We start from the raw sequence: 120,472 nt of genomic DNA, 5'->3' as shown, positions 1-120,472 counted from the left end.
CCTTGTCCTGGAGCCTTTAGGCAAATATACGGTAGTCCATGGTTACATGGCCAAGGTGCTGGATTTAGAGCCAAATCTCCCCTGCAAATGAACACATACTGGTAAATAAGAAGTAGCTTTATTAAATGCAATATAAGTGCACAAATATAGCAGCAAAATAGTTCCTTAAAACACTCCCCGAGGGCCAGATAAAATACACAGAGTTACAATCACAGACAAAAATAACAAAACTGTCTAGCCTAATCTATACTTACAATAGAGGTAAACAGCAAACCACCTCATAGTTCCACATCTCCCTAGAGATGCATAGCCTGGATAGCAGATGGAACCCCACGTAGGTAGCATCAGTAACCAGAGGAGAACATTGGGGAACAACGGCTATGATCTGAATCCTATTCTTATGGGAAAATGCCCAGCAACAGCCAGGAATTAATTAGCCAATCAAGGGGCTTTCTGATGAAGAAATCTTCTGGAGCTTTTGTGCTTAAGGGTCACAAACTCACCAACCTTCCCAGGCTGCTTGGCCTTGAAGTAGCAGTCTCCACTGATAAGCAGGTGTTCTTGCTTATAACTTAATTAACTAGCTTCAACTGTGAGAACTGCAAACTCATGGCCTCCTCAGAGCCCCCATTTTAGACAAGATATTTTCCCCACAATTCCTTGTCTCAAAACCATTTTAGAAATCAGGCGTTCTTGACACCCACCACTACACACACACCCTCTCTCAATCAATCAAACAATCAATCAATCAATCACCAACCATTATCACCAGTCACTCCGTTCCACTCTACAAATATGTACTGCAAAACCAAGGAGACAATGAACCCATTCACTGACATATGGTATAGCCCTGATGGTGCAAATCAGGTCCCAGGCAAACACACAGAAGTGGATATGGATAAACATGCACAGACACACACCCATGTTTACCCAGCCCTTGCACCTTCATGTCTTTCATTTAGAGCGTGTCCTTTTCTCACACTGCCTTTGTGCCTTAGGGCAGATAGGCAGCCCACCTGGGATTTTCTGACTCTAGAATAGAGAAGAGAAATTACCGTGTGACGTTTCCCCCACCGAGCAAAGCATTTGTCTTCAAGAACACGGGAAGCTGCCTTATACCAAGTCAACCATCTAGCTCAGGATCATCTACACAGACTAGCAGGTAGTAGGTCTCCAGGGGTCCATGCAGAGACCTTTCCCAGCCTTACCTAGCAATGCCATGTTTGAACCAGGGACCTATTGCATGCAAAGCACATGCGCTACCCCTGAGCTATGACTCTGCCCAAGACACAGCAGTCTTCCCGCTGCCTGTCCTGGCCCAAGCACAGATAGTGGGAGGAGAATGCTAGCAAACATACTGTACTTAGCATACGTGCAGAAAAAGTTAAATTATTAGTTATATTGACAGTAACATGACCAGGCTAAGGAGGGAATAGCTGGGTGGAAAGTAAGGTATAGTACTCCAAAGAATGTATGACTGGTGGCTCTTAGTCTTTTGCTGACTCACTCACTATCCAAACAAATGGGATGAGTTTTTATATACAGCATGTGGGCTGGAAATTACATGACTTTGGAATGAACAGAAAAGTACAGTAATTAAGTGCCTCAGTTGCCATCTCCAAGGTTTACCTTAGGACGGGCCAACTGACATCCTGTGCCATGACTGGTATTTTACAAGCAAGTTATAGAGGAAAAGGACATGGATTCTGCAGACTGAGATTAGACTAGTCTCTTCCCTGAGTCCCTGCCAAATTGTTTTGTACTGGTTAAAATGGTTCAAGGTGAGTGTCAAAATACACATTACACACAAACATAATGACTCCTGGCTCATGGTGAAGTATGCAGCTTTCCCCCCTCCATATTATCCTCACAACAACCCTGTGAGGTAGGTTAGGCTGAGAGTTGGTGACCTACGTGGAAGATAATGATCATTAGCAAAGAAGTGGAAGGGTCACCACTTCCTCCCCCAGTTGCCTCCCTGCCTCCCCCTCGAGTTTCGAATGCATGCTTGTGAGTTAGGGGAAAGACCATAGCAGAACAGGTTAGTGAAATCCTAAAGGCAAACTTAGTTATCCAGTTTCATTCCCATCCTATTAATGGATAAATCAAATTAACACACACATGTTGTTAATCACAACTGCAAACTGAATGACAAATTAGATTTTAAAAAAACTATAAAATGGCCGGGTCTTCTATGCAGAGGGTGCTTCTAGCTTTCACTCGTTTATGAAGATCCATGTGACAATTGCCTCTTGTAACTATCAAGGAAAATTGCAGTAAACGAAAGCTTGCCTATGGCATGCTCTGGGCTTCAGTTTCTTATATACCTGTTATACATATATATATATAATTCATTAATAGGCAAAAAACCTTGCGGTTTGAGAAAGTACCTATAGCCCACAGATATTTCTATCAAACTTTAAAAAGCAGGGAAATTGGGCAGTTATAGTGAATGCACCAGGAGATCAGGAGATGACTTTCTCTCTGAGATATTGGACTGCCCTACAAATTTATCAAAATGCAAACACAATTTGGGTTGGTCTTTCACAATCCAATCTACTTGCTGTGTAGCTTGGAAGAACTTAGTAACATGTGCCTCTGAGGCGAAGCTCCTTTCCTTTCCAAAAGGAAAACATTGTGAACAGTATCATTGCTTTTCAGTGTTTTCCCCACCTTTTTATTCTACAGCAGGCACATGTAGCCTCCTACCCAAATTTAAACCAAAGCTATCCTTGGCCACATCCACACCAGAGCTTTATTTCACTATAGACAGTCATGGCTTCTCTCAAAGAATTCTGGGAAGTGTAGTTAGTGAAGGGTGCTGAGAGTTGTTAGAAGACGCCCTGTTCCCCTCATAGAGCTTCAATCAGAGTGGCTGACTGTAAAACCACTCTAGCCACTGGAGCTCTGTCAGGGGAATAGGAGTCTCCTCTCAGCACCCTTCACAAACTACACTTCCCAGGATTCTTTGGGGGAAGCCATGACTGTCTCAAGTGAAATCAAAATCTGGTGTGGGTGTGGCCCCCTGATTAGGCAAGCCAAGCAGCTGTGAGTCTGGCTTTTAGAACACTGACAGTTGGTTCTTACTGAGCATGCCTGACACTATCATTGAGTTCAAGCCAAAATTTATTAAATTAATTAAAAATCAGCAAGGCTTTTTTTTTTTTACTTTTAAACTGCAGAAGATGAAGGTCAGAGTATAGGGCAAGGTCAGTAATAGGGTTACAGGTACTCTGTGAATATGGCTGATTTTTAATGAATTTCAACAAATTATAAGAACACTGACAGAATAAAGTCCAAAAGGGCTCTGGGTTTTCTCTCTTTTTAGTCTTTGAACTCTCTATTCTCTCTGACTGTTTTGTGTATCACCCTGAAAACTTAGAGAGTTGTTAAGCAAACTTTTCTGAGTTCAGGACTATAAGTTTTGTAAGGTTTTGTTTTGAAATGAGCTTCTGGGAAGCATCAGAATGGCATGTGGGGGGTATTTTCAATTTAACATTGTGGAATGCAAAAAATCCACATTGGCTATAGTGTACAGCCACTCTTGTGGCTGTATAATCATCATAGGCATATAGCATGCAATTATTTAATAAGTTATGGCTATGTCCACATGTAACATTTGAAATGCACAGGGGATTTTTTTTCACAGTGCGCTTTTGTACATAGCGGTTTGTAATTGTGCACATCTTTGCAGGATGACGTCATCTAAAGCAACAGCTACTATCCATGTTGTCTGTAAACACAAGTATGTGTGTTTTCGAACTCTCCTTGCCTCAGTTCGTGTTTCTATAGACTAGGGATGGAAATATCTCTTAATTTTGTTTCTCTCTGTTTCTCATTTTTCTAATCTTAAATTTGGTTCTCCACAGCAATTTGCAATTTACAAAAAAAATCTTGAAAATTCTTCAGCATTTTAGTGCAAATTTCTCCTAATAAAATATTTTTATGCAGTTTTGACTAATGTACAAATTTTTGCAAGCAATGTATCCTAATATAATGCATTTTTGCATTTTATTTTCACCAATATATTCATTTTGTGCACACCAACCCCTAATATATGCATTTTTGTACACATTACTTGGTTGGAGAACTGCAATGCAAAATTCGGATAAGTGTGAATTTCAAAGGATGGCTGTGTTTCAGTTCGCATATTGTTTCAGAAAGTGTCAATTTGATAAATTCAACTTTAAATGTGAACTTGAATAAAAATTCTCCACCATCCCTACCAAAGACCTTTATAGTCATTAATTTTTCACAGTCTGTCGAAAGAGAGGAGCTGGAAACTGATATGATATATATTGATATAAGAGGAGGCTCAGTGACTCTACTGCTTCCTATTTTGCCTGTTTCGTTTATAGACAAGTTAAATATGGTGAGGGGAAGTGGCACAGCCCTGCAATCTCGGTAAGTCTGCCCCAATAGGAGGTAACCTGAGAAAGTGCTCTCTGTGTATACAGGTACACAGCACGTGCTTGAGAAGTGCATTCTTGGCACCAGACGATTATAACTGTTCCAGCAGAATGCGCTTTAGATTGACAAATAGTGTGGGACAGGGATGACATGGGGGGGTGTACAACACCCAAAAAGGTGCTTGTATCAAGCCCTGAATAATAATAACAGCAGCAGCAGCAGCAGCAACAATAACAACAACAACAGCTCCATCAGATGCGTGTATCAGATGCACATGAGTATGTACATGCCATACAATTGGGAGAAAGTGCCAGAGGATGAAAGTCCCAAGAGTTGTGATATCAAAGGAATAGAATAGAATAACGTTTATTACGTTGCTCCGTAGACCATAGCAGGAGATATCAAAGGATTGCTTTTCTCCCTTCCCTAATCCATCCCTCTGCCCATTTGGGATTTTGCATATTCATTACTAATTTTAAAAGCCCTTTCTAGCTATTTGCACCATTTTGGGTGGCCACATGTCCTGCTTAACAGACAGCAGTGTTCTGCTGGAAGGAAGGAGTACCAGTCTTCTATTGGAAGGGCTGTTTGGTTCAAGTTTGGTTTAAAGATAAAGAACTCTAAGAAGGGAGGGCTGGAGAAGCCTTGAAGTTGCCCACAAACAGCTCTTGGACAGCATCCTAAGCGGGCACACTAGGGGGGCATCATCTTCCCCATTATGGAGAGATGTACTGTAGTTTTAATCAGAGTGATCATTTCAACATTTGCATCTATGCATATAAATTATCATATGCACATTTTATGCAAATCTGTGTCCTCTTTTGTCCTCTGTTTTGATAATGCATTTCTTCTGCTTCTTTTTTTTTTGGTGTTGTTGCCCCTAGGGCAGACATACAGAGAAATGGTCATGGCATAGACCAGTTTTGCTGTGATGTGTTACCCTGCCATTATTTTCCCAAGCGCCTCTGGATGTTGTCTTTATACCAGACCAGTTGATTTATCTATGTACCCAGTATTATCTACTCTGACTGGCACCAGCTCTCTGGAGTCTCAGGCATTCCCACCACCTATTACTTAATCTTTTTCACTGGAGATGCCAGGGTTGAACCTTTGGCGTACAAAGCTTTGCATTCGGTATGCAAAGCGATGTTCCTTCCCCAAGGCATCCGGTCACTTTGCAGTAAGTTCCTTGCACTGTGTGTGAGGTGCCACATTTGACCCACCACAAAGCAAATGAATGCCCCAGAAGCTTTTCTGTAGGGTATTCTTTTATTTCAAAAGTGGTATCTTACATATTGCTTAGTGTAAAGGTCTGCTCTCCCCCTACATTATTTAAGAGACTTTTGGGCCACCCTCTTGCTTAGTGCTGGGAAGAGTACCAACCTGGTCAACAGCTTGGCCTGACCAACACTGCTCCTTTAGTTAAGCTCTTGCAGAATGGCGGTGGTCTGAAGCCACATCCAATCTCAGTTGAGGTTATAACAGGGAAATGTAAAATCAGGCTGGTGGTGGTCTGGTGTCATCAGTTGGGTTTTCCTGCTTTAGGCAAAGCAGTCTTCCCACCTGGATCTCTCACACATGTGCAAAGATAATCAAATGGCTAAAACTTGGGGATAACAAAACTAGTTATTTTAGGCTGCATTAACAGAAGATAGTTTCCAAATTGTGTGAAGTATTGGTTCCCCTCTATTCGGCACTGGTTAGGCCTCATCTTGAGTATGGCATCCAGTTCTGGACATGGCACTTTAGGAAGAAGCCACCATGGGCTCCTGCTGGGAGGAAGGGCAGGATATAAATCAAATAATAAATAAGGATGCAGACAAACTGGAATGGGTTCAGAGGGGGGCAATGAGGGTGATCAGGGGACTAGAAACAAAGCCCTACGAGGAGAGACTGAAAGAACTGTGCATGTTTAGCCTTGAGAAGAGAAGACTGAGGAGTGATATGATAGCAAGCTTCAAGCACTTGAAAGGTTGCCACACAGAGGAGAGGCAGGATCTCTTCTTGATCGTCCCAGAGTGCAGGACATGGAATAATGGGCTCAAGTTGCAGGAAGCCAGATTTCAACTGAACATCAGGAAAAACCTCCTAACTGTTAGAATAGTATGAAAATGGAACCAATTACCTAGGGAGGTGGTGGGTTCTGCAACATTGGAGGCATTCAGGAGGCAGCTGGACAGCCACCTGTCAGGTATGCTTTAAGTTGGATTCCTGCATTGAGGAGGGGTTGGACTTCATGGCCTTATAGGCCCCTTCCAACTCTATGATTCTATGATTCTAAGTATTAAAACCTCTTGTAGCCCGTGTGTCATTGCAAATTTAATCTTTAATTATGCTCATTATAAATATTAATATAATAAATAATATTGTAGGAGTTGGCAATTTTGATTACTGTGAATGGGCCTCTCATTATGAATGGACAACTGGTGAATGGTCAGGAGCTTAAAACATAAAAAAAACCCTGTTCTTTAATAATGTTTTCCAGTTGTTTTGGAACATCTCCCTAGTACTACCCAGCTAGAGGGAGGGGCAATAAACTGTTTGGAGTTAGTCTTGCACTCTATTTAGAGACAGCCAAGCAGAGAGTAGAAAGTTTTATTTGGAGTAAGCTAGAACGGGAGTTCTAGCAGCCTTAGAGTTGGGGCAGGATCAGCCATTGTGCTGTCTGCTATAGGAACCTATTTGATTCCACTATACTCTGCCTGTATATTTATAAATGAAACTGATGTTACACACTACCATAAATCTTCAGTGCTCTCTCACCCCAAAAAATCTAAACTTCACAGAGCTACTCTTGGATCATAACCACATAAACTATAAATAAGATTTTTTTATATGGACAACACCCATTTTATAAATATGAACAGTCACTAATCACAAAATTGGATCAGTAAAAGGGTGATATTAGTTGAGCAAACCTAATTATGAATCGTATGCCAATTGCCAAAAATAGATAAGTAATATAAATATTGATTTAAAAAAACGAAGGGAGCTATTTGATCCATAAGGAAAAAAGCCTCTAAGATCTTCTACCATCAAGGCTTTATGAACGATCACACACACATGTCCTCACTTCAGCCTATTGGAGATGCAATTAACATCAACTCTCTATATCTTTGAAAATTACTGAAGGATTTATTTTAAATTAAGTCTCAACAGCCCATTCTGCCAACAGTGAGCATGTTCATGCAATGAAGTAAACTCCCAAACATATTAATGACTGCCCCCGAATTGTACATGTGTACACAAGGAAGAATTCAGGTGGGGGAGAATACTACTGAATCCAGTTCCGCTTTCCCTCACTGGGCTCCAAACAGGTGATTAATGGTATTATTGATGAATTGATTGAGACTATGGACATCACCAAATGGTCTATATAGGAATCAAATTGATTATATAATTGGTAGGAGAAGATGGAAAAGCTCCATACTTTCTGCAAAAACAAGACCAGGAGCAGACTGAGGTACTGATAATGAACTGGTAATATCAAAAATCAGAGTAAAGCTAAAAAAGAACAACAAAGCAATCATAATGCCAAAATACAATTTAAATAACATCCCAGAAGAATATAAAGATCAAATAAGGAACAGATTTGAGGCTTTAAACTTAGTTGACAAAGAACCAGAAGAACTATGGAATGAAGTCAGAGACATTATCAGGGAAGAATGAAAAAGACAATACCTCTAATTAAAAAGAAAGACCTCAATGGATGACTGAAGAAACTCTTCAAATGGTTAAAGAGAGAAGGAAAGCAAAAGCAAAAGGAGATAGAAACACAGTTAGAACCCTAAATGCAACAATACAGTGACTAATACGTAGGGACAAAGAGAACTATTACAATAGTTATTGTATAGAAATAGAAGAGGACAACAAAAAAAGGTATGACAAGAGCCCTATTCCAAAAGATTAGAGAAATGAAAGGGAAATTTAAACCAAGAGTAGGGATGTTGAATAATCACCAGGGGAACACACTGACTGACCATGATGAAATAAAAGGAAGATGCAAGCAATACACTGAAGAACTCTATAAAAGAGATGCAAGGACAACAGATTCATTCACGGAGGAACTGTATGAAGAACAACCAGAAATTTTAGAATGTGAGGTGAAAGCTGCTCTTAAAATACATGGAAGAAACAAATCACCAAGAACAGATGGCATACGAATAGAGTTGCTACAAGCCACTGAGACTGAATCTGTCCAAATTTTGACAAATTTTGTCAACAAATATGGAAAAGAAAACAATGGCACACAGACTGGAAGCTTTCAATATATATTCCAATTCCAAAGAAAGGGGATCCCAGGGAATGCAGTAATTTTCTAACTATTGCCTTAGTATCCCATGCAAGTAAAGTAATGCTCAAGATTCTACAACAAAGACTCTTACCATATATGGAGCGAGAAATGCCAATGTCAAAGCTGGATTTAGAAAGGAAAGAGGCACCAGAGATCATATTGCAAACTTACGGTGGATAATGGAATGGACCAAGAAATTTCAGAAGGAAATCACCCTGTGCTTTATAGATTACAGCAAAGCCTTTGACTGTGTAGATCATGAAAAACTATGGAATGCTTTAAAATAAATGGGGGTGTCACAGCATCTGATTGTCCTGATGCGCAACATATACTCTGAACAAGAGGCTACAGTAAGGAAAGAATATGGAGAAACCGATTGGTTCCCCATCGGAAAGGGTGTGAGACAGCTGTATTTTATCACCCTATTTGTTTAATCTATACCCAGAACATATCATATGGCAAGCAGGGTTGGACCAAGATGAAAGAGGTGTGAAAATTGGAGGGAGAAGTATCAATGCAGACAATACTGTATTCTTAGCAAAAACCAGTAATGATTTGAAATGAATGCTGATGAAAGTTAAAGAGGAAAGCACAAAAGCAGGACTACAGCTGAACGTCAAGAAGACTAAAGTAATGACAACAGAAGATTTATGTAACTTTAAGGTTGACAAAGAGGACATTGAACTTGTCAAGGATTATCAATACCTTGGCACAGTCATTAACCAAAATGGAGGCAATGGTCAAGAAATCAGAAGAAGACTAGGACTGGGGAGGGCAGCTATGAAAGAACTAGAAAAGGTCCTCAAATGCAAAGATGTATCACTGAACACCAAAGTCAGGATCATTCAGACCATGGTATTTCCAAACTCTGTGTATGGATGTGAAAGTTGGACAGTGAAAAAAGCTGATAAGAGAAAACTCATTTCAAATGTGGTGTTGGAGGAGAGCTTTGAGCATACCATGGACTGCGAAAAAGACAAATAATTGGGTGTTAGAACAAATTAAACCAGAACTATCACTAGAAGCTAAAATGATGAAACTGAGGTTATCATACTTTGGATACATCATGAGAAGACCTGATTCACTACAAAAGACAATAATGCTGGGAAAAACAGAAAGGAGTAGAAAAAGAGGAAGACCAAACAAGAGATGGATTGATTCCATAAAGGAAGCCACAGATCTGAACTTACAAGATCCAAACAGGGTGCTAGCAGAGGTCGCTCATTCATGGGATTGCCATAAATCGTAATTGATTTGGGCATATAACAAAACAAAAACAATGGGCATGCTGTAGATCAGTGCAGCACTTATTGGGAGGACACACTCCCTCTTTCAGCCATGTGATGGCCGTTTGCTTTCACAGGTGTATACCCATAGCTGGATTGGAGCAATTAAATTTTGAAATGTAAAGGAAGCAGTAATATTATGTGGTGCATTGTGCAAATAGTTCTGTGCAACTTCAGTGTAGAATACAACCTATTAAAATTATGAATTGCTGTTACAGTATATATTTTTTTTAAAAAATGGAATGCTGAGAGGGCATAAATGATTTATTCCAGATGAGTTTTTAAAAATTACATTATGTCATGGCCCGTCCTGAGATAAAAATATGCCAAATATTAACAGTTATTCCTTTGGGCAACCAACCTGCAAAATCCTCGATTTGAAGGTTCAAAAATGCCATCTAGACCACCCTGTTTCTGAGACAGCCATCTGTCCACCAGCCCACTCTCCCCAGAAAGCACAGTCTTCATAGTCCTACCCACACATTAATGTATAATAATTATTGCACTTATTATACATGCACTCTTCCACTCACTGAATCGTCACCTTGTAGTGGTGAGTGGGCTTGTGTGTTCCAATGAGCCCTGTGAGTGATGCCGTCAGGAGTCATGTACTCCCAGCAGGGTCACCCATGGCGGTAAGGTCAAGGGAGAGGAACCAGTCAAAGAACAATCCAAGAATGCCCTCAACGGCAGAACAGGTGGAGGATAACAGGTGGAGGATACAACGGCTGTGAAGGTGGATGAAAGCTGCAGCAGATAAAGGACTTCCAATAGTCGTGGTATCCATGCCATTGGATCAAAGCCTTTTTCTGTCAGGATTGTGTGTTGATCGTTGTGCGCCGATCTCCCCACATAAAACAAATTCACGCACAGGCGTCTTCCAACCAAACCAATCTTGGAAGACAATCTTACTCGGCCACAAGTGATCGCCAATGGACATGCACTCTGGAATCACACAGCACATTGTTAAACCTATGGAATTTGCTAACTTAAGATGATGGCCACCAACTATCCTGGCTTCAAATGAGGATTTGATGAATTCATAGAGGATAAGACTAACAATGGCTACTATACATGATGGCTATATTATAACCTCCAAGATCAGAGGGATCATGTCTTTGGTCTGATCCAGCAGGACTTTTCTGATGACATTATATTTGCAATAAACCTCTATTGAGATCATAATTCATGGACCCTCTCGGTAAGGGGGTGGGGGTGGCCATGGAGAGGATGGTGCCCCTGCCAGCAGAAAGTAGGAGGCTGGCTGTCAGGTGAAGACCAATTCATTAACTCAGGCCTTTCCAAATGTTTAGTGTTGTGGTTAAACTAGTGAGTTATAAACCATGAAATCCACTGTCTGAACCTTGCTTTTGCTATAAACTCAGTAGGTGGTCTTAGGTAAACCACCCTCTCTCTCTCAGCAGTAATAATACTGACTTACCTTACAGGGTTTTTGTTAAGAAGGAATAGGGGAGAAATTCAGTTTAGTTCACATTTAAAGGCAAACATACCTCATTTGCACTTTCTGAAACTATATGCAACTGAAACACAGCCATCCTTTGTAATCTGCAGTTCTTCAAATTTTGCAGTGCACTCCTACAACCAAGTAATGTGCACAAAAAAGAGGGGGGGTATCCGGTTCCGGTCCCGGTAAGACGCTTTTTCCCCAGCTCGATATCTTTCCTCCCTTAGCTCATAATTTTTAAACCCTTTAACTCTAGTAGCTTCATGGAAATAGAGACGGCATGAAGTTTAAAGACTTGGCGATTTTCCCAGCACTATAACCTTCACTTCAAAGCCTAAACATAGCTGTATTTAAGATATCAAACTGACTTCCTTAAGCAGAACGTATAACTAAGGAGCAAGAAAAATGGGACACTGAAGTTAAATATCTATGTCCATGTCTTAGAACATCTAAATAAATGCTATATACTTAGGACTAATTCATAAACCTCTTTACTAGCAGAGTGGAAAGTTTATTTACTTACCTTGTGATTAACGCAGCCATCCAAATGGACCGAACTGTGCTACTGCCGTCCATTTTAAGGCTTATGCTGATGATTACACAATGATCTTTACCAGGAAAAAATGCCAGGAGTTAGGCATCTCCTTGGGGGAAGGGAAAATCCCCCCTGAACCAGCTCAACCCAAAATAATCCAACCTTGCCTACCAAATTCTACTTCTCCTTACCCTCCGGATATATCAATAAATAACTCAAATGACCATCCACAGCCAACTAACCTTCATGACTGGTCATTAGACCACCAATTAACCATCAACCCACTTAAGGAGGATATCGACACTAAAAGCCTTGCTGAAGAACTTCAGGATGCAGGCTTTGGCTGCATCCCAACACAGAAGGACGAAGAGCTTCCCTCTGAAATTTTAACTATAGATGACACTAATGTGCCACAAGATTCCAGGACTGCCTCTTCAGAGAACTACCCCAAAATTAATCCTTCAACACAGCAGAGCCTGGAAGGGTTGAACTTGCTGTCGTTAGGATGGGGAATAGCTGTAACAGAAGAACTTAATTTGATAAAAGCTTACATAACCGAAACGAACAGTCTACTTACCACTCTGACTAAATCTATGGGACTATTCCTGATGGAGAAACAAATCTCCCCCAACTCCACCTCAGTCACCCAAGATTCTCGAAACTCCTTGATAAGGAAACCAAAATCGAAAGTTAAAAACATTAACTCATCACACCAGACTGCTCGGAGAGTTAACAAAATGAAGAAAACAAAGAACATAAAGAACTTAAAGCCTGCCCTAACAAAGAAAATGAATTTTAACCCCTTATATAAGCTACTAGACGCTTCAACTAAATCTCAGCATTCCCTTCCGCAAGATTGTAAAACAAAAACAGTTACAAAAAATACTTCTCTCCATTTAAATAAGTCTAGCCCCTTACTGGGGAATGCAAATTTTCTAAGAGAGCCTTGTTCTGAAAAGTCCAAATATGGAATCAGGAGCCCGGATATTAACAAACCCCTAGGCGCTCACAGACTTTTGGACAACCACTGTAATGTTTCAAATTGGAATTTACAACTCACAAGAGACAAACTAGCAGTAACCTTTCTAACTTCGTCGTTGGAGCAGAGGTCAACTACATCGATAAAACAACTTTTTGAATCTTACCTTAAACTTTATCTCCCGAACATCTCATCTAACAACTGCGTCAAGCATGTGTCTCACTTCTATTCGCATTTTCCGGAAAGACACACTATCATTACCTTTCAATCGACACACATTGCTGAGTGGATTTACAAAATCAGGGAAGACTTTTACACTCATGGTATCTGGATACAACGCTATTTTGTAAATAAGGCTTCCCCTAATTCACTGTTTAACCATTCCTTTTCACAATTAAGGAAAGAAACATCCCGGTCTCAGCTATCCCCCGCTAGACAGAGTGCTCAAGTAAATAAGGCCTCTTCTAATTCATCCCTTAATCATCCCTCTTCACATTCAAAGAAAGATAGATTTCGATCTCAGTCATACACCCGTAGAAAGAGTAACCAGAAGTACTCCACCCCTACTAACCCCCTGGCCCAAGCCCAATTTCAGTCTTGCAGGTCGGAGGCTCCAGACTACGAAGACCTCCCCCTCCCCCTCCTAACAAAGCGCTGTTCTGATCCAAACAGAGCTGACCCCTTCCCATGTAATAAAAACAGGTCTATAACTGATGCTAAGGAAAGTGAGCTACTTAGACCCCAAAATTACGACCCGATTCCGGGTACAGCTAAGCAAACAACCAGTGCCTCTTGGCTCGCGATGTGTTATCTATATCCTGAAGAATTGGGTTCCCCAACTAAAAGCCAAACGATAAAATTAAATCCTTCCCCAGGTTCAATACAAGCTACTGGAGTATCCTCCAATGTTAGTACATTAACTCCAATAATTCATATCATCACTCCACGTTGTGATTCCTCTTAGACGTAACCACTAAAACAAACAGTTTATTATTTAATCCCAGCCCTGGGTTTAGCCCTAATCCCACATTTATCATGATGAAGGACCCCCTTTCTCCATATGATTATGAAATATAGCCAGCGGGAAAAGTACTATGCAAGACATAACTTCACGTTTGTTATGCATTTTAATCTTGAAGATTTTTAAGGTCCTAGTATGTCGGAATTCCAAATATGTATTTTATAACCCTTCTTTTTGTAATTAATCCTGTTATATGGGCCTTTGGCCGCAATAAAGATTGATTGATTGATTGATTGATGCACAAAAAAGCATATATTAGGGTAAAGTGTGTACAAAAATGCAGGTATTAGTGAAAATGACATGCAAAAATGCATTATATTAGGCAAAATTGCAAAAAAAATGTGCAGACTGAGAGAAATTAACATTAAAAAACATGAATTTTCATGAGGACTTTAAAAAAAAACAAATTGCAAGCTAATGTGGAGAACTAAACTTATGATTGAAAAAATCAGAAACAGAGAGAAACCGAAACTGGCAGATTCACCCATCCCTGCTTCTTGTGATGTAAGCATGTAATTCCTGTGAAGTGCATCTGAAGGTGCTCTACACATGTTAAAGGGTCATTATGAATTCTACTGATGCTAGTTGTTAATTTTATTATGTTATTTGCCCAGATGTTTTAGTCTTGTTATGCATACTTGTATTGCTTTAATTACTATTGGCTGCCTGTGTCCAACTGCCCTATCAATTGAATTTGTAAGCTGCCTCTTGTAAGTTTTAAAAACTGAAAAGTGGTGGGTTGGAATGTTTAAAATAATAAATGAATAAATAATGACCCCCTTTTTTTTACAGGGGTGATTTGTTGTTATGTGCCTCCAAGTCGATTACGACTTATGGCAACCCTATGAATCAGTGACCTCCAAGAGCATCTGTCATGAACCACCCTGTTCAGATCTTGTAAGTTCAAGTCTGTGGCTTCCTTTATGGAATCAATCCATCTCTTGTTTGGCCTTCCTGTTTTTCTACTTCCTTCTGTTTTTCCAAGCATTATTATCTTTTCTAATGAATCATGTCTTCTCATGATGTGTCCAAAGTATGATAACCTCAGTTTCATCATTTTAGCTTCTAGTGATAGTTCTGGTTTAATTTGTTCTAACACCCAATTATTTGTCTTTTTTGCAGTACATGGTATCCGCAAAGCTCTTCTCAAACACCACATTTCAAACTAGTTGATTTTTCTCTTATCTGCTTTTTTCACTGCCCAACTTTCACATCCATACATAGAGATCGGAAATACCATGGTCTGAATGATCCTGACTTTAGTGTTCAATGATACATCTTTACATTTGAGGACCTTTTCTAGTTCTCTCACAGCTGCCCTACCCAGTCCTAGCCTTCTTCTACAGGGGTGATAGGATAAGCATTTTTACACGGGGGGAGGTACTGACGAATATGAAATTTTATTTTCAAAAGAACATGAATATGGGTTTTTATTTTTTATTTTGGCAGAAAGCAGCAGCAGCAGCTGCACTGGAGATCTTTTAAGCTCTGTGTAAAAACGTGGCACAACTGTGATGTCATCACAGCAGCATTAACTGGGGAAATGAATGAAATTAACGGAGAATGACATCAAATGAGGCAAGGGAGAGGATTGTCAATATATTCAAGGAACGGGAAGGTGGAAGAAATTATGAGCAACGGTATGGGGGAAAACTGTATATGGAAAAACTGACTCAGGCATTAAACATCTTAAGGCTACATTCCTTTTCATCACTCAAAGAAACAGCCAGAGAGAGAGAGAGAGTTTTTTCCCTCTGCTCATTTACTTCCACAAAGAGCTGTATTAGTTGCTTCTGGACTTGAAATACTTTGATACGCTTTGGGCTGGTTCACATGGCGACTTACTGTGAGAAATGGTGCTACTTGCATCCCAGTTTAATTTGCATGGTTCACATGATGTTACAGGCAATCAGCAGCTATTACACAGTTTTTCTGTATCAAACCAATCCAATTTTAATGCGAAAAGGAAAGGAAAAACCGTCTCAGGTTCGCTGCGCTCTTCCATGTAGGTGCTTTGCCTCATCACCAGCTCCCTCTCTCTCTGCAGCCCACAAAAGCTGCCTTTCACTCACTCCCCCCTCTATTCAGTTTCATACAGTTTTGTGTAAGCTGCACCCCCAGTGCTTCAGACATCTGGAGAATTGAATTTAAGATTGGTAAAATGAGAAACTGTGAGAACTGAAATTGACAGATCCTTCCATCCCTAGTTGTAACAAAAACAAGCTGCTTGAGCTGCACCTCACTCTGCCTAATGGTAGGACTGGCCCTGATATGAACAGTTGCCTAAGTCAAGAGTTTAAAATGTCCACTCCACTGTTCACATTAAAGCCTTGCTAATTTTATAGAGGGACCAGATTTGTGCAAATAAAGCAATGTGTACACAGCTCTGCTTGCTCCACTGAAATTAACAAAACAGTCTTTTTAGATGGCAAAGCTCCATTTGCGCATCAAGGTTGCCACCCCCATAAAAAAGATGACTGCATCAGAGGGAACGTCACTGCACTAAGGAATGATGTTAGAGGAAGGCACATTTCTTGTGATCTTCCCAGTGGTTTTCTGTTACACTACTCACTGGTACAGAGTAGCGTCACCTCTTTTTGGGGGGGAGGTGGCACCCATGGCACTTTAATCAAGGTATGAGTACTGGCATCTCATTTTTTAAAGCAAAAAAACACTGCAACTTCCCAACAATGTATAAATGACTGTATTCCATCCAAAGATAATTATGCAGGTTGCACTCATTCTGACTATAATAATTGATCCCAGCACATGATGATGAAAGATGAAGAGCAGTGGACTTGTCCACATCCTCATTCAGCTCTATGTGCTGTCTAAGATTAGATCAGCACATGATTTGCTGTTCAGAGCTTTAAAAACTACACAGAGGTGAAAGAGGATGTGGAGAATAGCAAAACTCTTTCCCACTTCCTCCTTCAGTTCTATGTGCTTTTTGAGACTCAGATGGCACCTGAACAGCTGAACAGAGAGTGGAGCAATTAAGAAGGTAGGAAGAAAATGGGGGGTAGAAGGAAAGTGGAGTAATGTGAGAGATGACAGGAAGGAAAATGGGAAGAGGTAAGGGAGCAGAAACTTATTGAGCCTGTGAGGGTTCTGAACTACAGCCTTACTGCAGACAAGAGGACAAAGATCATAGAATCATAGAATAGTAGAGTTGGAAGGGGCCTATAAGGCCATCAAGTCCAACGCCCTGCTCAATGCAGAAATCCAAATCAAAACATTCCTGACAGATGGCTGTCCAGCTGTCTCTTGAATGCCTCCAGTGTTGGAGAGCCCACTACCTCTCTAGATAATTGGGAAACAGAATATCTTCACTAGGAAATTGAGTTGCAGAACAAAGAAATATAATAAGAACATAAGAACATAAGAAGAGCCTGCTGGATCAGGCCAGTGGCCCATCTAGTCCAGCATCCTGTTCTCACAGTGGCCAACCAGGTGCCTGGGGGAAGCCCGCAAGCAGGACCCGAGTGCAAGAACACTCTCCCCTCCTGAGGCTTCCGGCAACTGGTTTTCAGAAGCATGCTGCCTCTGACTAGGGTGGCAGAGCACAGCCATCATGGCTAGTAGCCATTGATAGCCCTGTCCTCCATGAATTTGTCTAATCTTCTTTTAAAGCCATCCAAGCTGGTGGCCATTACTGCATCTTGTGGGAGCAAATTCCATAGTTTAACTATGTGCTGAGTAAAGAAGTACTTCCTTTTGTCTGTCCTGAATCTTCCAACATTCAGCTTCTTTGAATGTCCACGAGTTCTAGTATTATGAGAGAGGGAGAAGAACTTTATCTACTTTCTCAATGCCATGCATAATTTTATACACTTCTATCATGTCTCCTCTGACCCGCCTTTTCTCTAAACTAAAAAGCCCCAAATGCTGCAACCTTTCCTCGTAAGGGAGTCGCTCCATCCCCTTGATCATTCTGGTTGCCCTCTTCTGAACCTTTTCCAACTCTATAATATCCTTTTTGAGATGAGGCGACCAGAACTGTACACAGTATTCCAAATGCGGCCGCACCATAGATTTATACAACGGCATTATGATATCGGCTGTTTTATTTTCAATACCTTTCCTAATTATCGCTAGCATGGAATTTGCCTTTTTCACAGCTGCCGCACACTGGGTCGACATTTTCATCGTGCTGTCCACTACAACCCCGAGGTCTCTCTCCTGGTCGGTCACCGCCAGTTCAGACCCCATGAGCGTATATGTGAAATGAAGATTTTTTGCTCCAATATGCATAATTTTACACTTGTTTATATTGAATTGCATTTGCCATTTTTCTGCCCATTCACTCAGTTTGGAGAGGTCTTTTTGGAGCTCTTCGCAATCCCTTTTTGTTTTAACAACCCTGAACAATTTAGTGTCGTCAGCAAACTTGGCCACTTCACTGCTCACTCCTAATTCTAGGTCATTCATGAACAAGTTGAAAAGTACAGGTCCCAATACCGATCCTTGAGGGACTCCACTTTCTACAGCCCTCCATTGGGAGAACTGTCCGTTTATTCCTACTCTCTGCTTTCTGCTTCTTAACCAATTCCTTATCCACAAGAGGACCTCTCCTCTTATTCCATGACTGCTAAGCTTCCTCAGAAGCCTTTGGTGAGGTACCTTGTCAAACGCTTTTTGAAAGTCTAAGTACACTATGTCCACTGGATCACCTCTATCTATATGCTTGTTGACACTCTCAAAGAATTCTAATAGGTTACTGAGACAGGACTTTCCCTTGCAGAAGCCATGCTGGCTCTGCTTCAGCAAGGCTTGTTCTTCTATGTGCTTAGTTAATCTAGCTTTAATTATACTTTCTACCAGTTTTCCAGGGACAGAAGTTAAGCTAACTGGCCTGTAATTTCCGGGATCCCCTCTGGATCCCTTTTTGAAGATTGGCGTTACATTTGCCACTTTCCAGTCCTCAGGCACGGAGGAGGACCCAAGGGACAAGTTACATATTTTAGTTAGCAGATCAGCAATTTCACCTTTGAGTTCTTTGAGAACTCTCGGGTGGATGCCATCCGGGCCCGGTGATTTGTCAGTTTTTATATTGTCCATTAAGCTTAGAACTTCCTCTCTCGTTACCACTATTTGTCTCAGTTCCTCAGAATCCCTTCCTGCAAATGTTAGTTCAGGTTCAGGGATCTGCCCTATATCTTCCACTGTGAAGACAGATGCAAAGAATTCATTTAGCTTCTCTGCAATCTCCTTATCGTTCTTTAGTACACCTTTGACTCCCTTATCATCCAAGGGTCCAATTGTCTCCCTAGATGGTCTCCTGCTTTGAATGTATTTATAGAATTTTTTGTTGTTGGTTTTTATGTTCTTAGCAATGTGCTCCTCAAAATCTTTTTTAGCATCCCTTATTGTCTTCTTGCATTTCTTTTGCCAGAGTTTATGTTCTTTTTTATTTTCTTCATTCGGACAAGACTTCCATTTTCTGAAGGAAGACTTTTTGCCTCTAAGAGCTTCCTTGACTTTCCTCGTTAACCATGCTGGCATCTTCTTGGCCCTGATCTACCATAGGCATCAACTCTGAACCAAGTGAATTTTTTAGCTTTGTTGGGAGTTGCATAGTCAGATCTCTGTGCATGGGGATCTAGAATGTGGTTGTGAGGGTAACATCAGGTTATTGCACTTTGGAGCATGTGACACCCATGTTACAACAACTGCACAGGCTTCCACTTCATTTCCAGGCACAACTCAAAGTGTTGGCGATCACCTGTAAAGCCCTAAATAATCTATAGGCCAGGGGTCTAAAGATGGGGTGGTCAATACCATCTAAGATGAATAAATGAGGTAGACTTTTTAAAAATAGCCTATGACCTTAATAAAATTATCAGCCATGTTGGGCATTGCTAACTAATAGCTTTCATAGGGGAAGAAATTGCCTCTTCATTATGTTTTTTAAAATAGCCCCAAATGCATGATATCCACTTTGGGGCTATACATTTTTTGCTCAATTTGGGACCAAGAAGGCTCAAATTGATTGGGAGATATCTATAATTAGTGAAATAATTTTTGGGGCAGCACTGAAAGGATACAGAACCAGTTAAGTAGGCCTTAAAATTGGATGGTTCATACAATATTGAGGGATTAAATTAGGTCCTTTAAAAAAATAACACTAGTAAAATTATTATCCATAATTGCTGTCAGTAATGAGTAGCTTTCACTGAAAAAATGCCTTGTGTAAAATACCTGAAAAATACCTCATACTCAAATCCAAGCAACCAAAAGGAAACCTACGAAATACAACATATTCTATGTGAAATAAAAGTCAGAGAGATGACGGTCCCGTCTGCACTTTACATTTAAAGCAGTATCATACTATTTGAAACAGTCATGGATTCCTCCAAAGAATCCTGGGAAGTGTAGCTTGTTAAAAGAGGTCCCTGTTCCCCTCACAAGGCTCAATTTCCAGAGTTCCCTAGGAAAAGGAATTGAATGTTAAACCACTCTGAGAACTGTAGCTCTGTGAGGGGAACTGGGGTCTCCTAACAACTCTTGGCACCCTTTACAAACTGCCAGTGGTGGCTGGTGGCTCCATGTTAGTGGGGCAGTGGAATCCACTCTGGGTTTTAGTTTGAACTTTCAAGTAGTTGTTCAAGATGCTGAACCTATAAGTCTCAGCACCTTGGACAGTGCCTTGAAAGTTTAGACTAAAACTCAGAGTGGATTCCACTGCCCCACTGACATGGAGCCACCAGTCACCACTGCAAACTAGAATTCCTAGGATTCTTCGGGGGAAGCCAAGACTGTCCAAAGTGGTACAATAATGCTTTAAATGTGTAGTGCAGATGGAACTGAAAATGAAAGAGAACTTGATTCAGCGGGAATACTTTTTATTATGTTGCTACCAAACCTTCATTCCACAAATCCACAAAAACAGCAAAGTTGAAGTAGATTTTCATAAATGTTATAATTCATAGTAAAAGTCATTGTCATCATCTCCTTCAAGGACAGATTCAAAGTCAACTTCATCAGCTTGGTTGTCACAATGTTGTACATGGAATAGTGCTCTGTACATCAAACCATTCTCCATACAGGTACATGCTGACAGATGGAGGGGCAGGGGAGTAATGTTTTACATCAGGAATGTTATCTCAATAGAGATATGATCAATCATTGATCACTGTTAGATAGCAAGCTAAATGAGGGAAATGTTGATGTATAGTTTACAAAAGACAGACTGCACCTTGGCTTCTATGAATGTTTTTATCTGTAAGTGAAATCTAAAAAGTAAGTATTTTTGCCACATTTTCCACAGATTTTGCACTGACTGTTCTACACCTTTTCAACGTTGCCCCCCAAAATTATTTTACTACATTAGGCATCTTTTGCAATCAGTTTGAACCTTCATGGGTCACACCCACACCACACATTTAAAGCATTTTTATACTACTTTAACAGACATGGAGAATCCTAGAAATTGTTTGTGTTGGGAATTGTAGATCTGTGATACCCAAACTGGATATATTGTATATTTAGCTATTTTTTACAATGGTAAAGCTACTCATTACTAATGGCCAACATAGCTGATAATTGTATTAGGGTCTTAATTTTTCCACCCCATATGGTAACTACGTCTTCTGTTCCCTTAAGTCACATCCACACCATTCATTTAAAGAACATTTAAAGCACATGGCTTCCCCCAAAGAATCTTGGAAATCTAAGAAGAAGAGGGCAACCAGAATGATCAAGGGGATGGAGCGACTCCCTTACGAGGAAAGGTTGCAGCATTTGGGGCTTTTTAGTTTAGAGAAAAGGCGGGTCAGAGGAGACATGATAGAAGTGTATAAAATTATGCATGGCATTGAGAAAGTGGATAGAGAAAAGTTCTTCTCCCTCTCTCATAATACTAGAACTCGTGGACATTCAAAGAAGCTGAATGTTGGAAGGTTCAGGACAGACAAAAGGAAGTACTTCTTTACTCAGCACATAGTTAAACTATGGAATTTGCTCCCACAAGATGCAGTAATGGCCACCAGCTTGGATGGCTTTAAAAGAAGATTAGACAAATTCATGGAGGACAGGGCTATCAATGGCTACTAGCCATGATGGCTGTGCTCTGCCACCCTAGTCAGAGGCAGCATGCTTCTGAAAACCAGTTGCCGGAAGCCTCAGGAGGGGAGAGTGTTCTTGCACTCAGGTCCTGCTTGCGGGCTTCCCCCAGGCACCTGGTTGGCCACTGTGAGAACAGGATGCTGGACTAGATGGGCCACTGGCCTGATCCAGCAGGCTCTTCTTATGTTCTTATGTTCTTATGTTCTTAAGAGTTGTTAGGAGACCTCTGTTCCCCTCACAGAGCTATAGTTCCCAGAGTCCCTGGGAAGAGGGACTGACTGTTCAGCCACTCTGGGAACTGTAGCTCTGTGAGGGGAATCTGAGTCTTCTAACAACCCTCAGCACCCTTAACAAATGGCAGTTCTCAGGATACTTTGGGGAAGCATGACTGTTTAAAGTGGTATAATAGTGTTTTAAATGTATTGTGCAGATGGGGCCTGACTCAGACACAAACTGATTAACAGCATAGATAATTTTTGGTGGTGCACGAATTCTTGATTTTTGAGCATGGCTTTTATAATCAAAGCAACAATACTTACCTACTGAAGATGAAGGATTATCCCTTCTTTACCTTCTTTATAAACACTGCTTAAAGATAAAATGTACTGAAGCAACCTTTTTCTCAGTATAGTTTTCAATCAGTTTCTAGGATCCAACTTATAAAAAGCAGAATGTCACATTGAAGCTCAGGGGATGAGAATGCATGGTTTTTTTTAAAAAGAAATTCTGTCTGTTTGAAACCAACCCTTCACATTTTATTTGCAGTGGTTGCTATTTCAAGCCACACCTTGCCGTTAAAGATCAAGACTTGTCAATGTAGGAGGTTAATGTTTGATCAAAACTCTCCAGAGATTCTGAGAAACTGCTGAGACGCAGGCATACACCACCATCGTGGGCAGGTGTGGAAATATATTTTAGAACCATTCAAGAATTTCACGCTCCAGGTAAGATATGATCTTTCTAATAAGATTTATTTAGAAGATTTGAAAACCATATGAGGTTGCTTTGATCATTCTCTGAGTGTGAATTGCAGAATACATTTGTTTCCCTGCTTGTCCTATTGGGAGCATTGTTTAATGTCACAAGCCAGTTTCTGTTAGGTGTTTCTTTGCTCTACAAAATGGAAACGTTCCTTTATGGAGGACAAGGCTGTCCACTAGTCATGTTCTCCTGCCAATGTCAGAAGCCTCTGATTGTTTGGAATCACAAGTGGGGCGTGAGCTCTTGAACCCAGGTTTTGTTTGCAGGCTTCCCACAGGCATCTGATTAGCCACTGGGAGAGCAGGATGCTGGATGAGACGGGCCTTTGGCCTGATCCAGCAGGGTGTTCCATATGTTCGCATGTTCTTCATTTCTGTCAGGTGGTGCAACCTATATCCCATATTTCTACAGGTAGAACTGGAGGAAGAAAAGGGGTGATTGCTCCAAGCATTGTCCTCAGCAGAATTGGGGGGGGTGTCTCATGATATCTAGCAGCGAGCCCATATTACTGCACTTGCAATTAGACCACTGCATGGTGTGCCACAACTCCCTTGTCTTCCTGCCAGTCTGAAAGTTTCAGCAACATTTTCCTTGTTGGATTTTTTTTTTTTTGCCTTAATTTCCCCCTCTTGGAGTCTGTTTTCTATTCATCTCTGGTAGTGTAATCCCTCCCATCTCCAAGCCCTTCATGAGGCTTTCCTTTCCCTCAGCACCAAGACAAGCCCATTCCCTTATGTGATACAGTAAAGAGGATATTGTTTTGGATCCAAAGGCTCTCTTCCTCTGTTGCAAAGACCTTTGTCGGATGGAAGAAGCCTTAAGCCATCGGAGGAAGGGAACCTTTGGATTCAGACCATTTGCTTCCTGTGGGTTGGAAGAAAGGGGCATATTGCAAAGGAGAGTCAAAGCACCATTATCATTGATTGTCATTATGCACATACACACACGGTAACTGTGCTTTTGTTGTATTATCATGTGTGTTCTTCCTTTCTGTAGCCTTCATTTTAGATTTTATTTAAAAATAAAATCCCATTCTTAACCTCCCTACCACCCCCAAAAAACCTGATAAACAAAGGAGAACCATATCCTTGTGAGAAAGGATTTTCTGTGTGGGAAGTGATGGCTGGTGACTGCTGGGATTGGTAGGACAGAAGGTAGGGAGGCCAAAAGTAGATGGAGCCAGAGCCAATGATAGATGGCGCTAACTAATTCGGTTATATACATGAACTCCCTGCTGAGTTCTACTACGGCAACGTCTGAGACTAAGGAGGAGGGAGCTGACAGGCAGGGCCATCCCCTGGGCTAGTTGTAAGAAAGAAAGCCAGTGGGTGGGGACTGGCTGAGGACAGATTGAGCTTGGCCCCCACCCTCTGGAACTCTCTGCCATACAATCTACGCCATGTCCCTTCCTTGGTAGGTTTCCGACAAGGACTAAAAACATGGCTATTTCAGCAGGCATATAGAATCCCTAGTTAATTTTAGTTCTATAGTGCACAGATGAGGGTAACTGAATATGTTATAATTGTATTTTTATGTATTTTATAAGTGTATTTTAAATTTAATTATGTACACCGCCTAGAGTGGCTGTTCATTCAGCCAGATAGGCGGCCTAAAAATAAAATTTTATTATTTATTATTATTATTATTATGGTGGGACAGCGCTCCATTTGCCCTAATGGGCCATCCTCCACTGGTGGTACAGTTGAATGAAAGCTGAATTATTTGCTTGCCTGAACATTTGAATCAGCTCATAAGACCTAAATCCCTACTGAAGACTTTTTATGTGAATGTTTTGTAGAAATCAGAATAGAAGGCCTTACCGAGATGTTTAAACCGTATCATATTCACTTGTGGTATCTTCTCATGCTTCATCGGGTAAGTAATGAAACATTTTTGCAAACAACAACATAACCGAACCTTTAACTATGAGGAAAGTGATGCTTTATTCTGGTCATAAGCAATAGCAGTTCCAGAAGTTAGGATAGGAAGAGTATTCTGGTGTGTGTTTTGTTGTTGTTTTTGTTTGTTTGTTTATAACATATCTAATTTGACCTAAACCTTAGGATTGTGGCAGGAAAATCAATGTACCTTTCCCACAATTGTAGAAGATGGACTGGAGAGAGATATTGTCTGTGGCCTGAGTTGGTGAATGTGGAGAAAACTGACAGCATTTAAGTGTGATTGTTTTGTGTGTGTGTGTGTGAAATGTGTATTTGTTTCTCACGTGTTGTGCCATGCAAAGCCCACTTACCTTCTTTCAAAAAGCTGCCCAAATCTCTTGTATGGACCTTGCATTTCCAAGTGCTCAAAATACAGTATTTGGTATCCAGGAAAATGCATCATTCCCCCAGATAATTTACCTCTGTAATTGCTGTGTGGAATGGAAGGCACAAGAATGGCTGGTGCATATTCTGTTTGTGGCGTAATGAGTGATAAGTAGGGGTGGGCAAATCTGCCAATTCCAATTTCTCATTTTTCCAATCTGAAGTTGAGCCCTCCACATTTCTGCATCAGTTTGCTACACACACACACACACATTTTCTCATGAAAATTCATCAACATTATAATGGGTATTTATCCTTATCCAGTTCTGAATGCAACTTTCTCAAATATACACATTTTTGCAAGCAGTTTACCCTAACGTAACACATTTGTGTATGTTATTTTCACTAATATATGCATTTTTATGCACACTTTCCCCATTATACAATTTTTTTTACACATTGTTTCTTTGGACAACTGCATCACAACATTCGGTGTGAAATTTGAAGGGTAAGTGCATTTTCGTATTTTGTATTTTTCAGAAAGTGAGAATTAAGGCGTTTTGTATCAAAATGGAAATTGAACCAATTTCTCCCCCATCCCTAGTGATAAGTGATACCGTTCCTTTCCCATACCTGTACCACATTGTGTATCTTTTAAAAAAACCTTACATTTTTAATTTTTATAAATGTTTAATAATGTTTGGAGGCACTCCCCAGCTATACCACACTAGCACAGAAGTGCCCTGTTTTTAAAAGCAGCAAATAGCATTAAAACTAACACAGGAGAGTAATGTGTCGCCATTTTGTAAACATTTTGTTTAATTTTACATTTCCAGAGACTGTACACTTCCCTCTTTCTCATGCTAGAGTGCACATCTAGCCAGATTTAGAAAGAGAAGCAAGGGGGGGAGGAGAACAGCAATACTCTCTCTCTCTCTCTCTCTCTCTCTCCCTCCCTCTCTCTCTCTCTCTCTCTCTCTCTCTCTCTCACACACACACACACACACACACCATGCACATATCTACTTGAATGGAAGAGGTGCCTGCAAAAGGATTGCGCCAAGAGGACCTTGCAGTTACGGGTTGTTTTGACTAATTGTGCGGAAAGATCTCCAGTTCCATACTCTCTAGAACTTCAGGGAGAAAAAACAATAGGTGTGTGTTATGTGCATACCAAGGAATGCTTCTTGAGTCCCACCTAGGGATGGGGATGAAATTCAGTTGATTTTGCATTTAAAGGTGAAATTACCTAGTTCATTCTTCCCAGAACAATAGGTGAACCAAAACATGGCTATCCTTTGAAATTCTCACTTCTCCAAATGTTGCAATGGTTAGGTTTTTTCTAACCTAAAAAAAGTGTGTCTTAGGGGAAAGCAGTAAAAAAACATACAAAAGTGCATTATATTAGGGGGAATTGCTTGCAAAAATGGGTATATTAGGCAAAAATGCATACAAAAATACATTGTATAAAGTATGGAGAAATAGTTGGCTTAACACACACACACCACAACCTGATGCAGAAATGTAACAAACTGATGTAACAAAGATTGAAAAAGAGAGAAACTGAAATTGCCAGATTTATCCATCCCTGGTTCCACCCCCTCCCGTATCAGGGCTGGCTCCATGTTTGAGGGATGCTGGACAAAGTGTCCTCTAGTGCAGCCTTTCCTAACCAGTGTGCCTCCAGATGTTGTTGGACCACAATCCCCATCTTTCCTGACCATTGGCAATGCTGGCTGAGGCTGATGGGAGTTGTGGTCCAACAACATCTGGAGGCACACTGGTTGGGAAAGGCTGCTCTAGTGGGCCACCATCTCTGTCAGTAGGGCCTGCTGAGCTTACCTGGTTGAGTAGCATTGGACACCTGAGATTAAACAAATGAGAATGATGCTGTCAGAGCCATCTAGTGCAGAATACAGCTGCTTGGATGCTAACTGGAATGCTGAAAAGGGTCCATGTAACTCTGGTACTGGGGAACTGCATTAGTTGCCAACAATCTTCTGAGTCCAACTCCAGGTGTTAATGTCCTCAATGGCATGGGCCTCAAATATCTGATGGAATGCCTTCTCCTCTTTTGGCTGCCAATGCCTTAAGATCTTTAGGAGGGGGCCTCGTGGTGGTCCCACCCCCACCTGATGTATGAGGGGTGGCTGCAAGGGAGAGGGCCTTTTCCATGGTGGCACCTTGGCTCTGGAACAACCTACCCTTGGGGAGCATCATGAACTCTCATTAGTGACTTTCTGGCAGCTGCTGAAGATGCACATTTTTGCACAGGAATTTGGAAAGGATTAGTGTTTACAGTACTGGTATGTTAATTATATACAGTACTGAGGCTGTATGATTTATGGATGAACTATGTTATTTGAGTGTTGTTATTAGGCTATTGTAATAATTGTATTATGGAATATTTATGTGGAGTGTTTCTATGTGATTTGTATGATAAATGTAACCCTCACTGGGACCTTTTGGTGAAGGGCAGACTTATACATTTAAGCAATTGGTCAATTGGTGAAGGGCTTAAACAATGATTTAGACTGTGCTGGCCAAAGATTCCATTTAGTTTAGCATCCTGTTTTTAATCGTGGTCAGCCAAATGCTTTCAGGAAGTTCACCAGGAAGGCATGAAAGTAATAATTCCCCCTCACTGTTCTCAACAACACAAAATACAAGCTGCTTCTGATACCGTGGATTTCACTTACTGTGCCAGCCTATATATGTGTTCTCAGAACTAAGCCCCACTGTGTTCCATGGGTCTTACTTCCAAGTAATATTGTATAGGATTGCTGTCTGTTAGGACCAGCAGAAATCAGTATGCCTTCGGGATGGACGTATTAGGAGCACTGCCTTACCTTCACTTGCTAAACCATCTGCCTGGAAGCTCCCTTATAACTGCTGCACGTGGTGCTGGAGCTTGATATTCATGAAAAGAAATCCAGTATTTAAGATATTAAATGATATCATTCCCTCTACTTCCAAAATTCAGAAGTGAATGTGGAACCTTATGTGGCCAAAATAGCACTATCCATGTACAAAGAGGAATGTGTCACCAGGCTGAGGGGAACTCCAAAGTTTGCAGTAGTACAAAAAAACTTCAGAAGAAAATCCTTACGTGTGTCTGAGAGATTCTAAAAATAGCTGCCTGAGGACTGAGCAAGCTGAGTGGCTACGTGCTCAACTGACTGTTAGGGGAGGGGCAGATAACTGGGTGGGAGTGGGAATGGAATGGAGCATCCTGGAGGCGGGCATGGCTGGGTAAACAGGAGGACTCCACACTGCAAAATTGTGTGGCAGGACCTGCTTGTCAGTAACTAAATATCAGTTTGATGATTGAATGTCCAGTAAAATATTAAATATTTCTGAAATTACAAGTACCTAACACCTCCTTGCATGTCTTATTTGATATGTGGTGTTATTGGATTTAAGCTACTTTGGTTTTACAGCATCAAATTAACCAGTCCATTGTCATCAGGCATATGTACCGCAGTCCAATGGGACCATTCACGTGCACCCTATTAGATGTGGCCCTGTGCTTGCAAACAAGATATTCGTCTCCTGGAAGTCCCCATTAAGTACGTGTGTATGTGTGTGTATAGAAACTGATTCAAGGCATACCCTTCCATAACTGATGATCTAGACTGTCCACTCCTTTCCCAAAACAGACAAGCTGTAGGCAGGAGTGGTCCAAGACATTTTGCAACAAGATGGCATCTTCTGAATTCCATGTACAGAAGACTATTGGACTGGCAGTTGAATGTTACTTCAACACTGGTTCTGTGATGGCAACCTCCATGACACTTGGGGTCAACAAGCTAGCTGAGACAACACAGGGCAGGCCATTTGGCACATGCAGCTCTGTCCTCCAGCACTTTGCCCCTGACCCCCAGCATCTGTCACCTGAAAGTGCTACCTCACCCTGCCTACTGATAGGGCTGGCTCTGGTAGTGTGGTAGGCCTCCTCCCAAATAGATGATAAGGATGGTGAATGCTTCCTGCATCTTCTAATGGGAACAAATGTATATGCTCAGTTTTTTCTTCTCATACAAGAGAAGATGAAGCCGCAAGCCTATGAATCATCATGCTGCATTTCAGGTATTTCTTGCCAATATTGACTGAACAGACCATTGAAATGGTCCGTTGCTACAGCCCTTTTATGTAGGAGCTGAAGCAGCTGCCAAACAGTAAATGGAACGAGGAAATAGAAGGAAATGCCCCTCCTCACTGTATCATTAAATAATGATTCACCAGGCATTCAGAAATTTTATAGTTCACATAAAACAGTTCTAACTGACAGAGATGGATCTTTTCACTGATATAAGAACTAAACTTTGAACCCTGGAGTTCGGTTGAAGAATCAGACTTTGTTTTTTCCAAACAGACATGTTTTGGCATGTAAAATATGACAAAAGCAAACATCGATAAACACAGCATCCAGTAAAAATGTTGTTTGGTTATACAAAGCTCAATGTATCCCTTCACCCCTTTTGAACAGAGGAAGTGCTGTGAGTGTCATTGGGGCCTTACAGCACAATCTCAACAGACACAAGAGGAGCAGATAAACTAGAGCACCCACATTAGGATAGGAGGCACACACAAAAATTAAAAAGGCAAAACATTGATTTGATTCACATGGAACAGCTAAACAGTGGCTTGGCCATCAAGGCCATACCTTGGGCATACATACCCCCGTTTCTTCTCACATGTTCTGATTCTCTAATTCAGTTCCACAAATCAAGCAACCAATAGTTTGTCTCTAAAGCAGAATCTGAAAATAACTTCAAACCCTTGGTTCCAGTCCTGGTTTAGAGGCAAACTGTAGTTTACCAGATGTTGACATCACAGTAAATTACGATTTGCTCCAATCAGGGAGTGAAGGGGGAAACTGGAGCTTGGGAGGGAAGGAGGGAAGGGAAAGGGGAGAAAGGAGTGCACAAACCTGAGCTGGTGTAGTGAGAAGGATAAAATGTCCCACTTTCTGCACTGGAAGGTGTCAGCCACCAGGGCTTGGGATGGAGCAGCAGACCTGTCACTCTGCTGTACCCGTCCTCAACTCTACTTTGGATTGGTCTGAAAGAAATAAAAAAAGTTCTCTAGCTGTAAGAATTGTAGAATAGGCAGATGTGTGCATATTCAATTAAAACAAAACAAAACAAAATTAAATTAAATTAAATTATTTAAAAATCCCTGATAAAGGCAAAGAAGAAAAGATAAAATAGTTGATTAAAGGACAGAGGATGGTACTTCTTTTTAAAGCACTCATTCTTTAAAAAATGAAAGTAGAAAAAAAATGTCATCAGAACACAGTGGGTTGTATCCAACACAGCACTATGTGAACGTACCATCATTGCCAAGATCTCTGCTCAATGGAACACTCTCCCGCTCTTCTCCCACAGCATACTCCCTAAATCTGTTCAACCCTCTGGAGGATATCTGGGGAGGATATTGGATGTGCAGGGGAGAGTCGCATTGTGCAAAAGGAAATCCTTGCACTGACAGAACACATTAGTTGAATACCACTGTGTGTTAGATGTGGGCTATTCTGTCTACAATAGGGATGGGTGAAAAATTTGATTCAGTTTGCATTTCAAGCCAAATATATCAAATTCGCACTTTCCAAAATAATATGAGAACCAAAACACAGCCATCCTTTGAAATCATAGTTATTCAAATTTTGCTATACAGTTCGCCAACCAAACAATGTTTACAAAAATGCATATGGTAGGAAAAAGTATGCATAAAAATGGATGTGTGAGTGAAAATAATATACAAAAATGCATTATATGGTGAGAAATTGCTTGCAAAAATATGTACATTTGTCAAAACTGCATACAAAAATGTGTTTATTAGAAGATATTCTGACTAATATGGTGGAGAATTTTGATGATTTTTTTAAAATTGCAAATTGCTGCAGAAATGTAGAGAACCAAATTTAAGATGGGAAAAGTGGGAACCTGAGAGCGCTGAAACTGATAGATCTTTCCATCCCTATCTACAATGTCTATTACCTTTACAGGAGCTCTGATAAGATCCTAGGTGGGGGAATCAACCTTTGGACAGCATGTGCAAGTGCAACATTTTAAAGGACTATAGAACTTGAGTCATTCCACCCACTCACAAATGTTCTGTAGTTTCACATCATTTACAATTAATGACAATCCCTTGACGAAGGGTGCTTTCAGATGTAGATGATTTGGTGGTGCCCAATCACTGCTCTTCTGCTTTAAACTGGAAATAGAATAGCAACTTAGCTTCCAGTTTTCAAACTCCCGGTATACAAGGGGGCAGTCTGCCTTTCCCCAGCTTAAATACTGGGAGGGGGCAATTTACATCAATACCATTGTGTATGTGTGATGGAGCCCCTCATTGGACTATTGATTATGATTGCTCCTCTGCAATTGGGGGGTGGGGAAGAATAAAAAGATATGAAGTCAGTGCTATTTGGAAAGGGAAGAGTTCATGTGGCAGAGTTTATTCCTAGAGAAGAGAGACAGACCATAGAGAAGGAACAGCCAAACTAGAAAATGGCTTAACAATCTATACAGGACATAATCCAACTGGAAAGGCAATGGGATGGATCATCTACACCTGAAGAAAATGCACAGCAATTCTGTTAAGTTAAAAAACCTGAACTTTTTGAGTTATGGAGTGCAGGGGGTGGGCAGGGGCTGAACAGGAATAAACAAGAGGGGCATGTTTTGTTAGAGCTCTTGTACAGATGCCCTGCAAAAAGGGGGTAATTGAAGCATGGGTATTCCACATGAAGTGCTCAGTGTGGAGTCAGCCATAACTAGGTTTTGAAGGATCTACTAATTTTGATAAATAGAACCATGGAATAGCAGAGTTGGAAGGGGCCTATAAAGCCATTGAGTCCAAGCCCCCACTCAATGCAGGAATCCAAATCAAAGCATACTTCAACAGGTGGATGTCCAGCTGCCTCTTGAATGCCTCCAGTGTTGGAGAGCCCACCACCTCCCTAAGTAATTGGCTCCATTGTCGTACCACTCTAACAGTTAGAAAGTTTTTCCTGAAGTTCAGCCAGTTCTGGCTTCCTGCAGCTTGAGCCCATTATTCCGTGATCTGCACTCTGGGATGATCGAGAAGAGATCCTTGCCCTCCTCTGTGTGGCAACTTTTCAAGTACTTGAAGAGTGTAATCATATCTCTACCCAGTCTTCTCTTCTCAAGGCTAAATATGTCCAGTTCTTTCAGTCTCTCTTTATAGGGCTTTGTTTCCAGTCCCCTCATCATCCTTGTTGCCCTCCTCTGACCTGTTCCAGTTTGTCTGCATCTTTAAGTGTGGTGTCCAGAACTGGATGCAGTACTCAAGATGAGGCCTAACCAGTGCTGAATAAAGGGGAGCTAGTACTTCACATGATCCAACCTCATAAATTGTGCCGCCCTACAAGATCTGCCACTCAGGGCCTCCTCTCAGTTCCGTCAACTAAAGTGATTGGGTTGGTGAGGACTCGGGAGAGGGCCTTCTCTGTGGCGGCCCCCACGATTTGGAACTCCCTCCCAATAGATCTTCGACATGCCCCTTCCTTATATATATTTCGCTGAGGCCTGAAGACTTGGCTTTTCCATCAGGCCTTTATGAACTTGAGACTTCTAAGGTGAACTAGCTTCAGAATTGTATTACTGACAACTTTACTAAATATTGTAATTTTGCATTGTGCTGTACTGGTTATATTGTTTTTATTGTATCATATTTTACCATGTATTTTATCGTGCTTTATTGTACGCCACCTAGAGTGGCCATTGGCCAGATAGGTGGCCTATAAATTAAAGTTTATTATTATTATTATTATTTGGAAACTTTACTTCTGTTAATGCTGCCTAAAATAGAATTTGCCTGGTTTGCAGTCACATCTCACTGTTGGCTCATATTCAGCTTGTGATCATCAGCAATCCCAAGATCCTTCTCACATGTAGTATTGCTGAACCAAGTATCCCTCATATTATAACTGTGCACTTGGTTTCTTTTTCCTAGGTGTAGAACTTTGCACTATCCCTATTAAATTTAATTCTGTTGTTTTCAGCCCAATGCTCCAGCCTATCAAGATTCCTTTGAAGTTTTTCTGTCTTCCAAAGTATTAGCTATCCCTCCCAATTTGCAATTCTGATAAACATTCCCTGCACCTCCTCATCCAAGTCATTAATAAAAATGTTGAAGAGCACTGGGCCAAGGACTGAGCCCTGTGGTACCCCACTTGTTACTTCTGCCCAATTTGAGAAGGAACCATTGATAAACACTCTCTGAGTACGATTCTGGAGCCAACTGTGGATCCACCTGATAATTGTTCCATCAAGCTAATCAGAGTATCATGGGGCACTTGGTCAAAAGCTTTGCTGAAGCTGAGATATATTATGTCCACAGCATTCCCACAGTGTACCAGGAAGGTTACCCAATCAAAAATTGAGATTAGTCTGATTCCCTGAATACATGAAATAAATTGGTATAGTAATTTAGCACACATGTAATATTCTAAATGAATAAGATGGAAAAAATCTTTTGAGTATGTACATGGAGTTATTTTTTTTACCCACTCCTGATTGTAATTTATAGTTTGCAGATCAATTTAATTTAGCTCTGTTTTTTTTCTTTTTTCTTTTTAACTTTTTTCTTTTCTTTTCTTTTAAAAATTAATTTGTTACCAATTGTAATGTTGAAATAACAAAATAAAAGAATATGATTTGGGGGGGATTAGATAAAATCACTAAATCCATGTTGGCTTCTAGTAATCACTGTATTGTTTTCAAGGTGCTTACAGATTAACTGCTTTATAATCTGCTCCAGAATTTTCCCAGGGATTGATGGCAGTCAGACTGATTGGTCTGTATTTCCCTGGTTCCTCCTTTTTGCCCTTTTTGAAGATAGGGACAACATTAGCCCTCCTCCAGTCATCCGGCACTTCACCCATCCTCCATGATTTTGCAGAGATAATGGTTCTGAGAGTTCTTTAGCCAGTTTCTTAAACACTCTAGGATGCAGCTCATTGGGCCCTGCAGATTCGTTCAAAGTGATTAGGTATTCCTTGACCATTTGTCTATCAGTTTCAAGCAGCAATCATGTCCCTTCATCTTCACGTTTACCAGGAGAGTCATAGACCCTATTTTGGGAGAAGACTGAGCCAAAGTAGGAATTGAGCACTTCTGCCTTTTCTTTGTCATCTGTTGTCATTTTGCCATCCTCTTTGAGTAGCTGTACCAACATTTCTTTTCTCTGTCTTTTACTATGGATGTAGCTGCAGAAAGCTTTTTTTGTTGCTTTTAACATCTCTCGCTAACCCCAGCTCATTCTCAGCTTTAGCCTCCCTGACGCCATCCCTGCAATTCCGTGCTACCTGTCTGTACTCTTCCTTCATGGTCTGACCTTCCTTCCACTTCATGTATGTGTCCTTTTTTGTTTTCAGGTCATCTCTAAGCTTTTTATGAAGCCACACTGGCTTCTTCTTCTGCCTTTCACCTTTTTTCCTTGTTGGAATTTTTGGAATTGTGCCTTTAGAATTTCTTTTTTTAGAAACACCCACCCATTTTGGGCCCTTTATTAGGGTTGCTCGCCATCGAACGTTACCATTGTTCTGTGTTTATTAAAATAGGTTTCCTGAAGTCCAGGGTACACGTCTGGCTACTCTCAGTTTCTGCTTCCTTTAAAATCAAGAAAAATACAGCATGCTCCCTTTCCCCCAAAGTTCCCATAACTGCCACTTCATTCACCAAGTCGTCTCAATTGATTAGAATCAGGTTAAGGATAGCTGATCGTCTAGTTGCTTTCTCCACTTTCTGTAGGAGAAAGTTCTCTCCAGTACAAGTCAGGAATTTATTGGAAGGCCGTGTTTGGCAGAATTTGTCTCCCAACAGATATCAGGGTAATTCAAGTTCCCTTTAGTACTACATCATGCCTCCTCAAAACACTGGCAATTGGTTTTCTCCATGTCTAATTTTTCCAATCTTAAATTTACTTCTCCACATTTCTGCAGCAATTTGCACTATTTTTTTTAAAGTGTGCATGAAAATTCATCAGCATTCTGGAATTTCTACTAATATATTGATTTTTGTGAACATTGGTTGGTTGGAAAACTGCACTGTAAAGTTTGGATAAGTGTGAATTTTGAAGGATGACTGCGTATCAATTCTCATATTGTTTGGATAGGGAGAATTTGATAGATTTGGATTTAAATGCAAACTGCATCAAATTTCTCCCCCATCCCTAGCCATAGCTAAGATGATCCACGCCTATCAAGGTTGTGCTGCTCTTTCATAATTTTCTTTAAAAGGTGGAATAAATGGAATCCTAAAAGGAACAGAAGAAGAAGGGGGGAAAGCACAAGAGCAACAGTTGGATGACTTTGTTGTCTGTATGCTCCATAAAAAATGAGTGAAAAAGGGATGGTGATTCTGGATTTTAAACTCCTAGCATGCAAGCTGCTTGAGAGTTTATGCATAACAACTGCCCATCTGTTAGGGCAGTAGTCCTCAACCTTTCAGATCCAAGCATGCATTTCATGAGTTTGATGGAACCTGCTTCCAAGTAAGCATTTATAGGATTGCAGCTTTTCTTCCCGTTATACAGGCCTCGTTGTTCTAAGCAGTGCTAAGAAGTTTACAGATGTTCACAATATGCCAATTTTTCCTTTTCACCATTTTTGTATGGGGAATGTCAAAGCAAATTCAGATTTTTTTAAAACTCAAAAACCTAAAATTCAAATGCACTTGGATGTTGGCATCTCTTGATTGTTTTGACTTTGGCACACTTCATGTATGAAAATCGAGAAAATCTGTTACTGTCAAATATTAGATATTATTGCATGGTATCTATCAAATGCTATAAGAAGAAAATTCATTTCCACCCCACAAAGCAATGCCACCGTTTCTACAACAATTGCAGAGAATTACAATTATTCTGAACTGAAAGGAGGATCAAAGTTTCATTGCAATTAGTGATGGAAAGAACTATCAGTTTTGGTTCTCTTTTTCTTATTTTTCCAAACTGAAATGTAGTTCTTCACATTTCTGCAGCAATTTGCTACTTCAAAAAAAATCTTCATGAAAATTCCTCATCCTTTTAATGAAGATTTCTTCTAATAAAAACATTTTTGTCTACAGTTTTGACTAATGTACACATTTTTGCAAGCAATTTCCCCTAATATAATGTAATTTTATATTTTATTTTCTCTAACAGATTCATTTTTATTTATAAAAGTAAAGGTGTCCCCACACTTATAGGGCGAGTCGTTTCCGACTCTTAGGGTGACGTCTTGCGACGTTTACTAGGCAGACCGTATATATGGGGTGGGATTGCCAGTTCCTTCCCTGGCCTTTCTTTACCCCCCAGCATATGACGGGTACTCATTTTACCGACCACGGATGGATGGAAGGCTGAGTGGATCTCAACCCCTTTTACCGGAGATTCGACTTCCTCCTTCCGTTGGAATTGAACTCCGGCCGTGAGCAGAGCTTCCGCTGCGTTACTGCCGCTTACCACTCTGCGCCACGGAGGGTCTTGTTATTTATACTTACTCCTAATGTATGTATTTTTGTAATCATTTCTTAGGTGGGAGAACTGCATTGCAAAATTGGAATAAGTGCAGCTTTTGAAGAATTGCTGTGTTTTGGTTCTCATATTATTCTGGATAATGCAAATTTGATAGATTCAGGTTTAAGTGCAAACTAAATTGAATTTCTCTGCCATTTCTAATTGCAATGAATGAATATGGACGATATTAATAATCTGTAGCAATATCTTTTATTTCCTGCAGACTTTTTGCCAAAGTACAGATGACTTAACTGGGCCTCTGGAGGACAAGACTTTTTCTGTTCAAGAAGGCAGACTGGGAGTGCAGTATGTACATCGGGTAATCTGATGTATTGACTCTTCACTTTCCTTTTTAACAAATGTGGAAAATAATCAAACGTGTTTAATATTACTACTTCTGAAACAGAATACTGACAGAAGGAGGAGGAAGTGGAATTCTGATTTGTTTCTTTTTCTGTGTACTAGTTTACATTTCACTTTCCTACGGACAGCTTGAGACTAACTGGAGAGACCGACGGCATTGTATGTATTCGCCCCAAAGATGGCATTCTGTATCTTAATGGGTCTCTAGACTGGGAAACCAAAAATGTCTACAGGCTACAGGTAAACCCAAGATATAAGAAGTGTTTGTTATTATTCTATTTAAATTTCTCTAGGCTAACTGTAAGGGGATAAGCCCTCTCAAGGTGGCTTATATATATAAAAAATTGCAACTATAACCATACAATCATTAATAGAAGCGAGCCATAAAAGCAAAAATAAAATAAAACAAAATAAGAAAAATAAATCTATCTCAAACAACACTAATCCATCACAATGGTTTTAGGAACACAGGAAGCTACCCTATATTGAGTCAGACTGTTGATCAATCTCTCTCATTACTGTTTACACTGACTAGCAGTGGCTTCCCAGGACTTCAGAGAGGGGACATACCCAACCCTACCTAGAGATGCCAGGGACTGAACCTGGATCTGTTTGCATGCAAGGTGGATGGTCTACCACTGATGTATGGCCCTTCCCTTTAGAACCAATATTGTGCTAGAGCGAATGGAGGCATTCAGTGCACTGTCTGGCCTGACTTTGTGGGATCAGTTTCTGTAGTTACTGCAGCTAACTATATGCTCTCTTGATTCTTGCTCTTCTTGGGCGATTAGACCTTGCCTGGGGTGTTGTGACCAAGTGGGTCCAGGGTGTAGTTAATGTGTCTTAGCATGTGAAGGAGTGGTGCCTGCTGCCCTTAAAGAGATGATGGTCCATTCCCTTGGACCCATTGGTTAATGACAATTACTGCACAGTCACTAATCACCACCAGCATTTTGGGGAGGTTAATCAAAAGAGTCGTGGTGACTCAGGGGCAGGCACTCTTGGGGGATATTGATTATCTGGACCCATTCCAGTCCAGGTTCAGGCCTGGGTTCAGGACTTCGGCTGCTCTGATGAATGACCATTATCGAGAGAAAGATGGAGGAAGTGCAACCCTGTTGCTTTTTTTTTAATCTGACCCTTTCTGGAGTTGCTTTGGTTTCCTGCCACAAATAACAAACACTATTAAAGGTTGTGTGACACAGACAGGGAAGCAGAATGCAACACAGTGCTATATGCTCAGTGCTCAGTGCTATATGCTCAGTGCATGCCAATTCCTCCCCTCCCAAAACAAATCCATGCCTATCAAGCTTGATGGTCTCTGTGTTTACTGCCACAGCCTCAGCCACTGAGGAGAAGGCAGGGTTGGATGTAAGGAAGGTTGGACTTTAAAAAAACAACCACCACCATGGAGTTGGTGTTTCTTTGTCACTATGAAGCAGAGGTGGAGAAACCACAATGGAATTTTCATATTACCCATAATATGCAGTTCCACCTTAACTCACTCCCTAACAGAGTACAGTGATACTTTAGTTAACCAATCCTCCAGGAACCAAGCTCCTTTTAAGAAGCCTTTTTAAAAGGTGAAACTGACTAGCTTTGCTTTGCTATGGATAAACTTTCAAGCCTGTGCCTTTGCTTTAAAGTGAAACTGACCAGCCTGTCTTTGCTTTGCTATCAATAAACTGATAAGCCTGTGCCTTTGCTTTGCATTAAAGAGATCTCTTGCTTTCTCCCAGGGCTGGGGAGGGAAGGATCCAATAGGATTCAGAGGAGAAGAAGGAGTGGGAGTGGGTGGGTCCTGGGTAGGCACCCTTTATAGCTTCTTGAAGCTGTCCCCACCATCTATGAGCAGGTATAAAACCTATCCCTCTTCTTTCCATGTTATTCCTACTTCTGGTACCAAAGTTTCTGTTAAAGAAGTAATGTCCAGGAATGCATCTACTTTGTTAACTGAGGTATTACTGTAATCTTAACTATAGGAAGCCAGTGTAACTTGGGCCAGTGTAAGTTGCCCCAATTCGAAACTCTGTTCAGGAGTTTCTGGGAGGGATTACTGCTGGCTGAACTACCAGCCATGTTGAGAACTCATCCCATAGGGATTGGAATAGGTCAAAGTCTCTCCTTGCCATCTCATGCCTCTGGAACACCCCTTTTTGGGGCCTTACCCCAGTGTAAGTTCCATCAGCTGAGCCCCGGCTGAACCAGCATAGCCCCAGCTCAGCCGGGATGAGGGAGTTATGCTGGTGTAGCCCCAGCTGAGCCATGGCTCTGCCAGGACAACCTAAGATCCACCAACTTCAAACTCTGCTCATCCTGGAGGATCTTGGGTTTGGATTGTGCTGTAACTCACTAACTCAAGCATGGAAGGAAACAATTAACTGACTTACTGATTGACCTTGTTTTAATACATCTTTTTTCTCTACCTCCCCTAAATTAGGTGGAAGGTCTGAATGCAAATGGGCAGAGAGTGAGAGGCCCGTATTCTATCACTATAAATGTGAAAGATGTCAATGACAACCCTCCCCAATTTGGTCAGAAAACATACTTTGCATCAGTGAGGCAACACTCCCGCCCAGGTATTCCCTGCCTTCTCCCCATATTTATTTGAGTGTATACTTAGGCCTCCTAGAGGCTCAGGATGTTTAACAAATACACCATTAAAAGTAACGTAAAACTGTGATGGTCAAGCTGTGTCCACTTGGTGTATTTTGTTGAATGGCTTGGGACACTGATAAAAAATGTTCAGTGGAAGAACTGAACATTTCATGTAGCTATTTCATTACTGAAGAGGCTAGAAGCTTCCTGGGCTTCACTCTGCATACAGCTGCAGTGGAGATATCACAGGAGCCCCAACCTCATGATTCTCCCCACTGCATGCATACATGTTTCAGTTATGTGGAGCATGTACTAAGGAAGAGATTGCCTGTCTGGAGTCTTGGCTGGGGAGTGGCTCTCAGACCAGGCTGGGGTGATATACTCTCCTGCATCTTTTCAGGTGTATATCATCGAGTCTGGTCTAACCATCCCACATCCTTTTTTCTCCCCCTCTGGGCACTGTAGAGGGAGCAGCTGGGAATGTGACCCCGAAAGCTGAAGAAATGGAGATTCAAAGGACATAAAATAAGAAGGCTAATGCAGAGTAGGTAAACAGTAACCATGAAGCCCAGAAAGTTAAAAGTCCCAGTGTGAAAGGTTGTTATTATATTTTTACCTAGGGTGCTAGAAAGGCTAAAGCCAAGAAGGCCTGTTGCTGATGTTTCCATTTTATGAGCCCAGGAACCTTGCTTTTAGTTGCCTAAATTATGACTGCCCTATTGTTCTGAAGGCATTGCCTAGTTCTGAAGAGGTTGCCTGGTTTCCTTAAACCAGGAAGTCATGGATGACACTCAGCTTTCAACAGAGAATGACTCCTTCTGTTTCCATCTTTTTAATGTGTTTTTCTTTTTCTTTTTACATTCAAACAGGAAAACCCTTCATATATGTTACTGCTTCTGATCGTGATGATCCCAACACTCCACATGCGCAGCTGAGCTACAGCATTATTAAACATTTTCCCGACCCTTATAACCAGATGCTTTTCCAAATTAACAACATCACAGGAGCAATTTCCACAACTCTTGCTGGTAGGCAAGTCTACCCTCACTGGAACCAAGTTCAAAATAACTAAGCAGCCTGTCTTGAAAAGTCTGGGCTAGCCTTAATTCATTAGTCTTTAATGTGTTAACCACAGGTTACAACAAAAAGCATTTAACAATAATTATAAAAATATTAATAACATAAAATCTTAATTGTGTAACATATTAATGAACAGAAAATTTGGCTCTTGCTTTGGCAAATCTTGCCACTGCTAAAAGAGTTGTATTATTACTAGAAGCTAACAAGAAATCAATTTTTTGCAAATCAGACCAGTTGGCTTTCTCCTCAAGAAGTGGATCTTAAAATATATTTCAAATCACAGCGATAATTTTCAGTAAAATAATATGGTACATCATCCACAGAGACACTGTCAAAAGGACAATCCAGATTTAGTTAATAACATAACGCTGTCAAGTCTGTCACTGTTTCACATTTCTAAATGTTTTATTTTTGAGGGGAAACAGCAGCTTTGCAAATGTGCCTTAAACTGCTGAGTGAATTCTCAGTAAAACCAATAGCAAAACATCCTATATTTTTAGTAAATGTGAGATCGAATGCTTAGCTACTCATAGGGCTCATCCAGATGACTGCAAAATGTGTGACATGCTCACTATGTGTGTTCATTATTTTTCGGTCGTCCAAATGACGTCTCGCGCTGTTATGCATTTTCATGGGTTAAATCCGCTCCTTGCAATATCGGCAAAAATGCTATTTGCTGTTTAAAATCGGGAATCATCCGCTGTGCCTTCAGGAGTTAGGATGCAATACCGCGGACTTTACAGCTGATGGGCGGTTCTTGGGCGTTTCCCCTTGCCCCTTCTCCTCATTCCAGCCAATCACGTATCTGCACTTTTGCGCATGTGCGAGAATAAGTCCGGGAAAATTGAACCAATCATCGCAATGGTGGGGTGTTGGGGGTGTGTGTCTGCAACTACTGCGCAGATGCATTTAATTTTTTGCCAGCCTGCAAACTGGGTGCTGCTCTGAGTGAGATCTGCAATGCACAGCAAGTGGTCAGTTTCAGCCTGCCTCCCAAAAGCTTTGTCAATTTCATTCTACTTGCTGGGATTTTTGCTTCAAATCAGAAAAGCATACAATGGTTTAAGTGTAATATCGCAAATACAAACAAGAAAAGGGCTTCTGGTCAGTTTCAAGCCTGCTCCGGAAAGCTTTGTCAATTTCATTCTCCATGGGAAGGAAAGGGAGAAGGGGGGGGTGACACGTTTCTTGCTTTTTTGGAGAAATAAGTGCAATTGCCAGCGTGTGTATCTCCTTAAATATCAATAAAGGCAGAAAAGCATACATTCATTTAAGCATAATATCGCAAATACAAACAAGGCAGGCGTGAAACCGACCAGCAGCGTTTCCTTCCGAGGCGAGAACTCCTTTACAGCCATATTGTGCTTCATTGCAAAGGGGGAGAGGAGCATACGTCATTTTTTTGCTGACCAATTGGTTGATAGGGGGAGGTTTTAGAGGCGGAGCTTGGAAAAAGCAAAAAGAATGTAGGGTTCTTACCGCTATGTGTGCGGGTGCAAGAAAGCGTTTTTTTTAATTGGGAAAGAGCGAACTAAAAAGCAAAGTGAGGACTATCAGATGACAAACCGAATATGGAAACCGTGGATTATCCCGCTCCGTTTGGATAAGCCCTTACTTAACTGTGCTGTCCTCCTTATCCATGAAATGTAAGAAGCCAGAAAAAGACACCCCCCAGACACTAGTTCCATACAGATGTAATGAAAGATCCATGTAAATTCTGGCTTGCAAAGCTGGAGACAGACTTAGAAACTTGCATCCCTCCCTCCCTCTCTCCCTCCTCTCCTCTCCTCTCCTCTCCTCTCCTGTCCTCTCCTGTCCTCTCCTGTCCTCTCCTCTCCTCTCCTGTCCTCTTTGGACTGAATTTCTCCTCTCTTCCCTTGCCAGTATTAGCCATAGTTGAGTTTTACAAGTGCAGTGATGCTAACCATAGTTTATGCTAATTCTGGTTCCTTCACAAACCATCATTTGAAATCAGTTTCAAATGGATTTGCATCATGGTTACAAAGGAAATACTAAACAGTTGTGTTTTTGATCCTTGCCCTTCTTGGCTTTTACAAGGTGCCAAAGTGGACTTGTCAAATGGATGGTGGGAGTGATTGATGCTTCCTTGCGGGAAGGTATGGTCTGAGCATTATTTAAAAAGGCAGTAGTTAGACTACTGCTGGAAAAAACAGTTTTTAGTTCCACCACCATAATGAAGAATTTCCAATCAGTTTCAAACATCTTTTGGGCAAGATCTTTTAATGTGTAGTTGGTTCATAGCTCAAGGTTTTTCTGGTTTATATGGATTATCTATCCATCTTCAGTCCTGGTTTTGATATGAAACCAGCCTTGTTTGTTGGTGGATGATTGATGCCGGGAACTGAACAGGGGAAATGCATGGCTGTTGGTTCTGCCAGCATGTTATCCTTCTGGGCCACCTGGCTGGGATATGACTTGAGACCACAGTGTTATGATGGTTCTGGACCTTCTTAGAAGTTTGGTCCCAAGAAGATGGTGTTGTGGGACTGTTATTCTTCACCTTGGCAATACGTTTATGGTACCCCTCAATCTACTATTCTGTCCCTTATGCTGTTTAACATCTAACTGAAACCACTGGTAGAAGTTATCTGAAGATCTGGAGTGTGGCATCACCAATATGTGGATGACACTGAACCCTATCTCTGCTTTCCAATCCATGGAGGTTGTTGAAGCTCTAAAATTTTACTAGAGGTGGTGATGGACTGGATGTGAGCAAACAAATTGAGACTTAATCCTGACAAGACATAGGTGCTGCTGATCAGTTGAAATGCTTATCTGGGAATAGAAATTCGACCAGTGTCGAATAGGATTGCACTCCCCTTAAAAATGCAAGCAGTCTGGGGATGCTTCTGAACTTATCCTTATCCCTGGATGCTCAGCTGATTACATTTAAAGCCCTTGATGGTTTGGGACCAGGTTATCTGAAAGACTGCCTTGCCCTCCCATATGAACCTGGCTGCATGCTAAAGTCATATGCAGAGGCCCTCTTAAGTGTTCCAGCCATCCCAGTGGTCTGTCTTATCAGGAAGAGGGAAAGAGGGCCTTCTCAGTAGCCATACGAAGGATCTGATATCCCTCCTAAACAAAGCTTGTCTTGCTCCATCTCTAATTGCATTCAACCATATGGAAAAGACCTTTCTTTTTAAGAAGCCTTTTGCATAGGCCACACATTCAATCTAGTTTTAGGATGCAATCCTAACTCCCCCCCCCCAGCAGTAGGTAGGTTCGGCCATGTTCGGTAGGTAGCAGGAGATCAACTTAGCTGGAATAGCTGGGCAGAGGACATCTCCACCTAAGCCAACCCTCCTCCCCAGCCCTTCATAAGGGAGGGCTTGGATTACTTTACCCAGGTATTATTTTTCCCTGCTGTTTGTATGGAATATGCATTTCATAGAATCATAGAATAGCAGAGTTGGAAGGGGCCTATCAGGCCATCAAGTCCAACCCCCTGCTCAATGCAGGTATCCAAATCAAAGCATTCCCGACAGATGGCTGTCCAACTGCCTCTTGAATGCCTCCAGTGTCGGAGAGCCCACTACCTCTCTAGGTAATTGATTCCATTTCCGTATGGCTTTTATTCAATATATTTTTAATCTCAGTGTTTCAAGGTGAATTTGTACTGTCAATTTGAATTTTATCATTTTTCTTATATGTTGGGAGCCATCTTGAACTATTTTGTAGGTAAGGTAGGTTATAATTTTAAAATAAAATAAAACAAACACCAGTGAAGGATGCGAGAGAGGAATTCATGCCAGAGAGGGAAGGAGAGAGTAAGAGGAAGTGTGCAATGCGAATTGATGGGATTTCTCCCCCATTCCTAAGGGAGTGTGCCTTCTCCTTGACTGGTAGACCATGGTTTGCAAGGAATGAGTATCATGGATACACTAGCAAACAAAGGGGGGGAGAGAGAGAGAGCAAGAGAAAAAAATCTAAAGTAGACAGTATGGTAACTAGTACTGATGTATAGCTAAGCCGTGGTTAATGGTGCAATGGAAAGAGAGAGGGAATTTGCTCTGGAGTCCAGAAGGAAAGTGCATGTTTCTGTTTTTTACTTTTAAAGCCATTGTTATTCCTACTTTGGAAGCTGTTACTTGCAACATTTGCAATGTTACATTTGCACAGGGGCTTTATCAAGAGAATGTCAGCACCAGTTAAATAATGGCAATTGTTTTCATTTATTCTCTGATTTCCAGGAGCTCGTTCTCTAAATCCAGCTGATGAGATCACTTATACTATTGCTGTGAGAGTAAAGGATATGGCGGGACAGTCAGTGAATTCCTTTGCCAGTGAAGCTGATGTGTTTGTCACTGTGACAGAAAACCTCTGGAAGTCTCCTCCACTAGTAAAGATCAAGGAGAACTCTACGGAGCCCCACCCCATGAGCATCACTCGAGTAAGATCTTGAAATGACCAGCAAGCTCAGGAACTGAATAAATCATCCAAAGAGTGAGGGCAGATCCACACCATACATTTAAAACACATCCAATGCACATTTAAAACACATGACTTCCCCCAAAGCAACCTGTAGCTCTGTGAGGGTTTCCCCCTCACAGAGCTACAAATTCCTAGCAATCTTAAAAAACTATAGTTCCCATGATTCTTTGGGGGAAGTCACATGATTTAAATGTGCATTGGATGTGCTTGGACTTTCAGTTTCATATGCAATAAGGTTGGATCACTAGAGAAAGTGCTGAACAGAGAGACAGAGCAGAAAGCAAAGTTGAATGTAACTATATTTTTATAATTGGTTTTATACTTGTAAACTGCTTTGCAATGATTTTGGCAAGTAAGAGGTATAATAATAATAATAATAATAATAATAATAATAATAATAATAATAATAATAATAATAATAATAATATAGCTAAAATCTTATTCCTCTGGTCACAAAGAGGGCTAAAAATCAAAGGGAAGAGATTCAGGAGATAAAATAAAGTATTTATTCACCTGACACGTAATATGGAATTCACTGCCCACAGCACAGTTACAGTCATTAGCTTAGACCAGCCATTCTCCACCTGGCTTTTCCAGGTGTTTTGGACTACAACTCTTATTGGCCCCAGCCAGCATGGTCGTGTTGTCTGGGGCTGATGGGAGTTTCACCCAAGACATCTGTAGCATACCAGGTTGGGAAAGATTGGCTTTGAAATAGGATTGATGGAGGGTATGTCTAACAAAGACTGGTGGTCATGATGGAGCCTCTATATTCATATGCCACTAAATACCATTTGAAGGAGAGCAGCAGCAGTGGATGGTTATTGCCTTCACGTCCTGCTTGTGGACTTCCTAGAGGGATCTTATTGGCCACTGTGGGCAAGAAGATGCTGGATTAGAGGGATCTTGGCCTGATCCAGCAAGGCTCTTCTTGTGTCCTTAGCACTTCTAAAATTTCTGATCCCTTATTATTATTTATTTTATTTATTTATTAGATTTCTATCCCGCCCTTCCTCCCAGTAAGCCCTTGACCTGCACTGAGCAGGGGGTTGGACTTGATGGCCTAATAGGCCCCTTCTGACTCTGCTGTTCTATGATTCTATGACTTTCCCTCTCAGAATTACCTTTATGTGCAGTTGCTTTTATGTCGCAGTTGTTAGAGGGGGCATTCCAAGAATGGGCATTACTACTGAATCATCAATACAATGAGCAGGTAGGGGTTGCAAAATATATTATATTATATTGTTATGTTTTTATATGTTTGTAAGCCTCTTTATGGTGCAATTTGGGCCAAAAAGTGGAAGAGAAGCATCTTCAATAAAAGGGTAGAGCAATTCAAACTGCCAGAATAATTTACACTGGTTAAATTATGCTGGTGCAACTTACTCTTGTACCAAACTCTGTTCAGGAGCAAGGCTATTGTTGGCTGAGCTAACCCAAGCCTGGCAGAGGAAAATCAAGCCTTTAAAATAGAGTTTGACTTACACCACCCTTTTTGCCAGTGTATTTTTCACTGGGTTGCCGGGTCATGTGACTGGGCTGAATAGAGTTTGGCATAGGAATGAGTCTCCCCGTATCCCATCACACCCTTGCCGTGCCCCCAGAATGCCCCTTTTCCAGGAATTATCCCAGCCGCATTTCAGTCAGCTGAGCCTTGGCTAAGCTGGCTGAGCAGTGGCTGAGTCAGAATGGAGGACTTATGCTGGCATATATGCGGCTGAGCCAGGATGAGGGACTTCATCTGGAGATCTGCCCATTCCAAGCTCCGCTCATCCTGGCAGATCTTGGGTTTATGTTGCTGCCGGAATAGGAGAAGGTTATAACAGATCTGCTTGCATTTTAAACCTATTTATGTGTTGAAGCAGTAAATCAGCATAAAAATATGATGGTATCACATCTCAATACCATAATAATATTATTATTATGTTACAAATGTATAAACTGACCCTGAGGCCATCAGAATGGTGTACAAGATAAAAATAAAATAAAATTTAAAAAATTCAAATTAAAATAATTTCTACAAACTTGAAAAACAATAAAACCATTACTATAGTTGTACAATTAAATGACTGGATCACACTTCAGGGAAATCTTTCTTAAGCAAAAACATTGTCAGAAGGTGCCTAAATATCATGATGCTAGGCACCTGTCTAATTTCAGCTGGTTATTGATTCCAGAGGACTGGAGCTGCAACGCCAAGAGCTCATTTTCTAGTACAAGCTAAGTGCACTTCTGGGACATGCGGTACTTTCAGCAATGCCCCATCTGAGGAGTGCAGTTGCTGGGTAGGGAGATATGGAGAATTTAAAGCAGCTGTTTTACTCTTCTTTGAAATGTCAGGTACAGTGGAATGATCCAGGTGCAAAATATGAAATCAAGCCGAAGGAGAGGCCACCTACTAAACTCCCATTTATGGTTGACCGTAACGGGACTGTTTATGTAACTGAACCACTGGACAGAGAAGAAAAAGAAACAGTAAGAATGGGGAAGCAAAATGTCTACATGTCACTGTTGCTACTTCTAATGTTACCCTTTGGTGATGTAGTTTGCATTGACTTTACACTAAATCAGGGATGGGGAATCTGTGGATGTGTAGATGCTCTTGGACTTCATCTCCAGTCGGCCCTAGCCACCACAGCCAATAGTTAGCAACGATGGGAATTGTAGTCCAGCAACAACTGAAGGATTGGGTGAATGTCAATTTTGGTTTCTCTCATTTTTTTCCAATCTTAAGGATTGTATTAACGAAAACCCATTGAAATTAATGAGCTAAGTTAGTCATGTCTGTCAACTTCAGTAGGTCTACTCTGAGTAGGGCTAGCATTAAATACCACCCAAAGTTGTGTTCGACTCATTTCTGCATCAGTTTGAGAATTTTTTCAAAGATGTCCTGAATATTTGTAGACATTTTTGTTTGCATTTCTCCTAACTTGCAATTTTGGCAAGCAATTTCCCCTAATACAATGCATTTTTATAATGTACTCCCTAATGTGCAGCACATTATTTTCACCAATGTACACATTTTGTGCACAATTTCCCCTATGTGTGCTTTTTTGTATACATTTTTTGTTGCTGGAGAACTGCAAATTTCAAAGGATAGAATCATGCATTGATTCTGGAAGTGCAAATCTGGAAGGCTTCGATTAAAATGTGAACGGGACAAATTCCTCCTACCCCACCCCTAGCTACAGGTTCTCCAACCCTGCACTAAAATCAACTTTTACTATTGTTGCAATTCCTAATCACAATATTCCTATTTTAGTATTCATTTTATGTGATTGCAAAAGATGAAGACGGAGACATACAACTGTCCTACCCATTGACTATTAATGTCACAGTAGAAGACATCAATGACAATCCTCCTGTGTGTGGCAAAGCTTTGACTAAATTTGAAGTTCAGGAGAATGAACCTGTAGGTAAGAAGGCACTATACTGGAAATTTAACACAGAGCTCCTTTGGAAACCAAATGGCTGAAGTGTGTTGACTTTAATCGCAATGCCAGTGGCTTATAAGCAAAGGTGCAATCACTTTGGATTTGGACAGCTGTACCTAGATGCATACATGGTGCATTGGTCCCTTGCCTGCATGTCTACACCACTGGCAGCTGTGACAATTATGGAACCACTTCAGGCTCTTTGTCGTACATATTGAAAATATTGTCTTTTATGTTTAGCTATTTCCTTCTCAATTAATTGCTTGTGATTGGTTCCTGAAATATTTTTACTAGCACTGCAAGGCTGTAATCCTATACATACGTACCTGGGAGTAAGCCTCACTGAAGTCAATGAGGCTTATCTCTAAGTAGATGCATACACTGGCTTGCATGGTAACTTGCTTTGTTTTCATTTGACTAATTTGGCTGCTTGACTAATTTCAATTTTCTCTGCCACCACCAGGAAATTTAATAGGAATTATTGAAGCTTCAGACAGGGATCAGGCAAACACTCTTAATTCCCGCTTGCAGTACTACATTGTGGATCAGAGCCCCAAAGTGCCTCTCGACAATATGTTCCGCATTGAATCAGGAACTGGGATAGTCAACTTGTTTAGCTCTGCATTAAACATGCAGGTAGCCTCTAATTACTCTTTGAAGGTGGAAGTGGTGGATCCAGGTCAGTATACCATGCATAAATTTCCATACACCCCCCTCTTCTTCATGACAGTTTAGATTCTTTAGAACAAAGTCTGTGCAAGATCTTAAAAATAGGTGCATTATAGGAAAGACCAGTTGCTCCTACTGAATTTTCTGTTGGCTTTCTTTGTAATAAAATATTTATTTAGGTAATTTATATACCACTTCACATTTCAGAAAAATCTCTAAATGATTTACAAGTATTTCAGACAAAGCAGACATAGTAAATACAATAAAATATTGCAGATAAAGCAAACAAAAACAGCAAAATGTACACCAGAAAGATCCCATCATTAAAATAATACAGTCAGCAACAGAACAGGATACCCCCCCAACATTAGAAAAGGCCTGAGTAAATAAGAAAATACGGAAAGCCCTCTAGTTCAGCATCCTATTCTCACAGTGGCCAACCAGATGCCTATGGGAAGCTTGCAAGCAGGACAGCTAACTTTTAACAGGAGGGTAGACTTTTGTGTGGAAGGACTGTGAGCTCAGTTTTGTCCTAGTAAAGAAAAGAAAAGGTGAGGTACAGAAGGTACTCAGAGCCACCCTGTTCTTTAATTCTAACCACCTGGCTCTGGTTGGTAGATCCTGGATTTCTTGTAAAAAACGAAGTATATCTGACAAGCCTGAAGTTTGCATGTCTATCCTGATTTAGAGAGGTAGCATCTTCTGGGCAAATCCTAAGTGAAGTGAATCAGCGATACACTTGTGGATTAAGCATGCCCACTGTAAAGGGAGGGGGCATGTCTACACAGAAGGCTGACTTGCTTCTCGGAAGGTGTGGAGAGAAGGGGGGTTCTTAACAAAACCCACTTGCCACTCCAGTGGTTTTTCTAAATCTGTTCCACTACCACAATTTAATATCACTTATACATTTTGAATAATTCTGGTAACTGTGGAATATAGGCATGGTACAAAGCCAGTCACATACAGTTAATCTACTATAATATAAGATTATGTTGTGCACAATCTATGTGTTTAATATAGTATTGTCTCTTTAAATGGATATACACTTTGCTAACTTGTTATCGTTACCTAAATATTTACAGCTTATTTTACATAACTATTCCATATACCAAGACAGCTTTGAGGTAGCAGTTAACTACTCTGTCAAAATTATTTTGCTGGATTGCACTTGTGTTTACTCAATCCCAGTTAAGCCTCACCAACACTGTAACTGAGGACTTTTGTTGAAGTCTCTGTTTCAGTCCCTACTGACCTATTAAAGTGTAGGTCTCTTTTGCTGTCCTGTCCAGAAATCTTCCTCTGGCTCGCTTACCAGGCACCAGAGCCTAGCATTCCACACTGCCTCTCACTTCTCCCTCAGGTTATTTCCTTGTCTTTTTAGCCTAAGTCAAGTGATTCAGCTATCCCAGCAAGTCTTCAGCCACCAAGCCACTCTGTCTTCCACTCAGGTCTTCTTTCTTCTGCTGCTGTTTTCTTCTTCTGGCTGTCCACCAACCAACACAAACTGAGTCTGACTGGCTAGAACCCAGCCATATATTCACTTCAAGGAGGGAGGAGTCAAGCCCCAGCCAATCACACTGTCTAACTAAGAATTCTAAACTTGCAACTACCAGTCACAATTGGCATACCTTCTGTCTTTCTTTTGCATACTGAGAGTTCTATCTCCAACCTCTCCTCAGCTGTCAGTTAAGGTCCTCCAGTGACAGTTAACTCAACAGTTAACTCAACCTTCACTTGACCAGACAGATGACTTTCCCCCATCAAACACATTACAATGGACATTATGACACAAATGACAGAATACATTAAACAATACCCAGTTTAAACAAACAGGGTTTTGTCCAAAGGCAAGAAGAATGAATTCATAAATACAAGCATGATAGAGAGGCAGCCTCAAAGGAGATCAAATCAGATGGCAAATAGGCGGAACCGGGGCCAGACTTGGTTGTAACATTAGCCACAACTTTGAATCCCATGAATGGAATTCTCCTCTTTATTTAAAAGACCACAACAAAACTCACAACAGATGGTGAGGCAGGGGATCCCTATTGGATTGTGGCATAAGTTGTTTTTAATCCTTTCCCACACACTTTTCCCACAGAAAGTTGCCCCTCTGTTGTAGTCCCAATATGGATCTGCCCCCCACCCTCCAGTGCAGTTGCTGTGAGGTGCTTTTTTTTATTAAAGATTTTTTAAAAATCAGGAGAAACCCAATCCTGGGTCTTAAGGATCTGGCTAATATCACCTCTGGTTTGAACCTTAGTTGCCCTCAGAGCTTGGAAAAGTTACTTTTTTAAAACTACAATTCCCATGAGCCCCAGCCAGCATGGCCACTGGATTGGGCTGATGGGAGTTGTAGTTCAAAAAAAAGTAACTTTTCCAAGCTCTGGTTGCCCCTAAAGCAGAAATGGCTCACTGGGTGGGGCAGAGCCACTATGCTAGTTTCCTGGCAGGTAGGTTACTGGGGCTTACCAGGAGGGAGAGGGGTGAGTCAGCAGAGAGATTGGCGCAATGCAAATGCACTGGCAGGAGCAATGGATCAGCTCTGCCTGTGCATTTGTACTGCATGGACTTCCCACTGCTTTACCCATCCCCCACTCTGTCCTGGTAAGCTACAGCAACCCTTCAGCAAATTATTTTCTCTCAGCCTCAGTTCTCCACCTGAAATACAGCAACAATAGTAACTTATCCTGCACAGCTGTTGTAAGGACTATATTCCTTGATAATACACAATTCTGAATTTTTGAATGCTGTAAAGAATTCTAGAAATGCCATTAGCATTATTGGCTTCCTCGTTAATTGCTTTATGATGTTGAAAGCAGGCTTGAAGTATTTTGGCAGAAATGTCTGAGCATTCCTGTTCTATACAGAATGGCTTGCATTTGATCCTGCTGTATGCTTTTGCCAACAGTATTCCGAACACTGTGTGATGTACAGATAAATATCATTGATATAAATGATCGGATTCCAATCTTTGAAAAATCAGATGTGAGTATTCTTTTAACTATTTTTGCTTTTGAAGTAGCTAGAAAACATCTCATGCTTGAGCAGAGATCAGAGGTTCCGAGCTTGGGGGTACTCCTGAATCCAACATTGTCACTGGAGGCTCAGATAGCCTAGGTGGCTAGCAGTGCTGATTTCCAGCTCCAGCTGGTTTGCTAGCTAAGCCCCCTTTTGGACAGAGATGACTTGGCCACAGTACTCCATGCTCTGTTAACTTCTAGACAGGAACATTGCAATGTACTCTACATGGGGCTGCCCTTGAAGACAACTCAGAACCTGCAACTGGTCTGAAATGCAGCGGCCGGATTACTGGCTGGGGTTTCTTTTAGAACTCATCTAACTGCTGTTCTAAAACATTTGCATTGGTTGCCAGTTTGCTTTTTGGGCCCAATTCAAGGTGCTCACATTGGTCTTTGAAGCCCTGAATGACTTAGACCCCAAATACCTTAGAGACCATCATCTTCCCTACAAACCCTCTCGGGTGTTAAGATCAGCAGAGGGGGGCCTTCTTGGTAGTTCCGCCATCCTCACAAGTTTGGGGGATGGTGGCCCTGGAGAGGGCTTTCTTTGTGGCAGCCCCTAAGTTGTGGAATTCCTTCCCTATAAATGTGCATCTGGAAAATTCATTGTACAGCAAATGCTGAAGGCACATCTCTTTACCCTTGTCTTTGCAACTGAAGAACTGATTTTGGTGTCCTCCCTGTAATGTGTTGTATGGAATTATTGTCTTGGGTGTTATGGGTGGCTTTTTCAAAATACTTTTAATTATATTGGGTTGTATTCAACGTACGGTAGTGCTAAATAGGTAGTTCTATCAGCCCAAGAATTTATCTCTGTGCAATGGAACAGTCTTCCCCTCTTCTCCCCCTGTACACCCCCTAAATCTGTTCTAGGGTTTTCCCCAACACTCCAAAGCAGATCTAGGGACACACAGGGGGAGGAGAGGGGGCAAATCCCATTGCACTAGTGCTTGCCCTTGCACTGGTGCACCTTTTTAGTTGAATACTACCCATAGTAGTATTTGCTGTAACCCACTCTGGGACCTTCTGGTGAAAGGTGAGTAAAAATACAGATGATGATGATGATTTCATTTCTTCTTTCTCCCTTTAGTATGGTTCTTTAACTCTTCCAGAAGACAAACCAGTAGGAACGGTCATACTGGAGATTCAAGCCACAGATGCTGATGAGCCATTCACTGGAAGCTCTCACATTGTGTACATAATTGGAAAGGGAGACCCCAATAATACTTTTACAATACTGACAGATCCAAAAACAAACAGAGGATATGTTGAAATTAATAAGGTGAATACATTTTGTTTCTTTTCCTGGTAGATCATGAGTAAAAAAAGCTTAACATTTTTTTTGGGGGGGGTGGCATTACTAAGAATTGCTAAGAATCTGGCCATCCATTGAGGTCATCAAAGGAGGCTCTTACTGGCTACTTACCCTATTGAGGTCGAGTGAGTTGTGACTGAGGATTGGGCCTTCTCTATAGTGGCAGCAAGACCGTGGAATGCTCTTATCATGGTTGTGTACCTGGCATCAATTTTTTCAGCTATTGGTGAGGAGCCTGTGGCTCTCCAGATGTGACTAGCTTACAGCTCCCATCAGCCCTTCCCATTGGCCATGATGGCTGGGACTAATGGGAACTGGAGGTCAAGAACATCTGGAGGGCAACAGGCTATCCAGCCCTGTTTTAGGACATAATAATAACTTGTTCCATCAGTGCAAGGATTTCAGCTCATGCAGTGGAACCATTGCCACAGGTCTGTATCAAGAAGGATGAATTATTTGAGGGGATACCAGCCACTACTGCTGACCCAACTGGGTTTTCCCTTCCTCCTTTCCTAGGCTCTTGATTTTGAAACAACTCCAGCATATAACCTTACAATCAATGCCAGAAATCCTGAGCCTCTTGTGGCTGGAATAGCGTATAATTTAAGCTCAGTTGCTTACTTAAGAGTTACAGTTACAGATGTGGACGAAGCACCAGTTTTCCTCAAAACCACTCATCTAGTGGATCGGTATGAAAATGCAACTGTAGGTTCCTTCGTGACAACAGCAATTGCCTATGATCCAGAGGGAGACTCAGTAAGGTAAATATAATTTCCCCTCTAAGCTTAGGCTGTGGGCACGCTAGTTGCTTCTAGTCAGAATGGTTTTTGTGGCTGCGTTTTGAAGTGACTTTGCCCTGCCTGGGCATGCCTCCCTTCCCCAATGCAGCCTTCAGACCTTTCAGGACTGCCCACAGCAAAGCATTGTCTGTGACTGAGCCTGCAGCAAATTGTTTCCATTGGCCGCACCTGGAAGACAAATGAATTGATCTACCAATCAGTTGTGAAATCTGTCTGAAGCTGAATTGGGAAAAAACCCCACTCAATCTGATATGACCAGGTTTTTGAGTAAAAAGGGGTGGAGTTTGATTAGTGTCATGTGACCTCATTTTAAGAAAAGAGAGGCAGAGATGCACCAGAAGTGGCACAACAGTAAGTGTTTCTATCCTTAATCAGGGTCAAAGTAGACTTGAAGGGCCATAGGGCAAGGGCCATAGCTCAGTGGCAGAGCATCTGCCTTGCACACAGAAGACCCCAGGTTCAATCCCCGGCATCTCTAGGTAGGGCTGGGAATGTCCCCTGCCTGGAACTCTGGAGAGCCACTGCCAGTTAGTGTAGACAGTGCTGAGCTAGATGGGCCAATATTTGTTGTTATGTGCCTTCAAGTCAATTACAGCTTATGGTGACCCTATGAATCAACGACCTCCAATAGCTTGTGTAGTGAACCACCCTGTTCAGATCTTGTAAGTTCAGGTCTGTGGCTTCCTTTATAGAATCAATCCATCTCTTGTTTGGCCTTCCTCCTTTTCTACTCTTGTTTTTCCCAGCATTATGGTCTTTTCTAGAGAATCATGTCTTCTCATTGTGTGCCCTAAGTATGATAACCTCAGTTTCATCATTTTAGCTTCTAATGTTCACCACCCAGAGAGCTGTTGCTAGTCGGGCGGTATATAAGCTTAAATAAATAAATAAATAAAATAATGATAGTTCTGGTTTAATTTGTTCTAACACCCAATTATTTGTCTTTTTCGCAGTCCATGGTATGTGCAAAGCTCTCCTCCAACACCACATTTCAAATGAGTTGATTTTTCTCTTACCCCCTTTTTTCACTGTCCAGCTTTCACATCCATACATAGAGATGGGGACTACCATGGTCTGAATGATCCTGACTTTAGTGTTCAGTGATACATCTTTGCATTTGAGGACTTTTCTAGTTCTCTCATAGCTGCCCTTCCCAGTTCTAGCCTTCTTCTGATTTCTTGACTATTGTCTCCATTCTGGTTAATGACTGTGCCAAGGTATTGATAATCTTTGACAAGTTCAATGTCCTCGTTGTCAACTTTAAAGTTACATAAATCTTCTGTTGTCATTACTTTAGTCTTCTTGATGTTCAGCTGTAGTCCTGCTTTTGTGCTTTCCTCTTTAACTTTCATCAACATTCATTTCAAATCATCACTGGTTTCTGCTAGTAGTATGGTATCATCTGCATAACTTAGATTATTGATATTTCTCCCTCCAATTTTCACACCTCCTTCATCTTGGTCCAATTCCGCTTTCCATATGATATGTTCTGCGTATAGATTAAACAAATAGGGTGATAAAATACACCCCTATCTCACATCCTTTCCGAATGGGAACCAATCGGTTTCTCCATATTCTGTCCTTACAGTAGCCTCTTGTCCAAAGTATATGTTGCACATCAGGACAATCAGATGTTATGGCACCCCTATTTCTTTTAAAGCATTCCATAGTTTGTCATGATCTACACAGTCAAAGGCTTTGCTGTAATCTATAAAGCACAGGGTGATTTCCTTCTAAGATTCCTTGGTCGGTTCCATTCTTCAACGTATGTTTGTGATATGATCTCTGGTGCCTCTTCTCTTTCTAATTCCAGCTTGGACATCTGGCATTTCTCGCTCCATATATGCCTTTGTTGTAGAATCTTGAGCATTACTTTACTTGCATGGGATATTAAGGCAATAGTTCGATAATTATTGCATTCCCTGGAATCCCCTTTCTTTGGAATTGGGATGTATATTGAATGCTTCCAGTCTGTGGGCCATTGTTTAGTTTTCCATATTTGTTGACAATTTTTTGTCAAAATTTGGACAGATAGCCTGACTCAATATAAGGCAGTTTCCTATGATGTTAATCTCATCTTTGAAATAGGGTGGCCAGCTGCAAAAGAGAGCAGGGTTCCTGCAACTTTAATGGCTGTGCAGAAGAGGGAATTTCAGGGGGACAGAAGAGAAGCATTTTTCTGGGAGATGGAAACTCAGGGCATGTAATTGGGATTTTGGATCTGTCTAAACTGGTCCCCATTCTCAGAATAATTATGTGTGGTTTGTACATTACAGCTGAGAAATTCCATGGTCAACAGATGCTACAAGATTTGGTTTCCTTTTGATGAGAGCACACTGGAAACTCGTGGTATCTTTGTAATATATTGGTTTGTTTTACAAATATATGACCAGAGCATAGTGGGGACAAATACAAACTTTCAGCAGGTAGCACAGTCACCAATTCTATATCAATAATAAAATAATAATAAAATTTTATTTTTGAGTCGCCTATCTGGCCGAATTAATGGCCACTCTAGGCGACGTACATTAACATAATAAAATAAATACAATATAAAACCAGTACAAACCACACTCAATAATCAACTAATCACCCCTCTTATATTAATCAACAGCATTAAAAATTAACCCACCCCAGAGAACCCATAGGCCTGCCTGAACAGCCAGGTCTTCAAGGCTCGGCGGAAACCTATCAAGGAGGGGGCATGGCGAAGATCGAAAGGAAGGGAATTCCAGAGGGTGGGGGCCACAATCAAAAATGCCCTCTCTCTAGTCCGCACCAGCCTAGCTGTTTTAACTGGTGGGACCGAGAGAAGGTCTTGTGAGGCTGATCTTGTCAGGTGGCATAATTGGTGATGCTGGAGGCGCTCCTTCAGATAAACTGGGCTGAAACCGTATAGGGTTTTAAAGGTCAACACCAGCACCTTGAATTGGGCCCGGTAAACAACTGGTAACCAGTGTAGATCTACTAACACCGGAGTGATATATCAAGTCTGCAAAGAAAGTAATTGCACACAAGAATAGGCTGTTAATCCACATGTTTCGCTCCCTGCCACCCCCCAACACATTCTCTCCAAATTCAACCTGGAAACTGCTTCAAGCTATTTCTCTGTCCCCTCCCACTAGCTCATGGGTAGCCAGTGTGGTGTCCTTTGTGACGATCCCACCTTTGGCTCCACTTGTCAGGTTCCCACCTGCTTGTGGCTACTGCCTTTCACTAGGCACCACCTCAGGACACCACCAGTCGGGATCGTTGTTTTTATTCTTTCTCACTCCGCTCTAGCACAGATCTCACAAGATCCCAATGCTAGGCAGCATCACCAGCCACTCCCTGTAAACAATACTGCTAGAGACTTCACCTTAGTCTCCCTATGGCTTGTTACTTTGTGTCTGGGTGCCCTTGCTGTCCACAACCCCCTTGTATCTTTGTCTATAAAGCATACAATCCTGGGTTGCTCTGGATACTTGACGATGTTACAATATCTCCCTTCACTGCTGCCACCATTAGATACAGTTTCCCTTCAGCCTTGGTAATTACCCTGCCCTCCCTTCTGGTCTGTATATCCCCAGCCAAGGATCAGGCTTTTGATAAACCAATAAAAGTATTTATTTGATAACACTAGGAAATAACAAGATTACTTTAGGAATGTTTAACAAGCGTATGGTTTCATATAGTGTCACTCTTATGTTTCCAGTTATATATATTCTGTCCAAATATCAGCCTAATAGAATCCAAACCTCCCTCAGAACTCTGTCAACTCAATCCCAACTGCCTCCCACTTCAACTCCTTTCCAACCCCTCTCCTTCTCAACTCCCCCCACAAAACAGAACCCTGAACCAACTGTCATCCTCTCATTTATACCTTCAGCCACTCAGACGCTCAGCCAATCATCATACAGCATTCTCCAGCATTCCAGCCCATGTACTCCCCCCTCTTACTCAGTCACTTACCATATATCACTATATAAACCCGCACTTACCATATTTACAGTTTTTAACATATAAGGACATCACATCCTTCAATACTGCTGAACTTCAACTCTCATCAGCCCCTACCAACATAGCTAATGGTCAGGGATGACCTATAGTCCAAAATATTTGCAGGGCATCTTGTTGGCTGCTCATTCACTAGTGGATGTCACCTCCTGGACTTTTGGGGCCTTCTCCTTCTGAAGTAGCCTTCTATGCTTACAGCTGTACTAGTGTAAATCAGGGGATGTGATTATCAGGCATGTGGACATTGGAGGTGGAGCCAGTGGGTGTGGTCCCCCTTCTCTCTATGCATTCTGTATCTGCAATGGGTTCAGAGGAGGGCAATGAGGATGATCAGGGACTGGAAACAAAGCGCTATGAGGAGAGACTGAAAGAACTGGGCATGTTTATCGTTGAGAAGAGAAGACTGAGGAGGGGAGTTACAGGAAGCCAGATTTCAACTGAACATCAGGAAAAACTTCCTAACTTCCTGTTAGAGCAGTATGACAATGGAACCACTTATCTAGGGAGACAGTGGGCTCTCTGACACTGGAGGCATTCAAGAGGCAGCTGGACAGCCACATGTTGGGGATGCTTTAAGTTGGATTCCTGCACTGAGTAGGGGGTTGGACTCGATGGCCTTATAGGCCCCTTCCGACTCTATGATTCTATGTATATACATGGAGGGGAATGAGTGAATAGGGCTATGGCCAGAGCTTGGAAAAGTTACTTTTTTAAACTACAACTCCCATCAGCCCTGGCCAACATGGCCACTGGATTGGGCTGATGGGAGTTGTAGTTCAAAAAAGTAACTTTTCCAAGCTCTGGCCTATGGCACAGATGGCTGTGCTGATGTCAGTATATAGATACAGGTACATACTATCAGTGAAAGCACTTTGGGCTTTATAAACAGGGTGGTTTCTTATATCTTACCCTCCTTCTTGCAAAGGTACATGCTGAAAAACGATAACAGGAACTGGCTGCGGATTGATCCTGTCAATGGCATGATATATACTGCTGCCCCACTGGATCGGGAAACTCAGCGTACCTATACTGTGCAAATAGTTGCAACTGAGCTAAGTAAGCCTAAAATTAAAATAAAAAGTGACACCAAGATTAGAGATGACCCAGGAGAAAGAGCCCCACTCTCTAGGCAGGCCCTGTCCTACATTGGTGCCCTCCTTGCATATTTGGTGTCAGGGACAAGTTGCTGTCAGCCACCATTTTAAATTTCACACCATGCCCTGGACTGATGTTACATTATACACTTCGGGAACTGTAGCTTGCAGCTCCCCGGATCAAGGGGCCCAGCCCAGAGCAGGTGTTGGTCAACATACATATCCTACACAGCTAGTTAGGTGCTTATAATTCTCATGATAGAAAAGTCTCATACGCTAACGAAGACATGTTGGATATAATACGGTATGTGGATGAGCCCAAACCTCCTTCCCTTTCTCTCTTTTTCAGTCTGTTGCAATGTTTTTTGCAATCTGTTCACCATTTTCTTAAATGCAGAAGCTGACACACACTGTAGTCGTAAGTCTACAGAAGACCATAACAAATTTTGCTCCCAAGTGCTACTGCGGCCATCCCACAAACTTCTGCATGCAGAACACCTCCCTAGCTCAGTGGTGGAGCATCTGCTTTGCATGCAGAGGGTCCCAGGTTCAATCACTGGCATCTCCAGGGCTGGGAGAATCTCTGAAACCTTGGAGAGCTGCTGCTTGTCAGTGTGGACAATACTGATATAGATGAAGTGAAAGGTTGACTTCATATAAACTTCCTATGTTCCTAGTTATACAGTCTGCCCCTTAGTCCTGTTCTCCTCCATTGTGTCTACCACCACTGCCACCCAGCTATAAGCACGGAGGTATAGGCAGCTCCAAGTCCTGGAATATTGTTTTGTGCTCTATTCTAATCCACAGATGCAGCATCTAAGAGCTCCACAGCACAGCTGATACTGAACCTGAAAGATGTGAACGATAATCCTCCAGGGCTAGCAAAGAGTTATTTGTTCTTCTGCTACCCACTTCAAGGAAATGAGAAAGCCAAGATTGAAGTTTCTGATCCGGATGAGTATTCGTATATTCCAAGATTCACTTATTCCCTTGTTGGTGCAGACGCAATACAAAACTGGAACGTTTCTAAACTTGATGGTAAGTTTTTGATAAGTCGAGTGCCAAATGCAACCCTTATATAGAACCATCTACTTTAGGGCCAGCTGTATAGCCTTAGTAGATTACTCTGGGTTAATTATTTATTTTCAGGGATGGGGAAGCTGTGTCACTCCAGGAAGGCTGAACTACAGTTCCCATCATCTCTAACCCTTGCCCTTGCAAGCAGGCCTGGCGCCAGTGGATGGCTAGGTTGGGCACTGGCTGAGGGTTCCTACAGCCCAGAAGGGCGTCTCTTTAGTCTGGGAGGATAGAGCTCCCACTCTGCTATCCACACTGGCATCATGGAGCGAATCATGCCCAGCAACCCGACAGCGCTGTGGATCACAGAGAGAGGGCAACACCCCCCTGATGCAGTGGTGTGGGCTTAAATAGGCCCACCCACCGTTCCTTCCTCCTGCATCAGTGTGCTGCACGCACATGCCTGCTAGTGCAGTGATGAGGTGATGTGGGTGCCCGGATTTAAGTTTGCACCTCCTGCATCACAAGGGATGTTGGGCAGTATGACAACCAGGGTCTGGGGCAGTCTGGGGCCCAAGGGCCCAGTCATGCCTAGTGCTGGCCCTGCCTGCAGGCTGGAGCTGATGTTGTACAGGCTATATTTTATTTTAAAATGATTTTACATTTATACATTTGGGGTTTGAATTCTTCTCTGGTGTAGAGGCTCGAGTCCAGAGTAGACGTGATAAATGCGGTCACGTTTCTCGTCCCTGAATCTGTTGGCTGAGTTGGATGGGAATCATAGTTCAAAACATTTGGAGGGCACCAGGTTGGCAAAGGCTGATCTATAAAGTGAGGGGAAGGAGGGGAGTCTACCTTTTACTCCAAAAGGTGTGTGTGGTTGAGAGAAGCTGAAGCACACACTCCGATCCTTCTCAGCTTTCTGCGCTCTGTTGCTTCCTACAGAGGTGGGAAACCTTTTGTCAGCCCAAAGGCCACATTACCTTCTCGGCAACCTTCAGAGGCTCGTATGCCAGGGCTGGGTGGAGCACAGGCTAAAGTGGGTGGAGCAACAAGTGTAAATTTTACCTTTGTCCAGTAGACTAGTTTCTATACAGTCTCATCCTATGACTCTCTACTCTCCATCTAGGCAAGCAAGAGTCCTTATCAGGGTTCAAAGGTACATTCCAACCAGGCAAACGTATCTGGGGTGTAAAGCAAGGCCAGTGAGGGGTGTGGCCTGAGGACAGTTCCGAGGGCCAAAGAGAGACCTAGAGGGGCACATTTGGTTCCTGTGACTGAGGTTCCCCCAACCCTTCTATTTGTTTGTTTGTTTGTTTATAAATATGTGTGTATATTGCTGTTTTGTTAAAAACGTCAAAGTGGTTTATAAGAAGTTAATAAACAACAACCATACAATACAAACATTAAAAATACAATGAAAACAAAGGCCAACTGTTTCCAAACAACATCTTAATTGTCTGCATAAGCCTGGTGGGGCAGAAAGGTTTTCAGCAGGCATTTAAAAGTTAAAACAGAAGGCGCCTGCTGTATCTCTGTTGGCAGAGCATTCCAGAGAACTGGGTTGATGACACTGAAGGCTCAATTTCGTGTTGATGTTAAATGAGCCTTGCCAATGTGGGGGACAACCAAAGCTGCTCCTGCAGATGATCTCAGTGCTCGAGCTGGGATATAAGAGTTCTGGCGGTCCCTAAAATTCCCTGGACCTAAGTTGTTCAGGGCTTTGCAAATTAATATAAAGACCTTTTTTTTTTTTTACAATAATTTTTTATTCAAATTTTCATGAAACATACAAAACAAAATCATAAAACATTCAAAGACAAAAAACAAAACAAAACAAAAATGATTAAACAAAAAAATAAAATGTTGACTTCCCATTTGTCGCAGATCAAATCAGTTGTAGGTCTACAATATATAACAATCCTGTCTCTTAAATTATATTATAAAATCACTTTCCTCCAGTAGTTATCTTAATTAATCATCAAATCTCATAAACATTACTTTATTCTTTCCACAAAAAGTCAAAGAGAGGTTTCAATTCTTTAAGAAATATATCTATCAATTTTTCTCCAAATAAACATGTCGATTAATCCATCTCGTTAATAATAATAATAATCTTATTGTCATAACCATAGTCCAAATAAACATATCGATTAATCCATCTCATCAAAATCTGTTAGGTCCAATAATTTCAACAGCCATTATTCCATTATCCATATTAATTCCATCTTCCATCTTCAATAGTCCTGTTAAGTCCAGTAATTTCAGTGTCCAATCTTCCATTATCAGTATTCCATAATAATCTTGCTGTCATAGCCATAGTCATATAATAAGAGTCTGATGGGAATTTCCTCTATCCCAAATATTTTCTTGCCATCAATTCTGAATAAGTTGCTGAAATATTGTTGTAAAGTCATATCTGTGTTCTTCTTTTTTACAAAATGCACTGGCTCATCTCTTGAGAATTTTTCCATTGTCACATGGCTGCAGTTAATTCCATAGATTTTCTCTATATCAAGCTCCATCACGTCATTCCAGTCCAGAAGATTATCCAAGCCATTGATTATCTCTAATATCTTCATTAATTTCTTCAGAGATAACGTTAAATTCCAAACAGTAGATTTTATTTCTAATATCCATAAACTCCAGATCTTTTTCCAATTCCACATTTGTTCCAATCTCCAGGGCTTGTCTCTTCCCTTTATTTTTTCTTTTCTCATCTCTGATCTCATTCTCCTCTCTCACAGGATCCCCTATTTCTTTAAGCTCCTGCGTCATTTTGCTCAGTTCAATTTTCAGCTCCTTACTGCCCTGTCGCAGGGTTTGTTTCGTTATCTCAATCTCATCCATTATTTTCTGAAACATAATTACTTCCAGATTCTCAGCCACTTTCTTGATTGCCATTTTTAAAACCACGAAAACAAAACAAAACAAAAATAAAGAAGAACCACTTCTTATTTCAGCAACAATTGGGTTAATATTCCAGGCTTGATGACATCACAGTATAAACAGAGCAGCCTGCCTTATCTCTCTATGTTCAAGAATACAAAACAAATTTAGTTCCCAGCATCAAAACAGTTAGTGGCGTCGTGAAGAAGCAGATTCGTCAAAATAAAATAGACCAAAAAGAGAATAGTCCCAGACAATATAATGTTCCTCGGAATAGAAATCCCTCTTCTGTTTATATCTTTAGAATGCACTTCCAGGACAGCTTTTTGCAATAGAAACAGAGATAAGCTGTTAATTTCGTGAATAACAGAGAAGAGTTATAGCTCACCCAGAAGTTCTTTAAAGCTGATTCATTTGACAAATCTCTTTTTGCTGCAACAATTTAAACCAAGTAAAAAAAATAATAGAAAGAAGGGTGCTTGCCTGTTAGTCCGTTTTCTCTTTGAAGAAAAGATAAACGTATCGCATTAATCAGATAGAGCTTGTTCGGAAGTCCGTCCGGCATTGCTGGCTGGACCTTTTCTCATAAATTAATGAAATCCAGTCCTCCCAACAAAAACAGGCTTTTGAGGTTGATCTCTACGTTTCTCCCTGCCCGGGAGAAATTTCATCAGTCAAAAAAAAATGTTCTGACTGATTTATATCTGAATAAGCTTCTTTTGAGGCGGGAGCCCGTCTCAAAAGCAGGCACAAGCGAAGGCACCCTTCCCGGAAGTCCAAATTAATATAAAGACCTTGAACGTGGTTCAGTAGTGGATGGGCAGCCAGTGCTGATGTTTTAAGAGTGGTATCACATCTTGTCAGCCATGTGCTCCCATCAGTAGTCTGGCTGCCGCATATTGCACCAACTGGAGCTTCCGAACCAGGGCCAAGGGCAGCCCCACATGGAGTGCATTGCAGTAATCCAGCCTTGAGGTTACCAACACATGGACTACAGAGGTCAGCCTATCCCTGTCCATGAATGGCCATAGTTGACGAACTAGACAAAGTTGGTAAAAGGCACTCCTAGCCATAGAGGATACTTGGTCCTTGCTATAACGGGTGTTAGCTGAGCAGAGCAGAAAAAACCCTAACTTGCTGGGTGGGGACTCTAAAAACAGACCAGTTAGGACTGATCATGCTCATGGCAACAGAATGCTGACTGACAATTAGTGTGTTTGTGTAAAACTGTGCAGGAGGGGGAATGGAATGGAGTATTGTTGACAAGAGTACGGCTGGCAGATTTTGGCTGGACATCAGGAAAAACTTCCTAACTGTTAGAGCAGTACAACGATGGAACCAATTACCTAGGGAGGTGATGAGCTCTCCAGTACTGGAGGCATTCAAGATTGCTGGACAATGATCTGTCGAGTATGCTTTAACTTGGATTCCTGCATTGAGCAGGGATCTGGACTCGATGGCCTTATAGGCCCCTTCCAACTCTGCTATTCTATGATTCCATGATTCTATGACTGAAGTGGAGCACTCCACAGTACATTTTGTTCCAGGTTACACTTATGTTTATTATCATTGTGGTCATCTTCTTACTTTTCTGTTAAAAACACAACTTTTGTCATCCAAGAGAGCCAGTGTGGTGTATTGGTTAGAGTGTTGGACTATGCCCAACACTGAGACCAGGGTTCGAATCCCCACACAGCCATGAAGCGCACTGGGTGACTATGGGCCAGTCACTGCCTCTCAGCCTCAGAGGAAGGCAATGGTAAACCACCTCTGAATACTGCTTATCATGAAAACGCTATTCATCGGGTCGCCATAAATTGGAATCGACTTGAAGGCAGTCCATTTCCATTTCCATTTTTTTTCATCCACTGTTTATTTTTACAGGCAGGCATGCTTACATTTCCCCAAGGAACATTAATCTTGAAGAGAAAGTATATGAGATACCATTGAAAATCAATGACAATGGAAGGCCGCCTATGGAAGGAGTTGTTACTCTAAAAGGTATAGAGAAAATTGAGTTCATGCCCTTCACTTTTTCTTTTGCTCAAAGTATGTCACCGTTATATTTTCTCTTAATCCCTGTAAATGTGTATTTTTGTCCATAGTAAATCTGTGCAAGTGTACAGAGGAAAAGGTATGTTTCCTAGAAATTGATGGACCCAGTTCACTTCCAACAGTGGGGATGGCAATTGGTATTCTGGCTGGTGTATTGCTACTTATTGGTGAGTGGTTGTTTTAAATGGGCTGATTGTTAAGGGGCCTGACCACTGGAGGTTATAATTTTGGTATCTTTCTATTTCTAGGTTTTCCAGTCTCAAATTCAGTTCTCCACATTTCCACATCAGTTTGTGATTTTTTAAAAAAGAAAAGTCCTTATGAAAATTCATCAGTATTTGTGCGCACATTTCTCTTAATGTGCACATTTGGTTTGTAATTTTGCCTACCAGACACATTTTTGCAATGTGCATTTTGCCCAATATTTATATCTTCCCTAATACAGTGCCTTTTTGTATATTATTTTCACTAATATATGCATTTTTATGCACACTTCACCCTAGTATATGCATTTTAACCCTTTACTTAGCTGGAGAACTGCATTGCAATATTCAGAGAAGTGTGAATTTTGAAGGATGGTTGTATTTTGATTTGCATAGTGTTTTGGAAAGTGCAAATTAGGTAGGTTTGCCTTTAAATGCAAACTGAATTGAGTTTCTTCCCCATCTCAGGCTGCTTGTTTTCTGTTTCACAGGCTAGCAGATAATTGTTGGCTCAATATGATTGCAACAATGATGCAAAAGTGAAGATATATAGCAACAAATTAGGCTCCATCTGCACTATACATTTCAAGTAATATTGTACAGTAGGGCCCCGCTTCTCAGTGCCCCGCTTTTTGGCTAATACGGCTCCAGCAGGGCGATCAGCTGGAGGGGGGGGGTTGGAGCTCCCTGCACTCCAGCTGATTGCGCTGGAGGAGGGGAAGATCAGCTGTAGCATGCTACAGCTGATCTCCTCCTCCTCGGGGGCGGTCAGACTCGCGCACTCCAGCTGATTGCCCCAGAGGAGGGGAAGATCAGCTGTAGCCCGCTACAGCCAATCTTCTCCTCTTCTGGTGCGATCAGACTCCCCCACTTGAGCTCATCGCGCCAGAGGAGGGGAAGATCAGCTGTAGCATGCGGTCAGACTCCCGCACTCCAGCTGATCGCGCCCGAGGAGGGGAAGATCTGATCTGGAGTGATCTGCAGGTTAGGTTCCAGACCCCCGCACAACAGCTGATCCGCTTTTCGGTGGTTTTCACTTTCCGGCTGGGGTCTGGAACCTAACCTGCTGTATGAGTGAGGCCCTACTGTACCACTTTGAACAGTCATGGCTTCCCCAAAGAATTCTGGGAGCTGTAGTTGGTTCAGTGTATTTCCCTCTCGAGAGCCAGTGTGGTGTAGTGGTTAAGGTGTTGGATTATGAGCTGGAAGACCAGGGTTCGAATCCCCACACAGCCATGAAGCTCACTGGGTGACCTTGGGCCAGTCACTGCCTCTCAGCAATGGCAATGGTAAACCCCCTCTGAATACTGCGTACCATGAAAACCCTATTCATAGAGTCGCCATAAGTTGGAATCGACTTGAAGGCAGTCCATTTCCATTTTTCATTCCTCTCTCAGAGCTACAATCCCCAGAGTACCCTGCTGGGGATTTGAACCAGCTATTGCATGTGAGAGACAGAGCACTTTCTCATCAGCTGGCTTCTGTTCCCAAGGCAGGAAGAGAAATCTGGTGTGGCATTCAAATTATTAACAAAGTAGGTGTTGAAGAGGGTGAGGGAGAGACTGACAAATAGAGATCAGTGTTTGAAGCATAAATGGCAGTATGGCAGCCATCACAGAGAAGGAGACAGAAAATATGAATTAGAGCAGGGGTCACCAATGCGGTGTCCGTGGGAGCACATGCTGCCAAAGAGGCTTTCCCACAGGGTCTCATCTCCCATCTTTCCTCTTGATGAAATTTGTTTTGAAAGAAGCATTCTATTGTTGCCAAAAGAACAGGTTATGTGGTGTAATTGGTTGCAGTGCCTGTGTGGTGCCCACAGCTGTCTGTAACTGTATCTACCACCTCAAAACAGTTGGCAATCCGTGCACTAGAGTGATTGTGGCATAATAGAATGTTAGCCTTGAATCATGCATACTTGAATTCAAATGCTTGTATAGTCATGAAGTTCATAGATATTTGTTTGTTTATTGCATTTAAATTCCACCCTTTCTGCAAGGAGCTCAAGGTAGTGTACATAGTTCTCTTCCTCTCCATTTCATCCACACAATAACCCTGTGAGGTAGGGTAGGCTCAAAGGGTGTGACTGGCCCAAGGTCAGCCAGTGAGGTTTGCAACTAAGTGGGGATTTGAACCCTGGTCTCCCATGTCCTAGGCCAGCACTATACCACACTGACTCTCACTAGCTTTTAGCAAGTCATGGGTTTCTCTGCCTAACCTAGCTGACTGAATTGTGAAGATTAAATTAGATAGCAGTGAGTATGCCATCCTATGTGCCTTAAAGGAAGGGTGAGAGACAAATGTGCCAAAGAGATGCAATTTAAATGCAGTTTCAGCAGTTATCAATGGCAATTTCAAAGTTTTTGTGAGAAAAGCTTTTTTGGTGTTCAAAAATTTGGTCAAAACACATCATCAGTGACAAGCCAATACTTGCCAATTATGGCAGTTTTCAGCTAACTCTGTTCAAAACTTAATTAACATCTTGCTTACACCTACAACCAGTTTCTCCATACTTTGTCTAGCTTTCTACAGTTCAAGAGTGTTAAACGAAGCAGGATTATGGCAGTAGACTTCTTTGTGCTGAATCTGACAGCAATAGTTGACAGAACTTAAACAATTCGACTGTTTTGTTTTTACTTTCCAAAACAAGACAAAATCCTTGGAGGAAATTTGCAAATAAATTTGAACACTGAAGGAGCCAAGATGACTGACTGAGGAATTTGACCTTCAAACATGTGAAGAAAATAATATATTCAGAGCACAGATCATTGTGATTTTTGGAAGGCATCAATTGTTGGAAGCCGACTGAGTTAACCATTATTTGGATTTATAGAGGGGGAAAAACACCAGAAAGCACACTTGAGATAAAAGCAAGGATAATATGCAAACCCTTTGCAGCAAAGGAGACAAACACACTTTAGGAGAGAGCACCACCAAAAAAATAGAACTTGCATAATGCTTTGTGCAAACTTAGCTTAGAAATGTAGGACACAGTCCATAACCAGGAAGCAACAGTTCATTGTGGAGTAATTGTAGACCTACAGTCTCTATTTCATGGCTAGGAACAATTGCAATAATCTCATATTGAACTGAAAGTCACCATTGGCCATGTTTCTTTAAGGACACAGACACAGGGTTGCTCTATCCCTGCATCTCTGTAGTGCAAGCCCCACCAACTTGGACGGCTTTCAAGGAGTATTAGACAAATTTGTAGAGGAAAAGGCTATCACAGATCTTAAGGTCAGGGCATTGTATTAAGATAGTTGGTGGCAGCTGAGCTTGTCTCCCATTCAAAAGCAGCGTTGTTGCCTGCCTGCTGCTAAAATGGCCATCTGAGGATCTGGCTGGGAGGGCAATAAGTGGCAGCACAGACAGGTTGGGCCACTGAGGGACCTTTCTGAGCCTCTGGAGCCCTTTGCCAGTGATTGACCTGGCTGACTGCTGACGCCAGGCCTGTAAGTGTGCATTGGATTGCATTGTTAGGCTGCAATCCTAAACACACTTAATAGGAACTAAGCCCCATTGAACACAAAGAGACTTGCTTCATACTAAACATACATATGCCTGTTTTGCCTGCAAAATGTTTGCAGAAGTTGATTTTGCTTGAAGTATGATTTAAAGATCTTTTCCATTTTGTTCTTTTAGGTATTATTTTGGGGATTGTCTTCCTCAACCTGAAACGCAAAAACCAGAAAGAACAGAAGGCCCAGCCTGCAAATGCTGTTAGCCCATCTGAACTGCACACCTTGACGTAATTGTTTTAACCGAAAGGAACAATTTGGTTTTTTTTACTATTTTGTGGTTGTTGCTGTTCTTTCCCACCAATAAATTTCAGAAGTGTTTGCCAGTAATAGGGAAATACATTTATTAGCTTTCTTCTCCCAACTCTTTCAGCCAGAAATGCAAACCTATACTGAGATCAAAGCTCCCAAATCATTTTGGTGCCAGAGGGCTACTGAACTAAAATGTGTGCAATTGTTTAATGTGCATTTTTATTATTATTTAAATATTAGCTGTGGGCAGCACAAATAGGATGACGACCATGTTGCATAGGAATGGGGAATGCCAATGAATGCTCCCCCACAGGGCTAATCACAGCTTTTACGGGAAGGTATTTTTGGTGGGACTGTGGCTTGTGGGAAACAGTTAAGTCCACTACCTGTGCACCACAGTCCCAAAACTGTATGTGCAAACACACAAACACAGAGGCAATATTTAAATAAGGAGGAAAAGTATGTTGAGTGCTTATGTCGTGTGTAGTTTGGCCATTGCGCAGAAAATTAAAATGATGTTCTCTGTGGTGGTAATTGTAATATCATCATCATCATGCAGCTCAGTCCCAAATAGTGCTACTAAGAAGTGTACAATGAGATTTGCTAATAAGGATTGCAACCTAAGGTTGGTTGTATGCACACTTTTACCTCATATGCACACGTATGATCTAACTCCACTGATGGAGGCAGTATGTCTCGGAATACCAGTTGCTGGGAATCACATGTAGGGAGAGGGTTATTGCCCTTCTGTTCTGTTGTGTGTAGGGATGAAAAGATCTGTCATTTTGGTTCTTTCAGTTTCTCATTTTTCCAAGTTCTAAATTCAGTTCTCTACATTTCTGTAGCAATTTGTGGGGTTGTGTTTTTTTTAATCCTCATGAAAATTCCTCAGCATTTTTGTGCAGATGTCTCCTAATAAACACATTTTTGTATGCAGTTTTGACTATTGTATACATTTTAGCAAGCAATTTCTCCTAGGATAATTCATTTTAGTATGTTGTTTTCACAAATATATTTGTTTTATGCATGTTTTCACCTAATATATGCATTTTTGTAAACACTGGTTTGTTGGAGAACTGCATCACAACATTCGACTAAGTGCGCATTGCAAAGGATGGCTGTGTTTCATTTCTCATATTGTTTTGGAAAGTGCAAATTTGATACATTTGGCTTTAAATGAGAAGTGCATTAAATTTCTCCTCCCCCATTTATAGCAGGCTTTCCATTGGGGCATCTGGTCAGCCACTATGAGATGCTGCACTAGATGGGCCATCGGCCTGATCCAGCAGGCGCTTCTTATGGCTCCTTATGCATAAGCCTGTTTGAACAGCGTGGGATTTATTTCTGAATAAACATGCATGGGGCTTTTCTGTAAATAGTTGACTATTTTAAGATGACGATGGCAAGAGATGCCGGCTCAGCCTTTGATTTTTATGCTATATATGCCATATCGTTTAGCTTTATACAAGATACTGCTCAACACTGGATGGACTTTGGCCTCTCCTCAGCCTTTCTGAGGTTATGGGAAAGAGTGACATGGGGTGCAGGAGTGTCAGATCAAGGTCACATCTATACCATGCATTTAAAGTACATTTATGTCACTTTAACGGTTATGCCTTCCTCCAAAGAATCCTTGGAGGCAGCTGTAGTTTACCCCAGGACCTTAACAAGCTGTATTTCCCAAGTTTCTCTGGGGGAAGCCATGTGCTTTAAATGTATGTTGTGGATGTGACCCAGATAGCAGGAACTGTACAACTAGAAATACCAGAAGTCGCCTTCTATTGCCCACCCACCCCACTGGTTCAGGTTGCTTGTCATTTGCGTGGGTACTTTACTACCAACAAGCAGTTGATCACAAACTCACTTATGAAAGTGAATTAACGTATTTAGCTGGTACTGTCATAATGTTAATGCTGGTACTCTTAAGCCCTAGTGATGAACAAGGATGCTTTGATTTGAACAATGCTTTGATTTGGATTCCTGCATTGAGCAGGGGGTTGGACTTGATGGCCTTATAGGCCCCTTCCAACTCTACTATTCTATGATTCTATGATTCTAAGGATGAAATGTTTTGTTGTTTCTCCGTTATCTCTTCCTACCTATGTGACCAGCATAAACCCTGTTCAGGAATTCTTGTTCCCATGTTGGTCAACGTGAGGCAGGAAGCAGGGCCGTGTTGAGTAGTCCCCGCCACAGCCTTCATGTGAAGAGTGTGAATGTCTGTAGCAGTGGAGCTTTTGTCCATACAGAAGTACACACAAAGGTTTCCTTGTGTCCTGAAAACGTAATTCTAAAGGGCTCCAGGTTGTGAGGATGCCCTTGCGTGTACACCTGCATGTGTGAAGGCTTTGTGATGCAGTGCAGACAGTTGTGCTCTTTGTGCGAAGGCTACGGCAGGGGTGGGGGACCTTTCCCACTCAAGAGCCACTTTCTCCTCTAGGCAACCTTCCAAGGGCCGTATAGCAGTGGTGGGTATGGCCAGACGCAAGAGTGGGCAGAGCAACAAATATACTTGGCTCAGCAATACTAAATGCAAGAAGGATCTTAGAATTGTTGTGGATCACAAGCTGAATATGAGCCAACAGTGTGGTGCGGCTGCAAAAAGGCAAATTTAAAGAAGAACTGCTGAAGAGAGAGAGAGAGAGATACTCCAATAATTCATTTTACTCCAGTAAATGTCTAGGGAAAAGTAATAAATTATTCAGCTTAAGGTATTTGAAGGAAAAATACTGGTAAAACTGAATTATCCCACTCACTGATATAAAATAATTCCTTTATCCACTAGTATTTTTATGAAATGTAATCAGAACAGGATTTGCAAGTGAGCACTGTAACAAAATGTTGCAGCGTTTCCAGTGGCAGCTGACCCATCAGAACAAATGGGGCATTGCCATACCAAAGTCAGCCCCCACTTGCCTCCCTTCTTACTTCCAACCGGTCCAAGAGGTGGTCCTGGCTGGTCTCTTTCTTAGCCTCAGTTTTGCCCCTGCAGAACTCAGCAGGGAGAAGGGTGGGGACAAAATTGGAGTCAGCTGGCTCTGCCTGCCATTGGCTTTGGCTCCGTCTGCTTTTGATCTACCAGCCTTCCACCCTGTAGCAGCCACTGCATTCCTAGTGCTGGGTGGGGAGGAGGAATGATGCACACCATCGTTCCTTCACTAGCCACCTCATTTGCCTGCCAGCTCATTTCATGTTCCCTATGGCTACCAGGCTAGTGCTTAAATAAAGGCTGCATCGTAGGAGGTTTATAAGAAATCCTGCCTTAGTATAGGATGCTGGACTGCATGCCACACGAAGTCCACATTTATGCCTATGATTCTATTTAAAAAAACACAACTTTAGCTATTTTCTATCTTTAGCCTAGCTACAGTCTTTCTGCCAAGGACAATATTATAACATAACAGACCTACTGATGGAATAATCTGAGAATGTGTCCCATGACTGTTTTTAAAAACCTTTGTTTCCTATATTAGGCACAAGGTCAGCAGAGAATCTTTCTCCCAATTCTGCTGCAGTTCATATAATTCCTCTTTCAGCTTTAGGTATGAAATCTACAATTCATGAGATGCACAAAGTAACCTGTTACCATGTACTCTTCATGGCAAATCTATGATAAATAAATATATGCAAGCCATTTTGTATCACACTTTCTAGAGAAAGTGCCATATAGCTGTCACTAAGGCGGGGGGGGGAGTGCATGTATTTGCTTTAGAAAAGTACAGTACATCTGTGCTATTCATAGAAAGCAGAATGTTGACCATAAAAGTGACCTATTAATAATCATGCCACCTTCATGCAGATGGAACAAGTTGGGCAGGATTGTACACACTCTGACTTAAATAAAACAAACAAAATAGTCGCTCAAACTCTGCACCAAGAGAAGCTGAATTCTGTGACCTGTACAAAGGATACAAACTTAAAATCTGCATTTATTTAAAAAAAATTAAAAATGGCTTTTTAAAAAAAATGTATATATTCATTATTTTGCACCATTTATTTTCCTTCCACTTCCGCTAGATGTCATGAAGAGAAGTGCAGGCCGACTCCCAGGACACATGCATTGCTTAAAAAGAGGAAGTGTATCACCTAAAGACAGGACAAAGGAGCACACAGATTTGCATAACATTTGCATATGCAGATATATATAAGCAAATTTAGAAGTAACTGCTATAATTTAAACAGAAATACATCTCCCCATAGGCAGCCTTCACCAAAGGCCTTTCTGAAAAGCCAGATCTTAACCTGGTGTTCTGTTTTGGGATCATCTGAGCTGCCCTAGAGAAAGCCTTCCTCAGGGTCAGTTAGACAGTAGTCACGCTTGAGGAATCTGATCTTTGTAAATTCCAGTATGAATTAGTCTGATCTGGGTTCCTCCTGGGCCAACGAGTGGATTGTAACGTAGCTATCCATTGGATCTCACACTCTTCTCAATATTGTCATGCATTTCTCAGTCCCGGATAAGGAAGGGCTGCAGCTCAGTGGCGGCAGAACATCCGCTTTGAATGCAGAACGCCCCAGGTTCAACCCCTGAAAACTCCAGGTAGGGCTGGAAAAGATTCTCTGCCTGAAACCCCAGAGAGCTCCTGTTAGTCAGTGTAGACCATACTGAGCCGGATGGACTGTTGGCCTGACTCGGTATAAGGCAGAGAGGTTCCTGTGTTCCTCAAGACAGAATCAACATGCATTTAAACGTGGGATGAAATACGTTTACATAAATGCATATTTTGAGAGGCCATACATATCGAAATGTGTATTCTGAAAGAAGATACATTCGAAATATCATTTAAAAGTGGTTTTTGTTTGGGTGCAGATCTTTTTTTTTTTTTAAACATCATACAGATTAGTGTGGTAATGGGATGAACCAGATTTATAAGTGAATATGTGCAACAGAGACATGGACCAGAAACAGACTGATTTGCCCGTTCATTCTCTACAACTAGGCATAGAATTCAGGTTCCTGAAAAAAACTCATATTTAAAGAAATAAGTTTCTAGTCCTCACAGCTAGGGAAGAAATTTGGACCTGAGATGTTGAATGAAATGCCTGGGAGGAAATCGGCCTAGAAATAAACAATTCTTATGCAGAATAACAGACTATAAATGCCCAACTTTCCTCTGAAGCAGGGCAGGCGTAACTGATATTTGTTCCCTCAGCCAGGGAACTGGGCAATAGGAATACTTGCCTTCTTTGACAGAGCCTCCTATACAAACACAAAGAATGTTCAGTGTTTGATTAATAGGGATGGATGAACCTGTCCATTTTGGTATCTCTGTTTCTCATTTTTCTCGGTTTAAGTTCAGTTTGCCACATTTCTTCCACAGTTTGCAATTTTTTTTAGTCCTCATGAAGATTTGTCAGCCTTTTAGTTTGCGTTTCTCCTAATACACAAATTTTCATATGCAATTTGATACATACTGTGATATATTTTTGTATGCTATTGTCACTAATATATGCACCTTTATGCACATGTTCTCCTAACATGAACATTTTTTTTGTTGGGGAACTGCATCACAACATTTGGAGAACTGCAACCTTTGAAGCATAGCTGTGTGTCAGTTTGCACGTTGTTTCTGGAAGTGTGAATTATGTAGGCTCACATGAAAAGGTGACCCAAACTCTATTTCTCCCCCTATCCTTAACTGGTGAACAAGCAACAAACATGTGTAATATCTGTGCTACTGGTGAACATAGTCTTCAGGGCTGGCTCCAGGTTTCTGAGGGTCCTTGGGCACATGCTGTCAGTGTAGCCTTTGTCCCTTTGTTTTCCTCCTCAGACCTCCCTCTTGGACCCACTCCTTTAAAGTAAAACAAATCTTGACTGATATGGCATCCCGCTATTGTCAAAGGAAAACAATGCAACATTTTTAATGGATACACCACTCCCACACATCTAAAATGAACCCTTGGGTCTCTCTGCTATAATCTCATTTCACACTTCCTTTTTCAGGGATAAAAAAGTAATTTTTTTGTACAGATAAAATACAGAAATAAATAATATTTATTATTTATTTATTTATTAGATTTATGTCCCGCCCTTCCTCTGAGCACTTGCCAGATACTAATACTAAGCTTCTCGTCTTTGCTATAAATTTACTATAAAATTAAATACTGATGGAAGGCTGTTAAGCTAGTGCTAATTTTCAAAATGAGCCTCTAAATATTATTATTATTATTTGGTTTATATCTTGCCCTTCCTCCCAGCAGGAGCCCAGGGCGGCAAACAAAAGCACTAAAAACATTAAAACATCATAAAAACAAACTTTAAAACACATTAAAACAAAACATCTTCAAAAATGTTACTTAAAAAAAGCTTTCAAAACATCTAAGATTAAAAACATTTTTAAAAAAGTTTAAGAACATATTAAAAAGCAATTTCAACACAGACGCAGACTGGGGTAGGTTTCAACTTAAAAGGCTTGTTGAAAGAGGAAAGTCTTCAATAGGCACTGTCTAATACTTAAGGGGAAGGAATTCCAAAGCGTAGGTGCCACTACATCAAAGGTCCATTTCCTATGTTGTGCAGAATTGACATCCTGATAAGATGGTATCTGCAGGAGACCATCACCTGCAGAGTGCAGTGATTGACTGGATATATAAGGGGTAAAAGGGTCTTTCAGGTATCCTGGTCCCAAGTTGTAGAGGGCTTTGTACACCAAAACTAGAACCTTGAACTTGGCCTGGTAACTAATAGGTAGCCAGTGCAATTCTTTCAGCAGTGGGGTGAGATGTTATCCTGCCCCAGTGAGCAGACTCACTGCCACATTTTGCACCAGCTGCAACTTCTGGACCAACCTTACGGGCAGCCCCACATACAGCACATTACAGTAATCCAACCTGGAGGTTACCAGTGCATGGACAGCAGTGCTCAGGCTATCCTGGTCCAGAAACAGCTTCAGCTGTCTTACCAGCCGAAGCTGGTAAAAGGCATGCTTAGCCACTGGGCCTCTAGCGACAAAGATGGATCCAGGAGCACCCCCAGACTATGGACCTGCTCTTTCAGAGGGAGTATGACCCCATCCAAGGTAGGCAACTGACCAATTATCCGAACTCAGGAACCACCAACCCACAGCATCTCCATCTTGCTAGGATTCAGACTCAGTTTATTGGTCCTCATCCAGCCCACCACCGAGTCCAGGTAGCGGTCCAAGGCTTGCACAGCCTCTCCCGATTCGGATGTTACAGAGAAATAGAGCTGGGTATTGTCAGCATACTGCTGACACCTCGCCCAAATCTCCTGATGACCGCTCCCAAGGGCTTCATATAGATGTTAAACAGCATGGGGGACAAGATGGTACCCTGCAGCACCCCACAGCACAACTGCCAAAAGTCAATCACCCAATGCTATTATCTGAAAACGACCCTGGAGATAGGATTGGAACCACTGTAAAACAGTGCCTCTGATACCCATCTCACCAAGTCAGTCCAGAAGGATACCGTGGTCAATGGTATCTAAAGCTGCTGAGAGATCAAGTAAGAGTAACAGGGTCGCACTCCTTCTGTCCTTCTCCCAATAAAGGTCATCTATTAGTGTGACCAAGGCTGATTCAGTCCCATAACTAGGCCTGCACCCAGATTGGAATGGTTCAAGATAATCTGTTTCATCCAAGAGTTGCAATTGCTGCACCACAACCCTCTCATTCATCTTTCCTAAGAAGGGAGTATTTGCAACTGAGCGGTAGTTGTCACAAACCAATGGGTCCAGGGTGGGCTTTTTCAGGAGCGGTCGGATCACCACCTCTTTCAGCGCGGTGATATTATAGCAACATCCATATGCTGTATTGGCTGGTGGGATGGTCTGAGCTCCTGGGCTGAGCTTGGCTCCCATTCAAAAGCAGCACTGGTACCTGCCCACTGCTAAAATGGCCATCTGGGGAGGATCTGGCTAGGAGGGCAATGAGTGGCAGTACCAACAGGGTGGGTCAGTGAGGGAACTTCCTGAGCCTCTGGAGCCCTTTACCAGTGCCCCACCTGGCCCACTGCCTGAGCTGAGCCTGATAGCCATCTTTATTTGTGGTAGCATGCTGCCAGTCTTCAGTACTTTCATTCATCCCAGTTTGTCTGTCAGTTCCTTTGAAAGCACAAACTTTCGTTTTTAGCCATCCTGTCATGATCTGTGGCAATGCCTCTCTTGGTCAGCTGTTAAAGGTGTCAGTTATTTTCATGGTCACCGACAGGGCAAAATTATCTGCTTTCAGTCCTGTACTCACTGCCAGATCAGTCTTACCATCTAGTCAGATATCTTTTATTTCCCACAGCCATCTTTCTAATTTCACTTCAACAATTATAAGCAGCAGCAGAAAATGCTCACGCTATTCCTCCCCCTCCCAAACCACAGTTTTCCCCCCAAATGCCTGAAAGGGACTTATTTGTGTAAATATTATCAAAGAATTGCAGACTCCAAAAGAGACACAAAAGAATGTTGCCTCAGAGTGAATTAAAAGATGGGGGAGGGGAGGGAATCAAAGTTAGGAAATTTTAAGGCCTAGTCTGAAAGGTATAAGTCTGAGGCTGTTCACATTTGCCGAAGAGTAAGACCCATTGCACAGATGGGCTTACTTTGTAGTAAACATACATAGGCAGGGGTGCTGAGAGGATTTTTGGGTCCAATACACTATATGCAGATTAGGCCCTCCAGCTCACTGGCCAAAGAGGGCGCACATTGGCATACATTTTGCATATACTTGGCATCATATGCACATTTTTATCTCCTTTTGCTGGTTAGGCAGAATGTCAGACGTCTTCATGCAGCGCATGGTGAAACTATGGACTTTACTTCCACAGGAGGCAGCAATGGCCACTGATTTGGATGGCTTTAAAAGAGGATTAGACACATTCATGAAAGATAAGACGGTCAATGACAACTAGTCGTGATGGCCATGCTCTGCCTCCACAGGTGGAGGCAGTATGCTTCTGAATCAGAGCTTGGAAAAGTTACTTTTTTGAACTACAACTCCCATCAGCCCCAGCCAGCATGGCCACTGGATTGGGCTGATGGGCGTTGTAGTTCAAAAAAGTAACTTTTCCAAGCTCTGTTCTGAATACCAGTTGTTAGAAAAGGGAGGAGGGGAGAGTGCTCTTGCGCTCAGGTTCTGCTTGAGAGCTTCCGATCTGGTTGGCCACTATGAGAACAGGATGCAGGATGCCCAGCTTCAGCGACTGACATGGTTAGATAAGGCTCACTGAGATTGATACCTTGCCTGCTGGTTCCCTGGGTGGCAGCGCTGCTACTACTGCAGCCACCATCCTCCCCTCCCCCCTCCTTCAGGCTAGCAGATCTCAAAAGTAAGAGTCAGCAAGTAATGAGAAATGCTCCTTCAAATACCTGGGTCGCCAGCCATGTAGGGCTTTATACACAAACACTCCAGTTTTAGTCTGAACTTTCAAGGAGCTCCCAAGGTACACCTTGGACAGCTCCTTGAAAGTTCAGACTAAAACCCGGAGTGGATTCCACTGCCCCACTGACACGGAGCCAGCACTAACACAAATGTGAGCAGCTTAAGTTGAGCCTGGTACCAAACAGGCAGCAACTGCAGTGCTTTTAGGAGCAGTGTGACATGATTCTAACTTTGCCATCAATAATCGGGCTGCTGCATTCTGCACCACCTGTAACCTCCAGGTTATCTTTAAGGGGAGTGCCACAAAAAGCACATTGCAATAGTCTAAAGGGGAGGTTAGTGTGTACTACTGTTGCTAAGAGAAGGCTGTAGCTGTTCTTGTGCAGGAACAGTCTGCCGGGTATAAGGCATAGGCAGCTATCAGAAATGAGTCAGGAACCAGGAGTTGAGCCAGGGAGTCAAGAAGACACAGAAAACACAACCCAGAGTTGGAGACATGGAACACAACTAGAGTCAGAAAGACCTTGCTCAAGCATGGGCCCAGCCTGAACAGGAAGCTTTTATAGCTCTTCCTGCCTAGGTCACTAGCGCCGGGTGGGGGCAGGAATGGTTGGTCTTGGTGGACAGGGCCAGTTTAGAGCCTGAGACAACTTCACTTTCAAGATATAAGCTGCCATTCTGATCAATCACCATGCAAGGCATCCACACAGATTGCTGAAAGTTCCTTGTTTGATCCCTAGTAACTCCTGACACGCTCTCTGCCTGTGTTTTCCCATTCAGGCGTACTGCAGATAGTCTTGTAAACAGTAGTAAGGCCTAAGCCAGGCTTAATGTCGATATGTCCTAGGGTCCATTCACCCCCATTGGTTGCCATGGTTTCTAAGTGGAGGTATAAAAGTACCTTGAAACATTTGTTCACAATGCTGATTGGTTCCTATTAATAGAGAATTGACTAGTATGCTGTTGATGGACTGTCATTACGTTTGGGGTGAATTATTAAGGTGTGACACTGAGTACACAAACCAAACAGTAACATGTGTATAAACCCTTTACGGAAAGAGGTATAAGGAGGAATTAAGGACCTTCACAGGCCCATCTGCCCTGCCATTCCACCCACAGATAAGAAGGATTGTTTTGTTTATGTCTAGCTCCACTTCTGAAATTAAAGTTTGGATAAAGCTAACTCCAAAGGAAACGGGAGACTGTTGCTTTTAAAAAAATCTCATCTAATGTAAACTCCTTCTGCTTACAAAATCTAATGAAATGTTACTTTTTAAAACAAACTGTCATATGTGCAGCAAATGCTACAAGAAATTTAACTATGACAGGCAATGCCATTTTTATCCTTAACAATTAGCTAGTAGGGAGTGAGGAATACAGATATCATGCTTTGTTTAGTATTTAGGACTGGGTGCTCACATAAAGCCCTGCTAGATCAGGCCAAAGGCTCATCTAATCCAGCATCCTGTTCTCACAGTGGCCAACCAGATGCCCATGGGAAGCCCAAATGTGGGACATGAAGGAGTTCAGATACAAAACTCACATCATAGGCCATGGCAATGCAAATGTCAATCAAAATAACAACTCAGCTGGATAATGAAGGTCCTTCTCTAGCACTCTGTGATTAAGGCCACATCATACATTTAAAGCACTATTATAATGGGAAGAGGGATGATAGTTAAAACATGTAGTTCTGTGAGGGGGAAAGGGGTCCATATCTAACTCTCACCCCCTCAGCCATGCCAGCTCTTTGGCATAAAAACAACAATCACACAAGGCCAAACAAAACGATTAACATTATGGCTGCATTCAGACATGGGGTTTATTGCATTATTTTACTGATTAGAATGGTAGTGCTTCTGTCTTGATTTCTAACATTCCTTTAGTACCTGTTGTGTTATGGAACTGTGGCTTTTTGACTGATGTACTGCCATGTTGCCCTAACTTTCATTCACAGCAGTGGGTGTGTTGTGATACAACAATGAACATAATTGGATATACTGCTACTCCCCCACCCTTTCCACACATTCACAATTCTGTCCCCCATGATTCCCCCATGAAAACTACAGGAAAGAACTGTATGCCGGTATACCACCCCAAATGTCATCACTATACTCCCACAAGCTTCTTTGAAGACATTGAGTCAATGTGTATAGGACTGAGCTGCAAATGAAACATTCACTTATTTAAGAGTAGAGCTGTGTGGAAATGGCATCTCAAAATTCTTCACCCCATTGTGAAGGAGAAATTGTGAAGGAACAATTTCATTTAAGTTCTCTAGGAGGGGGAGAAAATCTCCAGCAGCTTCTTAGGCGTGGGGGTCACTGGTAGCCCTTGCAGTATTTGTTGGCAACCATTTGTTGGCAGCAACTGTGTTGGCTGCCCAGCCACCATTTTGCATCCTCTACAATGCACTGGACCTAGCATTGTGCTAAGGCATTGGGGATAGGGTTGGTAGTGGCTGCCGCACAAAAAAGTAGACACTGTTTTGGAGAAAATTCTGGAAAGTGGCCTTCTTTTGCTGGAACAGTGGTGGCAAGAAACAGAAAAACCTCAGATGAAGAGTTAGGTGTGATCCAGGAATATAGCTAGGATCATTCTCAGTCCTGGAAAAGACCTGAAACTTGACAACTTGAAGAGTCACTGGCAGTCATGGTACCTATCATTGTACCAGGGCATTATGGGGGAAAGGAATTTATGCCTGCCACAAAGAAAAAGAGGAGAAGAAGAAGGAGGTTATTTGAAGAAAAAATGGGAAAGTGGCCTTCTTTTGGTGTGAGTGTTGGAGGGGGTGAGAAATGGAAAATTCTCAAGTTAAGAGTTGGGTATAGCACCTAAACACAGAGAATTGTGTTTGAAAATCATATATCAGTGGTATCTGACACCTAAAAAAAATAGCATTGATGAATTCAGGAACATCTTCAACGTGCTGGAGGGGGTGTTAAAGAATTGGTACATATATATATGTGTGGTGGGAGTGTCAAAAATTCACAGAGTTTGGGTATCTGTGAGTAAGGAGATTGAACAGATAACCCAACAAAAATTACATTAACACCACAATTAGCAATATTGAATGTATTTCTGAATGAAGATCTTAATATTAAAAATAAGAAGTTGGTAAGTTTTTTGTTAGCAACAGCAAAGATTACTATTGTACAATCTTGGAAAGACCTTAAAGGAGTAAATATAGATTCCTGGTATAAAACAGTTTGGGATATAGCTTTACTCAAAAAACTAACAGATAATTTAAAGAGAGCAAGAGGACAAAGTAAAGGGACTAATTTAATTTCAGTATGGTATGATTTTATCAGTTTTATAAATCTGCACGATATAAGGATCCACCTGCCAATGGCATACACTTGGATATGGCCTTATTATTAAATGGTCCAATAAATGAAATCCTGCAGGAAAGGAAAAGAAAGGGAACAGTATTTGTTATATGAATTAAAATTGTGTTAATAATTCACTATGGATAATCAAATGGTAATCTTTATCAGCAATATGATTATGATCTATATAGTGTAATAATTTGGATTTATTTTGTTGGTTATGTTTATATTTTGTTTATTTTGAAAATAAACAAATAAATAAGAGTTGGGTGTTGTCCAAGCATACTGCTAGGATCATTCCGAGCCCTGGAAAATATCTCAAATCTGAGACCTTGGAAAATAACCGCTGGACTAGAGTGACTAGTGGTCTGACTTGGTATAAGACAGCTCCATATATTTAACAGCAGTGTTTCAGATATGGTTTGTTGCACTCTTCTGCAAGCTGATGAGCAAAGCATCAATCCTGTCCAATGGCACAGCTGGCATGGGCAATATGTGCTTACATTTTTTGGCATCAAAACACAGTTTTACATATTTTTTCTCTTATTTTTGGATATCACTCTTACAGCATCAAAGGGAGCCTCTCCAGAGCCAATGAAAAGTTGCTTGAATGCTAATTTAATATATTCTGTTCCTGGCTGGATTTATTTAAGGAAATGAGAACAGGAGTTATAAAACAGGAAGAGCTTTGAATTGGATGATGCACAACAGTGATTCATTTGCTCTGCCTGAAATGTAAAACAAACCTTCTGGACTTCATTATCATTGCTGGCAAATACCAATGCAAAATGACGAAGGGCATTTTCATTGACCTCCTCACCCCCAAAGAAGGAAGCTTTTATTATACAAGGAGACAAATTTGTGAGGAGCAGATATTTGCCAGGTTTCTTTCCTCCTGGCAACTGAATACTCAGACTCCAGGGTAGTAGTAGTTATGCACATAGAGCAGAATGTGCTGTGCTAGTCCATTCAAAAGGGCATATACCATATGATATATGACCATGAAACATGACCAGACTTAAGGACGAAAGAAGAGCCTGCTGGATCAGGCCAATGGCCCATCTAGTCCAGCATCCTGTTCTCACAGTGGTCAACCAGCTGCCCATGGGAAAGCCACAAGTAGAATGTAAGTGCAGTAGCACTCTCCCCACTTGCGATTCCCAGCAACTCATATTCAGAAGCATTCTGCCATTGATGCTAGAGATAGTCCATTCATTTAGACTTTTGTTTCCAGAGCAAACAGACATCTGTTGACTCCGGTTTTCAGAACTGGGTGTTTGGTTAGTGGTGTGAATCCCCATGCAGAGGACACTTCATTCATCCTTTCAGAAGGCTGGCAGTATCATTGCTGATTGCTGGGTAACCCTTAAGGCAGGGCTGAGGAACATTTGCCCCTCCAGATGTTGCTGAACTACAACTCCCACCTTCCCTGAAAATTGGCCATGATGGTGAGGGCTGATGGGAGTTGGAGTCTAACAACATCTGGAGGACCAAAGGTTCCTCAGCCCTTTCTTAACTAACCAGGAGCTAGGAGTCAGGGCCAAGGGATCAGAGCAAGTCGAGAACCAAATCCAGGAAAGACTATAATTGCTTGGGCAAAATCCTACTTGGAGGATGCCTTTAGAGCCCTTCCTGCAAAGTCATGTCAATATCTGAATATCCTTTATTACCTAGGGAGATGTTCCAACTCATAGCCCTAGTGGGTCATCACATGGAGCAGCTGTGCTCAGAGCTCTAGTTTCCAGTTTGTAGCCCCAGCATCTCCTGACAGACAAGGACCACTCAAACTCATCTCCTAGGAAGTGGAAGGGAATCTCCTCATTCACAGACGGCCCAATTCCCTCAGAGGAAAGTGGTCAGGAGACATATGCTCACATGCTCATAGTGGCTGGGAGTCTGGGACAACACCCAACAGTGGATGGGGCCAAAACACACATACACCCTATTCTCTCTCAAATGGACAAACATCATTCTCTCTCTCTGCCTCTCTCTCTCTCTCTCTCTCACACACACACACTCACACAGACTCACACTTACACATACAAAGTGAACTTGGCTTGCATATTCTCTCCCTGCACAGAGAAAGGGTTCACTGAGGTATCTCTGACTGAAATTCAATGACAGCTGGTTTTTGATTGATGACTGTGGTATATTACTGAGGACTACATTGTATATTTCTCACTTCTTACTCCAACCTAACAGGCCAGGAAAAGCAAAGTGTTTAAGAGCAATATCTCCCTCCCTTCCTCTTGCTTATCTTTCATTTTCTTTACATAAATCACAGGAGGTAAATGCATACACATTGTGTTAAAGTGTTTGTGTTTCTAAATCCTGCCACTTAGTGGCATAACTGTTTTTCACTCCTTTGGGGCACAATACTAACTTAATAAGGAAATGTCAGCCAATAAATGGATTACTTTGTGATTATGAAGTAGGATAGGTCCTAGTCATAGATCATCTGATAGCTGCATGAAATAGCCTTCACAGACAGATTGCCAGCTCTTTTGTATGATGATGTTGGCATAGTACACTCAGGATTCATTCCCTGGATTTAATTGGGGGCACAGGGTATGATTATACCCAAGCTTGTATTTGGTGTTCATTTTTAGTGGGGGAGAATAGGATTTGTTTTGTTCTATTTACGTTATTGCAAGATGAGCACTTTTAGTCAATTAATTATTTTTAAATGTTTGGTGTATTTAATTTTTTATTATGTATGCTTTTATAATTGTAAGTCACTTTGAGACATTTTCATAGTAAGCGACAAATAAATAAATAAATAAATAAATAAAACTGACTCAGAAATGCCTTTGGGATGTCTGCCAGTACTATTATTATTTAATTAATTTGTTGTTGTTGTTATGTGCCTCCAAGTTGACTACGACTTATGGCGACCCTGTGAATCAGCGACCTCCAAGAGCATCTGTCATGAACCACCCTGTTCAGATCTTGTAAGTTCAGGTCTGTGGCTTCCTTTATGGAGTCAATCCATCTCTTGTTTAGCCTTCCTCTTTTTCTACTCCCTTCTGTTTTCCTCAGCATTATTATCTTTTCTAATGAGTCATGTCTTCTCATGATGTGTCCAAAGTATGATAACCTCAGTTTCATCATTTTAGCTTCTAGTGATAGTTCTGGTTTAATTTGTTCTAACACCCAATTATTTGTGTTTTTCGCAGTCCATGGTATGTGCAAAGCTCTCCTCCAACACCACATTTCAAATGAGTTGATTTTTCTCTTACCCCCTTTTTTCACTGTCCAACTTTCACATCCATACATAGAGATCGGAAATACCATAGTCTGAATGATCCTGACTTTGGTGTTCAGTGATACATCTTTGCATTTGAGGACCTTTTCTAGTTCTTTCATAGCTGCCCTCCCCAGTCCTAGCCTTCTTCTGATTTCTTGACTATTTTCTCCCTTTTGGTTAATGACTGTGCCAAGGTATTGATAATCCTTGACAAGTTCAATGTCCTCATTGTTAACTGTAAAGTTACATAAATCTTCTGTTGTCATTACTTTAGTCTTTTTGACGTTCAGCTGTAGTCCTGCTTTTGTGCTTTCCTCTTTAACTTTCATCAGCATTCGTTTCAAATCATTATTGGTTTCTGCTAGTAGTATGGTATCATCTGCATATCTTAAATTATTGATATTTCTCCCTCCAATTTTCACACCTCCTTCATCTTGGTCCAATCCTGCTTTCCGTATGATATGTTCTGCGTACAGATTAAACAAATAGGGTGATAAAATACACCCCTGTCTCACACCCTTTCCAATGGGGAACCAATCGGTTTCTCCTTATTCTGTCCTTACAGTAGCCTCTTGTCCAGAGTATAGGTTGCGCATCAGGACAATCAGATGCTGTGGCACCCCCATTTATTTTAAAGCATTACATAGTTTTTCATGATCTACACAGTCAAAGGCTTTGCTGTAATCTATAAAGCACAGGGTGATTTTCTTCTGAAATTCCTTGCTCCTTCCATTATCCAACGTATGTTTGCAATATGATCTCTGGTGCCTCTTCCCTTTCTAAATCCAGCTTGGATGTCTGGCATTTCTTGCTCCATATATGGTAAGAGCCTTTGTTGTAGAATCTTGAGCATTACTTTACTTGCATGGGATATTAAGGCAATAGTTTGATAATTACTGCATTCCCTACTGGGATCCCCTTTCTTTGGAATTGGGATGTATATGGAACGCTTCCCGTCTGTGGGACATTGTTTAGTTTTCCATATTTCTTGACAGATTTTTGTCAAAATTTGGACGGATTTAGTCTCAGTAGCTTGTAGCAACTCTATTCGTATGCCATCAATTCCTGGTGATTTGTTTCTTCCAAGTATTTTAAGAGCAGCTTTCACCTCGCATTCTAAAATTTCTGGTTCTTCATCATACAGTTCCTCTGTGAATGAATCTGTCATCCTGGCATCTCTTTTATAGAGTTCTTCAGTGTATTGCTTCCATCTTTCTTTTTTTTCATCTCAGTCAGTCAGTGTGTTCCCCTGTTGATTATTCAACATTCCTACTTTGGTTTAAATTTCCCTTTCATTTCTCTAATCTTTTGGAATAGGGCTCTTGTTCTACCCTTTTTGTTGTCCTCTTCTGTTTCTATACAGTAACTATTGAAATAGTTCTCTTTGTCCCTATGTATTAGTAGCTGTATTGTTGCATTTAGGGTTCTGACTGTGTTTCTATCTCCTCTTGCTTTTGCTTTCCTTCTCTCTTTAACCATTTGAAGAGTTTCTTCAGTCATCCATTGAGGTCTTTCTCTCTTTTTAACTAGAGGTATTGTCTTTTTGCATTCTTCCCTGATAATGTCTCTGACTTCATTCCATAGTTCTTCTGGTTCTCTGTCAACTAAGTTTAAAGCCTCAAACCTGTTCCTTATTTATCTTTATATTCTTCTGGGATGTTATTTAAATTGTATTTTGGCATGATGATTGCTTTGTTGTTCTTGTTTAGCTTTACTCTGATTTTCAATATGACCAGTTCATGATCTGTACCGCAGTCTGCTCCTGGTCTTGTTTTTGCAGAAAGTATGGAACTTCTCCATCTTCTGCTACCAATTATATAATCAATTTGATTCCTTTATTGACCATTTGGTGATGTCCATGTGTACAGTCATCTTTTTGGTTGCTCTGGGCTTCCTTTCGGCTTTGACCCATTAGTCACAGTGCTACTCGTCCTTTATTCTTCCCCAGTAGCTTGGTGAGTGCCTTCTGACCTGGGGGTCTCATCTTCCAGCACTATCTCGTGTTGCATTTTGGATCCTCTGTTCATAGGGTTTTCGTGGTAAGAGATATTCAGAGGTGGTTTACCATTGCCTTCCTCTGAGTTTGGATGCAGCTTAGTCTGGTGTTTCAGCTTTGACCATTCTGCCTTGGGTGCCCCTGCTAGGAGTCTAACCTCTTGGTCGAGACTCCTGACGGCTTTGCTCTTAGCTTCTTCAACACACTCAAACCCCCTCACCATGTTAAGGTGTGCATCCTAGAGGGGGAATTAATTTAAATACTACTTAATGCCAAAATAGGCTTCTAAGTGGTTTACAAGTATAAAAACCAATTACACAAACATTAAAATATAAACAACCACAATTAAAATACACAATAAAACAATCCCTTTAAACTATTAATTGTCGGGGACTTCCGGGAAGGGTGACTTAGCCTGTGCCTGCTTTTGAGACGGGCTCCTGCCTCAAAAGAAGCTTATTCAGATATATCAGTCAGATTTTTTCTTTTTTTGACTGATTAAACTTCTCCCGGGTAGGGAGAAACGAAGAGATTAACCTCAAAGCCTATTTTTGTTGGGACGACCAGATCTCATTAATTTATGGGACGAGGTCCAGCCGACGAAGGTGGGACGGATTTTTAACAACAAGCTCTATCTGGAAAAGCGAACGTTCATCTTATCTTCTAAGAGAGAACGCACTAACAGGCAAGCACCCTTCTTTCTATATTTTTCTTTTACTTGACTTAAATTGTTGCTGTTTAAAAGAGATTTGCCAGATTGATCGGTTTTTGACATCTCACTGGGGAGCCATAACTTCTCTCTGCTACTCACTAATTAATAGCTTATCTCTGTTTTTGTTGCAAAAAGCTGTCCTGGATTTGCATTCTAAAGATATACACAGAAGAGGGATTTCTATTCCAGATTTTTATTTTGAAGAATATTATATTGTCTGAGACTACTCTCTTTTTGGTCTATTTTATTTTGACGAATCTGTTTCCTGACGACCGCCATTAATTGTTTCGATCCTGGGAACTGCATTTTGTTTACTTAAGCATGGAGAGATAAGGCTGTCTGCTCTGTTTATACTGTGATGTCACCAAGTTTGGAGTATTAACCCAATTGTTGCTGAAATAAGGAGTGGTTTTCCTATATTTTTCTTTTAAAATGGCAATTAAGAAAGTGGCTGAGAAGCTGGAAATAACTATGTTTCAGAAAATAATGGATGAGATTGAGATAACGAAACAAAACCTGCGACAGGGTTGTAAGGAGCTGAAAATTGAATTGAGTAAAATGAAGCAGGAGATTAAAGATATAGGGGTCCCTGTGAGAGAGGTGACCCTGGAAGGGGTCCCTGTGAGAGAGGAGACCCCGGAGATTGGAACAAACGTGGAACAGGAAAAAGATTTGGAGTCTATGGACTTTAGAAACAAAATTTATTGTTTGGAGACACAGGAGATTAAAGACATAGGGGTCCTTGTGAGAGAGGAGACCCTGGAGACTGGAACAGGGGTCCCTGTGAGAGAGGAGACCCTGGAGACTGGAACAGGGGTCCCTGTGAGAGAGGAGATCCCGGAGATTGGAACAAACGTGGAACAGGAACAAGATTTGGAGTCTATGGAATTTAGAAATAAAATCTATTGTTTGGAACTCAATGTTATCTCTGAAGAAATTAATGAAGATTCTAGAGATAAAGTTATCAATGGCATGGATAATCTTCTGGACTGGAATGATGTGATGGAGCCCAATATAGAGAAAATCTATGGAATTAACTGCAGCCATGTGACAATGGAAAAACTTTCAAGAGATGACCCAGTGTATTTTGAAAAAAAGAACAGAGATATGATTTTACAGCAGTATTTCAGCAACCTATTCAGAATGGATGGCAAGAAAATATTTGGGATAGAGGTAATTCCCATCAGACTCTTACTATATGACTATGGCTTTGACAGCAAGATTATTATGGAATACTGATAATGGAAGATTGGATACTGAAATTACTGGACTTAACAAGACTACTGAAGATGGAAGATGGAAAATGGAACTAATAGGGATAATAGAACAATGGCTACTGAAATTACTGAACCTAACAGATTCTGATGTGATGGATTAATTGAAATGTTTATTTTGACTATGGTTATGACAATAAGATTATCATAATTAGTAATGAGATGGATTAATCGATATGCTTATCTGGAAAAAAAAATTGATAGATATATTTCTTAAAGAATTGAAACCTCTCTTTGACTTTTTGTGGAAAGAATAAAGTAATGTTTATGAGATTTGATGATTAAGTAAGATAACTACTGGAGGAAAGTGATTTTATAATATGACTTAAGAGACAGGATTGTTTTATATTATAGACTTATAACTGATTTGATCTTTGACAAATGGGAAGTCAATATTTTACTCTTTATTTTTTATTTTTGTTTTTTTTTTCTTTTTTTTCTTTTTGTTTAACTATTTTTGATTTTGTTTTTTGTCTTTGAATGTTTTATGATTTTGTCTTGTATGTTTTATGAAAATCTGAATAAAAATTATTGAAAAAAAAAATAAACTATTAATTGTCAATGAGTGAGAATAGCTCAATCTTATGCATGGGAGAGTAAATGAACAAAACTGGCTCATCAAGGATTTTCAAGCAGTTCCCTCATTGCTACTACATGATCAACTGTTGTGTGAATAGTTCTTATGTACGGTCCTTGAAGACTGTCAAATGTAGGGTCTGAGTGTAAATCTTTGCAGAGATGATGGACGATGGAGTCCAAAGTCATCTGGAAGGCCACAGGTTAACCACCCCAGGATTTTTAAAAATCATTTGGTCTAGTTGGCCATAACCCTTTCTGCTTAGGAACTCCTGTTGTAGAAAGCACACACACAGAGCTCACAAGAGAGCTGATCTGCCCTGCTGAACAACATCTTGGCCCTGTGTGAACTGAGAGTACACCTTAGAACACAGCCTGATCTTTTTTGCAGTTGCACATGCAGTGATGGTTGGCAACATGATTAACAGACAAAATGACCTCCCCTTTGAGGAGCTTCTGAGGAACCCCAGGTCAGTTCAGAACACAGCTTGAAAACTACTCTTCTGTCATATCACCTTCAACTCTCCTGGCTGTCTTTCTCTGTCCTGTAGAAGAACGGTGAAACAAGGAAATGTCTTTAAGCTACTTGACTCCTTATTTTAAACATTTTCCTACAAGAATTCCATGTTCAACAAACATCCTATCACTATTCCTCATGGTTTCTGTCCTTTAAAAAAAACCATCAGAGAGTTGTATTAAACTAAGTCCTACTTAGAGTAGAGTAACCCAAATGAATGAACCTAGTTATGGCTATTAATTTAAATGGGTCTGAGTAGGACTAGTATTGAATACTACCCCATATATTGAATACTACCCCATATATTGAAGTTTTCTACTGAAGGATAGTCATCAGGAGTAAAACGTTTTGTTGGATGCTCAGTTCTGAAATGCCTGAAAAAGTTAACTTAAAAGTTGGAGGGTATTTTTCTACATAGAATCCGTGAGGTTCAAAAAAAATTTTGCTTTACAAAGAATTGTGCTTTTGGAGCTATCCATATTTTTGCAGAGAACTGGTTTATATTTGAGTAAATGGATTCTTAAGTTTTCAGCCATACAAATGTCTGCAGAATGTATATTCATTTCTCAGCACATTTATTTAATTAATCCCCTCCCATTTATCATGATGGTGGAGGAAGAAACATCACTTGCAAAATGTTAACAAGATAGGACAGAGTACTAGTTATATAACAGGCAAAAATAATTTTCAAAACACTACATAGAATGTTTTTCTTTCCAAATTATAACTACAGTTTGAAAGGATTGTATATCACAAAGGGATAGTATAATCCAGAGCAGGTCTATTTCCCCCCACCAAATAAAAAGCTTTCAATTGTGGCTGAAAAGGTCACTGAGTCTAGAACTGTTGTTCATATTCTATGGAAACGTGCCCTGACTCGTCTCTTATATAATCTTTGGAATGCTTGAAAACATTAAAAATGATGGCTATTTGCTTTTGTGTTCAGCAGGAACAAATAAGACTGGACCATCTCTTTTCTTAAAGAGACCTTATTGGCAAAAAATTAATAATGTTAAGTTGGGAAGTGAAAAAACAGATCCTCCAAGCACATTCTCCAGATGTATCCCAGCTAAGTTAGCTGAACTTAGTAGTCACAACTCCATTGATTTCAATGGGAACTAAGTACTAACTAACTTAAGGGAAGGGCTGTAACTCAGTGGTTAGGGTAGAAGGTCCCAGGTTCAATCCCGAGCATCTCTAGGTAGAGCTGGGAGAGACCTCGGTCTGAAATCCTGGGGAGCTGCTGCCAATCAAGTGTAGACAGTGTTCTAGATTTGCAGATATGAAAAGGAAATAGATCTGAAGGAGGAAGTTGGAAGTGTGATGTTCTTTCCCACTTCCTCTTCCACCTCAATGTGTTGTCTTCTAAGTACAGTCGAAGCTCGTAATAACACATCTCATTGTACCATGGAATTCGATATACCGTGGGTGTGACCTTGTCTCTGTGTAAAATGCTGTATACTCTATTTTTGTATTTGTTATAACTTGTTTTTTTGTCCTCTGTACTTCTTGTTCCTAGTGAGTCCTCTGTTTGCTTCCTCTGAGCTTTTCTGAGTCTTTTTTCCTCTCAGCATTTGTAAAGATCTGTTTCCTGATATCCCCGTCCCTCCTGCCCTTTTTCTTCCTAGTAGTTTTTTCGTAAGGGAAACTTGAGGCTATCTGTTGAGTCTTCTTCAAGTTTTTACGTTTTTGTCTGTGGAGCTTTATTATTAAAGTAACTTGTTTTTCCCTCTGTTACCTTTCTTGCTTCCTTTCTGCTCACTTCCTTAGTGGCAGCAAAGGCAGTTTTTTTTGCCAGTCTAGGAACTAGTACAGTACGGTAGGGTCCTGCTTTACGGTGTTCTGTTTTACGGCGTTCCACTGATGCGGCAGCTTTCAATTAGGGGAAATTCCCTGTTTTAAAGCCAATTTTGCGCTTTTGTGGCATTTTGCAGCATTTTCGCGCTACGCGACCCATTATAGTCAATGGGTTCCGCTTTACGGCGATTTCCGCTTTACGACTGGGGCCTAGTCCCTAACCCGCCGTATGAACGGGGCCCTACTGTACTCACTGCCTTTCACCCTTACAGTGCAGTTTTCATTATAACGCAGAAGCCCTATAAAGCTGGTGCATCCTTTGTCCCCCTGACCCCCATGCTATAACAAGCTTTCACTGTATTGTCACTCTGGAGTATGTTGGAAAATTTAAATGGCACCATTTAAATGGCACTGATAAGTCTGCTGCCGCCAGGTAGACCTGCCTAGGGCCTAGTGATATAAGAGGGGCCCCCAAAGACAGCATTTTCCCTAGGGGCCTCTTCAAGGCTGAAGCCAGGTTTGAAAATGAGCCTGCCAAATGTGTCTGAGTAAAAGGGCCATAGACACACATGTAAATTATTTAGGCTTGATCTGAAGGCAGTCACTAAGGCCACATGAGAGTAGTGGAGGGATCTGTGTGATCAGATTTTATGCTTTAAAAAAAAGTTTAAATTAAGAGCAGCCACTAGTTGGGGGGGATGTCATGTGTAGTTTGACCTTTGCATTGCAGAACTGTTGTGAGGATGACAATTAGTGCATTGCAATCCATGCATATGAGTGCTTCGAACGCTTGAAAGCATTATACAAATGTCCAGTATTGTTGTTGTTGTTAAGCTTCAACAGTTTTGCAGCAGGAAGTGCTCCCACTTGATAGAGATGGAGAAACCTGTCAGTTTCAGTTTCTCTTCCTGATTCCTCATTTTTCCAGTCTTCTGTTCTCCCCATTTCTACATCAGTTTATGATATCCCCTCCCTCAAAATCTTCATGGAAATCCATGCATATTTTTGTAAGCAAAGTCCCATAATGTAATGTATGAACATTATTTTGTGTGTACTTTACCGTACCATACTGTTTTTTGAATGCCTTCTTTGGTTGGAGAACTGCATCACAACATGTGGAGAAGTATGGATTTTGAAGGACAGCTGTATTTTGGTTTCCATAGCGGTTTGGGAAGTGAGAATTAGGTAGGTTTGCATTAAAATTTCTTCCCTATCCTTACTCCCAGACCACTGGACCCCTTCTGATCATCCTGTCAGAAGTAGCCCTCAGAGAGTGTGGTGGGATAGAGGAAGTGGAGTTTTAGGCACCACCTTGCTCCTCCCCCACCCACGTTTCACCACATACTCTTCAACCAGCCATGTAGCCCAACACTCAACACCTTGAATTCTATCTAGAAGGCAACAGGAAGCTAGTGCACACACAGGGTATTCATCTAATATAGTCTTGGCGTTCTGCCCTGTCACAATGTTATATTATTTGAACAGATGGGGATATTCTCATACTTTGTATTCCAGTAAAAGAAAGAGTTTACTTACCATGTGGGTTTATTCATATTTTTTCCCCTTTGGGTCATATAAGATCATTCTCATTAGCACTGTTCCGATCTCAGATAATTCTGGGAATGATCCCAAGTTTTAACTGGCTGACAAAATTTACCGGCTACATTTCATGGCCATGCTGAGCACACGTTCTGCTCACCAGAGATTTATACGTTAGGCAAGGGAAGTGTGTTGCCAAAAGGCTCTTGGATACTGTCCTTGAGAAAGATTTCTGAGGACCACAGGGGCAAATCTAGGAAATATTTGGCTACAGCTCCCTCTTGTACTGAATGCTAACATTTCATATTGCCTTAAATCAGGAAGTGGGGAACCTGAGACCCAGGGGTCAAGTGTGATCCTCCAAGCCTCTCCATCCAGCTCTTGGGACTCTCCTGGCTGTGCCCCCTTTCCCAAGGCCACAGCCCTCACGGGCCCTGCTCCACACCCTCCTGGAATGCTTTTGTCTGGCTGGAATGAGTCCTTGTGCTGTGATAATGCCTTTTCCTGGCCTGGAGAGAGGGTGGACAGAAGTGCAAGTGTGGGTAACACTTGCTTTTTGCATGGCTCGAATGTGCGTTGCCTATCGCACAAAGGCGTTCTACCCACTTTTGCCTCTGGGCCCAGCCACCGCAGGCAAGCAGTCCCTGGAAAGTTGCCCACAAGGGAATGTGGTCCTTGGACTGGATGAAAGTTCCCCATTCCAGCTTTAAAGTAATGATGAACTACAATGAAAAGAAACAGCAGCCAGGCCTGTGGGAAAGGGCTCAATGATTCTCTTTCCACCCTCCTCCACTTGCTCAGTGTCCTATTGCTGGGTGGATACATGCCCTGGCATGCCAGCCAGTGGTGGCTAGCACCTATTGGGATCGGAAGGGCGGAAGGTAGGAAGGCCAGTCATAGGTTGAGCCCACTAATTCTGTTTAGTCCCCATCCTCCCCCCCCTGCTGAGTTCTATAAGGGACAACACTGAGACAAAGGATCGGAGACACTGATAGGCAATGCCACCTGCTGGGCTGGATGAAGGTAGGCAAGTGGAGATGGCTGAGGTCAGGCTGAGATTGGTGGTGCAGTGCCACGTTTGTCCTTATGGACAAACCTCAAACATCAGCCTCTGCTGATGCCAGCCATGCCTTGCAATAGGATGTTGGTGCCCACTTCCATATCTACATCTGGGCCCTGACTCACATGGTTTTTAGTTTGTTGTTGTTATGTATCTTCAAATCAACTATGACTTATGGCGACCCTATGAATCAGTGACCTCCAATAGTATCTATCATGAACCACCCTCTTCAGATCTTGTAAGTTCAGGTCTGTGGCTTCCTTTATGGAATCAATCCATCTCTTATTTGGCCTTCCTCTTTTTCTACTCCCTTCTGTTTTTCTCAGTATTATTGTCTTTTCCTGTGAATCATGTCTTCTCATTATGTGTCCAAAGTATGATAACCTCAGTTTCATCAGTTTAGCTTCTAATAATAGTTCTGGTTTAATTTGTTCTAACACCCAATTATTTATCTTTTTCGCAGTCCATGGTATGTGCAAAGCTCTCCTCCAATACCACATTTCACTAAGTTGATTTTTCTCTTATCCCCTTTTTTCACTGTCCAACTTTCACATCCATACATAGAGATCGGGAATACCATGGTCTGAATGATCCTGACTTTGGTGTTCAGTGAATCATGTTTGAATCTGAGGACCTTTTCTAGTTCTCTCATAGCTGCCCTCCCCAGTCCTAGCCTTCTTCTGATTTCTTGACTATTGTCTCCCTTTTGGTTAATGACTGTGCCAAGGTATTGAAAGTTGTACAGTGAAAAAGGCGGATAAGAGAAAAATCAACTCATTTGAAATGTGGTGCTGGGGGAGAGCTTTGCGCATTCCATGGACTGCATGGAAGCCACAGACCTGAACTTAGAAGATCTGAACAGGGTGGTTCATGACAGATGCTCTTGGAGGTCACTGATTCATAGGGTTGCCATAAGTCGTAATCGACTTGAAGTCACATAACAACAGCAAAAAGGTATTGATAATCCTTGACAAGTTCCATGTCCTCATTGTCAACTTTATTTACTTAGTTAAAATATTCCTAGTCCACCTTCATCTCCAATGAGATTCAAGATGACTAATGGACCAGTGTAAAAAACAACAACACAGTAAAACCAAACACAATTTCCCTGAAAATCACACAAAGTAATGACATAATATTCAACATATTGAGCAATTCCTGTTATTCCTGCATTTCCCTCAGGGTGGGGGTGGTGCATCATGCTCACTCTGACCTATAGAGTCATTTGATCTCCGACCTATTAATGATATAGACACTTCCCCATGAGATCTCTCTCTCTCTCTCTCTCAACCTTAGTATAGTTGGTTTGTAGAGAAGGATTTCTGTATTGTATACCTCACCCTTTTCACCATTTCTCCAAGGAGCACAGAATGGAATTTTTAGCCTAACAACAACCTTGTGAGGTAGCTTAGGCTGAGAGACAGTGACCTGCCCAAGACCGCTGTACTTCATGTATTATTTTATTTATTTATTTCTTACATTTACATTTCTATCCCACCTCTCCTCCAAGGAGCTCAAGGTGGTATATATCATTATCAGATCATTATCATCTTATCATTATCATTAAAATGTATATGCCACATTTATATGGAAATACAAGCTTTCTTCCGGTAATTCCTGGCCTTATTTTTCCTGTTACTGCTGATCCTAAGTGATTGGCAATCACATGACCAGTAAGGAGAGAACAAAGAAGAACATCCCATTGGTCACAGAAACATACCTTTGCCTCACTTTGGCAGACCAGGCAACTGCTGAGATAAACACAGATGTTTTCTCAGGTAAACTGTTGGTGGGGTGGAGTGCAGTGGAGAGGTGGAACTGCTGTGGCTCTGGAGTGAGGGGAATGCTCCTCAAGAGGTGCATTTGCACAAGAGGTAGGCAAAGTGGTGCTCTCCAGATGTTGTTGGATTCCAACTATCATCTGCCCCAGCCAACATGGCCAAAGGTCAGGGATGATGGGAGTTGTAGTGCAGCAACATCTGAAGAGAGCACAACGTTGCCTATTCTTGATTTACAAGTATTCATCCAGTCCCACCAGCAGACATCTTAATATTATTGCTGTTTTTTTAAGTACAGATGTGTGCTCAGCTTGCCATTGGACGGAGGGTGATAGGTGCTGCAGGTGGCGAGGTGTTGGAAGACAGAGCTACAAATGCCATATGGCTAGCTCTCTGGTTCCTAAGCTAGCCTGCTGCCTTCATTATGAGAGGAAGAAGGGATGAGGCAGAGAAGGAGACATACTGCGTCAAGAAAAACAGTATCAGAAAGCAAATTCAGTTCTGCGGGTAGTTAATGAAGTGCAAATGACTAGGCTACTTGTTTTAAAACCTGACTTCTGTGTAAAAGTCAGAGCATAAATGATAACCAGAATAAATGCCAACATTTCTAAAGAGCAGTTATATCTAATTTCCTAGTTGTTTGCAGCAGGAAGAGTCGGGGCACTTATTTTGTCACTGAACTTGGGAATGCTCACATACCATCTCTCTCTCTTGCTTGCCTACCAAAATAAGTTTGGTCAGTGGAGGGTATAGATGCAGGATGAAGAAAAGGAAGTCAAGTGGCTCATGACAGATGAGCCCTATAAAAGGGAGTTAAGAAGCATAACTGAAAGGGCATGAGAGAAAGGAGTGCTGGATATAAAGCATTTTTTGGCACTGTTGCTGTGGAGGACTAGTGCCCTCTGTGTGAACAGTGGTCTCAGTTCCACAGCCAGGCTCAAAACAAAGTCTCTTTCCTTTACATGAACAACAGTACTGGCACAGAAACCTTTGGAGCCAGTTTTCTATTTCGGTAGTAAATATCATTACCTATCCTTTATAACATTTTTCTGTACATAAGAACATAAGAACATAAGAAGAGCCTGCTGGATCAGGCCAGTGGCCCATCTAGTCCAGCATCCTGTTCTCACAGTGGCCAACCAGGTGCCTGGGGGAAGCCCGCAAGCAGGACCCAAGTGCAAGAACACTCTCCCCTCCTGAGGCTTCCGGCAACTGGTTTTCAGAAGCATGCTGCCTCTGACTAGGGTGGCAGAGCACAGCCATCATGGCTAGTAGCCATTGATAGCCCTGTCCTCCATGAATTTGTCTAATCTTCTTTTAAAGCCATCCAAGCTGGTGGCCATTACTGCATCTTGTGGGAGCAAATTCCATAGTTTAACTATGCGCTGAGTAAAGAAGTACTTCCTTTTGTCTGTCCTGAATCTTCCAACATTCAGCTTCTTTGAATGTCCACGAGTTCTAGTATTATGAGAGAGGGAGAAGAACTTTTCTCTATCCACTTTCTCAATGCCATGCATAATTTTATACACTTCTATCATGTCTCCTCTGACCCGCCTTTTCTCTAAACTAAAAAGCCCCAAATGCTGCAACCTTTCCTCGTAAGGGAGTCGCTCCATCCCCTTGATCATTCTCGTTGCCCTCTTCTGAACCTTTTCCAACTCTATAATATCCTTTTTGAGATGAGGCGACCAGAACTGTACACAGTATTCCAAATGCGGCCGCACCATAGATTTATACAACGGCATTATGATATCGGCTGTTTTATTTTCAATACCTTTCCTAATTATTGCTAGCATGGAATTTGCCTTTTTCACAGCTGCCGCACACTGGGTCAACATTTTCATCGTGCTGTCCACTACAACCCCGAGGTCTCTCTCCTGGTCGGTCACCGCCAGTTCAGACCCCATGAGCATATATGTGAAATTAAGATTGTTTGCTCCAATATGCATAATTTTACACTTGTTTATATTGAATTGCATTTGCCATTTTTCTGCCCATTCACTCAGTTTGGAGAGGTCTTTTTGGAGCTCTTCGCAATCCCTTTTTGTTTTAACAACCCTGAACAATTTAGTGTTGTCAGCAAACTTGGCCACTTCACTGCTCACTCCTAATTCTAGGTCATTAATGAACAAGTTGAAAAGTACAGGTCCCAATACCGATCCTTGAGGGACTCCACTTTCTACAGCCCTCCATTGGGAGAACTGTCCGTTTATTCCTACTCTCTGCTTTCTGCTTCTTAACCAATTCCTTATCCACAAGAGGACCTCTCCTCTTATTCCATGACTGCTAAGCTTCCTCAGAAGCCTTTGGTGAGGTACCTTGTCAAACGCTTTTTGAAAGTCTAAGTACACTATGTCCACTGGATCACCTCTATCTATATGCTTGTTGACACTCTCAAAGAATTCTAATAGGTTACTGAGACAGGACTTTCCCTTACAGAAGCCATGCTGGCTCTGCTTCAGCAAGGCTTGTTCTTCTATGTGCTTAGTTAATCTAGCTTTAATAATACTTTCTACCAGTTTTCCAGGGACAGAAGTTAAGCTAACTGGCCTGTAATTTCCGGGATCCCCTCTGGATCCCTTTTTGAAGATTGGCGTTACATTTGCCACTTTCCAGTCCTCAGGCACGGAGGAGGACCCACGGGACAAGTTACATATTTTAGTTAGCAGATCAGCAATTTCACATTTGAGTTCTTTGAGAACTCTCGGGTGGATGCCATCCGGGCCCGGTGATTTGTCAGTTTTTATATTGTCCATTAAGCTTAGAACTTCCTCTCTCGTTACCACTATTTGTCTTAGTTCCTCAGAATCCCTTCCTGCAAATGTTAGTTCAGGTTCAGGGATCTGCCCTATATCTTCCACTGTGAAGACAGATGCAAAGAATTTATTTAGCTTCTCTGCAATCTCCTTATCGTTCTTTAGTACACCTTTGACTCCCTTATCATCCAAGGGTCCAATTGTCTCCCTAGATGGCCTCCTGCTTTGAATGTATTTATAGAATTTTTTGTTGTTGGTTTTTATGTTCTTAGCAATGTGCTCCTCAAATTCTTTTTTAGCATCCCTTATTGTCTTCTTGCATTTCTTTTGCCAGAGTTTGTGTTCTTTTTTATTTTACATGATTTTAGCAACTTCTGTAGGCAACAACTGTACCCCTTTTCCAAAGAAAAGACACCAAGCACTGGCCATGTTAGTTAGGGCTGATGGGAGCAGGGATTCCAACAACATTCAGAGGGCCACATGTTTCCCATCCCTGACTTAGGGTTTCCTCACACACAGAGGCACTCTAGATGTTGGACAATAAAGAGAAATATGAGAAAGAAGGAGCACAGGACAAAGGAAGTGTGTGCTGTCTTTGGGCACTGACCATCATGATAGTTCCATGCTGCAGCAATTCACTTCCCAGTGGGGATGAGAGAGAAATTAAATTCAGTTCACATTTAAAGGTGAACTTACCTAATTTGCCCTTTCCGAAGCCATCCTCTGAAATTCATATACAGATTTTGCAGTGTAATTCTCCAGCCAAGTAACGTGTATAAAATTGTACATACATTTGTGGGGAACCTTTGATCCTCCAGATGTTGCTGAACTACAGCTTCCATCTTCCCTGGCCATTGGCCATGATTGCTGGGGCTGTTGGGAGTTGCAGTCCAGCAATATTTGAATGGCCAAACGTTCCCCACATCTGTACTAGGGTAAAGTGTGTATATTATACATGTTTATATTCATGAGAATAACATACCAAATGCAGTATATTAGGGAAGACTGATTTGCCAAAATGTATATATTGGGCAAAATTGCATCCTAAAATGTACATATTTGGAGAAATTCATACTAAAATGCTGATGGGTTTTCATGAGGACTTTTCAAAAAATATTGGGGAGAAGTGGAGTGACTGGAAATGTGAGAAGCTGAGAGAAACCGAAATTGACAGATTGGCCTTCTTCCCAGCCACACTTTCAGTGCCTAGAGGTCAGTGGTAGAGCACATGCTTTTCAAGCAGATAAAGTTCCAGGTTCAGTCCTGGCCACCTCCAATTCAAAGGACCAGATAGTAGCAGATGATGAGCAAGACCTCTGTCTGAGATCCTGGAGGTAGCTGCTACCATTCAGAGATGGTAGTATTGATTTAGATGGACAAATAATTTGACTTGGGAAAAGGTGGCTTCCTATGTCACTGTCCCTGACACATGTGACATTAAAGAGCCTCTTATTTTTGGTGCATGTTCACTGTTTGCTTTCCCATCAACAGAGGGTTCTGCACAACTCCCCACTTTTCTTTCGTGCAGCACCACCTGCACCAGAACAGGTTGCTCACCTGTGAGCTATTTTGGATGGAAGCCATTGGGCCCTGTGGAAACAATGCACATGGGGATGGGAAGAAGAGTAGGAAAGCACAACCTCCCATGTATGTCTTGCATTCTGATCCTGGTCGGATATATATTAAGACAGGCCCCTTAAGATATGCCTTGGCGTGCATAGATCACAAGATAGAAAGCATGGAATGGTACAATGAGCTGTAGCTCAAAAGATAAGCAGACAAGTCCCTCAAGGTGCATGGGAACTCATGACCTTGCTCAAACAGGTCTGGGAAGATAAAGTATGTCTTGTATGCCATCTTATCCTTCTGCTGCACTCAATTTCACACATTGAAATCTGTTGTTAACCATTGTTTTGGAACCGTTGCCTGGATACTGCAAGGGTCTGGCTTCAACCCGGCCAATTAATTTGACATTAAACCTTAAAAATACCAGATGCACGCCAGTGTTGAGACAGGCTTTCTAGATGAAAACCATAGCATTGGTAGACAGCAGCATTAAATCGAGGCTGAAGGCACAAACACTTTGGCATGTTGTCCTCCCTAACCACTTTTTATTGCACACTGGCTAAAACCCAAACATCATTAAAAGCAAGTGTTGACGCTTTACATGTACACATATATTTGCAAATCGCCTTGTCCAGTCAGACCCAAGAGATCTTTTCATAGCTGGAGGGATTCAGGGACATCCCAAAGGCAATGAACAGTATGTCTGAGTGAACAACTTGCCCATTTCCTACAACCTATCTCCATCCCATAAAGCATGATTGTGTGTGCAGTTTATGCAAGAAAATTCTGTTACATGCAGATCAGATCAGCTGGTAACTGGACTACAAAGTACTTTGTTTTTGTTTAAGCCTATACAAAGACCTAGAACAGAAGTGAATTCTGAAAGTGAAATGGACTTTAAGTGGACATCAGAATGTATGTGGTCCTTTCAGAATTACTATTGATCTCCTAAATCAGCTGCTGCTGCCAAACTTGATATTTGAATTTCAGAGTGAGACCCATATATGCTTTGGACACACAAGTATGCAATAGGAACCCAAATCCATACATTCTAGACAATGACTTCTAAAGTAATTGCACACATCCCATGATCATGGGATAAAACAATTAAACTCATCAAATGCTAAAATGATTGTCATACTCCATGCTTCAAAACAAATTATATTTAACATTCTAAATCCAACTACTGTCACATTTGAAAATGTGTTATTCTTCAACCTTTTGCTTCATTCTGCAAACACTATATTTCAGATTCACATAAGCAAAGCAGTGAAGCAGCTGATATTTTTTGGCTTTTGTTGTTGTTAGAAGTGAATACGCTTAACTACCAATGACCTTTTGACAAACTTATTTGAACCAGTGTTTGGACTCCCTCATCTTTTCTGTTAACATTAGAACATTCAGATTATTCTATTAATTCTTTCTCCTGTATCTACTGCCTTTCTCTGTTCCTGTATCTCTCCTTTAGTTGCTCACCTACCCACCCAAGCTCTAACAGCACAAAACATCTCTGGAAGTTTTTGCCCAGCACTAACTCAACACTAGGTCCATTTTTCCATGTTGATTTTATATGTGTTATCATATGAATAAGGATGTAAGGGGGCAGCAATTTCCATCCCATCCTGGGTTCATCACAATCAGCGCTGTTTCTGTTCCACTACAGTTTGGCTTCCACTAAAACCTATGTTATTCAGTTATGGCTGAAACTAACATAATTCATTTTGTAATTAACTTCAATACATTTCAGTGGAAGGGAAACATGAAAAACAGTGCAGGAAGTAATGTAAAATAATGACAATAGTGAATCCCATCTGTATTTGCTTGCATGATTTTCTTTCCTGACCTTGAGAAATTTCCACTCTCATTTCCATTTCTAACAGAATTCTCCAACATCTCTACATATGAAGCAGGGCAAGTGAAACTTCAGTGGTAGCCTCTACAAGCAGCTAATGCATAAAAGACATGACAGCTACTAAAATGTATGGGCTGGCCTATTACAATATTTAACTGGGTAACATTGAGGGGAAGGGACATAGCTCAGTGGTGGAGCATCTGCTTTGCGTGCAGAAGGTCCCAGGTTCAATCCCTGGCATCTCCAGGTAGGGCTGGGAGAGAACCCTGCCTGAATAATGGAGAGCAGCTGCCAGTCAGTGTGGACAATGCTAAGCTAGATGAACCAATGGTCTGACATGATATAAGGCAGCTTCCTATGTTCCTAACATCCAGAGATGTAGTCATCCAGGGTCCCATGGAATCCCCTTACTTTTTTGGGAGCCAGGTCCCAGCAGGGTTCCTATGTCTTCAGCATCCTACAAGCCTATCAACATGAAAGGGGAGTGTGTTAGCCACTGAGAAGAGTCCCAATGAGTGTCAATGGCAAGCAAACCTTTATTAGTTCCTACTTCAAAAAGCCAAGTCAAGTTGTGGACAGTAAGAATTCTGTAGCTGCAGTGGAAGAGACAGTGAATCCTGATGATAGCATCTCATCTACATCATCAAGCAGTTCAGTAGCAGCAGGAGATAAATGTGTAGATGCTGAATTCAGTAACTGAAGCAATATTATCTTGACATGAGAAAGGACAGTCAAATGGGGACAGTGATAGAGAAGCAGAAAGCAGCATTCAAGCCTGGCCAGATTATTCTATAATTTTAGAAGGTTGTATAATCTTAGAAGGGGGCACGGCTGTGACTATCATAAAGGGACTCTGCACTTCTGAATTGCTAACATCACTTCACCTCAGGCACCCACAATAACCCAACAATCTGTGGAGACAAGAACCAACTCTAACATGCAAGCAAGGAACAGACGGTTTGCCTAGTAAGGATTCACAAATGCGTGGAGGGGAATATGTGGGCTTGTGATTCTTTATGGAACTGTGAAGTCCACTCTCCATATAAGCCAGCCATATCTACTTAGTCACTTAACTGAAAAAAAGAAGAGAGGAATTCAGAATCTGTTAACATCTAAGGGCTTGCTGGTTCTCTTTTGTCTCATTTCTGATTCAGCTCCTCTGCCCCCACCCCAAGCAGATGTTAGAATATGTTGAGTTGTCCCAGAAAAAATGATCATGCTAATAGACCTGAAATATGTTACATGCTGATACACAGTGTATGTAGATAGTGCTGTTGCATGGTTTAGTCACTAGATGGCACTGGACTTAGTTGTATCTGAATCAAGTCAGACGTTTCCTGTTGCTGCTCACTTTAGTTGTTATTTATTGAATGTGTATCCCTCCCTTCCTCCCAGAAAGAGGCCAGGGCGGCAAACCAAAACACTTAAAGTTTGTTTAAGAGAGACAACAAAGTTCTTGCCTATCATCTTTCTGATGTCAAAAATTATTTCAGAGGAGATTTACACAGGATTCCACTTGCATAAAAACAGAAAATGTTTTACACAGCTTGAGGATGCCCTGTCCTGTCCTGGATGCTTTACCACACAAGCAAGCTATAAGAGGAACAGTTTGCTGTCACTGTGTATGTGATAACCTGGGTAACCTCAGTTATGGAAACCGCTGCCAAAATAGAACTACTGAAAAAAGGAGACCCTATGGATACCATTTTAAGACCTTATGCCACGGATCATGCAACGGGCATAGCCAACATGGTGTTCTCCAGATGTTGGTGGACAACAACTCCCATCATCTCTGACCATTGGCTACTCCAGCTGGGGCTGATGGGAGTTGGAGTCCAACAGCATCTGGAGAGCATCACATTGGCTGTCCCTGCCATACAGCATACAAGCAGCCTGAAGAAACCCTATTCCCTTTTTCCACAAGGTGGAAATGGAGCTGGAAAGAATGAAGCAACATGGGATAATGAAGGAAATCACCAAGCATACCTCATAGGATGCACTAATGGTTCCTGTCATTAAGAAGATTGGGGAAATGCACCTCCGTGTGGATTATCATTTTTATTTATTTCATTTATATCCTGCTTTTCCATCATAGAGCTCCTTGGTTCTTCCCCACTCCTACATTTTATCCTCACAACAATCCTGTTAGGCTGAGAGTTTGTCACTGGCTCAAGGGCATCCAGGGAACTTCATGGCTGAGTGGAGATTTCAATATTTGGGTTTCCCCAGTCTTAGTAGATTGCTACTCTAGCCTCTACACCACACTGGCTGTGGTTTTCACCCCATTCAAAAGCTGAATGAAACTGTGGTCAAAGAAAAATATGTACTTCCACTATGAGAGGACCACTGTCAGAGCAGTCATCTTTTTGGAAACAAGAATGCAATGTGATGGTGGCTGGTATCTATTGGGCCTGGTAGGACAGAAGGCAGGGAGGCCAACAGTAGGTGGAGCCAGATCCAGTGACAGGTACAGCCAACTAATTCTGGTTTGGTCCCCATCCTCCTCCTCATCCCTACTGAGTTCTACAACAGCAACACCAGGAGGAAGGAGGAAGCTGACAGGCAGTATCATCCCCTGGTCTGACTGGAAGTAAGGAGGCTGGCTGAGGGCAGGCCTAATGGGCCAGCCTCCTTTGAAGCAATGGCATCTTTTAGCATCATTCCTATTGGGCCATTCTCATGGACGACTGCCACTGGGCTGCTCTTTATTTATTTATTTATTATTTATGACATTTATAAACCAAACTTAATCATTAACATTTCTAAGCGTTGTACATAAAAAAAAGCCCTACAGAGAATTAAAAAGATTAAAAGTCATTGTATTGCTATGGCTCTGTTGCCAAAGAAAATCTTTAATATATTTTTTTTAAATAAGGCCAGTGTTAGTACCCAGCATGGTTGGCCAAATACTGGAGCCCAATGTCCTCACAGGACCCATCAGGGCTGAAATAAAAGTAAAGGCTGAAAAGAAAATTGTCGACATGGGCAGGCTGCTACAGCAGCCATGAGTTTCCCACCCCCTAAATGTCTCTGGGCATCACCCCAGTGCAGTGATGCTTTACCTCTTGAGCAGCTAAGTCATTTTAACAATTGTCATTGCTTTTAAATGTTTTTATGTTGCTGTACACCGTCCTGATGTTTTGTGAGAGGGTGGTATATTGTTTATTTATTATTTATTACATTTATATTCTTTTCTCCAAGGTGCTCAAAGCAGTGTACATGGTTCCCCCTCCTCATTGTATTCTCACAACAACCCTGTGAGGTAGGTTAGGCTGAGACACACAGTGACTGGCCCAAGGTCACCCAGTGAGCTTCGTGGCTGAATGGGGATTTGAACCCTGGTCTCCCCGGTCATAGTCCAACACTCTAACCATCTCACCACACTGGCTTTTTTATGAATAAATAAAATAAATAATGATCAATGTCAGAGACCAGCAGCAGTTGGGAAAAGAAGGTGCAGAGCCACAAGACCTGGCATTCCTTTCAGCACGGGGCATTGAAAGGAAAAAAAAAGATTTCCTAGCACGAATTGTTTTTTCCAGGGATCCAGTGCTAAAAGGAGGAGGCTTGGACTGCCATGGAGGGGCACAGGCAGGAAAATCAGACTGCCATTAAGTGCCTGGGAGGAGGGTGCCACCAGGGAGGCACTGAGGTGGTGGCAGTGTCCAGAAGGGCACCAGCCTCCCCCAGGCCCGCAGCGCCTGCTCGCATGCACCACCCAGCTCTCCCATTGTGGTGAATGCTGGGCACGCTGTGTGTGCATGCCTACCATCAACCAAGATGGCAGCAGGGGCTTCCCTAAGGGGATGATGCCTCCACTGCCATCTTGATTGATGGCATGCATGTGTTCTACATGCGTGCATATGCCTGTCATCAACCAAGATGGCGGTGGGGGCATTAGCCCCTTAGGGAAGCCTTGGCCACCATCTTGGTTGATGGCAGGTCAACAGGAGAGGTAGGTGGGGCATGCAGGCTGGTGTCAAGGGCCTGTGCAGTTGTATGGGGGGTACCTGGGAGCTCCCTGTCTGCAATCTGCAGCTGGGTCAGGAGCTGACGCTGCCACAGATCATGGAACGGAAGCGCTACCATCCCACCCTAAGGAGAGGCCCTTCAGGGCCCAACCTGGCTGCCTTCTGGCGCTGTCCCTGTGCCCAGGGTCCCTCAGACCTGGTAAGGGGAGTATAGGAAGCTGCCTTACATCAAGTCAGACCATTGGTCATCTCGCTCAGTATTGTCAACAGCAACTGGCAGTGGCTGTCTAGGGTTTCAGGCAGGGGACATTCCCAGCTCTACCTGGAGATACAAGGGATGGAACCTGGGACCTTTTGCGTGCGAAGCAGATGCTGTACCACTGAGCTACAGCCCTTCACAGATGCTCCCTCTAGGAGGAAGGGCAAGATATAAATCCGATAATAAACAAACAAGCAAGCAAATATATAAGAGGCCTTTTGGGCTTGTGTTTCTCTGGCCACATCTGCACCATATATTTAAAGCAGTATTATACCACTTTAAAGAGCCATGGCTTTCCCCAAAGAATCCTGGGAGCTGAATTTTTTTAAAGGGTGCTAAGAGTTGTTAGGAGACCCCTGTTCCCCTCACAGGGCTACAACTTCCAGAGGAGTTTTAACAATTAGTTCCTGTTCCCAGAGAACTCTGAGAATTGCAGCTCTGTGAGGAGAATGGTCTCTAACAGTAGCGCCCCCCAGTGACACATGGCAAGCCACAGTTGCAATTGCAAATGAGATTTTCAAAAGCAGTTTGTGTTAAGACAAAAATGTAGGGGTGGGAAGGTTAAAAGCCCTCTTTGACATGGACCACATCCTGCGTGAAGCAATTTACAAGGGAAAATATGAAGCATCGGAATGCAGTTGGAATTCCAAGACTGACCTCAGAGCAATATGTTTTAGATAAGGATGTAACAAACAGACCACTTTTTAGATTTCTCTAAAAAGATTAGAAAAGTTAAATTCACAGGCTCCTAGGCTTTTACCTGTAATGGTAAAAACCACATTATTTTCCATGACATTTTTGTCATCAGATTTATTTTCAGTTTCAGATTGGAGAAGAGATGAATCTCTTCCCACATACACATATTAGAATAGGAAAACTTGTCAGAATAAATTTTGCAACAGCAATATATCAACTTTATGGGTGATAAGTTTTATTAAATGCTAAAGCAAGTGTTTAGATCACATTATTTTTTAAAGGCAAGGATTTTATTGCTTGGAGAAGTTAAGATTTGAGGAGAATCTCATATTTTTTTAATGTGTTAACAAAATTCCTAGAATCTGTCTGGCACACAGAAGTGTTGTTCTGAAGTACTGCTATTCAGGTTTTGTCTAAAGAAATTACAAGATCCACATGTCTTTCTAGTAGCAGAAAGTGTTCTGTTGTCCTTTCATGGACTGTGGTTACTTGGAAGATGTAAGTAGGGTTTTTTTCTGACATTGCCGTCTTAACCAAGTGGAAAATGAAATTATATTTCTTTAGAGTTTACTAAAGAAAGAGAGAAAGAGGAGAGGCTTCTTTGAAAGAGATGAAGAAAGCAATGGCCAAAAAAAGAAAAAATGGATGGGTAGCAATGGGGAAATATATCACTATCAGTTTCAGTCCTCTACATTTCACAACACTTTGTGATTCTTTTCTTTTGTTAATCCTCATGAAAATTCACCAGCATTTCAGTGCAGATTTCTCATATACTTTTTAATGGAATTTTCCTAATATACACATTTTTGCAAGCAGGCTTTCCTAGCATAATGCATTTTTGTATTTTTGTATGCTTTTTTGCCTTTTCACTAATATATACACTTATATGCACATAGTATATGCATTTTTGTACATACTACTTGGCTAGAGACCTGTATTGCGGAATTCAGATAAGTGTGAATTTCAAAGGATGGCTGTGTTTGGGTTCAAGTATTGTTTTGGAAAGTGCAAATTCAGTTGGGCCACCTTTAAATGGACCCCCCCCCCATCCCGACTAAGGGGTCAACCACATATTTTTGCTGCCACTATTTTTAACTGGGATTTAATCACACACCAGCAAATTTGAGTTGTGCAATTAAAGTTGATGTGTTGCTCTTATGCAGCAACATCCCCCCCCCAAATCAGACTTGTTATGATCCGTGACAGGAAAATGCATTGGAAAATGTGAGATAACAATTGTTTCACGCCATTTCATACAACCTCCCTGCATACAAATCAAAATGAATGTTCAGTAAACAGCTGATGTCATCTAACCTGTGCACAAAAATCAGAATGAATGCTCAATGAACAGGTTGTCTGGAAGTGACTATATGTTTACGGAATGTGCGTTGCCAGAACAATATAACTGTTTTGCAGAAACAGAAGACATTGTGTAATAGAGCCAGTAGGAATGACACCAGTATGACATGGAATCTAGCCCACCACAGATTATATGCTATAATAATACATTTGTTAGTCTTTAAGGTGTCATAAGAATCTTTGTTGTTTTTACTCCAATACAGACTAACATGGCTATCCTTCTGGATATTAGTAATAGTAAGTAGTTAACAATAAATTAATCTTAGTTTACCTTACAGCCCTCCCACGCTCTCTGTTCCTGGCATTAGGTATACTGTCTCTGAAGCTGTAGGTTCAATTTAGTTCTCCTGTCTAAGAACTGTTGCTATATCTATTTTCTATTAATCTGTTTAATCCCCCTCTCTTTTTTTTTTAAACAAAGCCATTTTAGGATGATGTACGCCTTAAAGCAGTGAATTCCACAAGCTAATTATGAATTCTTGCCTGCTCTGAATCTACATGGTGTACATGGTTGTGCATGGTGTGGAGAAAGTGGACAGAGAAGTTGTTCTCCCTCTCTCATAACACTAGAACCAATTAAACTGAATGTTAGAAGACTCAGGTCAGACAAAAGAAAGTATTTTTTCACATAGCATATAAAACTACAGAACTTGCTCCCCAAGACACAGTGGTGGCCATCAACCTGGATGGCTTTAAAGTGGGATAAGACAAATTCATGGAGGATAAGGCTATCAATGGCTATTGGCCAGGATGGCTGTGCTCTACCTCCATGGTCGGAGGCAGTGTACCTCTGAATGCCAGGTGCTAGGAATCACAATTGGGGAGAGTGTTATGCTCAAGTCCTGCTTGTGGGCTTCCCATGGGCACCTGGTCGGCCACTGTGAGAACAGGATGCTGGATTAGATGGGCCTTTGGTCTGATCCAGCAGGCTCTTTTTATGTGCTGCAAAGCAACTTTTGGACTATCCAGTATCTTCACATGGTCTACACTTTTATAAATCTCTGTCATGGGACCCCTAAGCCTTTTTCACACATTGCATTGAAGGAGTGGGAGGGAGAGGAAGGCATGTGATTGCATGTGGTGTTCCCTCTCCAAGTGGAGCAGTGCCAGTGAAATGTTTGCATAGAGGCTGCTTGTGTATGGAAGAGGGTGGCAGGGTGGCCTTACTTATGGAGGGCAGTCCTTTATTTGAAGAACTGCCTGAGGACAGTGCTCTTTTTGAAGAGTTGTCTGGTCCAAGACTGGGCTGAAGATAAATATACCTAAAAGGGACAGCAGGGGTATTGAAGCTATCCATCACCAGTTACCACCTAGATAGCAGACTGAGGAGGCACACAGGCCACCGAGTCTTCCCCACGGATAAGATGTGTTATATTTCTATTTATAGTATTTATTTTGAAATGTACACACACACACAGTAGCATAAGTAAATTTTATGCAAAAAATCCCTCTTTTTTTTGGTGATGCCTAAGTACAGCTTTATGCACATAGATCTCTCGCCCTGTTCCCTGTTTGAGCACATAGAAATACAGCGAAACCCCCCACAGTCCTCCTGTTTATTCACAAAGGCTCACCGTATATTTCTTCCATGTTCTGGAAATGCAACAGCAATTTGGCAAGAGTTCTTGACATAGGAAAAAAAATAAGCCTTTTTGGTTGTTCAGAGAAGCCTCAGGAATCCTCAGGCAGAATTCTAAAAGCCTATTAGTTGGCACTGAAGTAGGACAAGCTGGAAATTGCTATCTGCAAGTTGAAAATATTTACTAACAACCGCTCAGAGGACAAATGATAGGTTTGAGAAGTAATGCTAGCCCATAATCAGAGCTTGGAAGTAACTAGTTACAAGTAACGAATTACTTGTAATTCGTTACTGTTTTGAGTAACGAGTGGGTAATTCCTTTACATTCCGATTGTAATAGAACTAGGAGTAATTTTACTACTTTTGTGGAGTAATTGTAACGTTTCCAGAATTACTTTTGGGCATTACTTTGGGGGGGAGCAGGGGAAGTCTTCTGCTCCTCTGATTTGTGGATGAAAACAACTGGGCTTCTGTGCAGTGTCGCTCTTTCCTCATGCTCTCTGGATGGGGAGGAGGTGGAGAGTGAGACGAAGTGGAGTGGAGAAAACAATTATTTAAAAAAATGGATAGTGGTGGTGAAGAATGGAGTGGAGGGAAAAAGGATCCGGAAGTCAAGAACATGGATAAAGGAGGAAAAGGAGGCAGCAGCAGAATGGAGATAAAGAACTGTGGAGGTGAATGATGACAATGTGTGTGTGTGTGTGAGAGAGAATACTGTGTTTGCACTTGGCACACAAAGTGGCCTCCACCACCCTTTCTGGCTACTGTGCTGCATTTGCAGTATTTTACCTTTTTTGCATCTCAGGGGAAAATGTTTGCTTGAGTGAGTGTCCCTTAGTTGGTGGCAGGGGAGAGTCTGGGAGGTGGTTAAGTGAGAGAGATTATGCTTGCTGGCTGAGGGGGGGGGTTGCACTTGGTCTGACGTGCAAAGATCTGAGTAGTGGCCTCAGCCTCCCTCCCCACCACCCTTACCAGCGGAGAGACCACCATTGCTATCTTATGAATAAAAATAATTATTCTACTACCTCTGTATGTGTGTGTTTATTTTTAATGTTGTTTTAGGCTACTTAGATGTGCAGCAGCCAAGGCCAGCACCTTGTAGGCGGTTTTTTTTAAAGTAACTGAAATATAATTGTAGTGATTACTTTGGAGGAAAAGTAAAGTATTCAGTTACTTTCAGAGCAATTGTAATTGTAACAGTAATTACTACTTTTTTGGCCATGTAACTGTAACTGTAATTTATTACTTTTTAAAAGTAATCTTCCAAGCTCTGCCCATAATAGGTAGCCTTTTACAAAGGCTTATCAGCCTAGGCCTAAAACTCTGCTTTAACAGCTGTGGGAGCACAGAAGGAGGAAACGTATTTGCTCAGCTTCCCAGGCTGCCAAATGGTTTTGAAATTTGTTGACCAAAATCCTTACACCATCAAAAATTACATGCAAGGGACACATTTCAAGATCCAGATCTAGCCTTGTTACCCATCCAACCAAGTGCAGCCATGTAAAGTGGCCTGTCAGGCGATAAATAATTTTATTTTTTTTGCTGCTTGCCTCAGATGGCAAAACGTGGAGGGTTATCAAGTGCCTCACAGGCTACAATCTGTGGCTGCTATGCTGAAATTGGCTCAGTAGGTCACAAGTTGTACAAGCCTGCTGTTTATAAAAATAATGTTGGTTTATGGGCTTTCTTTAGAAAGGTATATTTCATAGACATGCGTGTAATAAAAATTAAATAAAGGTTTACACATGACTCTGAAAGACCTTTGAGCATCTCATGCTGTTTATGTGAATGTTGACAATGTGACTACAGATAGAAAAGCGACAATTTTTTTTATTCCGTGTACATTCTTGCCCAGTCTGATTACATTTTATTTTATGCTTCCTTAAATATGTATTTATTTTATTTATTATTACATTTAAATCCCACCTTCCCTCCAAGGAGCCGAAGGTGGCATACGTGGCTCTCCTCCTCCTGAATTTTTTTAGCCGTGCAACAACCCAGTGAGGAAGGCTAGACTGAGAAGCTGTGACTGGCTCTTCATCACCCAGTGAGCTTCATGGCTGAGTGGGGATTTAAACCCTGGTCTCACAGGTCACAGTCCAATATTCCAAGCACACTGGTATATCTGAAAAAGATACTTATACTGAAGCACTGATAATATGCATGTTCATCTGTTGATAAATAGTTTGAAAGGTAGGCGACTAATCAACCAAACATTCTTAAATGGTATGACAGCTTGAGTTGTCTTACACCACAGAGATATTGGGATATATTGTCAATGATAATGATGATTAATACTTTTATTAAAGGAGGTCAGGCTGGCATACAAGGTTATATACATCTGTATTTTATCCTCACCACAATGCTAAGTTGTTAGATCAGGCTGAGAGACTGACAACTGCTCCAAGGTCACCCAACGAACTTAATGGCTAAGTAGGAAAGTTTCTGGATCTCCCCACTCCTATTCTGACAGCCTAACCCAAGGATGGAAATCATCAGTTATTGTTGGATTCCAGCTCCTATCATCCCTGATGTTGCTGGCTGGGGGTTTGATGGACATCTGGGGGGCTATAGCAGGTCCCCTACCCACTGCTTTAACCACTGGGCCACACTGGCTCTACCAGCTCATAAATAGAACATATAGGCTTGGAAAAGGAAGGGCTGGATTTTCATACTAGATTTTTCTATCAAGTAACACATAAGCCAGCTGTGTGGAGTGTATGCATGTAAACATCTCTTGTAACACCCAATGATACACGGTCTATCATCTTGCAACCAGCTCCAATGCACTTACTTAAAAGGGCATTGTCAAGTAAGTTGGCTTTTGATTTAGTGACTCATCCACTTTAAAACTATTGAGTGCTAGTTAAAAAAACCCCATCCTGTGGATTTTAAATGATGTCTTCCCCTTCTAAAATCTCCTGCTTCTTTATAGAGATGGGTACTTTTACTTGCTTAACACTATGCATGTTTACTCAGAAATAAGTCCCACTGAATTCAGTGGTGTGACCTAGGTAAGCAGGTTTAGAACTGCAGCCTTAGATGTCCTGGCATCTAAGGAAGTATACTTCATAAAAAGCCAAATCATGTATTTAAAAAGTATTTGATCCCCCCCCCGAGACACTGCATTTATAAGCAGAAAGCCTCTGATAAATGTATGAAGCTGTCTTACACTGGAATCCACCTAGCTCATACTTTCAACACTGTCCAACAGCACCATTCTAATTCCTGCTGGTTGAGAGATTTTTAAACTGGATATGGCAAAGGTTGGACCTTGGCTTTCTGTGTGCAATTGCTTTTGTGCTACCGCTGAGTTCTGGCCCCTGGTATGTGTGTATGGTGGGAGCAGGAGAAAATGAGAGATCAAATAATTGTCAGCATTAAGAGATAAGGGTCCTGACATGGTTCTGTAGCTATGTGCAAGAGTAAGTATCTCTGGCTGGGATGCCAGCTTCATAGCTAATGGCCCCCAAAGCTTATTCTTATTTGTTTATTTATTTGTTTGTTTGTTTATTATTTGATTTATATCCTGCCCTTCCTCCCAGCAGGAGCCCTTAAAAACATTGTAAGCTTGGGGTACGGGGTGACAAGTCTGGCTTGAGACATATATTTGTTATGCAAACTAAAGGCAATATGTTGCCAAGATAACTAAATAATTAGCCAATTATTTCTTGAAACAGAACCGTTTTTTGAGGAATATGCTGAACAGGAAGAGCCACTTGAGTTTGAGGCAGACCTTCATCCCTCCCAAAAAAGGATGAGGTGAATCAGGACTCTGTGTGTAAACCACAGGCAGCAATTTATGAGAGACGTGAGAGATGAAGAGACATAGAGAGCTGAGGTTTTGGAATTTGTAGGCCAACATCATTTTACAGTGCTGGTTCTCTCCCTAAAGAGCTGGGAGCAGTGAACTTGTTGGCTGTCTTTTGGAGCCTTCATCAGTATGAGAGTAGACCCCTGTCCCTTGGTGGAAGGGTGATGTAGTCTTGGCAGATGTCAGCAGTGAGGGGGAGCTAGCCTGTGCAGACCCACAACCCCCTCATATATTTTTTCAATGTGTGGTGGTTAGGTTTATGAGAAGCTCCACCCATAACTTCTCACCTCTCTGAGAAGTGGGGTGCACGCAACAGTATCAAAGCAATGTGTTTCTTTAACACAGTAAAGCCAGCCATTCCTTTGTCTGAAGTTCACATTTCCAGTATTAGAAGACAATGATCTCATTGCAATAAAAAACAGAAACATCAAACCAACAAACCCCATATTACGGGCCAGTGAGAATACCCCTCATGTATGCATTTAGCCAAGCTGCATTGCTAAGCTATGACATATGTCCTCAGTTAGGGATTCTTAGCCAATAATTCTTCTACTGGTATTTTATTTTTAAAATATCATCATTATTTTCACCCAGGGTATTTTCCCTGCTGTAAACATTGAGCATTCCCTAATCAAAGCTATACTCCAGTTGGATAAGCTGTGGGAACAACTCCAAAAGCATGTTGTGACAGGTCTTTGCAAACACTCTGGAAGTGATGGTTGCTGCCAACAGATTCTTAGAAGAAGAAGATTTACTTTCAAAACATCTCTTTCCTCTATCTTAGGATTGATTCTCATCATCACTCAGCATGTGGCTGGTGTTTTTGCTCCCCCTCCCCCCCGGTGCAGGCTTCACATGGCTAGTATCATCTGAACCTTTCTTTGGGCATGCAGACTCTGGTTTTGGCTGCCAAGGCAAACGTCTTTAACTGTGGATGGGCTTGCAAGGACTTGCAAAATCACAGCTTGAGTTCATACTGCAAGTGGTCCATTCATCGTATGTACTCAGCCATGTGCAGGGTGTGTGTGTGAACTGATCAGCTCGAAAACAAACCATCTCCCACAGAGAACTCTTTGGCATCGGCCAATGGTTTAAGTGTATTTACATGGCTACAGAGCTTGGGAGAAAATGACACCTAGGGATTTGAGAAGCTGCTCAGCAACCTTCACAAACTACACTTCCCAGGATTCTTTGGGGGAAGCCATGTCTGTTAACTGTGGAATAAATGTCTGGCATGGGTGTAGCCACCTGATTAGCCAAGCCAAACACCTGTGACTTTTAGAACACTGACAGTTGGTTCTTACTGAGCATGCCTGTGCTATCATAGACTCCAATGTTAATTTTCCTAAATTAATTAGAAATTAGCCATGCATTTTTAAAACTTTTAAATTGCAGAAGATGAAGGTCAGAGTATGGGCTAAGGTCAGTAATAGGAGTAGAGGTACTTTGTGAACATGTCTGATTTTTAATTAATTTCAACAAATTATGAAACCACTGACAGAAAAAAAGTCCAATGGGGTCTGGATTTTTTTATTTGTGTTTAAGACTTTGAAGTCTGGATTCTCTCTGAGTGTTTTGTGTATCACTGTGAGAACTTTGAGGGTTGTTAAGTAAGCATTTCTGAGTTCAGGACTATACATTTTATAAGATTTTGTTTTGAAATTAGCTTATGGGAAGCAGCAGAATGGCAAGGGGGGTATTTTCAATGTAAGATGACATAATGTGAAAAATCCATGCTGGTCCACTGTTATGGCTGTATAATATTGGTTTGCTAATTATTAGTGTGTGTTACCTCTCAACCCAGCCTTCTACTACGGAAATTCTAGGAAACCATAAACCAGGAGAGGATTTGTTTCTTACTAGGTTAGCCTATGGGAGGCTATTCATGACTTATTCCAGAGACTCAACAAACAGAAACCTTCTAATTAAAGGAACAGGAGCTCTGAAAAACTTCAATAGTGCTTTGCTTGTCCACAGTGGGCATGCTGATGCTGCAACTACATTTTATTGCTAACTTAAAAAAAACTCATAGGTCTAAGAAAATGGTGGAGGACAATTAAAAAGCAATGGATTGCAATGATCTGACAATAGTATAATTTTCAGCTTTTTAAAAAGTGAGCAAAGGATGGCAATTCCAAAGAAAAGGGTTCCTGTGGAAACAACCCTGGTGATTTCTCAAGGCTATCTAATGAGTTGCATCGGTAAGCATGGATTTAAACCAAGCATCTCCCCAGTCCAAATCCAACATGCTGTTCATGACACCACGACAGATGTCACAGGTATCCGGAGTTTTATCCTTCCTCCATTTGTCACCTGATTGCATGAAGTCATTAAGCAAACACAAAACCAAAATATAATTTTTTTGCTCTGGAATTAATCAGTGAACAAAGAGAGAAGATTTCCACCTCCCAGTGCTATTATTTTTCAGTTTGGCAAAATTCAGGAAAAATGTTTGGCAAATGCAAGCCGGCTAACAGCTCCAGACAGATGGCAGGCCAGGGAAAAAAATGGAACAAATTCATCTCTGGGGCAGAGGCAGCTCCTTCATTTTTCTTATACCACAGCAAAATGCTTAGATTGGCTACATTCCAGGCCTGCAACTGAGCAACACTAGGCACAAGCCATCCAGACAGAGTTCTGCAGGATATTAGGTCAGGCAAACAACAGTTAAACTAGGGGGTCTCATTTCAGTTGGAATCACAGACATAATTCTGTTTAAATTCTGGGTTAGAGTGCACAGAAAAGAGCAACAGCAAATTTTTAGGCACAGGGTGAAACCAAACACAACTGGGATTGTGACAAAGCAGAAAATGATGCATGCCGTGTTTGAAAGCAATAGCACCAGATCTGCACTCAGTTTATTTGTTAAGTTCATCCAGAAAGATGAACAATCCTGGCTGTAAAGTTTCTAGTTGGGCAATAGTTTTTAAGAGAGTAGGACAAAAATATCTGAGCTCAGGATGTGTGCGCACTAGTGCTGAGCTGAAGGAAAGGGCCGAGGTTTGCCAAGCAGCCAAGGCTCCCTGTCTTGGGGCTCATCCAGATGACTGCAAAATGTGTGATACGCCCGCTATGTGTGTTCATTATTTTTCGGTCGTCCAAATGACGTCTCGCGCTGTTACGCATTTTCGTGGGTTAAATCCGCTCCTTGCAATACTGGCAAAAATGCAATTTGCTGTTTAAAATCGGGAATCATCCGCTGTGCCTTCAGGGGTTAGGATGCAATACCGCGGACTTTACAGCTGATGGGCGGTTCTTGGGTGTTTCCCCTTGCCCCTTCTCATTCCAGCCAATCATGTATCTGCACTTTTGCGCATGTGCGAGAATAAGCCCGGAAAAATTGAATCAATCATCGCAATGGTGGGGTGTTGGGGGGGGGTCTGCAACTACTGCGCAGATGCATTTAATTTTTTGCCAGCCTGCAAACTGGGCGGCCGCTCTGGGTGAGATCTGCAATGCACAGCAAGTGAGAAAGGGGGGGTGGTCGGTTTCAGCCTGCCTCCGAAAGCCTTGTCAATTTCATTGTACTTGCTGGGATTTTTGCTTCAAATCAGAAAAGCATACATTCCTTTAAGTGTATGCAAACAAGAAAAGAGCTTCTGGTCGGTTTCAAGCCTGCTCCAGAAAGGTTTGTCAATTTCATTCTCCATGGGAAGGAAAGGGAGAAGGGGGGGGGACACGTTTCTTGCTTTTTTGGAGAAATAAGTGCATTGCCAGCGTGTGTATTTCCTTAAATATCAATAAAGGCAGAAAAGCATACATTTGTTTAAGTGTAATATGGCAAATGCAAACAAGAAAACGGTGTCAATTTCATTCTCCGTGGGAAGGCAGGCATGAAACCGACCAGCAGCCTTTCCTTCTGAGGCGAGAACTCCTTTACAGCCATATTGTGCTTCGTTGCAAAGGGGGAGAAGAGCATACGTAATTTTTTTGCTGACCAATTGGTTGATAGTGTTTTAGAGGCGGAGCTTGGAAAAAGCGAAAAGAATGTAGGGGTCTTACCGCTGCGTGTGCGGGTGCAAAAAAGTGTTTTTTTTAATTGGGAAAGAGCAAACTAAAAGGCAAAGTGAGGACTATCAGATGACAAACCGAATATGGAAACCGTGGATTATCCCACTCCGTTTGGATAAGCCCTTGGTGTGCTGCACTTCCAAGGATGAGCAACGAAACCAATGCACAGAGCTAGCAATAGCAGAAAAAGGGCCCTAGCTCCGCGGTAGAGCGCCTGCTTTGCATACACAAGGCCCCAGGTTCAAACCCTGACATCTCCAGGTAGGGCTGGAAAGAGACTCCCGTCTGATATCCAAAAGAGGTGCTGCTAGTCAGTGTTGACCATACTGAGCTAGATGGACCAATGGCCTGACTCAGTATGAGAGGCAGGTGCTTGATTTTTCTTACACCTACTGTATATATAGCTTCCGATATTCTTGCTTTTAATTAGGCCAGGGATGTGGAGCCTTTTTTAGCCTGAGTTCCACTTTCCCTTCTGTCCTGGACAACCTTCTAGGGGCCACATGCCAGCGGTGGGTGGGGCCAGAGGCAAAATAGATGGAGCAAGAATGTAAATTTTACCTTTGTACAGTAGGCTGGTTTATATATGAACTCACACACTCCTCTTTTTCCTCCACCCAGGCAGGCAAGTGGCATTATCAGAGTTCAAGCCAGTCAAGAACCCTCGAGGAGGTTGTGAAACAGGGCTGGTGGAGAGCGTGGCCTGGGGTGAGCAGATGTGGCCTGGGCAGAGTCCCAAGGGCCAGAGAGAGAAGCTTGGATGGTCACATTTGAGCCCTGGGCCTGAGGTACTTCACCTGTGCATCAGGCAGAGCGAGGTAGCTGCCTCCTGTGGCAGGTTCGAGGGAGCAGCTGAGAAGAGTTGGAAGACAGAGTTGTATGTGTCACATGTCACTTGCCTTGTACCCCCTACGATGTGGCAGCAGCAGGCATGACTGAACCTATGCTCCTTAATGCTCCCTCCCAATGCAGGCGGTGCAGGCTTAAATAGGCCCATAATCCCCACCTCCTACATTGCTGTGGCAGCGCACTGTATGTTCATGCCTGCCATCACCCAAGATGGTGGCAGGTGCATCAATTCCTTAGGGATGCCCCCATCACCATCTTGGGTGATGGCAGGCATGTGCGTGCAGTGTGCTGATGTGGCGACACGGGAATTGGGTGGGACTGGTGGGCCTATTTAAGCCCGCGCCACCTTGGAGGTTGCCTGGGAGAGTGGAGCTCCTGCTGTGTGATCTGCGGCAGCATTGGATCACTGGATGTGATTCATCACATGCCTCGATGCTAGTGTGGATTGTGGCATGGGAGCACCACCCTCACTGCCTAAGGAGGGGCCCTTCTGGGCTGCAGGGGCACTCAGCCAGTGCCCTGCCTGGCCACCTGCTGGTGCCTACTTGCTCCTAATATAGTCTCCTTTACGCGGAAGCCACTGTCCCATCTTCACCAGCGTTGGGAGTATCGCCCAGTTACCTCAGCAATGCAGGGTGCATTCCCCCTTCCCCTCTGCTCTTTTTAGAATAAGGCTGTGTATGCACCATACCTTGGACAGCTCCTTGAAAGTTCAGACTCACTTCCCCTCTGACATCAGAGCCACCAGCCTCCACTGATGAGAAGAAGAAAGAAGAAAATTCCACCAGAAAGAGGAGGTGGATGCAACAGCAATGGCAAACACTCACATAAAAAAAGGTAGGGGGAAAAATAACCCTGGGAAAGATACCTTTGGGTTTGTGGGGTAATTTTGTGCCCCTGAAAATGCTATTTTTGTAGGATGGCCCAAAAAGAGGATGAAGGGGGACACACATTTGCATAAAACTGTACATACTATGTATAGATGCAAATTTAGAAATAATG

At 41.7% G+C, this 120,472-nt stretch overlaps 1 protein-coding gene across 1 annotated transcript; it reads left to right on the top strand.

The window, feature by feature from the left end:
- The first annotated feature begins 14,835 nt into the window (after positions 1 to 14,835).
- On the top strand, positions 14,836 to 70,448 carry CDH17 (cadherin 17). The gene is made up of 19 exons (XM_061607319.1): positions 14,836 to 14,887; positions 22,823 to 23,001; positions 24,837 to 24,913; positions 37,058 to 37,153; positions 37,300 to 37,437; positions 39,638 to 39,776; positions 40,665 to 40,823; positions 45,090 to 45,289; positions 47,671 to 47,805; positions 48,593 to 48,746; positions 49,228 to 49,443; positions 52,345 to 52,421; positions 53,547 to 53,738; positions 54,288 to 54,532; positions 59,493 to 59,623; positions 60,469 to 60,699; positions 65,452 to 65,568; positions 65,673 to 65,789; positions 69,471 to 70,448. Exons 3-19 carry the CDS (start codon positions 24,863 to 24,865, stop codon positions 69,578 to 69,580), a joined length of 2,508 nt encoding a protein of 835 aa, XP_061463303.1. The 5' UTR covers positions 14,836 to 14,887; positions 22,823 to 23,001; positions 24,837 to 24,862; the 3' UTR covers positions 69,581 to 70,448.
- The last annotated feature ends 50,024 nt before the right edge of the window (positions 70,449 to 120,472 follow it).

Source organism: Rhineura floridana, chromosome 1 (genome assembly GCF_030035675.1).
Source record: "Rhineura floridana isolate rRhiFlo1 chromosome 1, rRhiFlo1.hap2, whole genome shotgun sequence".
NCBI classification, from domain to species: domain Eukaryota; kingdom Metazoa; phylum Chordata; class Lepidosauria; order Squamata; family Rhineuridae; genus Rhineura; species Rhineura floridana.
The sequence above is the reverse complement of the archived record's forward strand: the minus strand, read 5'-3'. Positions and strand labels throughout refer to the sequence as shown.

What these genes read in the sequence shown, in the direction of transcription:
- CDH17 (XM_061607319.1), top strand. Translation starts at nt 24,863, where the DNA reads ATGTTTAAACCGTATCATATTCACTTGTGGTATCTTCTCATGCTTCAT. An exon ending in AATAGTTGCAACTGAGCTAA is followed by an intron (nt 59,624 to 60,468) that starts GTAAGCCTAAAA and finishes TCTAATCCACAG; the next exon opens with ATGCAGCATCTAAGAGCTCC. An exon ending in GAACGTTTCTAAACTTGATG is followed by an intron (nt 60,700 to 65,451) that starts GTAAGTTTTTGA and finishes TTATTTTTACAG; the next exon opens with GCAGGCATGCTTACATTTCC.